A 136,905-nucleotide genomic window follows, 5' to 3' on the forward strand; every position below is an offset into this window, starting at 1 on the left:
GCATTCTTTGGCATTGCCTTTCTTTGGGATTGGAATGAAAACTGACCTTTTCCAGTCCTGTGGCCACTGCTGAGTTTTCCAAATTTGCTGGCATATTGAGTGCAGCACTTTCACAGCATCATCTTTCAGGGTTTGGAATAGCTCAACTGGAATTCCATCACCTCCACTAGCTTTGTTCGTAGTGATGCTTTCTAAGGCCCACTTGACTTCACATTCTAGGATGTCTGGCTCTAGGTAAGTGATCACACCATCGTGATTATCTTGGTCGTGAAGATCTTTTTTTGTACAGTTCTTCTGTGTATTCTTGCCATCTCTTCTTAATATCTTCTGCTTCTGTTAGGTCCATACCATTTCTGTCCTTTATTGAGCCCATCTTTGCATGAACTGTTCCCTTGGTATCTCTAATTTTCTTGAAGAGATCTTTAGTCTTTCCCATTCTGTTGTTTTTCTCTATTTCTTTGCATTGATCGCTGAGGAAGGCTTACTTATCTCTCCTTGCTATTATTTGGAACTCTGCATTCAGATGCTTATATCTTTCCTTTCCCCTTTGCTTTCTGCTTCTCTCCTTTTCACAGCTATTTGTAAGGCCTCCCCAGCCAGCCATTTTGCTTTTTTTGCATTTCTTTTCCATGGGGATGGTCTTGATCCCTGTCTCCTGTACAATGTCATGAACCTCCATCCATAGCTCATCAGGTACTCTATCTATCAGATCTAGTCCCTTAAATCTATTTCTCACTTCCACTGTATAATCATAAGGGATTTGACTTAGGTCATATCTGAATGCTCTAGTGGTTTCCTCTGCTTTCTTCAATTTAAGTCTGAATTTGGCAATAAGGTGTTTGTGATATGAGCCACAGTCAGCTCCTGGTCTTGTTTTTGCTGACTGTATAGAGCTTCTCCATCTTTGGCTGCAAAGAATATAATCAATCTGATTTCAGTGTTGACCATCTGGTGATGTCCATGTGTAGAGTCTTCTCTTGTGTTGTTGGAAGAGGGTGTTTGCTATGACCAGTGCGTTATCTTGGCAAAACTCTATTAGCCTTTGCCCTGGTTCATTCCATATTCCAAGGCCAAATTTGCCTGTTACCCCAGGTGATTCTTGACTTCCTACTTTTGCATTCCAGTCCCCTATAATGAAAAGGACATCTTTTTTGGGTGTTAGTTCTATAAGGTGTTGTAGGTCTTCTTAGAACCATTCAACTTCAGCTTCTTCAGCATTACTGGTTGGGGCATAGGCTTGGATTACCATGATACTGAATGGTTTGCCTTGGAAACGAACAGAGATCATTCTGTTGTTTTTGAGATTGCATCCAAGTACTGCATTTCGGACTCTTTTGTTGACCATGATGGCTACTCCATTTCTTCTGAGGGATTCCTGCCTGCAGTAGTAGATATAATGGTCATCTGAGTTAAATTCACCCATTCCAGTCCATTTTAATTTGCTGATTCCTAGAATGTCAACGTTCACTCTTGCCATCTCCGTGTTTGACCACTTCCAATTTGCCGATTCATGGACTTAACATTCCAGGTTCCTATGCAATATTGCTCTTTACAGCATCGGACCTTGCTTCTATCACCAGTCACGTCCACAACTGGGTATTAATTTTGCTTTGGCTCCATCCCTTCATTCTTTCTGGAGTTATTTCTCTACTGATCTCCAGTAGCATATTGGGCACCTACTGACCTGGGGAGTTCCCCTTTCAGTATCCTATCATTTTGCCTTTTCAGAATGCTGACATTGATCGCTGAGGAAGGCTTTCTTATCTCTCCTTGCTATTCTTTGGAACTCTGCATTCAGATGCTTATATCTTTCCTCTTCTCCTTTGCTTTTTGCTTGTCTTCTTTTCACAGCTATTTGTAAGGCCTCCCCAGCCAGCCATTTTGCTTTTTTGCATTTCTTTTCCATGGGGATGGTCTTGATCCCTGTGTCCTGTACACAATGTCACGAATCTCCGTCCATAGTTCATCAGGCACTCTATCAGATCTAGTCCCTTATATCTATTTCTCACTTCCACTGTATAATCATAAGGGATTTAATTTAGGTCATACCTGAATGGTCTAGTGGTTTTCCCTACTTTCTTCAACTTAAGTCTGAATTTGGCAATAAGGTGCTCTTGATCTGAGCCACAGTCAGCTCCCGGTCTTGTTTTTGCTCACTGTATAGAGCTTCTCCATCTTTTTCTGCAAAGAATTTAATCAATCTGATTCGGTGTTGACCATCTGGTGATGTCCATGTGTAGAGTCTTCTCTTGTGTTGTTGAGAAACGCTGGGCTGGAAGAAGCAGAAGCTGGAATCAAAATTGCCGGGAGAAATATCAATAACCTCAGATATGCATATGACACCACCCTTATGGCAGAAAGTGAAGAGGAACTAAAAAGCCTCTTGATAAGAGTGAAAGAGAATGAAAAAGTTGGCTTAAAGCTCAACATTCAGAAAATGAAGATCATGGCGTCTGGTCCCATCACTTCATGGGAAATAGATGGGGAAACAGTGGAAACAGTGTCAGACTTTATTTTTGGGGGCTCCCAAATCACTTCAGATGGTGACTGCAGCCATGAAATTAAAAGATGCTTACTCCTTGGAAGGAAAGTTATGACCAACCTAGATAGCATATTGAAAAGCAGAGACATTACTTTGCCAACAAAGGTCCATCTAGTCAAGGCTATGGTTTTTCCAGTGGTCATGTATGGATGTGAGAGTTGGACTGTGAAGAAAGCTGAGCACGGAAGAACTGATGCTTTTGAACTGTGGTGTTGGAGAAGACTCTTGAGAGTCCCTTGGACTGCAAGGAGATCCAACCAGTCCATTCTAAAGATCAGTCCTCGGTGTTCATTGGAAGGACTGATGCTAAAGCTGAAACTCCAGTACTTTGGCTACATCATGCGAAGAGTTGACTCACTGGAAAAGACTCTGATGCTGGGAGGGATTGGGGGCAGGAGGAGAAGGGGACGACAGAGGATGAAATGTTTGGATGGCATCACCAACTCGATGGACATGAGTTTGAGTGAACTCCGGAGTTGGTGATGGACAGGGAGGCGTGGTGTGCTGTGATTCATGGGGTCGCAGAGTCGGACACGACTGAGTGACTGAACTGAATGCCGACATTATCAAAGATTAAATAAGTTCTCCCCAAGAGATGCTGCAGTTTCCACATGGATCTAAGTTCACATAGAGCTCAGTCTGTTACAAATGAAAAGGAACATTCAGCCTTTCCCCAGATATTAAATTTGGAGCTGATTTATTAAGACTCCACCTACAGACTGAGATTTGGCAGATATTGGTACAGAAGTCAAAGCAGTGATAAATATGTAACTTGAGTGCAGCAGCTGTTCACTAGCCCTCTTTCCTCCCAAAACATGCTCAGACAACAATATTTTCACTTCATTTATTTCTTCAAAATAAGTCATTTCACACAGCATTTAGGTATTTAAAATCATACACCTCACAAATAAAATTAATGCATCTTAATGACAATGGTAAAATCACATAAGTTATATAAAACAAAATTAGGCATCTTTCAGGTAGTAGCAGTAGTGCATTAACTTTAAAAAATGCTGGCAAATCAACAAAATGTTTTTAAACCAAGGAAGCACTGTCCATCTTTATTAGCAAAAAATATTTTGTGTCAAGAGAAACAGAACTTTGTTCTATTTGTCCTTCTCTATTACTTTTCAAGTCACATTTTAAAGCTCTAAATTTGAGTTTTGTAGGTTTCTCATTGCTTCAGGAATTTCAACCTCTATTGCATTAATACAGGAAATACAGGACTACTGCCATTCTCTATTCCTTTTGACAAATTATATTTATTCTTTAAACTTAATACTTTTAAAGGAAAAATGTTACTTTTTGCTAAGGAAATTCTATTTCCTGTAAACAGTTTATGTGATAAATGGCACCAAGGTGAACTGGAAAACAAACAAGAATCAGGTGCCCTGGTCCTTTAAGTAACTTATGGGAGACAACTAACTACATATCCTATACCAGTCAGGCTCATGTAATCTGAGAGGAAATTGTAAACCTTTCCTAGGTTAACCTGTTTGCCTACAGTGTAACTAAATCATATTTTCACTATCCCCAAACTCTTTAGATGTAGGTATGCATTTTAAAAAACAAGTATAAAAAGGCATCATAGCAAAATGTTTATAGTCATGTTTTAATACTTTACTGACAAGCCTTTCTGTTATGGCCTTGCTATAGTCAATGCCAAGAAATGTGAACGGGTTAAGATGACACAAAGGCATTGCCTGAAACATTTTCTGAAAAGCATAATTCAAGAATAGGAATGCATTCATTTGAGAAGCTGTTGTGTTTATGTGGCACTTTATCTTCCTGCCCCTTTCTTCCTTTATTCTAAAGCAGCATGGGAGGGTTATTAATCTCCTCTAAATTCTACCAACCAAGACTTAAATCATCATTCCACAATCCAGTATCAATGTGATTTTTTCAAAGTCAAATATTTAAAGCACTGTAAACAAAATGCAAGCTAAGTTTTGGAGATGGAAAATTAAAGAAACTTTTTTCCCCAATCAGCGAAGTTTTATAATCTTTTTAAGTTGGATGAAATGTGCTAAATGTTAAGTATCGTAACTCCTAGTAAGAAAACATCCTTAGTTAATAAACTAGCTTATTCAAATCAAGTGTTTCACTTTAGACTTAGTGATGTTGCTTATGTATGACTTTTAAGGCCTCTGACTCAAAAATCAGCTCAAAATCATAAGCCTGCTTAGAAACAAATGAAGGGTTTTAAGAATCTAACATTTTCAAAGTTGCAGTAGTCATCTTTGAGCTACAAGGACAAATTTGAATACTGCATTGTACAATGAATAAAGAACAATCACATTATAGAAATAAGTAACATTTTGAATGCTAGGGCACAGAGCATGCTCCTAATAGTTACTGAAACGGAGTTTTACTGTTAGAGAATTACCAGAAATGTTGTACCATTGGATACACTATTCACTGATGGTAACTTTTAATTAAGAAGAGCTGATTGTTGGCAGCTCAAGAACTATATTTTAATGTCTGACAAGATCGTCAGAGAGGGCTAACCTGTAAACTTTTACTTCATATTTTTAAAGTGCTGCAAATAATAGATTTGTGTTCTCAATACATGAAAAAACATGAAAATCCTAATATTTGAAAGTTTAGGAAGGCCGCCTGACACATAAAGAGGAAAAAAAAAAAATCACTCTGCTGCTAATCTTATATATTCCCCATTCAATTTTTTTCACAAAAGACATAGAAAACTATGTTCAGCTAGAGGGGAACTTACAACATTCCTGTTTTAATGCCTATACAAGATAGAGTAAGCTGAACATGCAAATTAGGCATGGGCATTTACGGGAATGTATAAATATGTTCATTCATTCCTGATAAAGATTTCACTGGGACTTGAACTTCATGGAATAATCAAGTAGTATGTCAATATTAGTTTTTGCCAACAGGGTCAAGATGACCAGCCCCCAAACTTGCAAGGGTCTCACTTGACTGTGCCCATGATCCATTCATGAGAAACAAGAAATCAACCACGAACTACTAACAGTAGTTGTACCACACTGATATCTTCATATGGCTACCACATCACAAAATTCCCGAGACATTAATTTTAATTTCTGAAATCAATCTATCCAGAAGTGCATTCATAGCCCTACATCTAATCTTTAAATCCAAAGAAGAGTAAGGGAAAGAAGAGTTAAGGAAAGGAGGAGTAGGGGATAGGAAAGCACAATCTTGATTCATTTGCTACTAATATAAATTAACCTCATTTTAACAACAAAAAAAAATTCTTGCAAGGCAGTCAAAACCTGAATGAATAGGAAGAAAGGTTTCGCTCTGCTCAAGTGCAAATGTAAGAAAAAGTTTCTTTTTATCTTGGTGCAATGTTTTAAATTTCTGCGTAACATAAGAATTTACTTATGTTAACTAACTTCAAGTATATAGTGTTAGGCGCTCAGTTGTGTCTGACTGTGACCCCATGGGAGCCTGCCAGGTTCCTCTGTCCATGGGATTCTTCAGGCAAGAATACTGAAATGGGTTGCCATTCCCTTCTCCATTCAAGAGTATAAGTGCAATTAAAAAAAATCTTTTAACTTCTGTGAGGCTTACAAGCTTGAGTTCTGAGTAAGCACAAGTTTTGGTTTTTAATCCTCCACAATTAAAATGGTCTGCAAACAGTGCTTCATCTTGAATATCCCATGATCAGAACATTACTTTAAAAAGTCCTATTGCTGAATTTCAGCAGCTGATTAATTTTAAAAAGTCGTTACTGAGAGTGACCTATCAGTGTCCAACTGAGGAATGCACAACCTAGTTAACAGGTATAACAGAATAAGATCCCCTAAATAAATAGTTGACACTTGTTATAAAAGCTTAAATATGCAAACAAAAACACTTAAAATAAGCTTAATTTTATAAAATATCCAGTTCTATATCCCTCCACTTGTTAAAACTAAAATCAAATGTAGATAAAGTATACTTAATTTTAAAACAACAAAATTTATGTTCAGAAACATCAATATATGCCTGGTATATAATAAATTACTCAATAAATATTTGTTGGATGAATAAACTTCTCTAAAATTCCAGTAAGCAAGTATCAAGTTTGGCCCTTGAAATACTTAGGAAAGGAAGACATGGTTTATGAATAATAATGCATAAAGCTCAACTGGATTGGTGTTACCCAGTGGTATACTCTTAACTTACAGCTTTAAATTTTTCTGGGGGAATGAAGAGATACAAAATCCTTTTAGACCAGATGACATACAGGTACAAAGAGATTTTCAGTCATATTCATTTGCACACATGACTGCCAAACATCGAATTTCACAAGCTCCAAGTGCTATTTTAAGGCTCAGTAAAATAGAAAATGAAACACTTTTCAGTTAAACTGACGATAATAACTTATAATGCCTAAAAGTCCTATTCACACAAAAGGTATTCAAGAAAGGTCATCTAACGATTTAAAGCATATTTTTTGAATTGCTCCTTAAAGATACTTTTCTCCTAAATTGTTTACATACTCCTTAATTTTATACGATCACTTCTACCAAGTAAAAGTGCTGAGTAAATCTCAATTCTGAAACATTTGCCAAGAAGACATGCTAAAAGAAATATAAGTGCTTTAAGGTATACCATTGGTTTTTTTTTTTTTTTTTTGGTCACTCCATGAAGCTTGTGGGACTTCGTTCCCCAACAAGGGATTGAACCTGCACCCTTGGCAATGAAAGGGTAGAGTTCTAACCACTGGACTGCCAGGGAATTCCCATACCATTGGTTTTCTAAGTAAGATAATAGAAAACAAGACCAAGATAACAAAACTTCACAACATTAAGCCTCTTTACATTATGTAAGATAATGCATAACAGATTAAAATTTAGCATCCCTGATCTTCAGAAGAATTAAGAGGTAGAACACTTTTAACTGGAAGATCTCATAGTGAAGCTAAGTTTTAGAGGGTATGCCTCGTGGATTAGCCCACCAAGCAAATGGCTACACATCTAATACTAGTAAGAAGCAGAATTCTGAGAAGGTTGAATAAGGCAAAGATTTAAAAACTATCATATTTTGTAAGTCAAATTCATTCAATGTTATTATCCCAATTAGTTTAAAACTCTTCAAAAGTCAAGGTAATAGATGGTAGATAAACAAAGTATTAATTTTCAGAAACATGAAATCATTTAAGAGTGGCTTGACAAGGCTAGCATGAAAACAAATACTGTTTAGGTAAGCAAAAGATCTCTCAAAACCAAATGAAAGCATGGTGTTATAATTTTAGACGAAAAGTTATTTTAGGAGTTGGAGGAAGTGCTCTTAACAAAAAGCTGAGGAAATCAAATCCCTCCAAATCTTTAGTTAAAAAGGCAAAAACTGATCACTCAAGTTTCAAGGAACTTCAATTAAAAAAAAAAAAATCCTGCTTAATTTTAACGTTTTATCCAACGCGACAGATGAGTAAATGAGTTGCATTAAAACATGAGGCCCACGGTCTTTTAAAGCTTCAGTAAGCTGCTCAGGCACCTCTTCCCTCGTACATTCTCTTTTATAGACTAGAAATTCTTCACTGGGCACTATAAGTTCTTGTTTTTAGGTAATATTCTCAAGGAGTAGACTCATCTCTGTAAAAATTTCATGTTATCTACTTGTAACAACTGGTGAAGTACACATTTATAAAGTCTACCAAATTGCAATATGAAATCAGTTTCGACAATTCTGAGTATCTTCATTTGAGGAATCAATTCATAACATAGAAACTATTAACCCACTCAGAGTTTTTAAAAAGACCCAATTACTGTGGATTATGTCCAGTGGCCTCACCTGAAGCCTTTCGCATTACCCCAAATAGGAAGTTGTTTTCTTCTACAAGTTAATGCTGCTGGGTGCTAGTTTATAATACTAATACTCAATCTTCAGGTCAGTGTCAGTAGGTGGCAAGGACCACCTATTCTGTCACCCAAGCAGAAAGAGGGCTGTATCACTGCTGTAGACACACATCTGTAAACTTGCACACTAATTTTAATCTTAACAAGGAATTCAGTGTCTTAGTGGTTTAAGGTTAAAAGGATGGTTCAAGCATTGTGTTCTTTTGTTCTTAAGGGTAACAAATAGCTTATTGGAAAACCCAGAGCCTTCTGGATCTGTGAGGTAGTAGGCTTCAATCCTCATCATGCATGGATCACACTTCTCCAAAGTTGGTATGGCCTGTCTCCTTGGCATGGTCCCTTGCTTCTGCTTGTCCAGTTAATCCCTTCTGACATACCATGCATCTCAGGGTGAAGCGGTTTACATCTGTAAACTGTCTCTTCTTTCTAGCTTCATCTGCTAATTCCAGTGCTTGCACAAGAACAATATCATCATAAGAGGAGAAAATAGTCAGAGGAGGGGTGTCTGGGTCAGGGAAGACAAGATGAAGTGGATCATAGTGGATGCCATCATAAATGAGAAGGACTCTTTTGGTATATCCTGCATCTTCCCCAAAACGATCAATTCGTACGGTCTGTGTATCCACTACACATATTTCACATTGGTAAAATTTAGACAAAATGGATATCTCAATAGCTCCGCCCCAAGTATCGTCCCTTTTGATCCAGTCACAGTACTCTTCATTTGTTTTTCCCAGTATTGCCTCACTATAGAAGTCTGGATCACTTGCTACAATTTGTGCTATGAAGCGTCTCATCTCAGGGGCGCAAGCTGGATTCAAGACTCCTCCTTCAACAACATAGTACACACTGGTAAAGAGACAGGAGTTGTCTGCTGGGACTGCCATCCTGGCAAGCACAGGCAAAGTTTCCCTGACGTAACTAGGAGCACCATATTTTGTAAATGCAGGTGACGTTTTGGGCCTATTTTGGTCTTCTTCAACGATCAGCATGTCACCTGTCAAAAACAAAACAAATTCAGAACTTCAGAGAAAGTATAGATGAAATTGGGTGTTCACTAAGCAAGTCTGTAAATTACAAACAGGAGGAGTTAAAGTATAAACTGGGGTTACTAGGGAGAATACAGCTTTGCAAACATGTGACTAGTAATAATTCTTGTTCCCTGAATCTTCATAGAGATGAAAACGGAACAAAGAGAAAGACATTGTATTTCATTTAGTAAAGGGACCCGAGTTACACACTTTTATACCTACCTAAAAAGATACATTTCAAGAACAAAATTTTCTTATCCTTGCTCTCTGCAGTTTAAAAGCACTTCCAAAAGGTGTTTACGAAAGACTCGGCCACTAGGGGGTGCTCTCGATCTGAAATATCATATCTACCCTGTTCAAGTGTTTACAGGATCCTTGAGACTACAGAGAAAAGCTTTTAAATACCAATATTGCTGTTCAAGTTTTAATACTGGACAGAAATAACTGCTTTTGTCTAGAACTTGAAAGCGCCTTCAGTGGATGTGTCAAAGCAAACTCTAAAATGAATACAATTGTCAGAGAAAGTATAAATGAAGGCGATTGTAAAAATTAACCAGAACAGCAAAAAAAAGTATCCTACATCCTTCAGACATACTGTCTTCTTTCAGTGATACAGGGAAAAAGAGCAATCAGGACAGAGAAAACATCACATTTTAAAAATACTTCTGTGGACACAGAGGGAAACAAAATGAATGAGATGTTTTCAAGACAGACCAGAAAGCAGCCAGGAAAGAGGACGCCACGGCTTTTGAGCTTCTCACAGAGATCAGGCCCTCCCTGTCTCTTTCAAACTATATGTGAAGTCAAGGAGTTGCTGGACACTCGCCCTGGCCTCCGTCAGAATTCTCTGTTCTTTAATTTCTCCTATTCTCGTCCTCCAAACTGACACATAGACCTGGCCCTGACACCGTCTGTTCTCTTTTCTGCCCCTCTACGTCCTCCCAGGACCTCGCCTGGCCCAGCCTCGATTCCCGTACCTGACTGGATGGGCAAATCCTCCAGAATGGTATCCCCGTTGCTGAGATCCAGGCACTCGGGCGGGTATCCGACGAGGATTCGCTGACAGCCAGGGGAGATCCCAGTGATGGCGGCAATCTGGCCCTGGAGTTCCCGCACCCGGGTCCGGCTGGACAACCCCTGCAAAACATGGGTGCCCTCCTTGGCCTTGCAGCGGAGCCGCCACATAGCGTTGGTGCGGCCGCCCACAGGGCAGACACCGGCGGGGCCAGCTTTGGTCCCGGCAGCAGGCTGGCTAACGCCGCCGGGGCAACCAGCCGCCGGGTGGACTCCAAAATGGCCACCCTTTGCCGGTCCAAACATCGCGAGAAGTCGCTGGTTTTACGGTTCTCGCGATACTCTTCGGCTTCTGTTCTAGTACGCTCTTAAAGAGACAACTAACTCCTGCCACTTCCGCGTCAGGAGGCAAAGGATGAGGGTTTATCCGTATTCCGAAAGTACGACTGGTCTTGCTACCTGTAGAGCTAGTGAGGTACCCTCCGCGTCGGAAGCATATATGCTCAAGGGAAGAGGGTGGGGGAAGGAGTTCCTGAATCAAAGCCGTTGGAATGTAGCCTTGCACTTAGTTAGGAAATTATTAAATTGGGGCTTTCAAACTACGCCGGGAGAAACAAGAATCATAGTTCGGAATGCAGACGAATGCCAAGAATGGTCTGTGAGTCAAATAACCAGTTAAAGACAAATAAGTACTCGTGACTATAGACTCGGCTGCTGCAAACATTGACTCATTGAGGTTAAGGGGCCGAACGACTGGCCTTTCCATCTCCAAGAGACTGTAACTTGAAAAGTCCATTGGCCACATCAGAAAGCGCAGTATGAGGTCAGCATCTGGGCACAGGGCAATTGCTACCCGCAGGAGGTGGTGGCGGTATAAGGAGGAGGAATGAAGACCAACGTGTGTCATTCAGATTCCAGTTCAGGCCCTAGACATACACATACCAAAAGGACTCCATTCCTGCCTTCAAAATAGCAAAGTACTCACGTAATCAGGAGAGAGGGTGGGGTGTAAAGGACACATAACCACGGAATTTCATAGCAACGTGATAATGCTAGATTATGTGGCTTTTTCCAAACCTATATCCCGAGAACAAAGCACGGTGCCTCGCAAATAAGTGCTCAGTAAATACTTGCTGAATGTATAAAACGGAGCTGTATAGGCACAGAGAGGGCAGCTGGGAGCTGTAAAAAGTTTCAAAGAGGAGATACTATTTGAGTTGTTTTGAAGGATGAATTTAATCCCCAAGGTGAAAGAGGAATAAAAACATCTCTGAATTTACCTCTCTTCTAAGAAATACGTACGCATTGTTCTTTGTCCATCCTGGACGCAGAGCAGCAAAGCCTACACTGCGTAGAGGGGATTTATTACCACAGTCAAGCATCGAATGCCCCCGGGGGCAACTGTGCACTTGAAATGTGCAAACTCACTAACACTGTGAAAGTTTCTGCCTCTGATTAAGTTATATGGAAACAACACATCTTTTCAAACCTTTCAGGACCCAATTTTCTCCTGGAACAGTTTTCCTCTTTGGTTCTTCAAGATGGTCAAAACAACTGGTACAGCGTGGGTGGTAAACGAGAGAATAAATAAGGTGGGTAAGTCCGCTGGAGTACGAGCACGGGTTCCGGGAAGTCCCTGGTTCGGCGAGGAGAGTAGTTGATTTTCTTAGTTTACAGTGTTTGACCGAAGGGACTATGCCAACATCCTAAGATGGGATCCTCTTAAGTCCTTTGGTGTTTTACTGTTAGCACGTGTTAGTCGCTCAGTTGTGTCCGACTCTCTGTGACCTGAAGCAAAGTACCTTCTAAGGTGTGTGCTCCAGTGCTTGGATTTAACGAGATCCCGCCGGGATTCAGGGAGGAGAGCGTTAATCTTCACAACATTTTTTTTTCCAGTCACCAAAAAGCCACAGCCCCTCAAGACTCTCGCGATACTAAGGAAAAAAAGGTCCGGCTTTTTATTAACCCCGCCCCCAGCCGTGCTAGTTGCCAAGCAACGGTGTAGCCAACCGCCAAGACGCCGGGAGACTCGCGAGCTCGCGCTAGTTCACCTTCACAGGTCCCTCCTCCTGCCCGAGCGAGCGTCCGCGAGCCCCGCCCCCCGGAGCCCGCGGGCGCTCGATTGGCCGAGGAACCTCTCCAGGTGAGGGCTGAGGCCGGGGTGGGCGGGGCCTTGCGGGGCACGTGACCCGCCGGGAGCTGGTGCTCCAGACCCCGGCCCCAGAGTCAGCTCCCGCCTGTTAGCCTCAACCGGTAAGTACCGGGGCCGCAGGCGGGAGGGGTCTTAGGGTGGACGGCGGCTGTGCGGCACTTTGAAGGGGTTTGACAGGCGACAGGAGGGGGGCTGCCGGGACCTTGATGAGGTGCGGGAAGATGAAGCCTCGCTGTTCGGGGCAAGTCCGGGTTCCCCCCGCCCCCACCCCAGGCATTACCTGGAGTGCGTAAGTTTAGGGACCCAGAGCCGCAGCTGATGGGTGAGTTCAGAGGATGTGCGTGGTCAGTGGAAGAACTGCAGGGTCCCTGAAGCGCTGGAGGTCTTTCTCACGAGTCCCTTGTCTGGGGTTGCGGAGTGAACTCGGGGCTCTCCCACTCCAGTTAAGACTCAGGACTTACCCCTTATGCTGCAAGTGACCTTGGGAAAGTTATTTACCGCATCTAGTTGCAGGGTGATAACACCATCGACTGCTTCCCAGGAGATGTATGGGGAGGAAGTGCGGACCAGGGGTTGAGAGTAACACCACAAGGGAAAGTGGTGACGTCCGGGGGCTGTACCCGGGTCCAGCTGCGGTTTTTCTTTTAGGGGACATGTTTATGATGTTCCCGCTTCTCATTTTTTAATTTTTTTAATTTTTTTTTTACCCCCCAGAACTGAATCCTACCATTGGACTGCAGTTGCTTTATGATAATAAACTTGATCTAGGCACAACCCACCCCATCCCCACCTGATGCCACTACTCTCCTCAGATTCTTAACCTGGAATCTGAGGTTAGGAAGGAACTTGGATAAAGCATTTAATTTATTAACCTCAGTTTTGCGATCTAAAATGGGGAGAAGCAGCAATGGTAGCAAAATCTGTTTTATTACAGGATTATTGGAAGGATTGAAGGAGATAATTTATGTGAATGTAAACTGCTAAGTCAGCATTATAAATGCAACTGTTCATAGATAAGGAAACAGAGGGCTGGAGATATTCATGACTTGTCCTAGGGCATGCAACTATTAACTGGGAGAAGGAGGGCTGGATTTGACACTTGGCCCAGGGTTCTTTCACTTGTACCTCAGTGGTCCTCTTTTGGGTGTTCTAAGGGTTCTTTCCTTCCTTCCCTTCTTTACATTCCTTTTGTCCCTTCCAGACATCTCCTGAAGAGTTGCCATGTCCGGGAATCCTGCCTCTTCCTCAGAACAGAACAACAATAGCTATGAAACCAAAGCAAGTCTCCGAATGTCAGAGAAGAAATGTTGTGAGTGTTGGGAAAGAGGAGGGGCTGCTCTGTTTCCAGGATTTTATTTTGGGAATATTGTTGTAATTCTAGACTTTGCTGCTGAGTGGGAGTGAGAAATAATTCTTTGACACGGGAATTTAAAACAAAGTCTACCAGGGGAATTTCCTTTCTGAAACAAGTAGACTCTGAAATGTCTGTCCTTGGGGCTAGACTCCTGGTGTAGCCCAGCATTTCCTTCCTGCTTTCTTTAACTGAATCTTTATCTTCTCCATCCTGGGAGTATTTGCCTAGTCAATTGATGAAGAAAGTTAGAGTAAGTATTATACTTGCAATAAGTAAGGCAGAGTGGCAGGGTGCAGGAATTCCTTGGGGCTGATACTGTTAAGAGTTTCTCTTAATCTCTTGGGCTAAGTTTTGTGAGAGTGCTGCTCGCAACAGAAATTGCAGGTAGGAACCAGTTGCTCATTTCTACAGGCCTAAGGGAAATTGACCATGACATTTCACTTCTTGCCATGTCTGGGGCACTTTACTGTCTTACAAGTTTAGTCTTTATAGTTTGCAAACTATTTTCCTCTGGGGATGGATTTCACAGGAGCATTTCCATGCCCATCTTTTAGACAGAGACAACAGATGGGTTTGCAGAGAGATGAAGTGGTATTTCTTGTCCCCATGATGTGCGTGCCTAAGCACCCTTAAGACTGCAAGACTGTATTGCCCAGGTCAAAAGGTCCTGGGCATTTGGTCCCTAGATGTTTTGGGGAAACTCAAGGAAAGCTCACTCTGTCCCTGCTTCCAAGTTCCCTTGGAAACCTACCAGGCAGTCCTTCTCATTTCAGTGGTTATATTTATCAGCAGGTGGAAATAGTCGACCAGCATGAGACTTGGGATCATCTCATGTTCCAAACTTTCCCCAGAGTCTCAACCTTGATGTCACGCCCTTGTCAGTCTCATGATTAATGATGATCATCTTTTTTCACCTATCACTGATGAAGCTTGTTGGGGTTTGGCTGCAGCAGAGGCGGCTTGTTTGGGTGTGATCCTGGGGTTGGTGCACCTGTGTGATCAATGTCTTCTTTCTCTGCCAGGGCAGGAAGCCAGGTACCAAGGGCGAGCACCCTGTGGAAGATAGCTACTATAGCATGATATTTGGGTGTAGCCTCTGGAGTCAGCCTGCTTGGGTCCAAATCTTCTTGTTACTACTTCCTAGCTAGGTGCTTGGTTAAAAACCAAGTTGCTTGTCTGCCCCATGCCTCAGTTTACTTTTTGATATAATGGGGATACTAATAGTATCTCTCTGAGTGATATGAGAATTGAATGTGTATATATAGGAGAGCTCTTAGAAGAATGTTGGGCCTGTGACTAAACTGTGTTATTTTTCACTGGTGACAATTTGCATGTTGTGTGTGTTCCTGAAGCATTATATATAGAGTTATGTGGTAAATGCTGTGCTGGAATCTTAGTATTTAAAAGAGCCCTGTAAAGAATCATATTTTCAGTAAAAAGTGTTTTCTCCTCTTGTTTGACAATATGGTAGCCCAGATTTGGGGGTATGGAATGCATATCTTAAAGAGAGGTGCCCTCATGTTACTAGGACACTTGAGTCCAATAAGAGCAGAGAACAGGTGGTGGTAGTTGGGGGTGGGGAATTGATAACTGTGGAAGTCATGGACCCTGCCCAGTGCCCAGCATCAGCCCTTCTGGCTCTGCTTTTTTTCTCCAAAGGACTCTCCTACATGCCTTTCTAACTTTTTTGCAGCCTTTTTGTCTTGAGGTCTTTTGATTAGTCAAGGAAGCAATAATCCCAGGTCTCTTTCCATCCTCTAGACTCTAATTCTCGGTCTCCCCTTTCCAAATTCTACCCTTGTCTTCCCCATTGGAGGCATCTGGGTTCTCCTGAACCTCTGTCATTCATTTACCCCACTTTGTTCTCCTTTCACGTTTGGACTGTGAGATTTTGAAAGCCACAGTCCAAGGAGAAATACAGTTATGAGAGTATGTGTTTATTTCCCTTTTCTCTGTTACTTGCCTGTTTCTTGCAACAGGTTTCCCAGTCTGCTTAGTGTTCATACCCAGCAGCTGCTTTATTAATAGCTCGCCCATTATCCCATTACTGCTAATTACACCTGTTTGTTGGCTGACTTTGCCTCTGGGAAGTACCTGAACTGCAGGACTGTAGAATGTCTTTAGAGAGCCAAAGCCTCCAAAAGAGCATTACTGAAATTTCAGCTGCTCCCGGGATGGGGGAGAATGGGGGTGGTGCTGGCTGAGGTGCCCTTAAGGTGCTGAGACAGCTGGTTTCAGGGCTCAGTGAAAGCAGGAATTAGGGGTAGCCGGGGAGATCCACTTGGTTCTTTCTTTGTTGCTTTTATTCTTTGATATTTTGAATAGGTCTGGAGCAGACAGGTTCTCATGAATCTTCATGAGACAGATTCATATGAATCTTCCCCTAATTACAACACAGAAAGAAAGTGAAAAGCAAGAAATTTCTCATGATTTTGCCTGTGCCTATTAAGTTTGATCCTTTCTAAAATCTTATTCTGGTGTATCCTGTTACTGAAAATGGATTCACACCATACATTTTTTGTTCTGCCGCCATCTCTCCCCTGCTCCTTTTTAAAACTATATTCTGGACATTTTTTGTGGGTTGATAAGTTCAAATTTACTTCATTCTTCAATCAGCCTTGTATGGACATTGCCTCTCCCTGATGGACATTTACATTGTTTCCAGTTTTTCACCGTCACCAACAACAATGTAATAAGTATCCTTGCATACATACCTTTCCATGTTTGTGCCGGCAGCTTTCCTGTAGAAATACTTGGAGGGAAGATAGACACTTTGAAACACTCACAGCATTCCTCAAAAGGTCTGTATTGTTAGCAGTTTTTAATATTCCAAGGTACTTGATAGAAATTGGGCATTAAACTATAGCTACACTGGTTAACTAAAACATTAACTTTCTTAGTGTTTGGCTGCAGAACTTGGATATATTAGGCTTATATCAGTAAAACGGCAGGACATAATTGGCAGTTTATGACTTCTGATGAATACGGAGAAGGTATTACTAATGAATCACATAGGGCAGTATATTTCAAAATATTGGGGCTGTTGAGAACAAAAAGTGGAAGATGACCTTGGTCATGAGAAAGCCGGGAACTGTGGGCCTTCTAGACTACCCTTCAGGTTTAGGTTAGAGATCAGAGTTGTGCTGGCCACTTGGTTCCCTTTGTCAGGTGCTGACAAGAGCTAGTGACTGGGACTAATTGGACAGTCATGAAACTGGGAGTCTGGTCAGGGCCCTGACCTTGACTTTCTATTGCAGGACTGTGGGCCAGGCTCTTCCCTTTTCTGGGCCTCAGGTTTTCTGTCTACAGGAGGCAAGCTTTCACATGCTCATTTCCTCTAAGTGGGTTTGTGAAGGAAAGTAAGTCTAAGATTGAGAAAGTGAGTTCAACCTTGCATAAAGAAGGCAGAAGAGAATTTCAGCTTTGAAACAGCTTTCCAAACTTTGTCAACGGATATGTTATAATATGGGCTTCCCTGGTAGCTCAGCTGGTAAAGAATCTACCTGTAATGCAGGCGACCCCAGTTTGATTCCTGGGTCGGAAGTTCCCCTGGAGAAGGGATAGGCTACCCACTCCAGTATTTGTGGGCTTCCCTGGTGGCTCAGTTGGTAAAGAATCCGCCTGCAATGCAGGAGACCTGGGTTTGATCCCTGGGTTGGGAAGATCCCCTAGGGGAGGGTATGGCAACCGACTGCAGTATTCTTGCCTGGAGAGTCCCCATGGACAGAGGGGCCTGGTGAGCTACAGTCCCTGGGGTCGAAAAGAGTCGGACATGACTCAGTGACTAAGTACAGCACAGCACATGTTATAATTATATTGTGTCTGAAATTAATCAGCGTGAAGTGTCTACTATTCAGATTAAGGTGGTGATAGTTTTGTGTTTTAACAGGCAAGACTGAGTGTCCTAGTATTGCTGATGCGGTACTTTGAGATAGAAAGTATGGTTTTGTTTTGTCCTCCGGTAAATGAGCAGCCCTGTCGCAGCAGGTATGTGTGGGTGTGTCGTCGGCAGAGGGGGAGCTGCGCTGGGGGACTGCCAAGCGGAGTCCTTAATGCCCTATGCTTCCTTTTGTTCTTAGCACTCTGTGTCCTGTTTGGTAAACATGGAGCAGCTGGTTCCCTGGCTGGCTTCAGAGCATCTCCCAGGGATCATCAGTTCATTTTCAGCTTCAGGGAGGGTAAGAGGACGTTTAGGGGAAGTGCGTAATGGGCTGGAAGGTGTGGGCCGAGCAGCACTGGAGGTGCAGGTAATGAGCCAAGCCACGGGGATTGGAAAGGGAGCGGCGCCGAGCTGGAGAAAGTGAAGACTCGGGAGGATTTCACTCCTGAAACCTGAGGCAGCCATCTGCCTGTTGGGGGTCAAGAGGTCAGGGATAAACATCAATGAGGCTGCAGCAGGGCATTTGCTTGCCTTTGTGCTGCCTGTTGGGACAAGAGACGAAAATCACTTCTGTTGCTCATCCCCTACCTTGGAGGGGCTCCTGCTCAGGCCCAGGAGTTTTTCATGTCCCCAGTGGGTGAAGGGCTAAAAGCCAACCCCTCTGACCCCAAGTCTGGGCACCCACCCCTCGCTTACTGCCAGGGCCCTGTTTGGGTACTGGGTACTTCTTGCCAAACACTCCTAGGAAACTCTCTTCCTTCCAAGGTCTGCTCTCTACCCACGCCCCTCTGCCCACTTCTCCACTGAGACCTTTTTACCTTCCCTTCTCTAAAAATGAAAGATGACATTCCCATCCAGGTACCACCAGTTTGCTGAATTGTTTCTTAGCCTTCCAGGGTCGCCTTGTCCCAGGGAAGAGAAGCAGCAGCTACCTGCTGGACGCCTTCTGGAAGATGAAGGTGCACGTGACTCTATCCTATGCGGTCTGTGCACAGGGCCTCACCTGTGGGAGACGCAGAGCCCGAGTCCCTCCCAATAACCTGCGTTTGGGTCTTGGCCCCGGGGCTGTGACTGGCAGCGTGCAGGGCCCTCTTCCACACTCCTTCCTGGCAGGGTGGGTAGGGAGGAGCTGTGAGTAAGTCGATCCTCATCAGAGGCTCTTTTTATGGAGAAAAGCGGATCCCAGTGACTCAGTGTATGTTCTCAGGTGTGTCACCTGGCCTCTGAGCATCTGGTTTGCCCCTGCTTGCCCAGGGAGAGCTGTCTGTGTAAGTGAGCATTCTTGAAATCCGTTTTCTAAGGAAGGGCAGACCAGTGGCTGTTCTGCTTCTAAACTGTCTTGCTTCTGTCTGGGCCTTTGAGGCAGGCTGGCCATAATGCCCTTGTGTGCCAGCTTTACCACGATATTCCTGAGGTCTAGTCAGATCCCATGTCATGTAGGCTGTGTGCTGTGCATGCTGAGTTGCTACAGTCGTGTCTCCTTGTGACCCTGTGGACCATAGCCTGCCAGGATCCTCTGTCCATGGGATTCTCCAGGCAGGAATACTGGAGTGGGTTGCCACTGCCTTCTCCAAAGGATCTTCCTGACCCAGGGGTCGAATCTGGGTCTCCTGTGTCTACAGGCAGGTCTTTACCATCTGAGCCACCCAGGTAGGCTTTGACACCATCTAAATCATTTAGAAGTTCTGGCTTAAACTCGTGTGGCCTGAGCACAAAGGCCCAAACAGGTTGAGGGCAGGATTTTTTTTTTTTTTGATCCTCAAGATAACTCTTGCCTGTGGCTCTGAAGGGGTGGATGGGATCCTTAGGAGAGACAGTTTGTTGGATGTGTTACTGGAACCAGCTCAGTGCTGCACTGGTAGAGTCTCCAGGCCCAAGGCCTTCCTTCATGGTGCCGTCACTGCGTGTTACTAAATATTCTCAATGCTGAGGAAGATGGTGTGGCTACTGTCTTTCTGTTCCTGGCCACTTTTTTTTTTTTTTTTTATCTCTTTCACCTTTTGTACCTCTGTGAAGACCTTGGGCAAGTGGGAAAGACACCTCTTAGTCTGGGTACTTTGTCTCTTAGGAGGTTTACCTCAGTTTGCCTTTCCAGTCCTCTTGGACCCTGGCCTCACTGAGGTGTATGAGAATCAAACCAGGTTCTGATCATGAAGGCTTAGGCGCCTGCACACTCTTTACTTGGTCTCTCATTATTTATTTCTGTTCCATTCCATTTCCCTTTAGCATGGGCATCTTACATGACAAACTCTCCAACCCTCATCGTTATGATTGGCTTGCCAGCCCGTGGCAAAACCTACGTGTCCAAGAAACTTACACGCTACCTCAACTGGATTGGGGTGCCCACCAAAGGTAGGTGCAGCTGTACATTCTTTGGAAGAGGAAATGATCAGTTCTGGGCCTCCCAGGCCTCTGGGAGACTTTCTGTCCCTGGCATCAAGGTTACAGGGTGCTCCTGGCAGCAGTTGTAGTTTTTCCTGGTTTACCGGCTTTATTCTCTGGCTATCCATTTGTTCCTCCTGTCCTTGGCTGGATTGGCTTAATTTTGGGGAAATGCCTTTGATAGGAGTATTAAGAATTAAATGAGTATAGGGCTTTACATTTCCAGAGCCCTTACATCTGCATTATTTAGCAGTATCCCTGTGGAATACCCAAAGTGGCTGAGAAAATTGAAAGTCAGATAACTTAAGACTTGTCCAGAGTCTGTTAAGTCAGAGCTTGAACTTAACCTGATTCTTAATCTTGTATTGTTGCCAGCATACCATGGTGCTTTTTTCAATCCCCTTGGCCACTCTGACATTAGACCGAGAAGGCCGCTTTGGGACATTGTATTGTTTCGCTGCTAAAGGGTGTGGGTGTCTTCTGCAGTGTTTAATCTTGGGGTGTATCGGCGGCAAGCAGTCAAGTCCTATAAGTCCTATGACTTCTTCCGGCATGACAACGAGGAGGCCATGAAGATTCGCAAGTGAGTCTTCTAGGCCTGACCGCCAGGCCAGCCCTTCCTTGGCCATCGTGAGACTGGATGTCACGGGGCTTGGTTTCCTTTTTAGTAAACACTTGGTGGGAATTTTAAGTGTAAGTTACCCACTGGGCGGATCACTGTGGACTTGGGTGGGTAGAAGAACAGGACTCAGAAAGTTGTGAGTGTTGCTGTAGGCTAAGTCTCCAGAGGGGGAGATATGTACTTGGGGTAGGGGAACATGAAAGATCCAGGAAGGTAGAAGAATAACGGGGAAGTTGAAAGGTCCAGTTGGGGAAAATTTTTGATCCGTGGGGAAGCTGAACAGAAGGGACTCGACCCCTGCGGCACCCCAGCGGTTCACGTCTCTGACTGTGCCTGAACTTGGCCTTGGCTCAGTCCCCTGGCTGATTTCCTCTGCTGTCTTGGCAGACAGTGTGCCCTGGTGGCACTGAAAGACGTGAAGGCGTATCTCACGGAGGAGAGCGGGCAGATTGCGGTAAGCCTTACTGCCTCTTCCCTGTCTCCACCCCTGCAGCAGCCTAGCTGCACCGCTCCGCTGGGGTCCACCTCGGTGGGATTGTGTTTCTTGGTCCCCATTCCTCTGCCTCGTGGGCTCTCTTCCCAGGTGTTTGATGCTACCAATACCACTCGAGAGAGGAGGGACTTGATTTTGAACTTTGCCGAGGAGAATTCTTTCAAGGTAGACTTCATTTCCACTTTTTGCTTTCATGCGTTGGAGAAGGAAATGGTAACCCAGTCCAGTGTTCTTGTCTGGAGAATCCCAGGGGAGAGGGAGCCTGGTGGGTTGCCGTCTGTGGGGTCGCACAGAGTCGGACACGACTGAAGCAACTTAGCAGCATCAGCAGGGTCTGCCTCCAAGCTGGAGGAAGAGGAGGGTCGGTGGAGGTGGGGAGTTAGGAGGCATGTGTGGACCTGCTTGACTCTGGTGGGTAAGGACAGGACCGGACACCCGATTCTCTTGTCTTGGTGTCTTACCCCCAAAACTTGAGTGTTTTCTTTCAGGTCCTTTCTCAGATCCTTAGCATGTATGTATGAGGCCCTGGGGATATGGTAAGAGCTATTTTTAAATGAAGAGCCCTCGAAGGCCACTTTCATGAAAGAAAATCTCTGGGGGATGTGGTGGCTGGGGTGGGGCAAGTGTGAACGTGTGCTCTTAATTGGCAGCCTGGCCATTTTTGACTCACCGATCGCTGCCTTCTCCCCCTGGGCAGGTGTTCTTTGTGGAGTCCGTGTGCGATGATCCTGATGTCATTGCTGCCAACATCCTGGTAGGTGAGCCCCCTGCACACACGTCTCTATGCCTTGCGTGTGTGTGTGTTGGTGGGGGTGGGTGGAGAGTCAGCTTGGTAATGAAAGCGAGAGGTAGATGTGTTTAGCAGCGCAGGGTGAGCTCTTAGATCTGCCACAACCCCATTTTATACTTCTCGACACTTTCCTTGGGAGAAGAAGCAGGCTTTGAGGAATAAAGTAAGAATTAGCTGTTGAATATAGAGGCTCAGCTTAAACTGTAGGAGTCCTGGCTCTGTATTCTGGGTATTAGCTAAGTGCTGAAACCTAGGTATGTTCTTAGAATGGATCAGACTCTTCATTATCTGTCTGGGCCACCTTTCAGGAAGGCCGTCTGCTCACCAGTGGTCTAACGTTCGGGTCAGCATTCTGGGCACCTTGCTGTGTGTGGTCACAGCTCATACCTGTGCCCATCTGATGGCTGTACCGTGCTGTGCTAATGGACATCCATGCATTGTGTCACAGTGGTATTCTCCCAGCAGTGTGGGGCCTCGCCGTGGAGGTGTCTGGTCCGAGTCAGCCAGTTGTCAGATAGTGCACTTTATTCTAAGTGTCCCTGGGGAGAAATTGAATCCCATTCTGTTTTCCCAGGAAGGTCCATGAAGGATTGGGGCCTGCGAGCTGCTTCAGCTGTGTGACTGCCTCTGTCCTGCAGCCAAGGGCAGGCGCGTGACTCCCCAGTTGTCTTTCCCTTCTTGGTTGCCAGGGTCACAGGACGGGGGGCGGGCGCTGCTCAGTGAATGGGGTCGCCAGCACTCCCATGAAAGGCCTCTTCTCTGGCCTTGCTGTGCTTTATTCAGCAGTGGCTGTTTGCGGGAGTGCTGTTGAGAGCAGACCTGTGACCGGGCCCTGCTCTCCCTGTGATTCCAGGAGGTAAAGGTGTCGAGCCCCGACTACCCTGAAAGGAACAGGGAGAATGTGATGGATGACTTCCTAAAGAGGATTGAGTGCTACAAAGTCACCTATCAACCCCTTGACCCAGACAGCCATGACAAGTAAGGTTTGAGGCCGAGGTCTCAGGGCCGAGGCAGGGGTTGCATGTGAGAAAGGAGCCTTTCTCACCCCGTCTGTAGTCTTCCTCTGACCATGCAGACCTGTGTTTACATCATTCCAGGGAGAAAAGATACGGCTCTGTGGCCTCTGAATGGATTGAATCTTACCCTTGAACGACGGAATGTTTTTTTTATCATAAGTTCTTCAGTCATGTGCTCTAGACTATGATTTCTCAACCTCAGCGTGATGGACATTTTGAACTGGATAATCTGTACCATGGGGAGCTGTTTTGGGCACTGTAGGAGCTTTCGCAGCACCCCTGCCCTCTGCCACTAGATACCCATAGCTGTCCCAAGCTGTGGCAATCAAAAAGGTTTCCAGACTTAACCAAATGTCCCCTGGGGAGCTAACTCACCCCTGGTTGAGAGCCACTGCTCTAGATCAGTAGTTTTGAGTTGGGGTGTTGTAGGGCACCCCTTTAATGTGTGTAATCAGTTTTTGATCAGTTTTTAACGTTTATTGTGTATGTGTGTGTGTGTGTATATATATATATGTATATGTGCACATGTATTACATATGTAAATAACATAATATGTCAATTTATTTTGCATAAAACATAATGTATTATACATGTGTAGGAGGCTTCCCTGGTGTCTCAGTGGTAAAGAATCCTCCAGCCAATGCAGGAGACCTGGGTTCGTTCCCTGGGTTTGGAAGATCCCCTGGAGGAGGGCATGGCAACCCACTTCAATTTTCTTGCCTGGAGAATCCCACGGACAGAGGAGCCTGGCAGGCTACAATCCATGGGGTCACAAAGAGTCGGACACGGCTGAGCGACTAAGCACCAACCTCCCCCGCCACACACACACACATGCATGTTGCTGTTGTTTAGCTGCTCAGTTGTTTCCGACCCTTTGTGACCCCATGGACTGTAACCCATCAGGCTCCTCTGTCCATGGGGATTCTCCAGGCGAGAATACTGAAGTGGGTTTCCATACCCTCCTCCAGGGGATCGTCCCAACCCAGGGATGGAACACAGGTCTCCTGCATTGCAGGCAGATACTTTACCATCTGAGCCACCAGGGAAATCCAAGAATACTGGAGTGGGTAGCCTATCCCTTCTCCAGGGGATCTTCCCAACCCAGAAATCAAACCGGGGTCGCCTGCATCATAGGTGGATTCTTTACCAGCTGAGCCACCGGGGAAGGCCATACATATATATACATATACATACACACAGACACACATATATATATACACACACACACACACACACACACACACGTATATACACATATATATGTATATGGCTTTTATATATTACTTAGTATGGCAGTACCTATTGGCAATGTGGCCTGGAATGCAGGTTAAGTTGATGTGTGAGAGCAATAAGAGTTGTAGCAAAATGCCAAGTCCATGTTGAATGATATGTGCACAGGGAGACCCATGAAAAGGTGGTCTTCATAAAAGCATGTAGTCAGAGCAGCTCTATTGAGATAAGAATACAGCTCTGCAGCCAAGCAAATGGTAAGAGTGCATAGCCCATTGTTAAATTGCTTCAGCGGTCTGCTTCATGCTTTTAGTCTTTCAGTTCCTTCGAGTGTGTTGCCCACAATGTCAGTGTTTGGAGATGTTACTTAATACAGAAATTGAAAACTGCTGCTCTAGATATGGGGTAATAGTATATTCTTTAGTTAGCCCAAAGTCCTACATTGAAAAATATTCAAGAAGAATATGTGTGTGTGTGGGTGTGTGTGTTTATAGATGTTACCTCTGGTGGTAGGGTTATGGGTGATTTTTATTTGCATCTTTCTTTAAAAAAATTTCTTTTGGAATAAGCAGTTACTATTTCTTAAGTAGTTTTACTTATTTTCGGCTGTGCTGGGTCTTCGTTGCTGTGCAGGCTCTTTTCTGGTTGTGGCAAGTGGGGGCTACTCTCTAGTTTAGGTGTGTGGGCTTCTCACTGTGGTGGCTTCTCTCATTGCTGAGCATGGGCTCTGGGGTACGCAGGCTTCAGTGGTTGTGGTGTGAGGGCTCAGTGGTTGTGGCACACGGGTTTCATTGCTCTGTAGCTTGTGAGATCTTCCCAGACCAGGGATCAAACCCATGTCTCCTGTACTGGCAGGTGAGTTCTTTACCACTGAGCCCAACACTTGTTATTTTTATAGTGAGAAGAATTCCATGATGGCCCCAGAGCAGGCTTTGTGAGTGCCTTTGAGAAAAGCCTGACTGATACATAGACAGGGAATGCGCAGAGACGTCTGTCTGTGGTTCTGCTCCCTCCTCCCTGCCCCTCCCCTCAGGGGGTGCCGTACTCTGACTCGACCACCTGAGTTGGACGCTGTGCTTCTCAGCAAACTTCAGGGTTACCAAAATCACCGGGTCATCTAGTCTAGCCCCTGAGGGGAAGCCTGATTTCTGCTCACCACACTTAGCCACAGTGCCTGGCACAGGGCGGGCACTGAGGATGTGGTGCTGCCCGACGAGACGTTCAGGGCATTTTGCTGCACCTTGGTTCTGAGGAGTGAGTGACCCATCTCTTTCCACTTGGCTCCTTCCACGTGGGTGGGGGTATCACGGGAGAGACGGAAGAGCCTCTAGGAGCCTCAAGTCACTCTGCAGATCCTTTCCCCTCCTGTTATGCTCAGATTTTCATACCCAAGGGATTTTTTTTTCCCTGCTTTGTCCCAGGGATCTTTCTTTCATCAAGGTGATAAACGTGGGCCAGAGATTTCTCGTGAACAAAGTCCAGGACTACATCCAGAGCAAGATCGTCTACTACCTCATGAATATCCACGTCCACCCTCGCACCATCTACCTTTGCCGGCATGGAGAGAGCGAGTTCAACCTCTTGGGGAAGATTGGGGGTGACTCAGGCCTCTCAGTGCGAGGAAAACAGGTGAGTAGTTAGCCAAGCAGGCTGGATTTCCCTGGCTTAGGGTGAGAAGGACGTGGTGGAGAAGGTCATCTCTTCGATCCCCTTAACTTCTTACTGAATCCTATTAGGCTTAAGTTGCGATTTCAGTGAAGAGGCATTTTCTTGTTCATGGATTCTAGCTCTGCACTGGAGGGTGCATAACTTGGAACCATTTCTACTGTGATCATTCGGCTATCAGACATTTATTGGGCTCAACTTGTGTGCCCAGCACAGTACAGGCTGCTCTGGTTGAAGTTCATTTCCTCCTGGGTTTATTATAACTATGTAGCACCTTTCAGAGTTTGATTGGGGTCACGCACATTGTCCCTTTTAGGCTGAATTGGCAGTCTTGTATGTGTGTGTGTGTGTGTGTGTGTGTGTGTGTGTGTGCTTTTCGACTTCACCATGCCTGGCGTGCAGGATCTTAGTTCCTCAGCCAGGGATCAAACCGGTGCCCCCTGCAGTGGAAGCATGCAGTCCTTACCACTGACCACCAGGGAAGTCTGCTTCTGTGTTTTCTTTTACATGTTTTGTTTCATGGACCAGTTTGCCCAGGCTCTAAGGAAGTTTCTGGAGGAACAGGAGATAGCAGACCTCAAAGTGTGGACGAGCCAGTTGAAAAGGACTATCCAGACCGCAGAATCTCTGGGGGTGACCTACGAGCAGTGGAAGATTCTGAACGAGATTGATGCTGTGAGTAGGAAGGATCTGATGGCTAAAGTGCCAGTTAAGGTCTCCTGTTCAGGCTGGAATGCTCAGAAGTCACCACGTGGGCTGTGCTATCTAGAAAACTAGGATTGCCAAGTAGAGACGTTGAGGAAGCTGAATCTGTGGCCGGTCCGAGGAGGAAGTGAGAACAGCTGTGTCCCCAGTCAGGGCTTCCTGCCTGCCTGATGTGCCTGTGCCAACACCCGAACCAGGTTTTGACATGGCCCCTGGCACCTGGGGAGAGTGAAGCTCCAGTTGGTTCCTTCATATATTTTCCGCCGAGGAAAAGGAAATACCTGACAACTCACGTCTTGTCTAATTTCTGCTTAGGTCACTTGGTCAGCTCTTCTAGGAACGTCCTTTCTAAATTTGTTTTTGTGTTTCTCTGTCCTTGAGGTCAGAAGTAGATACTTCCTTTTCTTTCCTTCCTCTGTATACTTTTATGCCTCCTATAAGAATTCCCCAGGGCCTTCTTCCCTGTTTCCCCTCCTTTTTCCTGCTGACTTTTCTTGACCTCTTAGCTCCCTAGCCACAGGAGATAGTGGCAGTTTGAGCTTGAGCCCTCGTTCTGAATCGGTCAGTTACAGTGTGCGAAGGGAGCCAGCCCAGTGCCTGGCACTGATATTCCTCAGGGTCACCTCTTCATGTGGGGGGCTGTGTGTGTCCGTTCGCCTCCCCGAGTTTTGTGGTTCCTGCAGGGCGTGTGCGAGGAGATGACTTACGCGGAGATTCAGGAGCAGTATCCGGATGAGTTTGCGCTTCGAGATGAAGAGAAATATCTGTACCGATATCCTGGAGGGGAGGTGAGATTCCCTTCCTGTGGGGTGACTGTCCCATCCTTTGCTTGGGGTTTAGCTTTAATTTGGGGGAAGGACGGAATGTGAGTTTGGGGACCTTCCAGGGGTACTTCAGGTATCTCTTGGTTTTTCTTCCTATCTTTGGGTTCTGCTGTGTTTAATTCAGCTCGGGCAGTCAATTTGTTAAGATCCCCACGTAAGGGATGACAAGATAGCCTCTGTTGTTTAGTATATTTTAGAATCAGCAGAGTCTTTTTTGACTTTTTTTTTTAATACTTCTTTATTATTTATTTGACTGCGTTTGGTCTCAGTTGCTGCACGTGGGATCTCACATTGCGGCAAGCGTTGGGTGCACAGGCTTCTCTCTAGTTGTGGCCATGAGCTTAAGCTTCCCGTGGCATGTGTGATCTTATTTCACTTCAATGACCACCGATCAAACCTGCATCCCCTACATTGGAAGGCTAATTCTTAACCACTGAACCACCAGTGAAATCCCCATAACTTGTTCTTTTTTTAATTCCATCCCTACCCAAGCAGGTATAGGCACCAAATAAATATATGGGATATGAGGATTTTCCTGTCATCTGCAGTGTTTACGATGGCTTGCTGGTCTAAGTGGCTTTATAGTCTAGGGATTTGTGAGGCAAAGGGAAACAAAATAAACCTACAGGGTCTAGGAGATCCCTAGGAGCCTCTGTTGCCTTACACTCTGCCTACTCTGTAGGGAGAAAAAAAATACAAAACACAGGTTGCGTTCAGATTTTCTTTTCTTGACGTGAAGTTTTCTTGGTCTGCATATAGCTCTTGAAGGGTCTGAAGATTCTCAGGAGATACCAGGGATGGGGGTGGTTAGCAGGCGACACGAAGCTGCTGAACCTCCAGGAGGAAAGCCATCTGGGGAGAAAGAAGCGGCCTCTGAACTCTGGACACGGCCACTGACTTGGCTGCCAGCTCTCGCCTGGCCTCTGACCAGCCCGCCCCATTTTCCCCACAGTCATACCAGGACCTCGTGCAGCGGTTGGAGCCAGTCATCATGGAGCTGGAGCGCCAGGGCAATGTCCTCGTTATCTCCCACCAGGCTGTCATGCGCTGCCTCCTGGCCTACTTCTTGGACAAGGGTGCAGGTGCCATGGGGTGGGGGGAGGGGGCCGGACTTGGGGTGGTACCGAGTTGCCTGGCAACCAGACCTCCCCTTCTTCCACTCAGACTGGAGTACATTCTTCAGTCAGCAGTGCGGGGCTCCCAGCAGCCTCGGGGCCAACTCCTCCGCTGGTGCAAAAGCCCCCAGTGGAGAGCGGCTGCTGCTGGGGCTCTTGGTCCTGCTTAGCTGGAGGGGCAGCGTTGAGCTCACATGCCTGGCAGCAGTAGAAAAGTGGTTGAACGTTCCTGGCGTGTTACTTGAGCTCCAGGGAGGGTGGTGTCTTGGAAGCATCTTCATCCTTGGGATTCAGGGTAGACAGGTTTCTGGGGCAGCAGTAAGGAAGTGCTCCTGTATCTTTGATATGTCCCTTCCTTCCCTTCCTGATCTTCCTGTACTGCTGAGAAGCCTGCACACTGACCTCTGGTGTCCCCACCTGAAGCCCAGTCTTCCCTTCGTGGGTCCCCTGGCCACAGCACTTAACTCCTGTTTTGCCTGCAAAGGAAGGATCTGAAGTGGGCTTATTTCCTTTCTGAGCCACTCAGTAGTCTGGGTGGCTTTCTTGGAGGCCGTGTTGATAATTGTCTGGGGTTTAGAGGAGGAGTTGTCCAACTCCAGATCAGGATAAAGAAAACTCATGAGCCCCTTGGGTTCTCTCTTCCACTAACTTGAGCTTGTTTCATAATACTGAGATTTCCTCCACCTGGACTTTCTGCTTTCAGATGAGCTACCATACCTGAGGTGCCCTCTCCATACCATCTTCAAACTTACTCCTGTGGCCTACGGTAACGATGAGCCTGGGAACTGGGCAGGAAGTGGGGATTGGGGAAGGTCAGGATTTTTAAATTTTCTCTGAAGTTTGCCTAGCAGTTCAATGTTATCACTCCTGTATGCCAGAGGTTCCCTCAGTGCCTCCCATGTTTGAAAGGATGTCTGTATGTATTTGGGAATATCTATGTTCTTTTATTACCAAACTGAAATTAAGGGCTTTTTCTTGAAGCTTTTTTTTTCCCTGAAGTCCTCTCTGTTTTCTCAGGGTGCAAAGTGGAAACAATTAAACTCAATGTGGAGGCTGTGAACACGCACCGTGACAAGCCAACTGTAAGTATTTTTCCATGGATGACACGCAGGTTCCCCGCCACCTTGAGTCTTGAACCTTTGACATCGAGAGACTGGGGTTTCTTTTATGTCCAGAAGGAAAAACAGATCCAGAACTCATGTCCTACATAGTCTGCTTACTTCCAAGAGGAAGAGATGTTGGAATTACTATTTTTGAAAATTAGTATCTCTTTCATGAGTCTTAACCTTGACAATTGGCTCTTGGAAATCCAATGAAAAACGGAAAGTGTTTAGCAGAAGTGGAATGCAAATCCGCCCCCACCTCCCCGCACACACACCACTCCCCCAAAAGCGCTTCTTTTGGAAAGTAGGTTCCTGGAAGGTGGGGTCAGGAAGTATACATTAGTTCCTAGGTCTGCCCTGGTAATCTGAGTGACCTTAAATAAGCCCCTTCCTTTCTTTGAGCCTCTCTCTAGCTTCGAAGTGTGATGCTCAAGGAACTTCTCTCCCCTACAACCCTTTAGCTGGGGTTTACAACCTGGGGCTGGGGGACTAGGCCATGGCCCAGGTCTTACGAGAGAGCCTGTCTGCAGAGGAGCAGGAGAGGAGGAGTCTGTTGTGGTTACAAGCGTTGTTTAACCTTGATGAGTGAGCTTTTGGCTTGGCTTTCATTTGTGTGGTGTCCCTCGTTTCCAATCAGAACAACTTTCCCAAGAGCCAAACCCCTGTAAGGATGAGAAGGAACAGCTTTACGCCTCTGTCCAGTTCGAATACAATCAGGCGTCCAAGAAATTACAGTGTTGGGAGCCGGCCCCTCCAGCCCCTCAGCCCGCTCCGTGCCCTGGACACGCAAGAAGGGGCCGACCAGCCGAAGACCCAAGTCAGCATTCCGGTGGTGTAACCGTGTGTCTCCCTCCCATCCTGGCCCCCTGCCCTTGTCACTAATCACCGAGGAGTTGTGTCACCTCCAGCCCCCACACCCCCTCCCGGCCCCACACCGTGAATCTCAGCAAAGAATGTGAGGTCACGTGTTTCCAGACCAACCTTAGCTAGTCTGCGGTGTGAGCCGTCTCCCTGCCCGGGGGCAAGCTGGCGAGCTGGGTGTTTCTGGACAGGTTGGGGCAGTTTGGAGGAGGAGGAGAAGGGCTCCCCTCTCCTGGGGTGACTGGCGCAGCTGGGGCTGAGGCTGAGTGTGCCATGTTCCTGTCCATCCACGGTGTCTATAAACTCAGTCTCGTCCTTGTGTTGGTAAAGTGGGGGCAGGGTGGAGGGGGCCCCGGAAGCCCCTTTCCCCTCCACCTTCGTCTCCCCGAGGTGTGCTCCCCTCACCGTCAATGCCTGCCTGCCCTCTTCCCTCCTCTCACGTCCCCTTTGGGTTGTCCGGTGTGACGCGTGGCCTCGTTGTGTGTCTGTTGAGGACGGGAGGGGCGGTGGGTGGGAGGGGAGTATGGCCTCTGTTGCTTTTCTCTGCAGTGGGCCTTGGTGGATCTGGCCTGGGGGAGCCTTTCTTTTCCTTCTGCCTTCCTTTGAAGTCAGGTCCTGCAGGGGTCAGCCCAGGCTACAGAACATCCACAGATGCTCTGAAGCCTGAAGGGAGTCATAGGATGAGAATTCTTGTCCCCTTTCATGAGAAACAATCCCGAAGACTCCAGTGCCCTGAGGGAAGCTGGCTCTCGGTCTGTGGGAAATACCTTGGTTTGTCCTTTTCAGACGTAGGTCTCTAGGCTGCAGCGGGGTGAGGTTTAGGAGAGTAGACTGGTCTCTAGCTCTTGTACGGCCCTTGGACTGCAGGTATTCCTTTTCTCCAGTGGCTCCCAGCTTCTTTGCCAACCACAGGAACTTACCTGCCAAAGCCAGTGACCTCTGAATGGGACTGTTCAGAAGGACAGAGTTAGATTCAGGAGTCGTTGCTGAGGTTTGAATTGCTCAAGGGAAAGGCAGAGAAGGATTCACTAGAGCTGCTTGCTGTTTTTTAGTAATATTCAACACTATTCCTTTATTTAACTTAAAAAGGAATATTCAATATTGAATATCGGTTTTTAAGTTAAAAAAATTTTTTATATGAACAAAATTTCCCCTAAATGTTGGGAAAACCTAGTGTTAAATTTAATCTCCTTCACTAAAGGTACTGTTTTATTTCATCTTGATGTCCAGAGGAGTCTTGGAATCCAGTGGGATCTAGTTCTTACTATTGACCTGTATCATTTTATTTTCTCTGCAGAGTTAAACTGGAAATGCTTAGACTAGTGATTCTGAGCTCCTTGGTGGCCTGCAATGGCATACCCCCCACCAATTTTGAATATAACATATGTGAATACATGTATGTGTATTTATCTGAAAGGCAAGTCTAGGTTTCTCATGAGATTTTTAAAAGAGAGAGAGGACTCCCCACCTCAAAGTTATCAATCTGTCTCTTACAGGTGACCAGTGACAGATAGTTAGCTATTTGCCAGGGATGTTCTTATTTGGTAATAGGAGACCTTTGATAGCATCACCGACTCAATGGACGTGAATTTGAGCAAACTCCAGGACACGGGAGGACAGGGAAGCCTGGTGTGCTGCAGTCCCTGGGGTTGTAGTCGGACATGACTAAGCGTCTGACCAGCAGGAAACCTTTTGTCGTGCTTCTTATCTAGGAGTATTCATGAGAACCCCCTATAGAACCTGTGAAACATACTCATGCCTGGATCCACTCTAGGCTTAATTCTGACTCTGTCTCAAGGACTAGGGTCTTTAAATAGCTTCTCTGATGATTCTGAATCACACTCCATTTTATGATGTCGGTTGGAGAAACACTGGGGCAATAGTTCCTTGGACAAAGTGTCAACCGAGGAATTCTGAATTTCTCATAGTTCTGAAAGAACAGTTCCCTGGAGTTAGCTGTGTGAGCTGACCACAGTATTAAATGAAGTCATCCCTTTGCTGTTACTTCAGGCAGTAGCCTGTTCAGCTTTTACCCTTTACATCGCAGGGCAATGTGGAACAGATCCCTACATCATATAGATGACCTGTGATAGCAGCTGAGAGTTTTAAGCACACTAGAGAGAAGTACTGAGGTGAAACTTGTGGGATGATAAGGGTTATCACAGGCAGCTGGCTTGTGACCTCGAGTCCTTTATTCCTACATCCTAAGTTGGTCGGACATCACAGCCAGTTTTCAAAGGCCACTTGCCTAGATTCTGCTTGAAATTGCCTTCCGGACATAAGGTAACCTGCTCTTCCTGTTGAGGCATTATATAATGTGTACTTGGTGTCCATGTTTGTGGAGTTTGGGGGCTGGGTGGCTGGTGGTAGAGGAAGGAGACACAGAAACAGGAGAAAAAGTCCTTGCCCTGAAGGTTATTTTAGAGAACGGGCATGTAACTTATAATAAATGAACAGTTGTGGAAGAGCAACACACTGAGTCTATGAATGTGGGTGTCGCAGTGGAGTAGAGAGTTCCTTCTGCCTTTTCTCTTGTCCTCTGCTTATGAGACAAAGGGTCGGGAGGTGGGACTGTCCCCCAGGATGATGTGGTCTGGGAGATGCGTGTGGCACTTTTGCAAGGCTGCCTTGTCTAGCTTTGCTTGGCTGGTGGCATCTTTAGCCCAAATGGGCATTCGGTCTTTTCTGATGCTGTGAGGTGAGAGTGATTCAGAGCTACAGCATGAGAAAGAGCATTTTGATCCCAAGCTGGCTTTGGACTGTGTACTCTTAGTGAGAAGAGAATTCTCTAACAAACCACATCATTATTTCCCTGTTATAAACCCCTGCGTTAGACGCAGGGCACTGGGGCGTTCACTGGGGCCCTCGGCCTGCTGATATTTCGCCACTCCCCACCATGTGCCAGTTTGCTTTCCCAAGAAGAGAAGCCAGAGGTGGGCTCAATCTCATAATGGACACCAGAAATTAGAACTTGACAATGGCAAGGATGTCAGCATCCTTTGGTTTTTAGAGCAAGATCCCTCCAGAGAAGCTTCAGCAGGAAGAAGTCAGGAGAGCGTAGAATGGAATAGAGCTTTTACTCCACATATTAAGGGAAATTCTGTTCCCTATCTTTTCTTTCCTGTCCTTCCCTCTCCTTCTTACCTGAGTGTGTGCTGTGCTCTGCTGTGCTTACTCGCTCAGTCATGTCCAACTCTTTGCGACCCCGTGGACTGTAGCTCGCCAGGCTCCTCTGTCCATGGGGATTCTCCAGGCAAGAACACTGGAGTGGGTTGCCATGCCTTCCTCCAGGGGATCGTTCCATCCCAGGGATCGAACCCAGATCGCCCACATTGCCGGTGGATTCTTTACCGCCTGAGCCACCAGGGAAGCCCACGTGCCCATGTATTGGTAATATATACACTTTACTATGATTATGTCTCTATCACAAATCCTAATAAGAAAGGACAAACTCCAGAGCACCTTTTGTTGAGGCTTTCAGTTAGGCTGGGCTTCCCTGGTGGCTCAGATGATAAAGAATCTGCCTGCAGTGTGGGAGACCTGGGTTCAGTCCCTGGGTTGGGAAGATCCCCTGGAGAAGGGAAAGGCTCCCCATTCCAGTATTCTGGCCTGGAGAATTCCGTGGACCGTGTAGTCAGTCCATGGGGTCGCAAAGAGTCGGACACGACTGAGTGACTTTCACTTCAGTTTTGTTATGGGAGAAATAGGTGAAGTCTTTAACATTCAATCTATTGTTAGAAAATGGAGAAAGGAAAAATCACTGTCTATTCAATTATCTTTTTTCTGCTTTAAAACTGAATGAGGAGTTCTGTGACAGATTTGAAGAAGAATCTAAAGCAGATTAGAGAGCTAGCTTTTTTTCCCCTGTATCTTAATCCTTAAATGGAATTTAGCTCTTATTTATTATTTGTATTGTCTTTGCTTTAGTAAGGAGGTTGTTTCGCATTCAGTCACAAAGTACAATAAGAAGACCCTTTAAAAGATGCACTGTGCTAGGTGTCTGCTCTGTGTCTCTGGTGTTTGGTATTGTGTGTTTTTTTGTCTTCCCTCCCTGGTTGGGAAGAGTCCCCCCCCGCCCCCCCCCCCGGAGAAGGCAATGGCAACCCACTCTGGCACTCTTGCCTGGGAAATCCCAGAAACGGAGGAGCCTGGTGGGCTGTAGTCCATGGGGTTGCAAAGAGTCGGACACGAGTGAGTGACTTCACTTTCCGCCAACCCTCAAGAAGTTAGGGTTAGGAGAACAAGATATTTGTATCCTATCTAAACGGTTGAGTGTTTCCTGTGAGGTTCTGGGTGTTCCTCTTTACAACCCGCATTTGCTCTTCAAAGGCACTGGCAGTTTGAAGAAACAGGATATAGCTGTTTGGAAATAAATCCACCTTACGGTGTCTCTCTGAGTAGGAGTTCTGCATAGCAGAGAAACTCACTGATGCTTGGTATAGCCCAGGGACAGGGGAACACGTGTCTAATAACTGAGGGAACTCTGTCTGGGTTGTGTAGTCTTGTGCACATTCGTTCCATTGTCTTTGCTAAGCCCAGAGGCCATGTCGTGTTCCTTTTCCAGTAATTTCATAACTTTACACAGGTTTTCAGTATACATTTTAAAATATTTTAATTTGAATTAGATATTTTAATTTTCTTGGAATTATTTTAATTTTAATTTGGTTTACAATTGAATCAGATTACAGCATTGGCAGGGTTGAGCTCTGACTTGCGATCGAGGTGACACAAATATCAGAAGTATGTCCAGGGGTTTAATTTAGACTCATGTTCAGAACACTGTATCTAGAAGTATTTATATGCTGACTGCCTGATAGACTGTGGTAGGGTCCCTATGCTGACTAACCGACAGGCTCTGCTAAGATCTGTAAACTGAGTCTGACTGTTTTCTAATTGTACAGGTTCACACTGTATGCATGTTACTGTAATTCTCTGTCTATTGCACATGTCCTACAAAGAAAGGAAGTTTCTTCAGGGGGAAGTTCTGTACACTATGATTTTCAGTAGGTGTTTTCTTTTAGAGTAGCAGCCAAACTCTAGTCATTTTGTAGAAAGTGAATGTTGAACATCACTTGTAAGGTATTTTGTAAACTCAGCTAAGGAGATGCAAGCCCAGAGCCTGATATCACTGCCTTTGCTTGAAGTCATCCTATCCATTCCCCCATTTCTAAGCAGGATCTCACTTTCTGAACTTTCTGTGTCCTCAGCCTCCTTGCCATGGGCTGTAGCATTCCATTGGATAATGCTTCTGTTTTTAGTCTGCTATCTGCTTGGCTCTAAATCATAGTCTAATTAATAACAATTTAAAGGAAATTTTGGCAAAAGTATTTTTTTTCAGTAAGCCTTTCACTGGGGATCCATGACTCATTGATCTTTGTACCTGAATTGTTTGTGTATATATATTTTTTTCTTGTGTAACAAGAAGTAACAAGATCAATTCATTCTGATATGGTGGTAGTTTTCCTGTGGCAAAATCAAAGGATAGGTCACCAGCTGCGCCCTCGGAGGGGCTGGGAACGGGCTGAGCACCCCCGGGTTACGATGCTCCCTGGGTTATGGGCCGGGAATGGACTGAATTGGGAACCGCACCCAGTAGAGCTGCCCTCCAGGTTTCCCAGGCACAGCTCTGTTGAAAGAAGGAATGTAAATCCTTAGCAGCATTCTAATTTAATCTGGTGACATTGATGTCAAAATATGGCACTCAGATCCTTATAAGGTGTATAAATGTATTTGAAATGTGTTTTTTTTTGTGTGTGTGTGTGTGTAGAATGGGTTAATAAAATTGTTGAGTAACTTGAATATCTCAGAAGCCTTCTGGGTTTTTTGTTTTGTAGTTTGGGTTGTGTTCTCCACCCACTCCCCCACCCCCAAAACTGCCTCAAACTGCTTGATGATTGAGCCTCAGCCAAGCAAAAGCCAGTCCACAGAGTGACTGGAGTGGTGGACTGGAGTGGTGGAGGCATAGCTCTCTTGCACCACCTTCTGGGGAATATAAGAAGGATGTTATAGAAGGCACCAGAACTTTGTGTTTTGGCACCTCTACAAGAATTAAGGGAAAATTACCTTTGATTGTTTTCAAATCATAAAAGGACTCTGTGCTGTGAGTCACACTAGCAACATGGAACTCATTGTTGGGGAAAAAACAAACAAACTTTGGAGATCACTTAGAATTTAGTGGACTGTTCCTTCTAAAATATGAGCTCCCTGTTTAAAAGAGATTAAAAGTTCTTTAAAACAGATTACAGCCAGCGGAATAAAATGACATTTAACCGCTTCTGGGATAGGAAAAACAGATGGGAGTGTGCCACTGTTCTCATGCTTTATCCCTTGTTATGTTAACAAGGAAAGAGCTCGTTAGACATGTAGGCTCTTGGATCCCACCCCAGGCCTGTTGAATCAGAATCTTCCTGGATGGCCAGGCAATTCAGATGCACATGTAACACTTGGGAAACACTGTTCTAGGAGGAGGAATTTCTCACAAGGTCGAATATTGGATCTCAGTTTATGGGAGAAACTTGGTTTCTGCTCTGCTGACCGATTTCAGGATGGACTGGGAGACCTACAGCAGTAGGGACCCTCAGAAGCCAAGCTGCCGCTTCCTGTCGCAGAATCGCTTCTTAGGCCTGGGCTTTTCGCAGATGTAGCTCTGTGTACTTTAACCACGGGGCCCTGACCGCCTTCACCTCCTGCCCTGGGTCTGGAAGGAGTGCTGGTCTGATGTGGTCCCAAGGGTCAGCTTCCTCAGGGAAAGCAGCCCTGGACGAGTCCGTTGCGAGTCTGATTCCCAAGAGGAGAGAGATGTGTGCAGGCGCGTCAGCGTGTCCAGCGTGTGTGTGGGTGTGGGGGTGTGTGTGAGTGCTGGGAGGCACTGGCAGGGCAAGGGAGGGGTTCTGCTCGACTTCCTACGTTAGTGCCTGGGCGGTGGTGTAACAGCGGTGTCTCTCTTCCTCTCCGGCTCCTAGGCAGAGACCTCGCGGGCTGCACACAGGCTCCCGTCTCCGGCGCCCCCCACGTCGCCCTCCTGATGGCGTGGAGGCTGAGGCCAGAACGCTCCCCCGGAGACTGGGGTCTGCTGAAGACCTGGGCGTGTCAGCTCCACTGGGGCTGGAGCAGGAAGTCCCGTGGGGCTCGGACATTCGGGGCCACCCGAGTGAGCCTGGAAAAGCTGCCCTCCATTTCTTCCCCTCATGCCTAATGAAAACCGTGAAAAGCTCGGCTTCCCTGTGCCTGCAAACGTTTCACAGCCTGAGCTGATACGTTTTGATCACCTCTCTGCTGGGTTTGGCCCACAATGGCCAATCCTGTTCTGTTTCAGCAGTTTAACATCTGACCAGTGACTGTCCTCAGGGCTGGATATTCTTTGCCTAATGTAGAGATGCAGCGCTTCAGATTAAGTTGTTGCCGCGTGAGAGGGCAGAACTGTCCCGCAAACCTTTTCTGTGCTATAAGAGCTGGGCTCTGCATCCACTCCAGGTGCACAGGCTAGAGTGTAATAGGTCGCTTATTCCGTCACATCAGAAGCAAGAGGCAAATTCACCAGGTGGATGGAGGGTGTCTGAGAAATTTAGTCCCCGGAATGTCTCTTTTGCTGCGATGGAAGAGCAGCATCAGTAGCCACCTTTTCATTTAGAGAAGTTGTTCCAGGCCCCTTGAGGGCAGGATCTGACTGCAAGACTCCCCGAAATGGGTGCCCTTCTTCTGAGTTCTGTTCCGAGCAGCTGTGCTCTCTGCTGAGAGATATCTCACATAGATACTGACTCTGTGTGCCTCTCAGAGTGTAAGAGGGCTGAAGTCATCTCTGGTGGTTGGGAATGAGGGACGGAGAGAAAAGTAGGGTGCCATTTGGATCACCTGAAGAAGTAAATGAAGTTTCTTGGCAATCAGCTCTCCCAGGGAGTTCTTTTGGTGTCAAGACAGGGGCTGGGAGACCTGCCCTTTTGTGAGGTCTGCTGCCGTGATACTGTATCTAAGAAAGCTGTGGCTGTGACTTGAAGAGCATCTGGTCTTCTAATCCCTTCCTCCTGGCTAGTTGTCACCACTGTAGTCTACTGGTCTCTCATGTAGAACCTTGGTTGCCCGCTCCCCCATCTCAGTGCATTAATCATGTGGTTTCCCTTGAAGATAAACCAAGTAATTATTGCCTAGATCAGTGATTGTCAGATGTACAAATATGTCTCTGTAGATGAGATTTTAATATGCCACTGCTCCTGAAAGAGGATATGAAAGCTCCCAAGGATACTATATCATACAAACAAACAAAAAAAATTTTTTTTTGGTAAGAATAGTAGGTTTCTAGCTTTTAAAACTTTTCCCCCCTTTTCATTCAGATGGCCCACTTGCTGGGCAAGAGGGTGAGTAGCAAAAAAAGTAATGCAATGCAGCTTTTCCCAAATGGTTCTTTAATATTGTGGATGATACAGGGCTCTGTTATCTAAGGTGTGATGCGCTGGGCTGCTGGCAGTTCAGCAACCAGCAACTAGGACCTTATTTTAATGCACAAGGCTGCCTTCAGAAAGGTCTCCTGACTGCTCTGTAGCAGGTAATTTTTATCTGTCTGCTCATAGCATGTTGTACTGTAATGATTTTGTTCTGTGATGCAGGTTTCTTTCTGCATCTAAATATATTGTCTTTTGATGATCTGATAATGTTGTTTAGTTATTTATTCATCCACATAAGCTATTTTAAATCCCTATATTAATGTCTGCTTGTATGTACAGTTATTTGTGGGGTTTTTTTTGGTAGAAATTTAGGTAGTTTGAGTATTTAAGTTTAATGTCCATAGTATTACCTTTAATTAAAATTTCAGAATGTAGTGTCTGTCTTCTGGAAAAGGATAATAAATATGTTAAGGCACAGTGGGTTTCTTTTGAATACTTTTTTTTCATTGATTTTTATTATAAGTATAAACCAAGAGATGCATTTCTCTGGAGAAAAGTTTATCTCCTGGATAAATAAAATCATGCTAAAATTTTTGAGTAATATGTATTGCTTTTATAATAAATACAATAAAAGTTATTTTTTATTAAAAAATACAGCTAAGTTTTAAAATCACACACAAAGCAGGATAGTATATGGCACATAATACATACTCAAAATAGTAACATCATGCAAAATGTATTCGAAGCTAGCTTCTTTAAAACTATTCTCAAATTGTTAGACTGTGTATATATTTCCAATTGGTTTTAACTGGCAACTCATTTTATCAAGTTCAATTAGCATTTCAAAATGATAGATCATTACTACCATGCATTATCAACATTCTAGAGCTTTATTTATTAACTTTATTTAATGACCACCTTTGAATTGCCATGCTGTCTAAAAGAAAGTCTCTGTCCTCTTTCTAGAGTTTATTATTGGAAAGGAAACAGTTAACAGCAGGTCTGTAACCCATACCTTCTTGCTGGGAATGCCTTCCCGCTTGTGAATGACCTTGACCAAGGCCACTTTTACATAATAGTTGTGTTTATAATAGCAAATATTAATGATAAAGGAACTTGGAACACTCTCTAGGGCCGTTAGCAATGATATAAATGGAAACGTTCATAATAACAGTAAAGCAATTATAAACTCTATAAACCCAAGAGCTCCGATAGCATTAAAATTACTTACGAATTCTCCTAGTTTGATATTGAGGGGAGGGGCTAACTATATAGAGTTTAGCAGTGTATCTGGAGGAGAAACAGTGACAACAGCGTCAAGGGTATAATTTCCTTGGAAAACTCTCCAAGCCCTTCTGTGCTAGTGTTAGTCGCTCAGTCGTGTCCAACTCTGTGCGACCCCGTGGACTGTAGCCCGCCAGGCTCCTCTGTCCATGGGATTGCCCAAGCAAGGATACTGGAGTGGATTGCCATTTCCTCCTCCAGTGGATCTTCCAGACCCAGGGGTCGAACCCACATCTCCTGCGTTGCAGGTGGATTTTTTTGTCTGAGCCAGGGAAGCTCTGTTGTAAGTGTCTCTTACTCAGCAGTCAAGCCATTGTAGAGGGCTGGCAGTGTCCGTGATCCTTCTTGTTTTACAAACAGGTGAATGAACACCCTTACTGAGTGGCTCACCTCAATACTGGTGGAGTTTTTGTCAAATTACAAGATTTGCGATGGTGAGGGCCCAATAAACACAGACATACTACTTTTAAAAATAGGTAGAAACTTCAAAGATTATCAGGATGAGAAAATGACTGATTGTAGAGTACTCCAAGTGTTGGGTAATGGTCATCGTTCGCTTTATTTCTGTAGCTGTAACTACTACATGTTTTGAATCTCTCCAAGTCTTCCCTGGGGACTTGCCGTGAGGAGGGGCAGCGTTTGGTTCACTAGCTTGTCCTTCTGGTGACCACCCTACTGGCACTTCTGGCAGTCTGGCAATAGACTGTTACCATGCCATATGATCTCAAAGTATTCTGCACCAACAACCTACAGTCATTGTCTAGATCATTTGACAACTTGATATAAGCTAAGGAGTCTCTCCACAGAAAAATGTTCACACACATAAGTTGTGCATACAGTTTAGGGGTGGTCGTGACCTCCCGAAACCTATTCTTGGACCTCAGAGTAGGAAACTAGGAGGTAGGTGATAATCTCCACACTTACTCATAACCCCATTTTCCTTTCTTTGACATAAAAAAAGAGACATCTACTTGGTATTATGCTTGCTTTTATTTTCTTTAACTGGCCTTTGTGGAATTTGAGTAGACTGTATTAAGATAACCGGAGAAGGCAATGGCAACCCACTCCAGTACTCTTGCCTGGAAAATCCCATGAACCGAGGAGCCTGGTGGGCTGCAGTCCATGGGGTCGCTAGGAGTCGGACACGACTGATCGACTCCACTTTCACTTTTCACTTTGATGCATTGGAGAAGGAAATGGCAACCCACTCCAGTGTTCTTGCCTGGAGAACCCCAGGGACGGGGGAGCCTGGTGGGCTGCCGTCTCTGGGGTCACACAGAGTCGGACACGACTGAAGTGACTTAGCAGTAGCAGTAATAATATAACATTGCTCTTCATGGAAAGTAATATTTTCTTTTTCCTAAAAACTTCAAGAAACAAAGTCTTCTTTTATTTTCATCAAGCCAATTGCATTATGGGCAGAATAACTCCCTTCAGAATTCCCTTCTGAATTACTAAAGACACTTAAGTACCATTTTTGGTTATATATGTGATACCTCACATTTGAAAACTAGGTTATATTCTATAGGTGAGTTTCTTCTTGCAATTAAGTGAAATAATTTCAGAGGCATAGGTACTCTTGGGAAGAGCATTCCAGATCTAATGGGGCCTTGCCTCAAAAAGTGTAATGCCCTTCACCAAGTACCTAACCCACTTTCAGGGAATAGCTTGTTTATCCATTTGGGTTTTCTTCATTAGTAATCCACTTACCTTATTGTTTTTCTTTTCTTTTTCCTTAATATATATATATTTATTGAAGTATAGTTGATTTACAATTTTCAGGTGCACAGCAAGGTTATTTAGTTGTACATGTATGTACAAATATATTATTTTTCAGATTATTTTTTATGATAGGTTATTACAAAATATTGACTGTAGTTCCCTGTGCTATATATACAGTAAATCTTTGTTGCTTGTTGTGTATCTATTTTTTTAAAATTAGAAATTTGGCATTCTATTCATCCTAAATGAAACAAGTAGAATCAAAATGTTATAAATTTTTTAGCTAGGCAACAATTTAAAAGTTTTCTAAAGTATATATATATATATATATATATATATATATATATATATATAATAAATACTATTTATATATCAGTTCAGTTCAGTTCAGTTGCTCAGTCGTGTCCAACTCTTTGTGACCCCATGAATTGCAGCACACCAGGCCTCTCTGTCCATCACCAACTCCTAGGGTTCACTCAAACTCACGTCCATCGAGTTGGTGATGCCATCCAGCCATCTCATCCTCTGTTGTCCCCTTTTTCTCCTGCCCCCAATCCCTCCCAGCATCAGTCTTTTCCAATGAGTCAACTCTTCGCATGAGGTGGCCAAAGTACTGGAGTTTCAGCTTTAGCATTATTCCTTCCAAAGAACACCCAGGTCTGATCTCCTTCAGAATGGACTGGTTGAATCTCCTTGCAGTCCAAGGGGTTCTCAGGAGTTTTCTCCAACACCACAGTTCAGAAGCATCAATTCTTCGGCACTCAGTTTTCTTCACAGTCCAACTCTCACATCCATATGTGACCACTGGAAAAACCATAGCCTTGACTAGACAGACCTTTGTTGGCAAAGTAATGTCTCTGCTTTTGAATATGCCATTTAGGTTGGTCATAACTTTCCTTCCAAGGAGTAAGCGTCTTTTAATTTCATGGCTGCTGTCACCATCTGCAGTGATTTTGGAGCCCAGAAAAATAAAGTCTGACACTGTTTCCACAGTTTCCCCATCTATTTCCCATGAAGTGATGGGACCAGATGCCATGATCTTTGTTTTCTGAATGTTGAGCTTTAAGCCAACTTTTTAACTCTCCACTTTCACTTTCATTAAGAGGCTTTTGAGTTCCTCTTCACTTTCTGCCATAAGGGTGGTGTCATCTGCATATCTGAGGTTATTGATATTTCTCCCGGCAATCTTGATTCCAGCTTGTGCTTCTTCCAGCCCAGCATTTCTCATGATGTACTCTGCATATAAGTTAAATAAGCAGGGTACCGATATACAGCTTGATGTACTCCTTTTTCTATTTGGAACCAGTCTGTTGTTCCATGTCCAGTTCTAACTGTTGCTTCCTGACCTGCATGTAGGTTTCTCAAGAGGCAGGTCAGGTAGTCTGGTATTCCCATCTCTTTCAGAATTTTCCACAGTTTATTGTGATCCACACAGTCAAAGGCTTTGGCATAGTCAATAAAGCAGAAATCGATGCTTTTCTGGAACTCTCTTGCTTTTTCCATGATCCAGCAGATGTTGGCAATTTGATCTCTGGTTCCTCTGCCTTTTCTAAATCCAGCATGAACATTTAGAAGTTCACAGTTCACATATTACTGAAGCCTGGCTTGGACAATTTTGAGCATTACTTTACTAGCATGTGAGATGAGTGCAATTGTGTGGTAGTTTGAGCATTCTTTGGCATTGCCTTTCTTTGGGATTGGAATGAAAACTGACCTTTTCTAGTCCTGTGGCCACTGCTGAGTTTTCCAAATTTGCTGGCATATTGAGTGCAGCACTTTCACAGCATCATCTTTCAGGATTTGAAATAGCTCCACTGGAATTCCAACACCTCCACTAGCTTTGTTTGCAGTGGTGCTTTCTAAAGCCCACTTGACTTCACATTCCAGGATATCTGGCTCTAGGTGAGTGATCATACCATCATGATTATCTTGGTCATGAGGATCTTTTTTGTACAGTTCTTCTGTGTATTCTTGCCACCTCTTCTTAATATTTTCTGCTTCTGTTAGGTCCATATCATTTCTGTCCTTAATCGAGCCCATCTTTGCATGAAATGTTCCCTTGGTATCTCTAATTTTCTTGAGATGTCTAGTCTTTCCCATTCTGTTGTTTTCCTCTATTTCTTTGCATTGATCGCTGAAGAAGGCTTTCTTATCTCTCCTTGCTATTCTTTGGAACTCTGCATTCAGATGCTTATATCTTTCCTTTCCCCTTTGCTTTTCACTTCTCTTCTTTTCACAGCTATTTGTAAGGCCTCCCTAGACAGCCATTTTGCTTTTTTGCATTTCTTTTCCATGGGGATGGTCATGATCTCTGTCTCCTGTACAATGTCATGAACCTCATTCCATAGTTCATCAGGCACTCTATCTATCAGATCTAGTCCCTTAAATCTATTTCTCACTTCCACTGTGTAATCATAAGGGATTTGATTTAGGTCATACCTGAATGGTCTAGTGGTTTTCTGTACTTTCTTCAATTTAAGTCTGAATTTGGCAATAAGGAGTTCATGATCTGAGCCACAGTCAGCTCCCGGTCTTGTTTTTGCTGACTTTATAGAGCTTCTCCATCTTTGGCTGCAAAGAGTATAATCAGTCTGATTTCGGTGTTGACCATCTGGTGATGTCCGTGTGCAGAGTCTTCTCTTGTGTTGTTGGAAGTGGGTGTTTGCTATGACCAGTGCGTTCTCTTGCCCTTTGCCCTGCTTCATTCCGTATTCCAAGGCCAAATTTGCCTGTTACTCCAGGTGTTTCTTGACTTCCTACTTTTGCATTCCAGTCCCCTATAATGAAAAGGACATCTTTTTTGGGTATTAGTCCTGAAAGGTCTTGTAGGTCTTCATAGAACCGTTCAACTTCAGCTTCTTCGGCGTTACTGCTTGGGGCATAGACTTGGATTACTGTGATATTGAATGGTTTGCCTTGGAAACGAACAGAGATCATTCTGTCGTTTTTGAGATTGCACCCAAGTACTGCATTTCGGATGCTTTTGTTGACCATGATGGCCACTCCATTTCTTCTGAGGGATTCCTGCCCGCAGTAGTAGATATAATGGTCATCTGAGTTAAATTCTCCCATTCCAGTCCATTTCAGTTCGCTGATTCCTAGAATGTCGACATTCACTCTTGCCGTCTCTTGTTTGACCACTTCCAATTTGCCTTGATTCATGGACCTGACATTCCAGGTTCCTATGCAATATTGCTCTTTACAGCATCGGACTTTGCTTCTATCACCAGTCACACCCACAACTGGGTATTGTTTTTGCTTTGGCTCCATCCCTTCATTCTTTCTGGAGTTATTTCTCCACTGATCTCCAGTAGCATATTGGGCACCTACTGACCTGGGGAGTTCCTCTTTCAGTATCCTATCATTTTGCCTTTTCATACTGTTCATGGGGTTCTCAAGGCAAGAATACTGAAGTGGTTTGCCATTCCCTTCTCCAGTGGACCACATTCTGTCAGACTTCTCCACCATGACCTGCCCATCTTTCACTTCCTAGGTTTTTTCTTTCACACATTGCCTTTTTAGAATTTAGGCATGGGATGGAAAACAGTCTCTGGGCACAATTTGGTGGTATTGACTTAGTCACTAAGTTGTGTCCAACTCTGGCAAACCCTTGGAGCCTGCCAGGCTTCTCTGTCCATGAGGTTTCCCAGGTAAGGATACTAGGGTGGGTTGCCATTCCCTTCTGCAGAGGATCTTCCCAACCCAGTGATAGAACCCACATCTCCTGCATTGCAGGCAGATTATTTACCAACTCAGCTACCAGGGAAGCCCTGGGCACAATTTGGTAAAGTTTATTATAATGATCCCCACCCCCCCAATTTAAATTCTAGGTCATTTCATTCAAACACCAGTTGATCCTTATTTTCTTGTATTCATCAGTATTTCATATTAGAGTTGGTTTTAACTGAAGGTGTCACCAAATCCAAAATAATAGCACCTTACATATGTAGAAGGTTACTCTCACCTCCAGTGTCCTGAATTCTATCTCATAGTACAGTATAGCTACTCAAACTGCCAGAATCATGTCTACATTCAGATCAGCAAAAAGGGAGCATAACTCCCTCTCATAGCTCATGGCTATATGTGATTGCAAGTAGAGTGAACTGTATTTTTTTTTTTTAATTTCATGTGACCTTATGCCAGCTATAACTGGGGTCTAATTACTAAAGAAGAAAGATGGAATAGATTTTAGGAATGAATAACAATCTGCTTTGGGCTTCCCTGGTGGCCCAGTCAGTAAAGAATCTGCCTGCAATGAGGGAGACCTGGGTTCGATCTCTGGGTTGTGAAGATCCCCTGGAGGAGGGCATGACAACACACTCCAGTATTCTTGCCTGGAGAATCCCCAAGGACAGAGGAGCCTGTGGTCCATGGGGGTGCAAAGAGTTGGACACAACTGAGCGACTAAGCACAGCAATCTGCTTGAGTAGGTAACAGGGACTTTGTGGCACGTCTGAAGGGACAAAACAAGGTGAACAGTAGTCTTTGAAGAGTTATACTGCCATCACTAAAGACACATTATTTGTCATTCATGAAGTTTGATCTTGCCGTAGTGCATATTTATCATGACTCACAAGCAAAGCTTATTCAACAGTGTTTCATGAACTGTTTGACTTTTTAAAATTTATGTATTTTATTCTCATGTGCATAAAGGATGCTTTACTGACCCAGGTTTTTCTTGGAGAGGCATTCAAGAAGTATCAGCTCAATAAACAAAAAATAATTTGAAGCAATTCAGATATTTTCTGAATTGTCTCGACAAAGACCAAAGGGAATCCATTCATAACATAGTGTAGAAAAAAATCTTTTCCCAGTTCTCTTAAAATCTGTTTCTCACTCACACACACCCATAGGGTGTGTTCCTCTTGTTTAGCTTCCCATAACTCTTCCCACAGCCTAGGCATTGAGGACTTTTGTTTTTCTACACCTCGACCCATATCTCCTAATCTCTTCCATTAATTATTGGCCACCATCCCTTTGTAAATTAATCAAACCAGTAGGAGTACAACTTCTGCACCTGGTTTATTACTCCAGTTTCCAGAAAACAATCTGGATTAAATCAAATTGTTCAACAGTCTAGAAGAGTCTGTTAATGCTCATTTATTAGTTTATTCAAACTTGGACTCTCATCATAAAACATGTAATCCTTTATATGGAATTACAATATTTAATATGCTTTGATGACTTTTTTTTTTTTTTTAACTTATTGACCATAAAACCTGACCTGAACTTTGTGAGGATATTTATAGTCTCTACATATCCTACTCAATGTAAATATTTTTACATTTCATGGGGAAATATTAGGAAGACAATATTATAAGCAATATAGTACCTTTCTGAAGTCTTAATCATTCTGAATCTGAAATAAGCCATTGAGATGAAGATTTATTTGCAATTATTTCCTTAATAATACTCTATTTTATACCCATGCTTTTGTAGCAAAACTTCTATACTTCTAAAACTCTTTCAAAAAATTGCAGAGGAAAGAACACTTCCAAATTCATTCTACAAGGCCATCATCATCCTGATACCAAAACCAGACAAAGACAACACATGAAAAGAAAACTACAGGTCAATATCACTAATGAACATAGATGCAAAAATCCTCAACGAAATTTTAGCAAATGGAATTCAGCAACACATCAAAAAGCTCATACACCATGATCAAGTTGGGTTTATTCCAGGGATGCAAGGATTCTTCAATATATGAAAATCAATCAATGTGATACACCATATTTACAAATTGAAAGATAAAAACCATACGATCATCTCAATAGATGCAGAAAAAGCTTTTGACAAAATTCAGCACCCATTTATGATGAAAACTCCTCAAAAAATGGGCATGGAAGGAATCTACCTCAACATAGTAAAGGCAATATATGGTAAGCCTACAGCAAACATTATTCTCAATGGTGAAAAACTGAAAGCATTCCCACTAAGATCAGGAACAAGACAAGGGTGTCCACTTTCACCACTATTATTCAAAATAATTCTGGAAGTCCTAGCTGCAGCAATCAGAGAAGAAAAAGAAATAAAAGGAATCCAGATCAAAAAATAAGTAAAGCTCTCACTGTTTGCAGATGACATGATACTGTACACAGAAAAACCCTAAAGATAGTATCAGAAAATTACTAGAGATAATCAGTGAATTTAGCAAAGTTACAGGATACAAAATCAATGCACAGAAATCACTTACATTTCTATATACTAACAATGAAAAATCAGAAAGAGCAATTAAGGAATCAATCCTATTCACCATTGCAACAAAAATAATTAAATATCTAGGAATAAACTTACCTAAGGAGATGAGAGAACTGTACACAGAAAATTATAAGACACTATTAAAGGAAATCAAATATGACATAAACAGATGGAGGGATAATCCATGTTCTTGGGTAGGAAGAATCAATATGGTGAAAACGACTATACTACCAAATGCAATTTAGAGATTCAATGTAATCCCTATCAAATTACCAATGGCATTTTTCACAGAACTAGAACAAAAAATTTCACAATTCATATGGAAACACAAAAGACCCCGAATAGCTAAAGTGGTTTTGAGAAAGAAGAATGGAGCTGGAGGAATCAAGCGTCCTGACTTCAGGTTATACTACAAAGCTACAGTCATCAAGACAGTATGGTACTGGCACAAAAACAGAAGCAAAGACCAATGGAACAAGACAGAAAGCCCAGAAATAAACCCAGGCACCTATGGGTACCTTATTTTTGACAAAGGAGGCAAGAATATACAATGGGGCCAAGAAAGCCTCTTCAATAAATGGTGCTGGGAAAACTGGGCAGCTACATGTGAAAGAATGAAATTAGAACACTTCCTAACACCATACAAAAGATAAACTCAAAATGAATTAAAGACCTAAATGTAAGATCAGAAACCATAAAACTCTTAGAGGAAAACATAGGCAGAACACTTGATGACATAAATCAAAGCAAGATCCTCTATGACGCACCTCCTAGAGTAATGGAAGTAAAAACAAAAATAAACAAGTGGGACCTGATTAAACTTAAAAGCTTTTGCACAACAAAGAAAACTATAAGCAAGGTGAAATGCTTATGAATATCAGAATGGGAGAAAATAATAGCAAATGAAGCAACTGACAAAGGATTAATTTTCAAAATATACAAGCAACTCATACAACTCAATACCAGAAAAACAAACAACCCAATCAAAAAGTGGGAAAAAGATCTAAACAGACGTTTCTCCAAAGAAGACATACAGATGGCTAACAAACACATGAAAAGATGCTCAACATTGCTCATTATTAGAGAAATGCAAATCAAAACTACAATGAGATATCACCTCACACAGGTCAGAATGGCTGTTATCAAAAAGTCTACAAACCATAAATGCTGGAGAGGGTGTGGAGAAAAGGGAACACTCTTGCACTGTTGGTGGGAATGTAAATTGATACAGTCACTATGGAAGATGGTATGGAGATTCCTTCAGATCAGATCAGTCGCTCAGTCGTGTCCGACTCTTTTCAACCCCATGAACTGCAGCATGCCAGGCCTCCCCGTCCATCATCAACTCCCGGAGTTCGCTCAAACTCATGTCCATCGAGTCAGTGATGCCATCCAGCCATCTCATCCTCTGTCATCCCCTTCTTCTCTTGCCTCCAATCCCTCCCAGCATCAGAGTCTTTTCCAATGAGTCAACTCTTCGCATGAGGTGGAGATTCCTTAAGAAACTAGAAACAAAAGCACAATATGACCCAGCAATCCTACTCCTAGGCATATACCCTGAGGAAACCAAAATTGAAAGAGACACATGCATCCCATTGTTCATTTCAACACTATTTACAATATCTAGAACATGGAAGCAACCTAGATGAATCGACAGATGCATGTATAAAGAAGCTATAGTACATATACACAATGGAATATTACTCAGCCATAAAAAGAAACACATTTGAGTCAGTTCTAATGAGGTGGATGAACCTAGAACCTATTATACAGAGTGAAGTTTATAAGAAAGAGAAAGATAAATTCCATATTCTAACATATACATACAGAATCTAGAAAAATGGCACTGAAGAATTTATTTACAGGGTAAAAATGGAGAAACAGACATAGAAAGTAGACTTATGGACATGGGGAGAGGGGAGGAGAGGGTGAGATTTATGGAAAGAGTAACATGGAAACTTACACTACCATATGTAAATAGATAGCCGATGGGAATTTTCTGTATGGCTCAGGAAACACAAACAGGGGCTCTGTATCAATCTAGAGGGGTGGGATGGGGAGGGAGATGGGAGGGAGTTTCAAAAAGGAGGAGATGTATGTGTATCTATGGGTGATTCATGTTGAGGCTTGACAGAAAACAACAAAATTCTATAAAGCAATTATCCTTCAATAAAAAATAAATTAATTTTAAAAATTACTGAAAACTTGGAACTAGGGAAAAAGAAATCAATGGAGACATTTTCTGATGGCTTACTGAGTATTCTGTAGCAGACACTCTCTAGGAATTATTGATTCCATAGAGTGTGTAATTTTGATTGTCTTTTTTTTTTTTTTTTTTTAGATTAGGCTTTTTTACAACTGTATAAGAGTAGAGTTAATTTGTAGAAAATGGATGGGAGTGAAAATGATTCCTTTCAGAGAACTATACAAGTGATTCCTGATCACAGAAAGCAAATGAATTTTGTCCAGTAGAGATTCAGCTAATTTCCATCAGTTAGAAAAGCTGATTTCAAATATTACAAGTTGCTGCTCAGCATATTAACCAGTTTTGCCTCTAGTAGAAAAGTCATTTTGGAATGCCTTTGACTGACTGACTATATATTTCGTATCTCTGTTCCTCAAATTCTTTAAATTAGTTGTAGCATCTTAATAATGCCCTCATTAAATAATGAATAAAGTAAAATCTTTGACACATGTTCATTTTTATAATTACATGCTGCTGCTGCTGCTGCTAAGTCGCTTCAGTCGTGTCCGACTCTGTGCGACCCCATAGACAGCAGCCCACCAGGCTTCCCCGTCCCTGGGACTGTCCAGGCAAGAACACTGGAGTGGGTTGCCATTCCCTTCTCCAATGCATGAAAGTGAACAGTGAAAGTGAAATTGCTCAGTCGTGCCTGACTCTTAGCGACCCCATGGACTGCAGCCTACCAGGCTCCTCCGCCCATGGGATTTTCCAGGCAAAAGTGCTGGAGCGGGGTGCCATTGCCTTCTCCAATAATTACATGAATGACATGTATTAATTTTTTGAAAATTATACTTTAAAAGATGCTTGCACTATAAGATCTTACATATTAGTTGACCAAAGATATGGAAACACTACAAAAGCAACATATAATCAATGATGAGCTATCAGTATGGATTTGAGGAGCTGTGGTAGAGTTTCTGGGTGACTGTTCTTTTTATTTACCCTGCGTTGCTTTTACTTCATTTAGCAGCTGATTCTACTTTGTATTAAGCAATGCAGAGGAAGGGATTGCAAACACAGATGAGGCCACACTCCTGTTCTAGAGTTGTTGACGGTTGTTAAAGAGAGAAACACAGGTCCCAAATGGCGTCATCTCTGTTAATGTCCTGATGCCAAACCTAGATTTAATACTTGACCTAATTGCAATTTTGACCTTCCCCAGGAATATAATTGTAATCGGACCACTTTGGAATTTTCTGGTCAGCCCAACTGAAATAAACTGCATGATTAGATTCTCATCATTTCCCCCAAAGAAGGTGACCAACCCTGAAACAATTATTCCTTTTCTTTTGTTAATAACTTCCTTGCCCCACTCTTCTTTAATAAAACTCTGCATTTTGTACAACTCCTCAGAGGGCCCTTCTGTTTACTAGATGGTGTGTTGCCTGATTCATGAATTGCTGGATAAAACCAACTAGGTTTTGAAATTTACTCAGGTGAATTTTGTTTTTTAACAGTCTAGTGTGGGAGAAAAACATTAATAAATCATTAACAGAATATGATAAAGGGTGGGGATGAGAATCACATTTGAGACTTTACTGTATCTTTATGCTTTATATTTGTTATGATGTTTTATATTATTTAAACCTAAAATTTTGAGTAAATTTATCCCAGTTTTATAATTGGTGCACAGACAACGAGTTAATGGCTGTAATCATCATGAACAAGAAACTATGGGAAACCAAAAGCAAATTTACATGCTTTCATTCCTAAGACCAAGCGTTCCCCTCCTTTCTCATTTCATTTGGTTGACTCTGGACTCAGGTCAAATCCTGCTCTAAAGAGCATGGAATGGAAATCTGGTGCGGAGCTGGCCAACAAGGACTGTGTTGTCGCTGCAGGACTCTGGAGTCCTCCTCAAGTTTGGAATCCACCAGGACCCGCTCCTTTCTGGGAGGCAACACGGTCTGGAGGCTGTCAGAGACGGGCAAGGTTAGTTGACTTCCTTGAGCTTTGGGGCTTCAGTGTTGCTTGCAGCCTTTGGATACCTGGTATTTGAAGCGGGAGGGTGGGCGGTAGCACCCAGAGTCAGGTTGTGCTCTGGAGATCGCCAGGAATGCACTTCTCCCCTCACTTCCCACCTCCACCCACGGTGCTGGAGAGAGCGGCACAAGGTGGACTCAAACACTGGCAAATATTGACAGAAGTGAAGGTCACAGTAGGACCATTTAGCTTGAATCTGTTGAGGAATGATTGGCTTGCAGTTCAAAGGGATGGTCAACTGGATTTGCATAAACAACACAGGCCATTTCTGAAACTGAGTTTTAGAACTAGCAATTCTTTTTATCACCCCCTTGTGTCTTTGCAAAGTCTCTCCTTGTACGAACTTCCTTACAGCTATTCTTATTTCCTATCATAGAATTTTTTTCTTTTCCCTTTCAGGGAAGAAAAAAATCAATACAACCCCATCTCTAGAAAGGAGTGATTGGTCTGATCTTAAGTGGTGTGAGAAGACCTATTTTGATCCAAACCAGGGTCTTAGGCTGGGTTATTTCTAACCCGGTTCGAACAATTGATTGTAAGATGTTTTTTTGGCTTATGTGCTATCTTGTGGATGTGTGGCTGATTTCTACCTCAGATGGTATGTATGCTTTTCTTAAGTTCAGACTGTAAGGCATTTTATATCAGCATGTGGATTATGAGGCATTCTGTCTAAGATTTTAATGAAATTGAAATTTATAAATTTCCTTTATTGAATAATCTCAGGTTACTTGGTGTTATGCTCTGTACTCAACAGTAAATATTTAATGACCTGGCTCTAAGAAGTGAGTCATTTTTTGCTACTTTCCTTTTTTGTTCTGGAAACAAAAAATGTATCAATTTCAAAATCTTGAGAGGTCTTATTTATGATAAACTCTGGTACCACTATTTGGAAAGGGGATTGTAATTTTAGGAGTGGAAAACTAATGGCTGAATTTGAGTCAAACTCTTGTTTTTCTTTTGAAAACAAAACTTTGGGAATCCTTGGGGAGGAAAGGATGTGGATGTCCATGGACATGGGAGAATACCAGGAGTCAGAATACAAGGAGTCAAGCAAAAAGACACTATGATGGGGACTCCAGTAAGTGCTTCCTCAAGGCGTGTGACATGTCAAGAGAATCTGTTTTTTTTTTTCCTTCCAACAAAGAGCTATCCAAAACTTCCCCCAGTGAATGATAGCATATTCATTGCAAATGAGGGAAAAGGACAAATTCTGGGGACTTAACTTATGTAACGATTTTTCGATGCCTCTAAGGGATGGAATGCCCTCACTCCTGAGTGCTGCTGTAAGTTTGATCTTTCTGCTTCTTTGTTCATCTTGTCATCCCACTGTATACTTTCACATCATACCTCCAGTAGGCCATGGTAAGACTTTATAAGAAAAAAATTCTCAACTTTTAGGAATCCATTTTTAAAGTACTCTAGTGGCAGTCTTTCCTTTGAAGGTATGTAGTCAGCTCTTGCGGAGAAGGCAATGGCACTCCACTCCAGTACTCTTGTCTGGAAAATCCCATGGACGGAGGAGCCTGGTAGGCTGCAGTCCATGGGATCTCGAAGAGTTGGACACGACTGAGCAACTTCACTTTCACTTCTCACTTTCATGCATTGGAGAAGGAAATGGCAGCCCACTCCAGTGTTCTTGCCTGGAGAATCCCAGGGACGGGGGAGCCTGGTGGGCTGCTGTCTAGGGAGTTGCAGAGAGTTGGACACGACTGAAGCAACTTAGCAGCAGCAGCAGCAGCAGCAGTCAGCTCTTGTGTGTGTGTGTGCTCAGTCATGTCCAACTCTTTGCAACCCCATGGACTGTACCCTGCCAGACTCCTCTGTTCATGGGATTTCCGAGGCAAGAATACTGGAGTGGGTTGCCATTTCCTTCTACAGGAGACCTTCCAGAACCAGGGATCGAACCCAAGTTTCCCTCATTGGCAGATGGATTCTTTAATACTGTGACACTTGGAAGCCCATTCAGCTCTTGAAAGTAAAGTAAGAGTGTTAGTCGCTCAGTCTTGCCCTACTCTTTGTGATCTCATGGACTGTAGCCTGCCAGACTCCTTTGTCCATGGAATTCCCCAGGCAAGGATACTGGAGTGCGTTGCCATTTCCTTCTCCAGAGGATCTTCCTGACCCAGGGATCAAACCTGGGTCTCCTGCATTGCAGGCAGATTCTTTACTGTATGAACCATCAGCTTGTAGTCAGAATTAACTTAGCTGAATTAGTAGACCCAGTCACCCCTACAAGAAGGAAAGGATTTCTATGTATTAAAACTACTTTTTTTTTGTGGGGGAATTTTAGTTTATTTAATATCACAGTGCTTTAAAACTTTTATGTTATGAAAAAATTTAAACATATACAAAAGACAGAAGTATAAAATGAACTCATTTGTGGGACTTTTGAGGTCATCCAGTATCTAAGACTGTATGCTGCCAATGCAAGTGAGGTAGCTAAACCCCCCAGGCTCCAACTAAGACCCAGTGCAGCCAAATAAATAAATAAATTAAATATTAGAAAAGGGAACTCATTTGTATTATCAATACATGACTTTTTTCATCTACAAGTCTGCTTTGCATTATTATTTTGTAGTAAATATATCATACAATTTTATCCATCATTTACTGTTTGAATTGGAAAATTTTATGTTCTCAATTTATAAATGTGATACCTGAAATCTGAGTGATTTGCTTAGGTTCACAAAACTCATTTGTGATGTCTATAAAGATGGAGAATAACTAGTCCACATGCTCTTTATTAATACTGTTTTTAGGAATGGCTAGATTAGTTTTGCTTCTTACCTAGAGTGAAAATTTCTCCTTTATACATAGAGTAAAGCAAACCTGTATATTTGTCCTTTATTCATATTACCAAATTCACATCCCTCTGTATTCTTTTGTTTTTCCACCTGAGGAGAACAACAACAACAACAACAAAAAGTAGAAAAAAAATGATGACTAATGTGTGTATCTGACAGGATGAAAGGGAAGGAGACACTTGCCTTAAACGTGGGCCCAAGAATTTTGAGCAATGCTTAACAGAAGAGAATGATGAACGTGCTATTGGTAATTTCCAGTTACATGCTTAATTTCAGTAAGTTCTAATGTCAGTTGTCACTCTTAGATGTTTTCCTACTTAGGGCAACCCAGTCTTTTCTTATCCTGCACTGATATGGTTTGGCTCCTGGTACCAGTCCGTAATGGGCTCCCCCGGTGGAACTAGTGATAAAGTGCCAATGCAGGAGAAGTAAGAGATGTGGCATTGATACTTGGGTAGGGAAGATCCTTTGGAGAAGGAAATGGCAACAACTCCAGTATTCTTGCCTGGAGAATCCCATGGACAGAGGAGCCTGGTGGGCTACAGTCCATGGGGTTGCAAAGAGTCAGATATGACTGAAGCGATTTAGCAGCAGCAGTAGCAGCAACCAGTCCATAATAAAAGGTGAAGTTTTGGGAATTCCCTGGTGGTCCAGTGGTTAGGACTCTGCACTCTCACTGCTGAGGGCCCAGGTTCAATCCCTGGCTGGGGAACTAAGATCCCACAAGCTGTGTGGTGTAGCAAATAAATAAATAAACAAAAGATGCAGTTTTACTTCTTGTTTTCACTCTTCTTGATGAAGCCTGAGGAAGTCTACCCTTTGCTGTGGTGGGTTTCAACTTCGCCCTTTCATCTCTCTGACTGTTTTCTTGTTCAGTGGGCCACTGTCCTGACCCCTTGCTGGTGACTGATGAGTTCAGTTCCTTGGAGCCTGTGAATGTGAATGACACTTTCATGTTTAAATGCAATGAGCATTGCATCTTTAAGGGCAGCAATTGGAGCCAGTGTCGAGAAAACCACACCCGGGTGACTCACTCTCCTGTGAGCAAAAGCAGTAAGTATAAGAGAAAAGAGTGAAAATCCCAAAGACACTGATCAGGAGTGAAAATCTAGACATTTGCCACAAATCCAAAACACTGTCCTCTTTCTTGTATCTGGGGGGAGGGTTTTAGGATCTAGCAGGCAGTCAAGAAAGAGTCAAGCCTCAACTCAAGCAATGGATTCTAATGAAATGATTGGTACTTAACAATAATCCTCCTGAAGTAGGATTCCTAGTAGGTCTAAAACAGGGTAGTTTGGGACATCTGACTATGTTTTATTAAAATTTCAAGATTAAGCAGTAACTTTTCTTGAAAGATACACAAAACAGGGGAAAAAACCATAATTCATTGCAAAATTACATAAAATAAAAATTGAGCATATTTTCGTTGTCAGTACAAATTATAGCTCTTAGAGGTAATTGGTTGGATGTGTTTAATGACTTTTATTCTGTTCACACAGATATTTAAATAAATGCACACACACATGAACAGACATTTGTTGCTGTTCAGTCGCTCATTTGTGTCCAACTCTTTGCGACACCATGGACTGCAGCACACCAGCCTTCCCTGTCCTTCACCATCTCCTGGAGCTTGCTCAAACTCATGTCCATTGAGTCAGTGATTTCATCCAACCATCTGTCCTCTGTCATTCCTTTCTTCTCCCACCTTCAATCTTTCCCAGCATCAGGGTCTTTTCCAATGAGTCAATTCTTCTCATCAGGTGGCCAAAGTACTGGAGTTTCAACTTCAGCATCAGTCCTTCCAATGAATATTCAGGACCAATTTCTTTTAGGGTGGACTGGTTTGATCTCCTTGCAGTCCAAGGGACTCTCAAGAGTCTTCTCCAACACCAAAGTTCAAAAGCATCAGTTCTTTGGTGCTCAGCCTTCTTTGTGGTCCAACTCTCACAACTATACACGTCGACTGGAAAAACCATAGCTTTGACTAGATGGACCTTTGTTGGCAAAGTAATGTCTCTGCTTTTTAATATGCTGTCTAGGTTGGTCATATCTTTTCTTCCAAGGAACAAGTGTCTTTTAATTTCATGGCTGCATTAAATGATTTTGGAGTGATTTTGGAGCCTAAGAAAATGAAGTCTGTCACTGTTTCCATTGTTTCCCCATCTATTTGCCATGAAGTGATGGGACTGGATGCCATGATCTTTGTTTCTTGAATGTTGAGTTTTAAGCCAGCTTTTTTACTCTCCTCTTTCACTTTCATCAAGAGGCTCTTCAGTTCTTCTTTGCTTTCTGCCATAAGGGTGGTGTCATCTGCATATCTGAGGTTAACTGATATTTCTCACGGCAATCTTGTTTCCAGCTTATGCTTCATCCAGCCCGGCATTTCTCATGATGTACTCTGCATATAAGTTAAATAAACAGGGTGACAATATATAGCCTTGATGTACTCCTATCCCAATTTGGAACCTGTCAGTTGTTCCATGTCTTGTTCTAACTGTTGCTTCTTGACCTATGTCATATGGGTTTCTCAGGAGGTTGGTAAGGTGGCTTGGTATTCCCATCTCTTTAAGAATTTTCTGCAGTTTGTTGTGATACACATAGTCAAAGGCTTTAGCATAGTCAATGAAGAAGAAGTAGACGTTTTTCTGGAACTCTCCTGCTTTTTCTATGATTTCATGGATGTTGGCAATTTGATTTCTGGTTTCTCTGCCGGTTCTAAATCCAGCTTGAACATCCGGAAGTTCTCTATTCATGTATTGTTGAAGCCTAGCTTGGTTAATTTTGAGCATTGCTTTGCTAGCATCTGAAATGAGTGCAATTGTGTGGTAGTTTGAACATTTTTTGGCATTGCCCTTCTTTGGGCTTGAAATGAAAACTGACCTTTGCTAGTTCTGTAGCCAGTGCTGAGTTTTCCAAATTTGCTGGCATATTGAGTGCAGCACTTTCACAGCATCATCTTTTAGGGTTTGAAACAGCTCAACTGGAATTCCTTCAGCTCCACTAGCTTTGTTTGCAGTGATGCTTTCTAAGGCCCACTTGACTTCACATTCCAGGATGTCTGGCTCTAGGTGAGTGATCATACCATTGTGGTTATCTGAGTCATGAAGATCTGTTTTGTATAGTTCTTCTTTGTTTTCTGGCCACCTTTTCTTAATATCTTTTGTGTCTGTTAGGTCCATACCATTTCTGTCCTTTATTTTGCCCATCTTTGAATGAAGTGAGCCCTTGGTATCTCTAAAGTTCTTGAAGAGATCTGTAGTCTTTTCCATTCTATTGTTTTCCTCTATTTGTTTGCATTGATCTCTGAGGAAGGCTTTCTTATTTCTCCTTGCTGTTCTTTGGAACTCTGAATTCAGATGGGTGTGTCTTTCCTTTTTTCCTTTGCTTTTCACTTCTCTTCTTTTTAGCTGTTTGTAAGGCCTCCTCAGACAACCATTTTGCTTTCTTGAATTTCTTTTTCTTGGGGATGGTTTTTTATCACTGCCTCTTGTACAGTGTTATGAACCACATATTTACCTACAAAGATGGGATTTTACTATCTGTATTTTTGAATTAGCTTTATTTTTTCATGTAACAATATACATGAGAGCTTTTTCAGATCAGTATGTAAAGCTCTGTCTCCTACTTTTTAAGTATATGTGGCTATGCCATCTCTCATATTGATGAACATTTATTTCTATATCTTATTTCTATTTCCATAGTTTTGCTTTACAGTGATGAAATGAATGTGTGTGTGTGTGTATATATATATATATATATATACATGTGTATACACATACAACTTTATGCTATTATTTTTACAGGATAGATTCCTAGAGTGAGTCACATGATATCATCATTTGAAAAATATACATAAAAAATCCAAGTAATTCTATTAATTACTCATTCTTGGATACAAAATAAATATTGAAAAATCAACAGTTTCACTTCCTGGTAATAGTTATTAGACGAATATTGAAATGTAAAAATAATTCCATTCATGAGACCTTTATCAAAATTCATCAAAGAGTGGAAAAGAAGGTATGAATGAAAGAAAAGATCCAAGACACACAGACTCAGTATTACAATGTAATCCTAACCAGAGTTTTCAATTTAAAAATAAAAAAAAGTAATTAAAAAAATCTCATTTGGAATGGTACATATCTGACACTGCAAAATTTTAATTCTTTATTTCAACACTTCATGTTTTAGAGCAGTATTAGGTTTCTAATAAAATTGAGAGGAAGATACAGAGATTCCCCCTGCTGCCCCCACACCCACACATGCACAGCCTCCCTCCCATTATCAACATCACTCACAGAGTGGTACATTTGTTATAACTGACACATCATTATCATTCAAAATCCAGAGTTTACCTGAGTTCACTGTTGGTGTTGTACATTCTATGGATTTGGACCAATGTTTAATGACATATGTACATCGTTATAACCTCATGTGGAGTAGTCTCACCACCCTAAAAATCCTCTGTGCTCTGCTTATTTATAACTTCCCCCACCCTTCTCAGCCACTGATCTTTTTGTTGTTTCTCTATTTTTGCCTATTTCAGAATGTCATATAGTTAGAATCATACATTTGTAGCCTTTTCAGATAGGCTTCTTTCACTTAGTAACATCCATATAAGTTTCCTCCATGTCTTGTCATGGCTGATAGCTCATTTCTTTTTAGTGCTGAATAATATTTCTGGATGTACCACCATTAACTTGTCCATTCACTTTCTGAAGGACGTCTTGGTTTCTTCCAAGTTTGGGCAATTAGAAATAAAGCTGCTAAAAATATCCATGTGAAAGTTTTTGTATGGATGTAAGTTTTCACCTCCTTTGGGAGTTGGATTGTATGATCAGCATATATTTAGTATTTTTAGAAACCACCAAAATATCTTCCAAAGTGACCCCAAAGTGCAAAATACCATTTTGCATTCCCATCAGCAGTGTATGAAAGATAATGTTGCTCCAAATCTTTCCTAGCATTTGATGTTGTCAATGCTCCAGAATTTGACCATTCTAATAGATGTGCAATGGTGTCTTGTTGTTTTAATTTATATTTCCCTGACATATAATGCAAAGCATCTTTTCATATGCCATCTGTCCATCTTTGGTGAGGTGTCCATTCAGAACACTCTAGTTCCTCAGTCAATTCATTGCAGTTCTTCTTCCTTTCTTCCACATAACTTTGAACTCAGGTTTTGATCTTTTGAAAATTTATTTGCTAATTGCTCAAGCAATACACCTCTGTTGTAGAAAAATATAGAAGATAAAAGAAGAAAATATTTAATTACCTACAGACCTATCACTCTAGAATAACAGAGTACTTCGTATATAATTTTCAGACTTTTTTTTTCTATTCATAAATGTTGGTATATGACTGTTTTACAAAAATAGTATTATATTACACATGCTTTTTTATGCCTTGGTGTTTTAGTTATCTTTATGTTTTGAAGACCTTTATTTTTCAATAAACATACCTACATAATTACTATGAATTTAGCCACTAATCTTGATCAACATGTTTAGACTCATGTAACCTCAGAGCTGAAAGTGACCTTAGGGATAATATTATTTAGCCTGCTCATCTTATAGATTAAGGAGGAAGCCCAGAAAGGTGAAAAGGCTTGTTTCATGCCATATGGTTAGTGGAAGGGCCAAAAACAAAACACATAACATCTAGTACCTTGCCTGATTCTCTCTCCACAATTTTACAGACTCACTTTCTTTCCTCCCAGTTCTGTTCTCTTTTTCCCTGAAGCTCTCATATAGTACAACTATCCCACAGGGGCAGTCAATCTCCATCAGAGCTCACTCTATTTATCTACTGTTTCAAGAGTTCTTCCATCTCTACCTAAAATCTAATTTTTCTCTTCTTGTACACTGACAGCTAGCATCTCTACAACTTAACCTTCCTTTCCTCACACTCCTGTCAATCAGAAAGTACTTTCAGATCTCTAATGACCCAGACAATGAGCCAGGGTGGGGAGTCTTTCCCATGGGCAAATATGATTTTGACCAGAAAGAAATAAATGGAGAACATGTCCGAGATCCCACGTGGGCTGCTCTGAAGATGGCGGGTGCTGGCCTAGACCATTGCACTGTGGTGGCTGATGTTGTGCTCTGAGCATTATTCCAGGAGTGCTTCACAACTGTCACTCTTATAATCCTGTCTACTAGGAGACTGTGGCCCTCCTGAGACTCCAACTCATGGCTATTTTGAAGGAAGAGATTTCAAGTCAGGATCTACCATCACTTATTACTGTGAAGCAAGGTAAGTGTACTGCAGACTTTTGAACATAAGACTTTGCCCATTGACTGGTAATCTTGTTTTAGAAATGCCCCAGTCTGTCTCAGCCTTGTCTGCTGGTTATCAGGCACATTCTGATTTTGAGAGCTGCTTTACCCACTGCCAGGTCTCCCCAAGTTCTAGAAGACAGGCTAACTCTCCTATTTATCCTAACTTATGTATCACTTTCTTTTCTTTTAGCTAAGACAAAATGGAATGTTTAAAGTTTTTCTAAAAAATAGCAGAACAAAAAACTAAACCAACCCCCGCCCCCCGCCCAGAATATATGAAAGTATAGGAATAGAATTATTTAGATCCTTGCTGTTAGTGTTTAGTCTCTAAGTCATGTCCAACACTTCATGACCCCATGGTCTGTAGACTGCCAGTCTCCTTTCTCCATGGGACTTCCCAGGCAGGAATATTGGAGTAGGTTGCCATTTCCTTCTCAGGGGATCTTCCTAGACCAAGGATTGAACTCGTGTCTCCTGCATTGGCAGGCAGATTCTTTACCGCTGAACCACCAGGGAAGCCCATAGATCCTTAGGACATCATAATTAAAGCCTAACCTTAACTTAGACTGCCTGGTCGCCCATCCTAGCCTTTTCTTTTTCTGGCCTCAATCTTATTAACCCATAGTCATGAGGCCTCACAGGCATTTCTATCTCCAGTGGATTTTTCCATCAACTCTCCTGTTTTTCTAGTTGATTTATTTGAAAGCTGTCTCTAGGTTTCTACTGCTTTTTGGAACATAGATGACAGTTGATTTTAAAAATTACTGAATGATGAAGAGTTTCCTCCCTTACCTTCCCCAGCCCAAACTCTGTGTTTAAAAACACATATTTAGAATTTTTCATTCCTCCATATCTTACATGCTGATATATTTCTTGGGTCCTCTCCATCCCCAGGACAGTGGTTTTACTTTATGATTGTTGTGTGATACTGAGATAACTTAAGAATGCATTAGAGCTCTGGGGCAAGAAAGTAGATTCTAGTATTTCTATTTCACAGTGTGAAATACTATTAACCAACTTTAGTTGCCCAGTTCAAGAAATGGAAGGGTAAAAGTTGTTTCCATTTTACCTTGTGCCCAGGTACCGCCTGGTGGGCACACAGCACCAACAGTGCATTGATGGGGAGTGGACCAGTGCCCCTCCCATCTGTGAGTTGATCCAAGAAGCTCCCAAACCAGCCGAATTAGAGTTGGAGAAGGCATTTGTAAGTAGTGGGCTCTTTTCTGTCTTATTCACAGTGGTGACCCCAGGGCCTGATTTCGGTGCTGGCACATGCTCAGGAAATAGCTGTTCATTTGCAATGCCTTTGAATGGGCTCATCTTGGCCTGTTTGTAGAGTGGGACTCATAAACTACTAACTCATGTTTTTGTATATGAGTTCCCATTCTCCACCATCACCATTAATGTCTCATGAAGCTCTGTTGGTAAGAACTGTTGTCTCATGTGCTTTAAAGAGCAAGATACATGATTTCATGTCTTAGACTTGGAAGTATTGCTATGAAAAGTCTCTAAAATTTTTCCAGACTTTAATAAAAATCACAAAAACACGGAAAGATCTGTTTTCATTGAGACTCCTCTCTTTTTGTTGTTGTTTAGTTGCCAAGTCATATCCAACTCTTTGAGACCCCACAGACTATGTAGCCCACTAAGGTCCTCTGTCCATGGGATTTCCCAGACAGTAATACTGGAGTTGGTTGCCATTTCCTTCTCCAGGGGATCTTCTCAATCCAGGGATCAAACCCACACCTCTTCCCACATCTCCTATGGGCAGGTGGATTCTTTACTACTGAGACACCAGGGAAGCCTGTCTCCTCTCTTAGTCTATATTAATTACTAGGATGATGAGTAAACTTAAATCTCTAGATTTTATTTTTTGCAAATAAAAAATGACCCTAATGGCAGACAGTGATGCCTTCCCCCAAGACACACCTAATTGCAAGGTTTTATATATATCTCTGTGCCCCTGTGGGAGGAGAGTGACACTTGGCAGCATCCTGGAAGGGGCTCAGGCAGTCCACAGCCATCCTGCAAATTTAGATGATTCATCATATTGAAGACCCAGATTCCCACTGAAGCCTTCATTTGGGGACCTAAACACCACTCATTAGCTTCTGAGGGGTAGCCCTGGGTCTCAGTTCTTAAACTGTAATTTAAAAAGGTGTTTTTCTTCAGCTTGCCTTTCAGGAGAGTAAGGAACTTTGCAAAGCTATAAAGAAATTTACACAAAGGTTAAAGAAAAGTGACTTAACAATGGAGAAAGTAAAATATTCTCTGGAAAGAAAGAAGGCTAAATTGAAGGCAAAAATGTTGCTCTGACCTTGTAGCTGAGCAGACTGGGTAATAGAAATACTCCCATGAATAAAATTTTCTCTTGGTTCTGAAATTGGTTTCAGATTTTTCTCTTTTTGGACTGAAATGCATTTTCATAGTAACCAGCTGCTGTTGTATAATACACTGTGTGTGTGTGTTTGTGTGTGTGTGTGTGTGTTGAAAGTAGAATGACCAAGTGTGGTGATTGTTTAAGACCAGAATTAACTGGACATGGAACAACAGACTGGTTCCAAATAGGAAAAGGAGTACTTCAAGGCTGTATATTGTCACCCTGCTTATTTAACTTCTATGCAGAGTACATCACGAGAAATGCTGGACTGGAAGAAAGACAAGCTGGAATCAAGATTGCCGGGAGAAATATCAATCACCTCAGATATGCAGATGACACCACCCTTATGGCAGAAAGTGACGAGGAACTCAAAAGCCTCTTGATGAAAGTGAAAGTGGACAGTGAAAAAGTTGGCTTAAAGCTCAACATACAGAAAATGAAGATCATGGCATCTGGTCCCATCACTTCATGGGAAATAGATGGGGAAACAGTGGAGACAGTGTCAGAATTTATTTTTTGGGCTCCAAAAGCACTGCAGATGGTGACTGCAGCCATGAAATTAAAAGACACTTACTCCTTGGAAGAAAAGTTATGACCAACCTAGATAGCATATTCAAAAGCAGAGACATTACTTTGGCAACAAAGGTCTGTCTAGTCAAGGCTATGGTTTTTCCAGTGGTCATGTATGGATGTGAGAGTTGGACTGTGAAGAAGGCTGAGAGCCGAAGAATTGATGCTTTTGAACTGTGGTGTTGGAAAAGACTCTTGAGAGTCCCCTGGAGTGCAAGGAGATCCAACCAGTCCATTCTGAAGGAGATCAGCCCTGGGATTTCTTTGGAAGGAATGATGCTAAAGCTGAAACTCCAGTACTTTGGCCACTTCATGCGAAGAGCTGACTCATTGGAAAAGACTCTGATGCTGGGAGGGATTGGGGGCAGGAGGAGAAGGGGACGACAGAGGATGAGACGGCTGGATGGCATCACTGACTTGATGGACGTGAGTCTGGGTGAACTCCGGGAGTTGGTGATGGACAGGGAGGCCTGGTGTGCTGTGATTCATGGGGTTGCAAAGAGTCGGACATGACTGAGCGACTGAACTGAACTGAACTGAACTGAATGGGGTGTGAAACCACAAGGCTTCCCTTGTGGCTCATATGGTAAAGAATCTGCCTGCAATGCAGGAGACCTGGGTGTGATCCCTGGGTCAGGAATATCCCTTGGAGAAGGGAATGGCTACCCACTCCAGTATTCTTGCCTGGAGATTTCCATGGACAGAGAATTCCATGGGCAGAGGAGCCTGGTAAGGTGCAGTTCTTGGGATTGCAGAGTTGGACACGACTGAGTGACTGACACTTTCACTTCAATGAAGAGGGAAGGGTTTAATTTTCTGTCTAAAAGAGGATGGGAAACTTAGATCACAGCTAAGGTATAAGGTATTTATTTTTTTTTGGCTGCACTGCATGGCTTGTGGGATCTTAGTTCCTTGAATAAGGGTTGAACCCCAGCTCTCCACAATGAAAGCGTGGAGTCCTAATTGCTGGACTACTAGGGAATTCCCACCTCATTTTTCAATATGAAATGCAAATGATGAGGCAAAAATTAACCTCAAATTAACCAAAACTTATGAGGCAAATATTAATGTCTTATTTTAGGAAAATAGGTCAGCACATTTGTATCTTATCAAAACAAAAGTAGAATTAGAACACAAACTCTCACTTGGGTCTCCCCAACATCCTGTTTATAAAACAAGGCTTCCAAATCTTCTTCAGTAACATTGCTTACTGCCTTTTGGATGAAACTTAGATCTATATGGTCAATTTGAGATGCTGCAACACCTATGAATATGTTATCCTTTTTTCAGAGGGCGGAAGAAATAGGAATCCTAAGGTTTTCTTGCCAAGGTTTTATATTATCTGATATGACCAGCTTTTTCCATCTCTCACTCTGATCTCTGTAGGAAACATGTAGGAACTCTGGGTAGGATACAAAAAAAATACAGAAGAGAGCTGGAAACCACTAGCTTGTTGTCTATAACTGTGAATTTATTTCCTCTTTATTGTACTCATTCATTTGTTTTAGTTTTTAGATTCCATATACAATTGATGACATAGAAGATTTGTCTTTCTCTGCCTGACTTCTTTCACTAAAGCATAATACCCTGTAGGTCCATCCACACTGTTGCGAATGAAAGTCATAAGCTTTTTAACCAAGTAAATCCACTCCTAGGATTAATCTAACTTGACCAAAATGATTTTAAATTTAAAGTTGTTCATTATATTATTGCCTATATTGTCTATATAGCAACTAGCAAGATCTTGTGAGCTTTAGAAATGTCCAATCTAAGGAAAATTTTTAATAAATTATGATATATCAAATGTAATGCAGTCTTTCACAGTGATAATTATGGACAGAAAATTTAAAAAATATAATCTTATAATCTTAAGTAAAAATAAAGTACAGAAGAGCAAGTACTTATAATAGCATTTATATAAAACCTTTATTCTTATAGAAAAGGACCAGGCAATAATAGGTGCAGATGAAAACAGTTGTCTTAGAATGGTGAAATTCTCTTCAAGTTCTTTAATGTTTTATATTGTATTTTTAATATTAATTTTAAAAAAATGTTGTGCAAAGAGGCAAGAGAAGGGTGGAACATGTTTAGGGTAACCCGCATAGCTTGGATAAAGCATGAGAGGTGATGAGAGAGAAGGAAAGATATATTAAAGTCAGTTTATGGAGGATTTTAAATGTCAAGTTAGAAAATTTGAACTTTATTTTGTAGACAGTGAGTAGAGATGGAAAACTTTCAAGCAAGGAAGTGATAAGGACAGAACATAGATTTCTCTCACAACAGTATGTTGTAGAGGTATAGGAGGAAAAGGACTGGGACAGAGAAACCAAGGAAAAAGCCATAGCAACAGTCCACCTAAGAGACAATGAAAACCCGAACCAGTTTGATGGCATGAGAAATAGAAAAGAAACAGCAGACTTGAGAGACATTGTGAAATCAAAACAACTTGTCAACTTATGAAAACATTGGAAGATGAGGGGAGGAAAGGTTTAAAGGTGAGTCTGAAATTCCATTCCAGGAAGCCTGAATTAATCTTGTGGTCAGAAGGTGAAGTTTCTGGGCAGGAAATGAGAAGTTCTTCCTTATTGTGTATAAAGGTGCTTATAAGATTTCTAATGGGCAATAAAAAAAAATCAGTTTGAGTTTTAAAGAGAAATGAAAGATAAAGGTGTATTACGGGGTAGTCCCTACAGGGAACAGTTAAAGCCATGAGAACAGGTGAGATAAAAAGATGTAAAGAGAAACAGTTTTAAAAAGAAGAACTTGGGATGTATCTGCATTTGGAGTTGAAAAGTAGGAAGAGAAGGTAATAACAAACAAGGAAGGACAGGGAAGTTTAGGGTAATGGCAGTCGAAGGAGAAGCTTCAGAAAGGAGGTGAGCCACAATTGCTAGAGGCTGCTGAGAAGCCAAAATTGATGAGTTAAAGAAATTTTGGATTTGGAGACAAGGGCACATGTCACAGAGGTGTGTCAGTAGAGTGGGAGGAAGCCAGACTGAAGACCACAATGGGAGGGATGAAGAGTGACTGTAGAGAAAAAGTGGGCTTGAAACATAGGAGATTCTTTTGAGAAGTTCAACATCTCACAACAGAAGAAAACTTGAATTTGAGGTTTGGTAAGACTGAGGGAACATTTCAGGATGACACACATTGAAAATAAGTAAGGAAAGAAAACAAATCTCTTCTGACACAAGAGTAAATAGGGAAGACAATTTGAGGAAGAGAGAAGCTAATGTGGAATGATTTCTTAGTAAAGTAGGAGGCAAGATTATCTGCTGAGAGTAAGACAGTTTGGTAAACTGGAGAGAAAAATTTGGAACAGTCACTATGGAAAGTAAAGAAAAGAACTCAGACTGAGAAATGGAATTTGATGACCCAGCTTTAAAGGTTATATTTCCGCTAACTTCATTGTCAAGACTGCATAATTTTGGATCCTCTTTTATTCTCAGTTCAGATCAGTCACTCAGTCATGGCTGACTGTTTGCGATCCCACGGACTACAGTATGCCAGGCTTATTTTTGTTAAATCCCCAAATCAGCTTCACTTTTGTGACTTGGCCCATGTTCTCTCTCTCTCTTTCTTTTTTTGGCCCCACAACATGGCTTGCAGGATCTTAGTTCTCTGACTAAAGATTGAACCTGGGCCCTGGCAGTGAAAGTGCTGAGTCCTAACCTCTGGTTGTTGTTATTCAGTCACCCAGTTGTGTCTGACTCTTTACAACCTCATGGACTTCAACCTCCCTATCCCTCAGGCCTCCCTGCCTTCTCTGGGAGTTTGCCCAAGTTCATGTTCATTGCATCGGTGATGCCGCCCAGCCATCTCATCCTTTGATGCCCTCTTCTCCTTCTGCCCTCAATCTTTCCCAGCATCAGGGACTTTTCCAATGAATCATCTATTCACATCCAATGACCTAAATAGTGGAGCTTCAGCTTCAGCATTAGTCTTTCCAGTGAATATTCACGGTTGATCTTCTGTCAGATTGACTGTTTCGATCTCCTTGCTGTCCAGGAGACTTTAGAAATCTTCTCCAGCACCATAGTTCAAAGACATCAATTCTTTGGTGCTCTGTCTTCTTTATGGTCCAACTCTCACAACTATACATGACCACTGGAAAGACCATAGCCTTGACTATATGGACCTTTGTCAGCAATGTTTCTGCTTTTCAACACACTGTCTAGGTTTATCATCATTTTCCGGCCAAGAAGTAATTGTCTTCTGATTTCATGGCTGGAGTCACCATCCACAGTGATTTTGGAGACCAGGAAGAGGAAATCTGTCACTACTTCCAACTTTCCCCTTCTATTTGCCATGCAGTAATGGGGCTGGATCATGGAAAAAGCAAGAGAGTTCCAGAAAAGCATCTATTTCTGCTTTATTGACTATGACAAAGCCTTTGACTGTGTGGATCACAATAAACTGTGGACAATTATGAAAGAGATGGGAATACCAGACCACCTGATCTGCCTCTTGAGAAATCTGTATGCAGGTCAGGAAGCAACAGTTAGAACTGGACATGGAACAACAGACTGGTTCCAAATAGGAAAAGAAGTTCATCAAGGCTGTATATTGTCACCCTGCTTATTTAACTTATATGCAGAGTACATCATGAGGAACGCTGGACTGGAGGAAGCACAAGCTGGAGTCAGGATTTCCGGGAGAAATATCAATCACCTCAGATATGCAGATGACACCACCCTTATGGCAGAAAGTGAAGAGGAACTCAAAAGCCTCTTGATGAAAGTGAAAGAGGGTAGTGAAAAAGTTGGCTTAAACTCAATATTCAGAAAACGAAGATCATGGCATCCGGTCCCACCACTTCATGGGAAATAGATGGGGAAACAGGGGAAACAGTGTCAGACTTTATTTTTCTGGGCTCCAAAATCACTGCAGATGGTGACTGCAGCCATGAAATTAAAAGACGCTTACTCCTTGGAAGGAAATTATGACCAAGCTAGATAGCATATTCAAAAGCAGAGACATTACTTTGCCAACAAAGGTTTGTCTAGTCAAGGTTATGGTTTTTCCTGTGGTCATGTATGGATGTGAGAGTTGGACTGTGAAGAAGACTGAGAGCCGAAGAATTGATGCTTTTGAACTGTGGTGTTGGAAAAGACTCTTGAGAGTCCCTTGGACTGCAAGGAGATCCAACCAGTCCATTCTGAAGGAGATCAGCCCTGGGATTTCTTTGGAAGGAATGATGCTAAAGCTGAAACTCCAATACTTTGGTCACCTCATGCGAAGAGTTAACTCATTGGAAAAGACTGTGATGCTGGGAGGGATTGGGGGCAGGAGGAGAAGGGGACAACAGAGGATGAGATGGCTGGATGGCATCACTGACTCGATGGACGTGAGTCTCAGTGAACTCCTGGAGTTGGTGATGGACAGAGAGGCCTGGCATGCTGTGATTCATGGGGTTGCAAAGAGTCGGACATGACTGAGCGACTGATCTGATCTGATCTGATCTAATGGGGCTGGATGCTATGATCTTAGTTTTTTTTTTAAATATTTAGTCTTAAGTCAGCTCTTTCACTCTCCTTTACCCTCATCAGGAGGTTCTTTAGTTCCTCTTTGCTTTCTGCCATTACAGTGATAACATCTGCATATCTCAGGTTGTTTATGATTCTCCCACCTATCTTAATTCTGGCTTGTAACAGCCAGTGCGCATTTCTCCTGATGTGCTCAGTGTATAGATTAAACAAACAGGGTGATAGCAGACAGCCCTGTCCTACTCCTTTCTTGATCTTAAACTAATCAGTTGTTCCATACAGGGTTCTAACTGTTGCTTCTTGACCCACAAATAGGTTTCTCAGAGACAGGTAAGATGATCTGGTATTCCCACCTCTCTAAGAGCTTTCTGCAGTTTGTCATGATCCACAGAGTTAAAGGAGTTGGCATAGTCGATGAAACAGAGATAGATGTTCTTCTGAAATTCCCTTGCTTTCTCTGCTGCTGCGTCACTTTAGTCATGTCTGACTCTGTGCAACCCCATAGATGGTAGCCTACCAGGCTTCTTGTCCCTGGGATTCTCCAGGCAAGAACACTGGAGTGGGTTGCCATTTCCTTCTCCATTGCATGAAAGCGAAAAGTGAAAGTGAAGTCGCTTAGTCGTGTCCGACTCTATTGACCCCATGGACTGCAGCCTACCAGGCTCCTCCGTCCATGGGATTTTCTAGGCAAAAGTACTGGAGTGGGGTGCCATTGCCTTCTCCATAATCCATCAAATGTTGGCAATTTGGTCTCTGGTTCCTCTTCCTTTTCTAAACCCAGCTTGGATATCTGGAAGTTCTTGATTCACATAATGCTGAAGCCTAGCATGCAAGATTTTAAGCATGACCTTACTAGCATGGGAGATGAGAGCAACTGTCCAAGGGCTAGCATATTCTTTAGTACTTCCCTTCTTGGGAATTGGGATGAGGATTGACCTTTTCTAGCCCTGCTGCCACTGCTGCTAAGCTCTGGACCACTGGGGAATTCCACATTTATGCTCTCTTTACTTCTAGTATCTAATAATTTCCACTTTTCATTCAATGCCCTGCTCAGATTTCCTATATTTTGTCAAAACCTCTTCCATGGTTCAACTCCTTTTCTGAAAATTTTATGAGATTTTGGGCACTAGTGGTAAAGAACCTGCCTGCCAATGCAGGAGGCCTAAGAGACCCAGGTTCAGATCCCTGTGTCAGGAAGCTCCCCTGAAGGAGAAAATGGCAACTTACTCCAGTATTGTTGCCTGGTGAATCCCACAGACAGAAAAGCATGGGGGCTATAGTCCATACGGTTGCAAAGAGTCAGACATGACTGAAGTGACTTAGCATGCACGCATGCAGAGAAAAAGCGAAATGGTCATGAGAAATTTCTCTTAATAGCAGTCCCCTGAGCACAAAACCTTAATCCTGAGGATTAAGAGCTTAAATGGATAAGGTTGGAGTGCGTTCTTAGGACCGCATTTGATAACAAACATGGCTGACCCTTCACTGCATCCTTCTGAGCAGTGCTCAATGGTAGACCAACTTCTGGAGGTCATGCAATTTTGAAGTACTAATTATGTTCCAAGCAACTCTGCACATTGCCGGGAACTCAGTAAGTGTGTTAAGCTCCTCACCTTCTGTACTTCCTTGGAGTGGGTTGGAGACTAGTACAGGGGAAGGCCAGCCATCCCATGAGCCCCAGGAAAGCCTGTTGGGCCTAGAATCTTGGAAAGTGTATCACTTTTGTGGACCTAGTTTGAACCCTGCACTATCCAAAGTTTCCAGGATAGCTGATTTGCATGTTGTATAACCCTCTTTTGTTTACGGGAAAAAAAAAAAAAAAAAAAGAATTCTGGCATCAAATTTATATTACCCGTCTACTTAGGGGAAATGGTTGGCAGAGAAGAAAATAAACAATTGCAACATATTATCAAGAAAGGGCTAGTGAAGAAGAAGGAGATTAGATAAACACTACTGCTTTATTTATGCTGTTAATCATTCACTGGGTCACTAGAGAGTGTCTGCCCATCCATTTCTACCTGGCCGTCCCTGGACAGCCAACCACATGGCTGGAAGTGAGGGAATTTTTGGTGAGGCCAACTTCAGGGTGTTCTTGTAAACTCTTATCTGAGGAGGAACTAATGCTATTTCAGATCAAAGCAGTCTTCCTCCCTAAGAAACTACCCAAGGAACAATGATAGAGTCTTCTTCCTCGGCTGTCTGCAGGTCAGTGGATTATTTGGGGTATTTTGGGGGAAAGGCTGGTGGTTTGGCCCTTTAAAGAGAACATGATTATATGGATAATATAGAGACAAAACTTGGAGTGTTTTCAACAGAAATCTTTTTAGGGATACTGCATTAGGAGACAGTGTGACTTGAAAAGTACTTGTAATCCCTACTGAGCCTTGATTTTCTATTATAAGTGGGGGAATAATAATGCATACTAATAGACTGAAGAGAGAAAGAAGTAAGAAGTTATTCTTATTATTGCTCCTAAAAGTTGAGAGTGTTGGTTTATAAAGCCTTTACCATCACTCCGCATGGGGGAGTTGAGACAGGAGGTAAGCCAGATGTCCCAAAGAGAGACATGGGAGACCGGTTTCCAAAGTCTACATTCTGAAAATTGGTGCAATTTCCTTTAAAGATTTTATGATCCCCTTATCTCCTCCACCAGTGACAGCAAAGACCTTTAGATTTACTCAGAAGGAGGATATTGGTCAGCGTCCAGTTAGTATCTGAAGCTAGAGGTCTGAATTGTCCCGATTTCTTTTCTCTCCCTCAGTTTTTGAATCTGGTTGTTGATTAGCTTTCCTTCTTGAAATTCCCTTCTCTTTTCATTGGGCAAGACATAGTACTCCTCTGGTTTGAGTTTTAATTCTTCAACCACCCTTCTGTTTGCTGACTCTTGTTCTGTCCCTAAATGTAGTAGTAGACGAGAATACAAAGTAGAGTGCCCAAAAGGGGAAGAAAAATCAAAGAGGATTTACATTAAGTTTAGAGATACATTATAATATGGCTCAGAAAGAAGGAGCTGATGAGAGTTAAAGAAATTCTAGGAAAGAGAAAATTGTGGAAGCAAGTTCTTTCTGGAGTCTGCAAGGAATGTAGGAGACACTCACTTAGACTGGAGAAAAAAAGTTATTTTTTCCAGAGGTATCTGAATTTTTAAAAAGGGAATTTTAAAGAAATAAAATTTAATATTTAATACTTAAATACATTAATAATAAAAAAATTAGTTAACTTAAAAAAGTAATCTCTAATGAGAGGGGAAATTTGGAGGCTGAGGATTTTCCCAGAGCCTCTCAAACTGTACTGCCTTGCAAATGCCAATGGTATTTTTCACGAGACCCTCCATGGTGACCATAGTGCTTGAGTTGGTTTCATTTCTATAGGAATTTAAAAGGTGATAGTGAAATATCAGGGCATTTGCTAAGGAAGTCTTAGCTTTTCAGTGGGTAATTCATAATTCTAGGCTTTGTAGGGAATATAAGGAAAATCTAAGTTTAATGTCATCATTTTAAGGATGAGAAACTGAGACTGGGCAGCTGATATAGCTTCTTCAAGATCACAGAAATTGACTGGCACTGCTGGGACTCAAATCAGGTCTCCTCAGCTCGTAAGTCCGAGCCTCCATTTCCATACTCTGTGGTTTGCTGAGTCCTGTGCAGGCTCTGCTGAGGGACCACAGTGAGTCATGGTGATGAACTGGAAGTGCTCCGCCGGGCCCAGTGAGCCACCACACACCCTGGGAACCGGCAAGGGGAGAAGAATCACTGAATCATCTCTTTAAAATTTACAAAGCACTTCCGCACAGATTATTTCATTTGGTCCTCAGTAGGTGTTTAGTCATTCTCACTCTAAGGACAAAACTAATTCGCATTTCATTTGTTTCACATTTATCGGATAACTATTATTATGCCAGTTAATATTAGGTTAGAAACTGGAAGATTGGGCAACCGGCAACTGGGTAAACACCTTTGCTTTCAAGGGTCCTACAGTCAAGGGGCAAACGCGAATAGATAGTTACAGTACAATATAGTGTTACAATTAACATATCAGCAAGGTAATTAGGGAAGCATAGCAAAGATTGATATTTCTTGGGTGTAGGGGTTGGGCAATTCTTCACCAATGAGGTGACATTTGATCTGGATAAGCCACAGTTATCAAGACAGTGTGGTACTGGCACAAAGACAGAAATATTGATCAATGGAACAAAATAGAAAGCCCAGAGATAAATCCACGCACATATGGACACCTTATCTTTGACAAAGGAGGCAAGAATATACAATGGATTAAAGACAATCTCTTTAACAAGTGGTGCTGGGAAAACTGGTCAACCACTTGTAAAAGAATGAAACTAGAACACTTTCTAACACCATACACAAAAATTAACTCAAAATGGATTAAAGATCTCAACATAAGACCAGAAACTATAAAACTCCTAGAGGAGAACATAGGCAAAACACTCTCCGACATACATCACAGCAGGATCCTCTATGACCCACCTCCCAGAATATTGGAAATAAAAGCAAAAATAAACAAATGGGACCTAATTAAGGAACGCGGGTATACCTGTGGCGGATTCATTTCGATATTTGTCAAAACTAATACAATATTGTAAAGTTTAAAAATAAAATAAAATTAAAAAAAATTAAAAAAAAAAAGCTTCTGCACAACAAAGGAAACTATTAGCAAGGTGAAAAGGCAGCCTTCAGAATGGGAGAAAATAATAGCAAATGAAGCAACTGACAAACAACTAATCTCAAAAATATACAAGCAACTCCTACAGCTCAACTCCAGAAAAATAAATGACCCAATCAAAAAATGGGCCAAAGAACTAAATAGACATTTCTCCAAAGAAGACATACAGATGGCTAACAAACACATGAAAAGATGCTCAACATCACTCATGATCAGAGAAATGCAAATCAAAACCACTATGAGGTACCATTTCACACCAGTCAGAATGGCTGCCATCCAAAAGTCTACAAGCAATAAATGCTGGAGAGGGTGTGGAGAAAAGGGAACCCTCTTACACTGCTGGTGGGAATGCAAACTAATACAGCCACTATGGAGAACAGTGTGGAGAGTCCTTAAAAAACTGGAAATAGAATTGCCTTATGATCCAGCAATCCCACTGCTGGGCATACACACTGAGGAAACCAGAAGGGAAAGAGACACATGTACCCCAATGTTCATCGCAGCACTGTTTATAATAGCCAGGACATGGAAGCAACCTAGATGCCCATCAGCAGATGAATGGATAAGAAAGCAGTGGTACATATACACAATGGAGTATTACTCAGCCATTAAAAAGAATACATTTGAATCAGCTCTAATGAGATGGATGAAACTGGAGCCTATTATACAGAGTGAAGTAAGCCAGAAAGAAAAACACCAATACAGTATACTAACACATATATATGGAATTTAGAAAGATGGTAACAATAACCCTGTGTATGAGACAGCAAAAGAGATCAGTCTTATGGACTCTGTGGGAGAGGGAGAGGGTGGGGAGATTTGGGAGAATGGCATTGAAACATGTATAATATCATGTATGAAATGAGTCGCCAGTCCAGGTTCGATGCATGATACTGGATGCTTGGGGCTGGTGCACTGGGACGACCCAGAGGGAGGGTATGGGGAGGGAGGAGGGAGGAGGGTTCAGGATGGGGGACGCAGGTATACCTGTGGCGGATTCATTTCAATATTTGGCAAAACTAATACAATATTGTAAAGTTTAAAAATAAAATAAAATTAAAAAAAAAACAAAACAGGAAGTTCAAAAAAACAAAAAACAAAAAACAAAAAAAAACAATGACACAGGGTGGGGTGAAGGAAACTCTGAGAACATAAACCCTGACCATGGAAGTAGGTAGAAGAGAGAATGACAGATTCTTAGTGTTTCTGCAGCCAATGTGACAAGACTTGGTGACTTTGCATATGGAAAGGTGACAAGAGAGAGGAAGCTGGGTTTCCCAGGTTTCTAGTTTGGAACACTGAGTGGTGATTATTATCTTAGTTGAGACAGAAAGCAAAGATCAAGCAGTGTTGGAAGGAAGATGGTATGTTTAGTTTTGGATATGTTAGATTCAAGATATCTGGGAGATACAAATAAATCAGTTGGAAATACTGAGCTGAACCTTGAGATTTATTAGAACAAATTTTAAAAACATTTTTTTTCTTAAGAAGTCTAAGAAGTGGTTGCCAGGGGCTCGGGGATGGGAAAAACAAGGAGAGTTTGGTAAAAGGGTATAAATTTTCAGCTATAAGATGAAGGTTTAAGGATTTAATGTAAAACATGGTGGTAATACTGTAACATACAATTGAAATTTGCCAAGACAATAGAACTTAAATGTCATTCCTAGAAAGAAAAGGTAGACTTCTTTGTGGAATCTAAAACAAAACAAAAAACCAAAACCGTCCAAAACAAATTTATAGAAAAAGAGATTAGATTTGTGGTTACCAGAGGTGGAGGGCATGAGTTGGGTTGGGGGGAGGAGTTGGAAGAATGTGATTAAAAGGTGTGAACTTCTATTTATGAGATAAATAAGTGCTAGGCATGTAATGTACAGCACGATGACCATGACTAACTGCTTCATGATGTACTGGAAAGTTGTTGAAGATTCATCATGAGTTCTCACCATTAGGAAAAATTTTGTCTTTTTTTCTTTGTTTTCTATTTATTGTATCTATATGAGAAGATGAATGTTACCTGGACGTAGTATGGTAATTATTTCACAATTTGTGTGAATCAAATCGTCATGCTGTATATCTTAAACTTATGCAACGATGTATGTCAATTATTTTTTAATTACACTGTGGGGAAAAGTCAAATATGTGATATAATGGATGTGTTAATTAATTAGAAGGGGAGCAGGGAGAAATACTTTCATAATGTATACCTTTGTCAAATATCACGATGTACACTTTAAGTATCTTACAATTTAGTCACCTATGCCTCAATAAAGCTGAAATTTAAAGAAAAGAAATCCAACAGTCAAAAGTGTTAATTTATGTTCAGGATTGCAAGTGAAGAAAGTGTAACAGTTTATTTTTGGACTTGCTAAGAAGTTCACAAGTATTTATAACTTTCAAAACCAGAATAATTAATTTAAATATTATCTAAGACAAAAAATAATTTTCTAAGATAACCAGTTACAATTTTAGACTTTAAAAGGTTAAAAGTTATGTTCAAGTGTTGGAAACCATCCCTTTGTTAGATATAACATTTGCAGCTCAATTTATGATGTAGATATCTGCTATTCTGTAATTTCAAGGGAAGAGAAAAATAATTCCTCCTTATTTTGCAGAGATTTTTTTCACAGCCTTTTGTAAAACTCCAGTCATAAGGCTCAGCACAGGAATTTTATAGTTAGCAACAAGAATAAAGGAGGCACGCCTGAAAGGCTCAAAATTGACGTGACATGTGGTAAGTAACAGTGCAGAGTTAGATTTTTTTTAAATTAATAATTGAGTTTATGGTACATATAAGTTTTTGTACCCATAGGAGACAGTTGGGCCCAGAGGTCTGTGAGTGATTCATAGGTGATGGTCATAGAGTGAATGAGTTCCTTCCAAGAAGAGAGTTAAGATGAGGGAAGCAGAAGTCTAGGAGGGACCCCTGGGGATGCCATTGTTATTGCTTTGGGTGTGGTCCTGGGTCTCACTTCCCGGGTGGCTCTAGTGGTAAAGAATCCGACAGCCAATGCAGGAAATAGACAAAAGTTCGATCCCTGGGTGGGGAAGATCCCCTGGAGAAGGAAATAACAACCCACTCCAGTATTCTTCCCTGGAGAGTCCCATGGACAGAGAAGCCTAGTGGGGTATGGTCCACAGCGTTGCAGAGTTGGGCAGGACTGAAGCGACCTAGCATGTAGCACACACTGGGCCTTACTATTACCATGGGCCACAGTGGAAACCTGACCAAGACTTCTGACCCAAGTCCAGAGTGTTTTCCTCATTATCAGGGCTTAGCTAAAGTCTCCTGGAATTGTAGCCATTATGATTTTATGTCATTTTTGTGATGATGTTTTGACTCTAGGAGTTCTGGTTCCGTTAGAATCACATTCCAACACCAACGCTGTTATCCTCTTCCTTAACATTTCTCATGGATATTTACTATGTGCTGTCCATGCACCAAACCAAACCCTCCCAGCAATTTTGGGAGATATGTATAGTTATTTTCCATTTATAAATATGGAAATCGAGAGCATAGGGGGAACCAGGACTGAATCCACATGGCCTAGGTCTGACTTCAGTGTTCATACCCCAGGGTCTGGCCACATGCTGTCTTGCTGTGTCACAGCTGTGACTGTGTCACAGTCCCCAGCCCTGTGTCTGTGGCCATGCCATTAATCTCACCACAGTATGGGGTCTGTACGTGTATGTGGCTGCCTTTTAGCTCCTGTCATAAACTGTGGAGTTTGTTTATTCTTTCCTTCACTACTAACCTATGTTTTATAGTTGACGATATGGTAACTTTGGGTTAAGGATGGGGAACAGCCTAGAGTAAAATCACTAGGATCTGCTGTCATTAAGATAGCAGATGTGCCTTGTTTTAAAATCAGCTAAAGTCTGACCTTGACAAAGCAAGCACTGTAAGAGTAGACATGGAATGGTATTATTTTTCTTGAAAACATACTTTTAGAGTTTTAGCACTAGGTACTTTTGAAAGTAAATGCAACAAACATTTTTTGAGCACTTTGAGTGAGGCACAGGGCTAGGTATCTTGGAGGGCCAAGACGACTAACAGCCCACCTTCTGACTTCAAGGAACTTGTGGTCCAGTGGGGAAGACAAACCTCAGCTGTCAGTTAAGCTGAGTCAGAATCAGAATTATAAACACTCAGTTGTAACTGGAAGCTGGAGACTGGTCTGGAGGACAGGAGGGGACCCTAGAGAAGGGACGGCTAGAATGAGTAGGAACTAAAGAGGAAATGGCGAGAGGGAAGATGATATGGGCAGGCGTAGAAGGTAAGAACATGTTTAGAAATGTCAGGGATCTGGGTTGTCCAGATCAGCTGGTTTATGACTAAAAAGTTAGTCATCAGAAACCAGTTTGATGAATGCCCATTCCTGAAGGATCAGTTCACTGAAATCAATTTGCTGAACTTACCACATTATCAGTTTAGTTAATATCATTCTAAGAAGTATTCATTTTGAATGTATTCAATGGTTATAAATATATAGTTTGAACATAACTAATGAATATTATCTTTGAAATAACATTTTAAGTATTGTTCAATTTCCTGAAACTAAGGATTCAATCTATGGCTATATCTTTATAAATATACTCACAAATATTTTTCTGATTATGTTCTATGTGTACATTTTTCTTGTGAATATTGTAACAACTACAGCAATTCATGTGGGAAAAATTTTACTCTATACTGTTATCCTCTTGATTACAGTCAAATTCTATTTTGCCAACACATTGATATTTTTAAATCTCTTTAATTTCACCGAAATTCAATAAACATGACACATTTACTGACATCAAAAATGAAAGAAACTGATTCTTATGGTTTTTGGGTGGGAGAAATTTGTGATATTTTGTAAATTTTGCAGATGATTTAGCAGACTGGTTTTCATCATTTGGACCCTGCTGTACCCGCAATTGTCTCCAGTCTCATCAGCTTGCTAGGAGTAGAGACTAGAGATCAGGAGGGAGGTATTAAGAAAACAGAGAAGGGAAAACAGGAAAAACAGGGGCTCAGAACTCTGGTCCTGACTCTTTTCAATTTTTCCAGTACAAATTCTGCAAGCACATTTTAAATAACTGAAGATATTTGATAAATTCTTCAACAGGTATTTTTTTTGCAGAATTTTCCTAGTGGCCAAGCCCAGAGCTCATGGGGTAGGGGTGGAGTTACCTGCAGCTGATAGCAGGTGGAGGCCTGAGTGTCAGAACTGAGTTTGCCAAGGTAAGATTAGACGAGTCTTTGCTCAGTGAAGAAACTGGAGCCCTCCATGTCATGTGAAGGGCCACTATGAACTTTTTTCCCCTAAATGTGGGACAGAAACATCTTTGAGGCAAATATTGAGGGGACCCCTTTTATCTAAATGGATATGCAATTAATATGAATTATGGACACATGGAGAGAGTAGAATCATATGGATCAAACAGAAGAATCAGAATAAAAGATGAAATTCAGTATTTCATTGGGGCTTAACTTCGTGTGTTCCTTTGAAGACAAAGACTAATTCTAATGTAAATTTAAGATACACTTTTTTTTTTTTTGCCAATGGGAACAGGAGTGTGGTGAAGAGAAAATGTTCTTCATGATTTAGCTTTAAATAAGTCTTTAAATAGTCTAATTAAATAATGAAAGTACATTTGTCACATATATTTTTATTTATATACCTATATATATATATCTACATATATCTATGTTGTTATTGTTTAGTTGCTAAGTCATGACCATCTCTTTGCGACGCCATGGACTGTAGCCTGCCAGGCTTCTTTACCCATGGGATTTTCCAGGCAAGAATACTGGAATGGGTTACCATTTCCTTCTCCAGGGGATCTTCCCGACCCAGAGATGGAACCTGTGTCTCCTGTTTGGCATGTGGATTCTTTACCGCTGATCCACCTGGAAAGCCCCTACATATATCTATAAATAAAACCATCTTTTCCCCCCAAAACTGCAAATTGCTTGGTTTATTGTTTCAGTTGATAGTTGTCATGAGGAACTGCCAATGTTATACATGATGATCCAACTCTTTTTTCTCTATCTTATAATCTTCCTGCTTTTTGTTTTGTTTTAAATTTATTTCATTTTCTCTAACTCCTTTGCCATTTCCTTGGTCTGATCATCTCTGTGGCTCACCTGGCCAACTACAATAGTCTTCTTAATCAATCTCCCTGTTTCTCCTCTGTTCATTTCAATCTATCATGTATATTTAATACATCCACTCTAGTGATATTAAGATACAATGATGTATCACTCTAAGGACATATTAAAAACAAACACACCAAAAACAAAACCAAATCAAAACAAAACCGAGAAACACTGGCTCTTTACTCTCTAAAGAGTAGCGTCCATAAATTCCTAACCTTGGCTCTTATGTCCCATTCAGACACACCTGTGAGCTGCCTCCTGCTTAACAACCATCTGTAACACCTTACTTTCCAGCCAAACTGTAGCGCTATGTACTGTTCCCCAATATGCCCTGCCTACATTTTCTAACTTTTGCAGAATACCTAACTCAGATTAAGCTACCTCCCATCTCTCCACTTGGAATGAATCTCTCTCATGAGCAGAGTGCTTCTTCAGAGGCTAACACCTGCTGTTTCGTGTCTTTTCTTCCAATTCTAGGCTGTAATTTCTTCAAGACATGGATCCCATAGCATGATCCTAGTGCTTTATGACAAGTAGGAATTCAATGATTGTTTTTCAAATTGAGTTCTTTCAGCAGAAAAGTGTCAATGAAGCATCAGCGAGTTCCAGTTATGATCCTTCATAGCAAGGGGACAATGGCATCCTGGCCCTTCTCTAGGCTGTGGAGTATCTCTGATCCAATTCTGTTCCAAGTGACCTTGGTTGCTACTCTGTTGGCCACTGTTCTTGGTGAGTAATAGGGAGAGAAGTTCAAATTGTCAGCAAAGTTTCAAGATCATTTGCTCCTTCACTTTCAAGACTAACAAAGAGCTGATTAAGCTTTTAGCAGAAATTCAGCTTTAGCAACAAAGGGTTTATTTGATGAGGAATTTGGAACTTAAGGGGATTTGGAATAATTTGAAATGTAGGGGTCATTTGCTTTACACATAGTCAGTTTTGTAGACATTTCCTCCTAGAATTTCTTCTTCAGGGATTTCCAAAACAATCTGTCCCCAACCATGACTTGAAACAAATCTGTATTATCTATTAGCCTGACTAAACAATCTTCACTGCCTGTGGGTTTATCCAGAATGGACAGGAAAAGTATAAACTTCTAAAGTGGCTCCTAAAGGGTAAATCAGCCCTATATTTTGGTCTTGCAAGTAAAGCAGGATTAAGATTGTTATGCTTCAAGGGCTCCATGTTTCTTCCTTCAGACAACACAAAATCCAAAGGATGCAAAAAGGACAAATTAGGAATGTTATAGTCATCCTTCTCCTAGCCACCAAGTTTCTGTTCTCTGAAACAATCAATGTTATGTAATGTTCAGTTCTGTTCAGTTCAGTTGATTAGTTGTGTCTGACTCTTTGCGACCCCATGAATTGTGGCATGCCAGGCCTCCCTGTCCATCACCAACTCCCCGGAGTTCACCCAAACTCATGTAATGTTACTATTAATTAAATGGTAAGTTTCTGTTATTATTAATGAGGTCATATACTTCTGTTGAAGAAAACTGTTGGACTTCGGGATTTGCATGGATGCATATGAGTCAGCAGATATGGGCAATCTGCTAGGCTGATGAAATCCTGTCTGCCATCCTTTTAAGATAAATCATTTATAGGAGAAAAGAAATGAAAAATTTATGCCTTTTATCTTTATCATTGTCGTTAATCAACAAACATGTATTATGAATTACTCTTTGGATTCATTGAACAGTGGGGATAATAGGAGTTATTACTTTTCTTGATTAGAGGAGAAAAGAATGGTTCCTGCCCTAAAGTAATGCTACTGAAACTTTAGGATGCTGTGTCTCAAGCTCTAACTTGAGTGTTTTGTCATTTTGTTATTCAGGCAGTTGTGGTATTCCACCCTATTTAGACTTTGCTTTTCCAATAAATGAGTTGAATGAGACAAGGTTTGAAACTGGAACTACTCTGAGATACACCTGTCGTCCTGGCTACAGGATAAGTTCAAGAAAGAACTTTCTTATCTGTGATGGAACAGACAATTGGAAATACAAAGAGTTTTGTGTCAGTAAGTATGAACATTCATTTCTCTTATTTGTGCTTTGTCCTTCTTTGCAAAGTTGCCTCAGGAACTAAGCTTTATAAATGCAAATGAGTATCTCTGATCACTGAGGAACAATCCAGTTGGTCAGTTACTGATTTCAATGTACACGTGTGCCACTTTTTGAAAAAACAAACAAATGAATAAAACAAACAAATTAGGAGCCACCTAGTTGCACTGAAAAATAAATCTATCATTTACAATCTATTCACTAAGTACTTTTTTTCAGAAGTGAACTGCAAATTCATTTTAATACACTGAAAACTAGATTCACTGTATAAAATTATCAAAATTATGTGTCTAGAAAATGATGATACAGTTTTCTTTGAAACCTCATCCCAAATACTGTGTTTGGAAGAAGATGCTGTTATTCACTCTTAATTGAGAATAAATTCTGTGATGTTTTTCTAGTAGTATGGGTATACACAAGCAATCTATACTTTTTTTGTACCTTTTGTGACCAAGGACATGTATTTTGAGTGGCTTAAGTTCCAAGTACACACTGGACATGTAGAATGGAGCTGAGTTCCCTGGTCAGTATGTTAAATTCTGGACCATAGACTTCATTACCACAATGATCCATCAGCTCTCTTTTCTAATGCCATATCCTTGAGTGCATGGAATCGCTAATCATCATTTTAACTTTTCTCGCAGAAAAACGATGTGAAAACCCAGGAGAATTACTTAATGGGCAAGTGATAGTTAAGACAGATTACTCTTTTGGATCAGAAATAGAATTCAGCTGTTCAGAAGGGTGAGTGTGAGGCAATCTAGAGATACTTTTCTTTTAAATTAAAATTTTAAAATAGCTAATGTATAATATAATCTTTATTTCAAAACCAAACATGATATAAAAGGTATCTACTGAGAATTCTCACTTTCATTCTATTTCCATCACCACATTCCTTTCCATCTTTAAACAGGGATACACTTATATTGGCTTCTCATGTATTTTTCTAGTGTTTACTTTTATAAATACAAGTTAAGAAATTATTATGTATTCCTATTTGACAACTTTCCGATAGGAAAATTAGTCTTAAATCTCGCTTTATATTTTATTTATCAATATAAACAGAAGGTGTCTCTATGTTTGTGCATAGAGAGGTTTCTCATTAATTCCCTTTTACGCCTGCACAGGATTTTATTGTGTGATGTATTGTGGGCTGATAATCTCTTTGATAGATCCATGAATTTTCCAATCTTTTTCTGTTCTGAACTATGCTCTAATGCATTACCTTGTATATATAAATTATATCTGTAGGGTAAATTTCCATGGTAGGAATCCTGGGTCAAAGAGTACATATATTTGAAAATTTGAAAACTATTTCCAAATTGCTCTCTGTAGGAGTTACATGGTTTTGCAGAATATACAAATGTTTATTTCACCATAAACTTTCCAACTAAGTTTGCTGTCAAACCTTCAATGCTTGTAAAAATGTTGAAAATTTCCCAATTTAAGAGGTAAAAATGAAATCTTACTATAGTTTAAATGTATATTTCTCTTATTATGAGTAAAATTCAGCATGTTTTAATAAGAGATGTTTGTATTTATTCAATATTTGTGAATTATTTGGCATATCCTTTGCCTATTTTTACTATTAACTAGTTGGGCATTTTATTCTTAATTTTTACGGTATATGGATATATATATTCACATGGATTTGTGTCTGTTAGGGTTCACACCTTGCTTCTGATGTGAGCTGCAACTTTGCGTTCAAAGTTTTTCTTTTGACTTGGCTTTGGTGCATGCATGCACGTGTGCTAAGTTGCTTCAGTCATGTCTGACTCTTTTTGATGCTATGGACTGTAGCCCGCCAGGTTCTTCTGTCCATGGGATTCTCCAGGCAAGAATACTGACTGGATCTCCTCTTCCAGGGGATCTTCCCCACCCAGGGATTGAACCCGCGTCTCTTGTGTCTTGTGTGTTGCAGGCAAATTCTTTACCCACTGAGCTACCTGGGAAGCCCTTGGCTTTGGTATATGTTGTCAAATTTATCAGTCTTCCTTTTAAAATGGCTTCTGAATTTTAAGTCTTAATTTAAAAGGCCTTCTCAAATACAAGGTTTTGAACTATTTGCCTAGCTTTCTTCTATACTTTTATGTTTTCATATTTTTTAATGTTAAAAGCTTTGATCCATTTGTAGTAAATATATAGTATACAACAGAATGGGAAAGACTAGAGATCTCTTCAAGAATTTTAGAGATACCAAGGGAACATTTCATGCAAAGATGGGCTTGATAAAGAACAGAAATGGTATGGACCTAACAGAAGCAGAAGATATTAAGAAGAGGTGGCAAGAATACACAGAAGAACTGTACAAAAAAGCTGTTCATGACCCAGATAATCACGATGGTGTGATCACTGACCTAGAGCCAGACATCCTGGAATGTGAAGTCAAGTGGGCCTTAGAAAGCATCACTATGAACAAAGCTAGTGGAGGTGATGGAATTCCAGTTGAGCTATTTCAAATCCTGAAAGATGATGCTGTGAAAGTGCTGCACTCAATATGCCAGCAAATGTGGAAAACTCAGCAGTGGCCACAGGACTGGAAAAGGTCAGTTTTCATTCCAATCCCAAAGAAAGGCAATGCCAAAGAATGCTCAAACTACCACACAATTGTACTCATCTCACATGCTAGTAAAGTAATGCTCAAAATTCTCCAAGCCAGGCTTCAGTAATATGTGAACCGTGAACTTCCTGATGTTCAAGCTGGCTTTAGAAAAGGCAGAGGAACCAGAGATCAAATTGCCAAACATCTGCTGGATGATGGAAAAAAGCAAGAGAGTTCCAGAAACACATCTATTTCTGCTTTATTGACTATGCCAAAGCCTTTGACTGTGTGGATCACAATAAACTGTGGAAAATTCTGAAAGAGATGGGAATACCAGACCACCTGACCAGCCTCTTGAGAAATCTGTATGCAGGTCAGGAAGCAACAGTTAGAACTGGACATGGAACAACAGACTGGTTCCAAATAGGAAAAGGAGTACATCAAGGCTGTATATTGTCACCCTGTTTATTTAACTTCTATGCAGAGTACATCATGAGAAACGCTGGGCTGGAAGAAGCACAAGCTGGAATCAAGATTGCCAGGAGAAATATCAATCACCTCAGATATGCAGATGACACCACCCTTATGGCAGAAAGTGACGAGGAACTAAAAAGCCTCTTGATGAAAGTGAAAGTGGAGGGTGAAAAAGTTGGCTTGAAGCTCAACATTCAGAAAACGAAGATCATGGCGTCTGGTCCCATCACTTCATGGGAAATAGATGGGGAAACAGTGGAAACAGTGTCAGACTTTATTTTTCTGGGCTCCAAAATCACTGCAGATGGTGACTGCAGCCATGAAATTAAAAGACGCTTACTCCTTGGAAGGAAAGTTATGACCAACCTAGATAGCATATTCAAAAGCAGAGACATTACTTTGCCAACAAAGGTCCGTCTAGTCAAGGCTATGTTTTTTCCTGTGGTCATGTATGGATGTGAGAGTTGGACTGTGAAGAAGGCTGAGTGCCGAAGAATTGATGCTTTTGAACTGTGGTGTTGAAAAGACTCTTGAGAGTCCCTTGGACTGCAAGGAGATCCAACCAGTCCATTCTGAAGGAGATCAGCCCTGGGATTTCTTTGGAAGGAATGATGCTAAAGCTGAAACTCCAGTACTTTGGCCACCTCATGCGAAGAGTTGACTCATTGGAAAAGACTGTGATGCTGGGAGGGATTGGGGGCAGGAAGAGAAGGGGACGACAGAGGATGAGATGGCTGGATGGCATCACTGACTCGATGGACGTGAGTCTCAGTGAACTCCGGGAGTTGGTGATGGACAGGGAGACCTGGCGTGCTGTGATTCATGGGGTCGCAAAGAGTGGACATGACTGAGCGACTGAACTGAATTGAACTGAACTGATACAGTATAAGGTACATATCCAAGTCCTTATTTTTCCATATGACTTTCCTGTTATCTCAACACCGTTTATTAAAAAGTCCATACTCAACTTACTGATTTGAGATTGTTTTTGGCTACTATATGGAATTCTCATATATATCTGGGTCTATTTCTAGACTTTCTATTCAATCATTGTTTTGTCTGTATGTTTATATACACATTGCACAGTCTTCTACTTATTGATGTTTTATAGTATGTTTTAATAGTAATATGGGTAGCGCTATCTAATTACTTTTCTTTTCTAGGATTTTCCTAACAATACTTGTTTATCTTTCTACATGAACTTTAAAGTTAGGCATATTTTAAAATCATGTTGGATTAGCTTTTAACTTTATTTTAGGAGAATAGATTTTTTTTTTTAAATGCTGAGTCTCTCTAGACACGAATATGTTATTGTAGGGAAGACAAAACTTTACCTTTACCCTCTTAGGGTCTCTGACTGGGCCTGAGAATTAAGTTGACATAACACATATTAATAGGAGAAATGTATACCAATCTTATTTTTGCATGTACATGGGAGCCTTCACAGGAAAGTGAAGGGAGCCTTCACAGGAAAATGATTAGGCCTATGTGCTTATATGTTAAATTTTTTTTTTTTTTTACTGGAATATAATTGCTTTCCTATGGCTTCCCTGGCAGCTTAGATGGTAAAGAATCTACTTGCAATGCAATGTGGGAGACCCAGGTTTGATCCCTGGGTCGGGAAGATCCCCTAGAGAAGGAAATGGCAACCCACTCCAGTATTCTTGCCTGGAGAATTCCATGGACAAAGGAGCCTAGTAGGCTAATGTCCATGGGGTTGCAAAGAGTTGGACATGACTGAGCAACTAATGCATGTGCTAGTTTCTGCTGTACAAAAAGTGAATCAGTTATATGTATACATCTATCGCCTCCTTTTGAGATCTCTCCCTACCATCCCACCCATCTAGGTTATCCCAGAGCACTGAGCTGAGTCCCCTGTGCTTTACTATAGGTTCCCACTAGCTAGCTATTTTACACATGGTAGTGTATATATGTCAAACCTAATCTCCTAATCATGCCACTCTCCTTTTCCTGCTGTGTTATATGCCAATTCTCTATGTCTGTGCCTCTGTTCCTGCCCTGAAACTAGGTCCATCTGTACCATTTTTCTAGATGCCACATACATGCATTAATATACCATATTTGTTTTTTTCTTTCTGACTTCCTTCACTCTGTATGACAGATTATAGGTCCATCCACATGGGCCAATTTTGTTCCCTTTTATGGTGAATAATATTCCATTGTATGTATGTACCACATTTTCTTTATCTATTCATCTGTTGATGGACACTTAGGTTGTTTCCATATCCTGGCTACTGTAAACAGTGCTACAATGAACACTGGGGTACCTGTGTCTTTTTGAATTATGGTTTTCTCAGGACATATGCCCAGCAGTGGGATTGCTAGGTCATAAGGTAGTTCTATGTTTACTTTTTCAAGGAACCTCCACACAGTTCGCTATAGTGGCTGTATCAATTTACATTCCCAGCAACAGTGCAAGAGGGTTCCCATTTCCCCACACCCTCTCCAGCATTTATTGCTTGTAGATTTTTGATGATGGCCACTATCATCAGAGTGAGGTGATACCTCATTGTAATTTTGATTAACATTTCTCTAATAATTAGTGATGTTAAGTATATTTTCATGTGCCTTTTGGCCCTCTGTGTCTTCCTTGAAGAAATGTTTATTTAGGTCTTCTGCCCATTTTCTTTTGGGTTTTTTTTCTTTGATATTGAGCTCTGTGGGCTGTTTATATAATTTGGAGATTAATCTTTTGTCTGTTGCTTTGTTTGCAAATATTTTTTCTCATTCTGAGGGTTGTCTTTTTGTCTTGTTTATGGTTTCCTTTGCTATGAAAAAGTTTTCTAAGTTTAATTAAATTCCATTTGTTTATTTTTGTTTTTATTTTCATTACTTTAAGAGGTGTGTCCAAAAAGATCTTGCTTTGATTTCTGTCGGAAAAAAGTGTTTTTCCTGTGTTTTCCTCTAAGAATAACTGTACAGTCTTGCAGTAGGTCTTTAATCCATTTTGAGTTTATTTTTGTGTATGGAGTTAGGTAGTGTTCTAATTTCATTCTTTAGCACATATCAATAGCTGTCCAGTTCTCCCAGCACCAGTTATTGAAGTGACTGTCTTTTCTCCTATGTATGTTCTTGCCTCCTTTACCATAGATTTGGTGACTATATGGGTTTATCTCTGGGCTTTCTATCCTGTTCTATTGATCTGTATTTCTGTTTTTGTGCCAATACTATACTATCTTGATTACTGTAGCTTTGTAATATAGTCAGGGAGCCTGAATCTCCAGCTCTCTTTCTTTTTCAAGATTGCTTTGACTATTCAGGATATTTTGTATTTCCTTACAAATCATAATTTTTTTTTGTTCTAGTTATGTGATAAATGCCATTGTTAATTTGATAGGGATTGCATTGAATCTGCAGATTGCTTTGGGTAGCATACTCATTTTCATGATATTGATTCTTCTCATCCAAGAACATGGTCTGTCTCTCCAACTGTTTGTGTCATCTTTGACTTCTTTCATCAGTGTTTTATAGTTTTCTTTTTCTCCTTAGGTAGATTTATTCCTAGGTATTTTATTCTTTTTGTTCTAAATGGGATTGTTTACTTAATTTCTCTTTCTAATCTTTTGCTGTTAGTGTATAGGAATGCAAGAGAGTTCTTTGCATTAATATTGTATCCTGAAACCGTATCAAGTTCATTGATTAACTCTAGTATTTTTCTGGTGACATCTTTAGGATTTTCTATGTATAGTATCATGTCATCTGCAAACAATGATAACCTGGATTCCTTTTTTTTTTTTTTCATTTTTCTTCTCTGGGTTCTTTTTCCAAACTGGACTCCACTTTTTTTTTTTTTTTTTTTTCTTTTTCTTCTCTGATTGCCATGACTAGGACTTCCAAACTATGTTGAACAATAGTGGTGAGAGTAGACTTCTTAGTCTTGGTCCTGATTAGAGGAAGTGTTTCCAGTTTTTTTGTCACTGAGAATGATGTTTGCCATGAGTTTGTCATATATGGCCTTTATTATGTTGTGGTAGATTCCCTCTATGTCCACTTTCCAGAGAGTATTTTTTTTTTTTTTCCCACAAATGGGTGTTGAATTTTGTCAAAAACTTTTTCTGCATCTACTGAGATGATCATACTGTTTACATTCTTCATTTTGTTAATGTAGTGTATCACATAAGTTGATTTGCATGTATAGAAGAATCTTTGTATCCTTGGGATAAATCTCACTTGATCATGGTTTATGAGCTTTTTGCATATTATTGGATTCTATTTGCTAATATTTTGTTGAGGATTTTTGAGTCTATTTGTATCAGTGATATTGGTGCACAATCTTTTTTGTGATCTTTGCCTGGTTTTGATATCAGGGTGATGGTAGCCTCATAAAACAAGTTTGGGAGTGTTCCTCCTTCTGCATTTTTTTTGGGGAGGTTTGAGGATAGGCATTAGATGCTTTCTAAATATTTGATAAAATTTGCCTGTGAAGCCATCTGGTCTTGGAAGATTTTTAATTACAGTTTCCATTTGGTTACTTGTGATTGGTCTGTTTATATTTTCTAATTCCTCCTGATTCAGTCTTGGAAAATTGTCCTTTTCTTCCAGGTTGTCTATTTTGTTGGCATATAGTTGCTTCTAGCAGTCTCTTATGGTCCCTTGTATTTCTATGGCATCAATTATAATTTCTCCTTTTTCATTTCTAATTTTATTGATTTGAGTCTTCTCCCTTTTTTTCTTAATGATTCTGGATAAGGGTTTATATATTTTATTTATCTTCTCTATGAACCAACTTTTAGTTATATTGATTTTTGTTACTGTTTTATTCATTTCTATTTCATTTATTTCTGCTCTGACCTCTTCTTTCCTCTTACCAACTTTGTTTTTTTTTTTTTTTTTTTCTGTTGTTGTTCTTTCTTTAGTTTCTTTGGATGTAAGGTTAGATTGCTTGTTTGAGACTATTCTTGTTTCTTGAGTTGAGGTTGAATTGCTATAACTTCCCTTTTAGAATTACTTTTGCTGTACTCCGTAGGTTTTGAATTGTCCTGTTTTTGTTGTCATTTGTTTCTGCGTATAAATTTTTTCTCCCTTTGATTTCTTCAATGATCTCTTGTTATTAAGTAGGGCACTGTTTAGCCTCCATGTGTTTATGTTTTAGTTTTTTTCCTTGTAATTAATTTCTAATCTTGTACTGTTGTGGTCAGAAAAGATGCTTGATACAATTTCGATTTTCCTAAATGTTCCAAGGCTTGGTTTGTGACCAAAGATGTGATCTATCCTGGAGAATGTTCCATGTGTACATAAGAAAAAATTGTATTTTGCAACTTTCAAGTGAATGTCCTATCAATATCCATCAAACCTATCTAGTCTATCATGTCATTTAAAGCTGTATTTCTTTATTTACTTTGTGTCTGGATGATCTGCCTGTTGGTGTAAGTGGGGTGTCAATGTACCCACTATTATTGTGCTACTATCAATTTGCCCTTTTATGGCAGTTAGCATTTGCCTTATATATTGAGGTGTTCCTATGCTGGGTGCATAAATACTTATAATTGTTACATTTTCTTCTCTGATTGATCCCATGATCAATATGTAGTGTCCTCCCTTATCTCTTGTAACTCTATTTATTTATATGAGAATTGCCACTCCCACTTTCTTTTTATTTCCATTTGCATGGAATATCTTTTTCCACCCCCTCACTTTATGTCTGTATATGTCCCTAAGTTTGAAGTGGGTTTCTTGTGAGTGAAGAAGTGAAGTGAAGTCGCTCAGTCGTGTCCTACTTTTTGCGACCCTGTGGACTGTAGCCTACCAGGCTCCCCCGTCTATGGAATTCTCCAGGGAAGAACACTGGAGTGGGTTGCCATTTCCTTCTCCAGGGGATCTTCCCGACCCAGGGATCGAACCCAGGTCTCCCACATTGCAGGCAGACGCTTTAATCTCTGAGCCACCAGGGAAGCCCTTGGGTTTCATGTAGACAGCATATATATGGGTCTTGTTTTTGTATTCATTCAGCCAGTCTGTGCCTTTTGATTGGAGCACTTAATCCATTTACTTTCAAGGTAATTATTGACATGTATGTTCCTATTAATGTTCCTATTACCATTTTCTTAATTGTTTTTGCTTGTTTTTGTTCTTTCTTTTCTCTTGTATTTCATACCTAGAGAATTTGTTGTAAAGCTAGTTTGGTGATGCTGAATTCTTTTAGTTTTGCTTTTCTCCACCAAATCTGAATGAGATCTGTGCTGTGTAATCTTGGTTGTAGGTTTTTCCCTTTCATCACTTTATATCCTGCCATTCCCTTCTCGCTTGAAGAGTTTCTGCTAAAAAATCAGCTGACAACTTTATGGGAATTCCCTTGTATGTTATTTCTTACTTTTCCCTTTCTGCTTTTAACATTTTTTCTTTGAATTTACTTTTTGTTCACTTGATTGATACGTGTTTTTTCTTGGGTTTATCTTATATGAGACTCTCTGTGCTTCATGGACATCAGTGGATATTTACTTTTCCATGTTAGGGAAGTTTTCAACTATAATGTCTTCAAATATTTTCTCAAACCCTTTGTCTTTCTCTTCTGGGACTCCTACAATTTGAATTGTTGGTGCATTTAATGTTGTCCCAGAGGTCTCTGAGACTGACCTCAATTCCTTTCATTCTTTTTTCTTTATTCTGTTCCTTGGCAGTTATTTTCACTCTTCTATTTTCCAGCTCACAAATTGATTCTTCTGGTTCTGTTATTGTTATTAATTCCTTCTAATGTATTTTTCATTTCATTTATTGTATTGTTCACCACTGTTTGTTCAGTCCTTTAGTTCTTCTAGGTCCTTGTTAAATATTTGTTGTATTTTCTGGATCTATGCCTCCATTCTTTTTCCAAGATTTTGGATCATTTCTACTGTCATTATTCTGAACTCGTTTTCAGGTAGGTTGCCTATTTCCTCTTCATTTATTTGGTCTTGTAGGTTTTTAACCTTGTAATATATGTTTTTGTGGTCTTATTTTTTTTTTTTTTTTGGTAGGTGAGGCTGTGTCCCTGTCTTACTTGTTTAGCCTGAGGTTTCCAGCACTGGAGTTGCTGGCAGTTGGGCAGAGCCAGGTTTTGGTGCTGAGATGAGGCCCTCCAGGATAACTCACTCTGATTAATATTCCCTTTGGTCTGAGGTTCTGTGTTAGTCCAATGGTTTGGATGCAACTCTGTCACTACAGGAGCTCACTCCTGACCCTCAGAGCAAAAAAAAAAAAAAAAAAAAAAAGGTAAAAGAAAAAAAATATAACAATAACAAAGAACAAAAGGTTAAATTAGAAAATTAAAAATATATTAGAAAAAATAAAAACATAAATGAAACAAAAATACAGCAAAACAGAAGCACAACAGCAAAAAAGAAAAGAGAAGGAAAAAGATGCTGGAAAAGGCTTTGGCTGTAGGGGGGCAGGTCTTAGGAGAGAATGGGGCTTAGGCAGGTGTGGGGAGGGGGCTCAGTACCAGTCCTGAGGGGTGATGGAGGCAGGACTTAGGGCTCAGCAGAGCTAGAGGGTACCTCAATGCTCCAAGGTTCAGGCAACAGGACCCCAACAGGCATTCCAGGGTCGAAACTGGAGGGGGGAAACAATGGTTCCATTCCCTTCCAATCCAATCCCTGGAATGTTTCTCCTTATCTCTTCTGGGCCCCTCACTGGATGGTCCTCACTTGAGTGTGGAAACCCTTCCCCTCCCCCACATGCATCTCAGGAGCACTGGGTCTACTGGCGTCTACTTTTCCTTCCTCCTTCCCTCTCTTCCCCCCAGGAACCCTGCAGCTAGAGGGGGCCTCAGAGGGTGAAAGTTCAGGTCTGAGATCCCAGTAGGCTTCCTAGGGTTTGAGTGGGCAGGGGAAATACTGGCTGTGTTGACTTTTGATCCTATGATTCCCCAAGGTCTCTCCACATCCCCACTGTGGGTGGCCCTCTCCCAGCTTGGGAATCCCTTTTCTCCCCCAAGCTGAGCCGCAGGGGTGCCAATTCCTCCCGCTTCCACTTCTCCTCCCCCTTCCCTTCCCCCCATGTCCTACCTGGTAACACAGGAGTTCCTCCCATCCTTAGGTGTCTGAGGTCCACCGCCAGTGCCTGGTAGATGCCCTAGCCGTGAGGAGATGTGAGCTCCATGTCCTCCTACTCTGCCACATCTACCCCACGCTTTATATATTAGATTGCGCAAAGAATAGTATTTGTGGATCACCTGGAGAAGGAAATGGTAACCCACTCCAGTATTCCTTCCTGGAAAATCCCATGGACAGAGGATCCTGGTGGGCTACAGTCCATGGGGTCACAAAGAGTTGGACACAACTTAGTGACTAAACAGCAATGACAGCAATGAAAATATATATGGTGGCTAAAGAGAGATAAGCATTATTTTTAACATGATCTTTTAGTACACACTTCTCTTGGCCTCAGTACTCTTATTTTAGGTGATAAAAATGTTCTTTCCTCCTGGTATAGAAAAGTCATCTTTCACATGGGAATTTGGTCTGCTTTCTTGAAGAAAAGGGGAGGTCAGAAGTTTCTTGCATCTGCTAATTTTCGGGTACCTTTAGCTAAAAATAATACTGATGCCAAAGTGGCCTGTTTTGGGGTGCTATACCCTATTTATTTTAGTGTTTTTCTCGTTTCTTTAGAAGTGTTTCAATATTTTCTTTCTGCACTTCTTGAAGTGATTAAACCTAGGTATTTTAGTTTTTCTATTTTATTTATTTATTTTTAATTTTTTACTTATTTTATTTAATTTTTGGCTGTGGTGGATCTTTGTTACTGCAAGAGCTTTAGTCGAGTTGTGGCAAGTGGAGCTACTCTCTAATTGTGGTGCACTGGCCTCTCACTGTGGTGGCTTCTCTTGTTGCAGAGCACAGGGTGTGTGGGCTTCGGTAGTTTGATGCATGGGCTCAGTAGTTGTGGCCCCTGGGCTTTAGAGTACAGGCTCAATTGTTGTGGCGTACAGGCTTAGTTGCTCAGAAGTATGTGGAATCTTCCTGGATCAGGGATGAAACTCATATCTCCTGCATTAGCAGGTGGATTCTTTACCACTGAGCCACCAAGGAAGCCCCTAGTTTTGCTACTTTAAATGGATCATTTCTTCCATTAAATACTGTAATATTATATGTGTATTTATACACAAATATGCTTGATTTCTGCATGTAAACTTAATGTCTAAGCTAATTTTCTAAATTATTTTATTATTTATATTAGTTTTTCAGTTTAATTCTCTAGGGATTACCCAGTTTGCAATCATATCCTCTGCAAAGAGTGATTATTTTACTTCTTAATTTCCATTTTCATACTTTTTTTAATTGTAGCTTTTTTTTTTTCTATATCAGTTATATTAGTTAGGACTAACTCAGGTGTATATATATGGATTTGCTATAGGAATCTGACTTGATAACAGTCTGGCAGCTGGCGAAAGTGTACAGGAGGCTGTTTCTTTTATGTTTGCTACCGTGACCTGAGGTCAGCAGGGCAGGCAGTCAAAAAGGGAAGGTGGATTTGAAGTGGGAGATGTAAAACCAAAAGAAGAATCACGTGGCTGAGTGGAATATAGACTGGAAGTCATAGTATGCACTAGAGTATACCCATGAGTATAGACTGGGGTTCATATTGTTCTTTCATTACCTCTTAGCCTTCGACTTCAAAGATGAGAATGTCTTGTAGAAGTTGTTGCCCTTCTCTGCAGTGCTAATGTACTTGGATCAGAAGTTGGACTATATGAAGGAGGACATCCTTCAGGAGCTGGGTTTGCTGTAATTCTGGCTGTGTGTTATGGCACCAAGGTGATGGAGCAGAGAAGTAATAATATGTGTTAACTGTAGGCACATCTTATGCTGTGATCTGATCTTTTAAGCATATACAGAACTTGGCTATTAATTCACTTACAGACCACAATAACTTGGCATTATGCATGAAAGAAAATTCTGGAGTGTTTCTCCTTAGGTTCAGTTCAGTTCAGTTCAGTTCAGTTGCTCAGTTGTGTCCGACTCTTTGCGATCCCATGAATCGCAGCACGCCAGGCCTCCATGTCCATCACCAACTCCCAGAGTTCACTCAGACTCATGTCCATCGAGTCAGTGATGCCATCCAGCCATCTCATCCTCTGTCGTCCCCTTCTCCTCCTGCCCCCAATCCCTTCCAGCATCAGAGTCTTTTCCAATGAGTCAACTCTTCACATGAGGTGGCCAAAGTACTGGAGTTTCAGCTTCAGCATCATTCCTTCCAAAGAAATCCCAGGGCTGATCTCCTTCAGAATGGACTGGTTGGATCTCCTTGCAGTCCAAGGGACTCTCAAGAGTCTTCTCCAACACCACAGTTCAAAAGCATCAATTCTTCGGCGCTCAGCCTTCTTCACAGTCCAACTCTCACATCCATACATGACCACAGGAAAAACCATAGCCTTGACTAGACGGGCCTTTGTTGGCAAAGTAATGTCTCTGCTTTTGAATATGCTATCTAGGTTGGTCATAACTTTCCTTCCAAGGAGTAAGCGTCTTTTAATTTCATGGCTGCAGTCACCATCTGCAGTGATTTTGGAGCCCAGAAAAATAAAGTCTGACACTGTTTCCACTGTTTCCCCATCTATTTCCCATGAGTGATGGGACCAGATGCCATGATCTTCATTTTCTGAATGTTGAGCTTTAAGACAACTTTTTCACTCTGCACTTTCACTTTCATCAAGCGGCTTTTGAGTTCCTCTTCACTTTCTGCCATAAGGGTGGTGTCATCTGCATATCTGAGGTGATTGATATTTCTCCCGGCAATCTTGATTCCAGCTTGTGCTTCTTCCAGTCCAGGGTTCTTATGATGTACTCTGCATATAAGTTAAATAAGCAGGGTGACAACATACAGCCTCGAGGTACTCCTTTTCCTATTTGGAACCGGTCTGTTGTTCCATGTGCAGTTCTAACTGTTGCTTCCTGACCTGCATACAAATTTCTCAAGAGGCAGATCGGGTGGTCTGGTATTCCCATCTCTTTCAGAATTTTCCACAGTTTATTGTGATCCACACAGTCAAAGGCTTTGGCATAGTCAATAAAGCAGAAATAGATGTTTCTTTGGAATTCTCTTGCTTTTTCCATGATCCAGTGGATGTTGGCAATTTGACCTCTGCTTCCTCTGCCTTTTCTAAAACCAGCTTGAACATCATGAAGTTCACGGTTCACATATTGCTGAGGCCTGGCTTGAAGAATTTTGAGCATTACTTCACTAGCATGTGAGATGAGTGCAATTGTGCGGTATTTTAAGCATTCTTTGGCATTGCCTTTCTTTGGGATTGGAATGAAAACTGACCTTTTCCAGTCCTGTGGCCACTGCTGAGTTTTCCACATTTGCTGGCATATTGAGTGCAGCACTTTCACAGCATCATCTTTCAGGATTTGAAATAGCTCAAGTGAAATTCCATCACCTCCACTAGCTTTGTTTGTAGTGATGCTTTCTAAGGCCCACTTGACTTCACATTCTAGGATGTCTGGCTCTAGGTGAGTGATCACACCATCATGATTATCTGGGTCGTGAAGATCTTTTTTGTACAGGTCTTCTGTGTATCCTTGCCATCTCTTCTTAATATCTTCTGCTTCTGTTAGGTCCATATCTTTTCTGTCCTTTATTGAGCCCGTCTTTGCATGAAATGTTCCCTTAGTATCTCTAAAATTCTTGAAGAGATCTCTAGTCTTTCCCATTCTGTTGTTTTCCTCTATTTCTTTGCATTGATCACTCAGGAAGGCTTTCTTATCTCTTCTTGCTATTCTTTGGAACTCTGCATTCAGATGCTTATGTCTTTCCTTTTCTCATTTGCTTTTAGCTTCTCTTCTTTTCACAGCTATTTGTAAGGCCTCCCCAGACAGCCATTTTACTTTTTTGCATTTCTTTTCCATGGGGATGGTCTTGATCCCTGTCTCCTGTACAATGTCATGAACCTCAGGCCATAGTTCATCAGACACTCTATCTATCAGATCTAGGCCCTTAAGTCTATTTCTCACTTCCACTGTATAATCATAAGGGATTTGATTTAGGTCATACCTGAATGCGCTAGTGGTTTTCCCTACTTTCTTCAATTTCAGTCTGAATTTGGCAATAAGGAGTTCATGATCTGAGCCACAGTCAGCTCCTGGTCTTGTTTTTGCTGACTGTATAGAGCTTCTCCATCTTTGGCTGCAAAGAATATAATCAGTCTGATTTCAGTGTTGACCATCTGGTGATGTCCATGTATAGAGTCTTCTCTTGTGTTGTTGGAAGAGGGTGTTTGTTATGACCAGTGCATTTTCTTGGCAAAACTCTATTAGTCTTTGCCCTGCTTCATTCCGTATTCCAAGGCCAAATTTTCCTGTTACTCCAGGTGTTTCTTGACTTCCTACTTTTGCATTCCAGTCCCCTGTGATGAAAAGGACATCTTTTTTGGGTGTTAGTCCTAAAAGGTTTTTTAGGTCTTCATAGAACCGTTCAACTTCAGCTTCTTCAGCGTTACTGGTTGGGGCATAGACTTGGATTACTGTGATATTGAATGGTTTGCCTTGGAAACAAACAGAGATCATTCTGTCGTTTTTGAGATTGCATCCAGGTACTGCATTTTGGACTCTTTTGTTGACCATTATGGCTACTCCATTTCTTGTAAGGGATTCCTGCCCACAGTAGTAGATATAATGGTCATCTGAGTTAAATTCTCCCATTCGAGTCCATTTCAGTTCGCTGATTCCTAGAATGTCGACATTCACTCTTGCCACCTCTTGTTTGACCACTTTCAATTTGCCTTGATTCATGGACCTGACATTCCAGGTTCCTATGCAATATTGCTCTTTACAGCAACAGACCTTGCCTCTATCACCAGTCACATCCACATCTGGGTGTTGTTTTTGCTTTGGCTCCATCCCTTCATTCTTTCTGGAGTTATTTTTCCACTGATCTCCAGTAGCATATTGGGCACCTACTGACCTGGGGAGTTCCTCTTTCAGTATGCTATCATTTTGCCTTTTCATATTGTTCATACTCTGATGCTGGGAGGGATTGGGGGCAGGAGGAGAGAAGGGGATGACAGAGGATGAGATGGCTGGATGGCATCACTGACTCGATGCACTTGAGTCTGAGTGAACTCCGGAAGTTGGTGATGGACAGGGAGGCCTGGCGTGCTGTGGTTCATGGGGTTGCGAAGAGTCGGACACGACTGAGGGACTGAACTGAACTGAACTGAACTGTTCATGGGGTTCTCAAGGTAAGAATACTGAAGTGGTTTGCCATTCTCTTCTCCAGTGGACCACATTCTGTCAGATCTCTCCACCACGACCTGCCCATCTTGGGTTGCCCCATGGGCATGGCTTAGTTTCATTGAGTTAGACAAGGCTGTGGTCCTAGAGTGATTAGATTGACTAGTTTTCTGTGAGTATGGTTTCAGTGTGTCTGCCCTCTGATGCCCTCTTGCAATACCTACTGTCTTACTTGGGTTTCTCTTACCTTGGGCGTGGGTTATCTCTTCACGGCTGCTCCGGCAAAGCGCAGCCGCTGCTCCTTACCTTGGATGAGGGGTATCTGTTCACCGCCGCCGTTCCTGACCTTCAACATGGGATAGCTCCTCTAGGCCCTCCTTCACCTGCGCAGCCACGGCTCCTTGAACATGGGGTTGGTCCTCCCGGCTGCCACCCCGGGCCTCGGGTGTGGGGTTGCTCCTCCTGGTCGCCGCCCCTGGCTTCGGGCGTGGGGCCATAGGGTAGCTCCTCCTGGCCACTGCCCCTGACCTCGGACGTGGGGTAACTGCTCTCGTTGCCGCCCCTGACCTCGGATGCGGGGTGGCTCCTCTTGGCCGCCCCCCGACCTCGGACGCGGGGTGGCTCCTCTTGGCCGCCCCCCCGACCTCGGACACGGGATAGCTCCTCTCGGCTGTTCCTGCACCGTTGCAGCCTGGCACTCTCGGCCACTGCCCCGACCTCGGCTGTGGGTAGCTCCTCACAGCCGCGCTTAGTGTGCTGGTCGCAGCTGCCTGCCTCCTTGTCTTTTAGCCACCGCCATTTTGGACTCTGCTGCACTCAATATGCCAGCAAATTTGGAAAACTCAGCAGTTGCCACAGGACTGGAAAAGGTCAGTTTTCATTCCAATCCCAAAGAAAGGCAATGCCAAAGAATGCTCAAACTACCGCACAATTGCACTCATCTCACATGCTAGTGAAGTAATGCTCAAAATTCTCCAAGCCAGGCCTCAGCAATATGTGAACCGTGAACTTCATGATGTTCAAGCTGGTTTTAGAAAAGGCAGAGGAACCAGAGATCAAATTGCCAACATCCGCTGGATCATGGAAAAAGCAAGAGAGTTCCAGAAACACATCTCTTTCTGCTTTATTGACTATGCCAAAGCCTTTGACTGTGTGGATCACAATAAACTGTGGAAAATTCTGAAAGAGATGGGAATACCAGACCATCCGATCTGCCTCTTGAGAAATTTGTATGCAGGTCAGGAAGCAACAGTTAGAACTGGACATGGAAAAACAGACTGGTTCCAAATAGGAAAAGGAGTACCTTGAGGCTGTATGTTGTCACCCTGCTTATTTAACTTATATGCAGAGTACATCATGAGAAACGCTGGACTGGAAGAAGCACAAGCTGGAATCAAGATTGCCGGGAGAAATATCAATCACCTCAGATATGCAGATGACACCACCCTTATGGCAGAAAGTGAAGAGGAACTCAAAAGCTGCTTGATGAAAGTGAAAGTGCAGAGTGAAAAAGTTGTCTTAAAGCTCAACATTCAGAAAATGAAGATCATGGCATCTGGTCCCATCACTTCATGGGAAATAGATGGGGAAACTGTGGAAACAGTGTCAGACTTTATTTTTCTGGGCTCCAAAATCACTGCAGATGGTGACTGCAGCCATGAAATTAAAAGACGTTTACTCCTTGGAAGGAAAGTTATGACCAACCTAGATAGCATATTCAAAAGCAGAGACATTACTTTGCCAACAAAGGCCCGTCTAGTCAAGGCTATGGTTTTTCCTGTGGTCATGTATGGATGTGAGAGTTGGACTGTGAAGAAGGCTGAGCGCCGAAGAATTGATGCTTTTGAACTGTGGTGTTGGAGAAGACTCTTGAGAGTCCCTTGGACTGCAAGGAGATCCAACCAGTCCATTCTGAATGAGATCAGCCCTGGGATTTCTTTGGAAGGAATGATGCTGAAGCTGAAACTCCAGTACTTTGGCCACCTCATGTGAAGAGTTGACTCATTGGAAAAGACTGTGATGCTGGGAGGGATTGGGGGCAGGAGGAGAAGGGGACGGCAGAGGATGACATGGCTGGATGGCATCACTGACTCGATGGACATGAGTCTGAGTGAACTCTGGGAGTTGGTGATGGACAGGGAGGCCTGGCGTGCTGTGATTCATGGGATCGCAAAGAGCCGGACACGACTGAGTGACTGATCTTATCTGATCTGATTTTGGACTCCTGTTTTCTATTCTAACTACCTAACATAGGTTTTTTATTTGATTTTTTCTTGTTTCTTGTGGTAAGGTTGTCTTGCTATAAACTTCCCTTTAGTACTGCTTTTGATGCATCTCATTGGTTTTGGGTTGTGTTTTCATTGCCATTTGTTTCTAAAGATTTTTTTCATTTCCCTTTTTATTTCTTCAGTAACTTGTTCATTACTTAGAATGTATTATTTAATCTCCATGTGTTTATTTATTTTACAGTTTTTCCCCCCATAATCGACATCTAGTCTCATAGTATTATGGCTGGAAAAGATACTTGATATGATTTCAATTTTCTTAAATTTACTGAGACTTGATTTCTGACCCAAGATGTGTGAACCTTTATTCTTTAAGGACAATTTGCAGTCCTGCATGTATTGGGTTGTTATAGTTTTCACTGGCTTTAATTAGAGGGCATGGAAATAGTACAAGGTGGTGCCCAGGAAATCTCCCTACTTTTCAGATATAAACACCATCACCACTCTTGCTTTAAGCAAGCCAATGTCCCATGGCTAATCAGGATTAATCATTTCACTTAGGAAAGTAACATGCTTCTTTGTCTGTTTATTCATTTACTTGAGTACCCAGATTTGATGAGATCAAGTTTAAAGTTTAATTTGCCAGGATAGTATTAAATTATAGAATAAAAGAACAAATGAACAGATACACATCTCATTGCAGTGATAAAATTTTACAGAATGGCATTCTTAATGGAAAGTATTATGTGATAAAATATTATTTCTTCATTTTTAATATAGAATAGTAAGTCTATTTGTTCAGACTTCTTTATTCAACTTAATTTATACTAGGAATAATTTCATTAAAATCTTCAATCCTGTCTTATTCAGGTATGTCTTAATTGGCTCAGCCAACAGTTATTGTCAGCTACAAGATAAAGGAGTTGTCTGGAGTGATCCTCTCCCACAATGTATAAGTAAGCAAAGACTCTTTTTGACTTGACTATGAACTTAAACTTTATTACATGTTAGGTAATAATAAAACTCATGTCCCTCATTGTTGCTTCTTATACACTTCATTAGAATTTGCATCATGAATATTAGATTTTAAGGATGACTTCCCTCATTTTTTCTTCCTCTTCACTCATCTCAGTTGCCAAGTGTGAACCTCCTCCAACCATTAGTAATGGGAGACACAATGGTGGCGATGAAGACTTCTACACATATGGCTCTTCTGTCACCTACAGCTGTGACCGTGACTTCTCAATGTTAGGCAAAGCCTCCATTTCTTGCAGAGTGGAAAATAAGACAATAGGTGTTTGGAGTCCAAGCCCTCCTTCTTGTAAAAGTAAGTCATAATGATGAATTTTGGTTTGAATTCTTAGTTTAAAAGAAAAAGGAAGGGAAAGGTATTGGGGGAGGTGAAATTATTCAAAGAAAAACTAATTATTTTAATGACGCAGTGGTTAATTTGGTAAACTGATATTTATGCTGTACCAGTTTGTGGTAACAAATAGCACTGATATGATGGAATCTCATTTTACTGAAGCTTTTAAAAGTTGAAATTTGTCTTTTCTTGTGGATTTTTAGAAGTCATTTGTGTTCAACCAGTGGTTAAAGATGGAAAAATAACCTCTGGGTTTGGACCCATCTATACTTATCAACAGTCTATTGTATATGCCTGTAATAAAGGTTTTCGGCTTGAAGGCGATAGTTTAATCCATTGTGAAGCTGATAATAGCTGGAATCCTCCTCCTCCCACTTGTGAACTCAGTAAGTATGGACCATGAAAGAGTTTCAATGTTTGGCATATAAAGATATCCAGAAATATTATTGGGAGCATACTTACATGCCTAAGCACATCTGAATCACACTAGAAGTTTAAATTTAGATCAATCCCTCTTTTTTTTCTTGTTGAAAAAAAGGATTACAGTATACTGTGCAAGACCATATAACATCACAAAAAGCTGTCACACACAGTTGTAAAGGTTGTGCATACTCCACCCCTAAAGATAGAGTTTAGCATTGTAGAGGTTGCTCTACAATAAACTGTTTATTGTATGTTTATTTCAAAATATAGTATGTTTATTTCAACAATTTTCTTGAACTTGATAGAAAATTGCTTTGTTCTAACAAAGATCATATGATAATTGTTTTAAAGATAAACAGTAAAGAGCCCTGAGGGAAAAAGGTCTTTTTCTAACTTACACAAAATTTTGTATGGATTAACTATCAATGTAATTCTCATACTCTGAAATTATAAACTCATGTGGATCCCTGAAAATTATCTTAATAGTAATAATAATGACTTGATGCTAGTATAGGTTTATAGCAAGAATTAATTCAATGGATTCTGTCCAGAATTGTGGGCACTAGTATTATCCTCATTTTAAGAACCAGACATCCATTATTTGAAATGTCCAGGTTAGGAAAATCCATAGAGAGAGAAAGTCTTTTAGTGGTCTCTAGGACCTGGGAGAAGACAAGACTAGGGGGTAACTGCTAACAAGTACTGAATTTATTTTTGGGTTGGTAAAAATATCCAAAAATTGGATAGTGGTGATGGTTGGAAAACTCTGTAAATATACTGAAAACCACTGGATTGCATACTTTAAATGGATGAATTTTATGTTATGTGACTTGTCTCTCAATAAAACTGTTTAAAAAGACCTTTACCCTTGAAGATGAAAATATAATAAATGTCCAAATTGACGTGTTTGTATTATATTTCCATATTGTGAACCTGTATTATCAGGAAAGAGTGAAGATGACAAGACACAGATTTAGGCTCAAAAGTCACTTGGTATTTTATTTGTTCTTGACAAACCCTTCAATGATAAAGCTCCTGATGTCATCTGAATAAGAGGAATGGCTCTTGTTTATTTTCTTCTATTAGTCAGGAAACAAGAAAGTTTGATGTGTTTGCCTGAAACATTTCTCCAGCCATACCTACCTAGCAAGCCCAATGTTTCAATTCAGAGACTAAAGTTTGTGATATAAAATGAAGATGAAAAAGAATTCACATTTTAAAAAGTTGGCACAACACACAGAAATCACTTGTCAGTGCCCCTAGTAAGAACTTCTCTGATGCCTTCCACATTTGGATGCCTGTCCTGTGTGTTTTCTGGTATGGCTGATTCATCAGCCATGGTAGGCTGGCTCCTGGCTGAACGAGGACTTGCCACCCTTTTATATGACAGGCTCATTGATCATTGTTGCATCCCTATTGAGAGTGTACTTTTCCCTTTTTGTTTCTTTATGAGCAGATGGTTGTCTTGGCTTACCACACATCCCTCATGCCTTGTGGGAAAGATATGACCACCAGACACAAACAGAACAGCAAGTGTATGATATTGGGTTTGTATTGAGCTACAAGTGCCATTTTGGCTATAAGCCAGAGACAGATGGACCTACAACTGTGACTTGTCAGAGCAATTTGGAGTGGAGCCCATACATAGAATGTAAGGGTGAGTTTCTTTTTTTGTAAATCTTTTTGTATATTAAATATTCAGTATGAGCTTGATTTTTCATCTTAAATGGATGTAATTTTTCCCTCAAAATAAATTTGACATTATATTAATTGAACTGTATATGAACTATTATCACCAGAAGGGACCATAAATTTCTTGGAGTTTGAGCTGAGAAATTATAATCTTATCCTGATTCAGAATCAAATGAGATACAAGCACAGAAGTCAAATATTACACAGATTAAGTATTAGCTCCAATATTGGTAAAGGTAGAATGTAGAATACAACTCAACCATTGCTTGAGTCAGACCTCCATAACAGCCCTTTCCTCCCCAGTATAGGCTCTGGGGTGCTTTGCAGAGGAAAGTCTGTGAAGTAGTCATGAACTCAACCAACTTCAGCGTGACTTGTGTCTCATGTCTCTTGAGTGATGGGACTGTGGGCTGAATGACCTGCCTCTAAAAGACAGACTCTGATCCCTGACTCAGTGTTTTTGCCTCAATAGGACAGGAAGGAGACTGTCTCTAGTCTCACTTGAGAGTAAGTGAGGGACTGAGAGACATATGGATGCAATTTTATGGGACTCTGCAATTGACAACATGCATTTTTATACCTATCTATGGGAGTCTTGCCATTTTAGAGGTGAAGACACTGAGGCACAGAATACAGGGAACTTTATTCTGTAGATTGGAATTGAAAAAATATGTGAAATGCACAAATAATGATAGCTCAGTTAGTAAAGAATTCACCTGCAATTCAGGAGACCCCCAGTTCAATTCCTGGGCTGGGAAGATCTGCTGGAGAAGGGATGGACTACCCACTCCAATATTCTTGGGCTTCCCTTGTGGCTCAGCTGGTAAAGAATCCGCCTGCAATGCAGGAGACCCGGGTTTGATCCCTGGGTTGGGAGTGATTACCTGGAGAAAGAAAAGGCTACTCACTCCAGTATTCTGGCTTAGAGAATTCCATGGACTATATAGTCCATGGGATCGCAAAGAGTTGGACATGACTAAGTGCCTTTCACTTTCATAAATAATGAAAAATGGTAGTTCACATATTGAAAGATTATTTGTTTCACATTAGGAGTTAAAGTTTAATTGCAGTCATTCAAACTCATTTTGTGGAAATAAAAAGAAAGACCTTAATATCATGGAATTAAAATATCATTAATAAAATCTTTTACCACCACTTAAATAAGGTATTGGAAACAAATGAGCTGGAGTGCTTTAGCAAATCAGGGACTGGGAGAACAGACTTGGTGTCCCTGTTATCCCAATCTCTCTTCAGTGATGAGATCTTCTAAAGGTAGAAATGGGATTTAGCCATAGGAGCCTCCTCATAGTGATTTTACTATTAGTCTTCTTTTATTTTTTTTTAGAGGTATGTTGCCCAGAACCAAACCTGAATAATTATGGAAGCATCACTCTACACAGAAGACCTAGCACTAGTACTCACTGTACCTATATCAGTGGAGATAAGATTTCATATGAATGTCATAGTAAATATATGTTTGATGCTTTATGTACAAAACATGGCACTTGGAGTCCTAGAACACCAGAATGCAGACCAGGTAAGACCTTATGGAAACACATTTTTTAAAAGAAGTTTTTCATGTCAAATTGATGGAGATTATAATTCTTTGCATTTTATTTACCAAGTTTTTAGTGAATATATTTGTTTTTCTATCTATATTAAAAATCTTTTTTTTTGTTTTTTGTTTTTTTTTGAAACTTTTATTTTGTTAACTGTGTAACCAATTAACAATGCAGTGATAGTTTCAGGTGAACAGCAAAGGGACTCATGTCTGTATATCCATTCTCCCCAAACACAATTCCCATCCAGGCTGCCACGTAACATTAAGCAGAATTCCATGTGCTATGCAGTAGGTCCTTGTTGGTTATCCATTATGAATATAGTAGTGTGTATGTGTCCATCCCAAACTACTTAACTATCTCTTCCCCCATGATTCCCCCTGGCAACCGCAAGATCATTCTCTAAGTCTGTTGGTCTGTTTCTGTTTTGTAAGTTCATTTGTATCATTTCCTTTTAGGTTTCACATGTAGGTGATATTATGTGATATTTCTCTTTCTCTGTGTGACTTACTTCACTCAGCACGACAATCTCTAGGTCCACCCATGTTGCTGCAAAGGACATTATTTCATTCTTTGTAATGGCTGAGTATTATTTCATTGTATTTATGTACCACATCTTCTTTATCCATTCATAGACATTTAGGTTGCTTCCATTTCTTGGCCATTGTAAACAGTGCTGCAATGAACATTGAGGTGCATGCATCCTTTCAGTCCATGTTTTTCTCCAGATATATGCCCAGGAATGGGATAGCAGGGTCATATTGTAGTTCTATTCTTAGATTTTAAGGAACCTCCATACTGTTCTTCATAGTGGCTGTACTAATTTACATTCCCACAACAGTGTGGGAAGGTTCCCTTCTCTCCACATCCTCCACAGCATTCACTGTTTGTGGAGTTTTTGATAATGGCCATTGTGATTGCTGTAAGGTGATATCTTATTGTAGTTTTGATGTGCATTTCTTTAATAATTGGTGATACTGAGCATCTTTCCATGTGCCTCTTGTCCATCTGTATGTCTTCTTTGGAGAAACGTCAATATTTAGGACTTCTGCCCATTTTTGGTTAGGCTGTTTGTTTTGATAGTGCTAAGCATCATGGCAGCAGCAGCAGCAGTGACTGTTCTTGCTTGGAGAATCCCAGGCACGGTGGAGCCTGGTGGGCTGCCATCTATGGGGTCGCACAGAGTCGGACACGACTGAAGCGACTTAGCAGCAGCAGCAGTAGCATCAGCAAACATCATGGGCTTTTCATAAATTTTGGAGACTAATCCCTTTTCAGTTACATCATTAACAAATATTCCAAGCTGTGGGTTGTCTTTTGTTGTTGTTGTCTTTTCATTTGTTTATTGTTTCTTTTGCTGTGCAAAAGCTTTTGAGTTTAAGTAGTTTAGTAGTTTAAGTAGTTTTAACTTAAGTAAACTTAAGTTTTAAGTTTAATCATTTGTTTATTTTTGTTTTTATTTCCATTATTCTGGGAGATGAATTGAAAAAGATGCTGGTGGAATTTATGTCAGAGAGTGTTCTGCCTATGTTTTCCTCTAGGAGCTTTATAGAGTCTGGTCTCGCATTTAGGTTTTTAATCCATTTCGAGCTTATTTTTTGTCTATGGTGTTAAAGAATGGTCTAATTTTATTTTTTTAAATTTGTAGCTGTATATGATTTTCCCAGCATCATTTGAAGAGACTGCCTTTCCAACATTGTGTAGTCTTGCCCCCTTTGTGTATGTGTTTTATCTGGGTTTTTTTATCCGGTTCCATTGATCTATATTTCTACTTTTGTATGAATATCATACTTTCTTGATGACTGTAGCTTTGCAGTATAGTCTGAGGTCAGGGAGGCTAATTCCTCCAGCTTTGTTTTTTTCTTAAGATTGCTTTGGCTAATCAGGATCTTTGTGTCTCCATTACAAATTTTAAGACTTTTTGCTCAAGTTCTGTGAAAAATTCCATTGGTAGTTTGATAGGGATTGCATTGACTCTGCTTTGTGTAGTATAGTCGTTTTAGCCATATTGATTCTTTTCATCTACAAACATGGTATTTTTTCATCTGGTTGTGTCTTCTTTGATTTCTGTCATCAGAATCGCATGGTTTTGGGGGTGGAGGTCTTTTGTCTCATTGTTGTTTAGTTGCTCAGTCATGTCTGGCTCTTTGCGACCCCAGGGACTGCAGCATGCAAGACTTCCCCGTCCTTCACTATCTCTCAGAGTTTGATCAAACTCATGTCAGTGATGCCATCCAACCATCTCATCTTCTGTTTCCCCCTTCTCTCCCTGACCTCAATCTTTCCCAGCATCAGGGTCTTTTCCAATGAGTGAGCTCTTTGAATCAGGTGTCCAGAGTACTGGAGTTTTACCTTCAGCATCAGTCCTTCCAATGAATATTCAGGATTGATTTTCTTTAGGAATGACTGGTTTGATCTCCTTGGTGTCCAAAGGGCTCTCAAAAGTCTTCTCTAGCACCACAGTTCGAAAGCACCAGTTCTTCAGAACTCAGCCTTCTTCATGGTGCAAATTTCATATCTGTACATGACTACTGGAAAAACAATAGCTTTGACTAGACAGATCTTTGTCGGCAAAGTAATGTCTCTGCTTTTTATTTTTTTCCTATTCTGAATTATTATTTATTTTAAAATATGTATTTATTTATTTTAGTTGGGGGCTAATTACTTTACAATATTGTATTGGTTTTGCCATACATCAACATGAATCCACCACGAGTGTACACGTGTTCCCCATCCTGAACCCCTCCCACCTCCTTCCCCGTACCATCACTCTGGGTCATCCCAATGCACCAGCCCCAAGGACCCCGCATCCTGCATCAAACCTGGACTGGCGATTCATTTCTTATATGATATTATACATGTTTCAATGCTATTCTCCCAAATCATCCCACCCTCTCCCTTTCCCACAGAGTCCAAAATACTGTTGTATACATCTGTGTCTCTTTTGCTGTCTCACATACAGGGTTATCGTTACCATCTTTCTAAATTCCATATATATGTTTTAGTATACTGTATTGGTATTTTTCTTTCTGGCTTACTTCACTCTGTATAATAGACTCCAGTTTCATCCACCTCATTAGAACTGATTCAAATGTATTCTTTTTAATGGCTGAGTAATACTCCATTGTGTATATGTACCACAGCTTTCTTATCCATTCATCTGCTGATGGACATCTAGGTTGCTTCCATGTCCTGGCTATTATAAACAGTGCTGCAATGAACATTGGGTACATGTGTCTCTTTCAATTCTGGTTTCCTCAGTGTGTATGCCCAGTAGTGGGATTGCTGGGTCATATGGCAGTTCTATTTCCAGTTTTTTAAGGAATCTCCACACTGTTCTCCATAGTGGCTGTACTAGTTTGCATTCCCACCAACAGTGTAAGAGGGTTCCCTTTTCTCCACACCCTCTCCAGCATTTATTGCTTGTAGACTTTTGGATCGCAGCCATTCTGACTGGCGTGAAATGGTACCTCATAGTGGTTTTGATTTGCATTTCTCTGATCATGAGTGATGTTGAGCATCTTTTCATGTGTTTATTAGCCATCTGTATATCTTCTTTGGAGAAATGCCTATTTAGTTCTTTGGCCCATTTTTTGATTGGGTCATTTATTTTTCTGGAATTGAGCTGCAGGAGTTGCTTGTATATTTTTGAGATTATTTGTTTGTCAGTTTCTTCATTTGCTATTATTTTCTCCCATTCTGAAGGCTGCCTTTTCATCTTGTTTAGAGTTTCCTTTGTTGTGCAGAAGCTTTTAATTTTAATTAGGTCCCATTTGTTTATTTTTGCTTTTATTTCCAGTATTCTGGGAGGTGGGTCATAGAGGATCCTGCTGTGACGAATGACGGAGAGTGTTTTGCCTATGTTCTCCTCTAGGAGTTTTATAGTTTCTGGTCTTACGTTGAGATCTTTAATCCATTTTGAGTTAATTTTTGTGTATGGTGTTAGAAAGTGTTCTAGTTTCATTCTTTTACAAGTGGTTGACCAGTTTTCCCAGCACCACTTGTTAAAGATATTGTCTTTATTTTTTTTTAATTTTATTTTATTTTTAAACTTTACATAATTGTATTAGTTTTGCCTCCTTTGTCAAAGATAAGGTGTCCATAGGTGCATGGATTTATCTCTGGGCTTTCTATTTTGTTCCATTGATCTGTGTTTCTGTCTTTATGCCAGCACCATACTGTCTTGATGACTGTGGCTTTGTAGTAGAGCCTGAAGTCAGGCAGGTTGATTCCTCCAGTTCCATTCTTCTTTCTCAAGATTGCTTTGGCTATTCGAGGTTTTTTGTATTTCCATACAAATTGTGAAATTATTTGTTCTAGCTCTGTGAAGAATACCGTTGGTAGCTTGATAGGGATTGCATTGAATCTATAGATTGCTTTGGGTAGTATACTCATTTTCACTATATCGATTCTTTCGATCCATGAACATGGTATATTTCTCCATCTATTAGTACCCTCTTTGATTTCTTTCACCAGTGTTTTATAGTTTTCTATATATTTAGGTAGATATATGCCTAAGTATCTTATTCTTTTCGTTGCAATGGTGAATGGAATTGTTTCCTTAATTTTTCATTCTATTTTCTCATTATTAGTGTTTAGGAATGCAAGGGATTTCTGTGTGTTGATTTTATATCATGCAACTTTACTATATTCATTGATTAGCTCTAGTAATTTTCTGATGGAGTCTTTAGGGTTTTCTATGTAGAGGATCATGTCATCTGCAAATAGTGAGAGTTTTACTTCTCTTTTGCAATTTGGATTCCTTTTATTTCTTTTTCTGCTCTGATTGCTGTGGCCAAAACTTCCAAAACTATGTTGAATAGTAATGGTGAAAGTGGGCACCCTTGTCTTGTTCCTGAGTTTAGGGGAAATGCTTTCAACTTTTCAGCATTGAGGATAATGTTTGCTATGGGTTTGTCATATATAGCTTTTACTATGTTGAGGTATGTTCCTTCTATTTCTGCTTTCTGGAGAGTTTTTATCATAAATGGATGTTGAATTTTGTCAAAGGCTTTCTCTGCATCTGTTGAGATGATCATATGGCTTTTATTTTTCAATTTGTTAATGTGGTGTATTACATTGATTGATTTGTGGATATTGAAGAATCCTTGCATCCTTGGGCTAAAGCCCACTTGGTCATGGTGTATGATCTTTTTAACGTGTTGTTGGATTCTGATTGCTAGAATTTTGTTAAGAAGTTTGCATCTATATTCATCAGTGATATTGGCCTGTAGTTTTCTTTTTTGTGGCATCTTTGTCAGGTTTTGGTGTTAGGGTGATGGTGGCCGCATAGAATGAGTTTGGAAGTTTACCTTCCTCTGAAATTTTCTGGAAGAGTTTGAGTAGGATAGGTGTTAGCTCTTCTCTAAATTTTTGGTAGAATTCAGCTGTGAAGCCGTCTGGACCTGGGCTTTTGTTTGCCGGAAGATTTTTGATTACAGTTTCAATTTCCGTGCTTGTGATGGGTCTGTTAAGGTTTTCTATTTCTTCCTGGTTCAGTTTTGGAAAGTTGTACTTTTCTAAGAATTTGTCCATTTCTTCCACGTTGTCCATTTTATTGGCATATAATTGCTGATAATAATCTCTTATGATCCTTTGTATTTCTGTGTTGTCTGTTGTGATCTCTCCATTTTCATGTCTAATTTTATTGATTTGCTTTTTCTCCCTTTGTTTCTTGATGGGTCTGGATAATAGTTTGGCAATTTTATTTATCCTTTCAAAGAACCAGCTTTTGGCTTTGTTTCCTCTGCCTTTTCTAAACCCAACTTGCAATCTTGAAGTTCTCAGTTCACAAATGCTGAAGCCTAGCTTGGAGGATTTTGAGCAAAATCTTACTAGCATGGGAGATGAGTTCAATTGTCTGGTGGTTTGAACAGAAGATCCAGTACTGCCTTTCTTAGGAAGTCGGATGATATTGACCTTTTCTAGTCCTGCGGCCACTGCTAGGTTTTCCAATTTTGCTGACATATTGAGTACAGCACTTTAATAACATCTTCTTTAAGGATTTTAAATATCTGCTGGAATTCCATCACCTCTGCTAGCTTTATTGGCAGCAATGCTTCCTAAGACCCACTAGACTTCACATTCCAGGATATCTGGTTCTAGGTGAGTGATCACACTATTTTGGTTATCTGGGTCTTGAAGATCTTTTTGTATAGTTCTGTGTATTCTTGCCACCTCTTCTTAATATCTTCTGCTTCTATTAGATGTCAGTGGGAAGCTGACATCTTAAATAGTTTAAAGACATTGTTATGTATCCTTGAGGCAGACCAAGACTGCCTCAAGGCTCAATTGTTTCTTGGGTGCCCCTCCCTTGTCTTTTCATCCCTTCCTTTCCTAAATTAATATTTGTTAGAATCTGCCCTTTGGAATTCGGGGAATGTCATGGAGGTTGAAGGTGTGTTCCTTACAAGAAACCAGGGATAGAAGGGCTTCTGTGCCCAGGAGCCCCACAGGATCCTGATCAATTTCATGCAGAAGAAAAAAAATGCTTATAACTGTGCATTCATATGGTCAGATCCAAATCCACACTTTAAAAAAGAAAATGTTGAATAAAGCTGGCACAAATTCTATAGCTCCTGACTTATTCTCACTAAAGCCAACTGCTGACTTCTTAAAGATAGGGAGGGGTACAAAGCTCAGCACCCATCAGCTTTCAGTCTCTATCTGCTAAATGAATGAAAGGATAGAAAATCAGATCTTGAGATGAGTGTCATTTTTCCCCTCCTTACATTTTTGCAGTTTAAGTGTTGGAACATTACTAAAGAAGGACAATCTAGAGGCAGATGAAATTATTAAATTTAACTTTGATTTCTCCTCTTGGAAATCTACTTAGTTCTTCTGAAGTGTGTGTGAACTGAGAAAAGTTTCCAATACTAGAAATTTCTCTTATACTTTGGCACTTTTTAACCTAGAAGTTCCCATCCACTGCTCAGTTGTGAGTATGTTGATCTCAGGACCCCCTGGTTGAAACATTTGGGCACCCTCTCAGGACACCTGGTACTAGTGAAATGACCCTATTATTGTGCTGCTTATGGATCAATCACTTGGTCAGAGAACAAGCTTGTCTTTTGTCCCAATATCAAGGATGCTTCTAATATCATAGCATAATAGGGTTTTGGATATCCTCAAGGACAGATTTCCTCCTTGGATAATGGAAATTAGAACAATGAACTTCACAGGGGGATAAATATTAGTAACTGTTGTGACTTCCATCAAGAGAGAGGAACTATACCATTGTTCATTCCCTACCACGCACGCCTTTTTCATAATTTGCTTTTACAATGTAAGTTTAGAATTTAAGAAATGTGTAACGGTGGTGATTTGTCTGATCTGATGTTTTTATGTGTTGTATTTTTTTTTACCTAGCTTCGTTTGTACAATTTGAACAAAGGAAATGAACTTGCAGTGAAAATCCTTTCCTGAAGCATCATTCAGTTGGAAAAATGAAACAAAACACACACACACCAACAAAAAGCATATTAGGTTAAAAACGTGTATATACTGAATGTTTTTTAAGTGGATAAGTTTGTTAAAAAATACTGCTCATTAGTCCAACTTTCTTTTTATCCCCCATTATTTGTTCCCATTCTTTGACTTTGCTGGTTTCCCTCCATTTTCTGAATCAATGAAAATGGACCACATCTAATAGATAAGCTAGACATTTCAATTATTACCTTTTGTTTCTTGGTATTTATTCTTTTTTCTTCATTTCTTTCTGGTCCATGTGCCTTTACCTACTACATTATAAAACCTGCTCAAATCTATTTAAACCTGCCTTTCAGAGTTTACATCTTTTCTTCCTTCTCTACCTTCCTTACTCTGGAACATCATCATGCCACCTAGTCTTGCTTATTCAGTAAAGTTAACATGATGCCATTGATGTTCTGTATCAATGTGCTGTTCTATGGGTGCCTGCATGGCCATGATATTTTCAGACTCTCTTATGACAAGGACAGAAGTGTTATCACAGCCAAGGACTAAAAATGCAGATGGAGGATCTTGACCTTTCCATATGTATGCACACTTCTTGTGATGTTCTTTTCTGACAGGGATGGCAAAGAAGGCCTCTGCTGAATCAGTGGCCTCATCTACCAGAAGACATGTTAATCTGCTCTAGCAAAGATACCACATGTGGTACAGTGGCTGCAATGCTGTTGCGTTTTTAGTAGTCTACTGTAATTCTCCAGAATCCGAATTTTTTGTAGTAGACAGACTTATGAAATACATGGGGATACGATGACCACTCTTGCATCTTTAATTATTTAAGACTGGCACATATTTCTCCGTTTCCTCTACACATTGGTAAATGATATTTAAAAGAACTTATCTTCTTTGCCTCTAAGGGGAAGATATAGGTCATATCAATGACTTCTACTTGGTTTTCTTGGATAGGACAATCTTAACCCATAGGCCAAGGATGAATATGGGGATTATGCCAGTGACCAATTTTGTCTATCTGGCCCACACTTTCAAAGATAACGGAAATGCCCACCAAGTGGTTTAATAAGGGAGCCTTGATGGTTCCAGGTATCTATGTCAACTCAAACTCTATGTCCAATAATACTTGGATTATTATGCACTTCTCATCTGTGCATAATTGCTTATGTAAATGGACACAGGTCCTCTTGGAAGACTGGGGAACTCATTACTGTGCATATGTCTCAAGTTGTTGTAGTCTCCTTAGTCATGGAAACTTTTTTCTTCAGTTAGTGATCTCCAGACCTGAGATTATTAATAGTACAGGTCCAGAAACTAAGCAACAGATTGTAATTTTTAATGGACCAAAGGCCATCAGCCTCCTGATCATCCATCCTTTATTTCTTTCCATGGTACAGATTGAGTAGTATCTAGTTGGCTGCTCATCTGTTTTCACCCTAAGGAATGTCATGTTCTATTAACCATCTTCCTAATCTCAGTCTGGTTGTATCTCTAACTTGCCACTCCTTATGATGATTACATTTACTTAGCTTCTAAAGCCTATGAGCACCACTCAGATTGTGACTGCTAAGAGTGAACCTTGTTCTTTAACAGTCTTCCCATCATCAGCTCTGGTCTCTGATACAGTGCTCCTCTCATTATGATATTCCTTCTGTCCTTGGTAAATGTATCCTCCAGGTCTTCCCAGACAACATAGTCACTTGGTGGAGTTTCCTGCATGTGTGTGGCACATCTACTCCAGCATACTCACTCTTCTGAATCACTTAATCACTCTCTCTACCACTTGCCACAGCAACTCCAGCATTTGAACCTCATTGTTGGCATCACATTTTCCATGCCTCAAGGAGGCATCTTAGGATAGTACTGTAGATACTATTGTCCATCAGTTTAACATTTTACTGACATTTCCAAAAGTGTCAAGTGTTAGTTGCTCAGTCATGACTGACTCTCTGCAACCCCACCAGGCAGCCCACCAGGCTTCTCTATCCATGGATTCTCCAGGCAAGAATACTGGGGTGGGTTGCCATTCCCTTCCCCAGAGGATCTTCCTGATCCAGGGATCAAACCCAGGTCTCCCTCACTGCAGGCAGATTCTTTACCATCTGAACCACCAGGGAAGGCATTTCCAATGACCTGTTTTATTTAAACTCCTCATGCAGTGTGTGTGGGTCCTGACTGTTCTCTTTCACACAGGTGCTCAGCACTGTGTCGTGTCCATTGTTCCAACATGCAAGCCATCATTCTTATTCTTTCTATGAGCTCTTTCTGAACTATTTTAGAGGACAGTGAGTATATTCTTGGGAAGATAGATGGACTGGTCTTATTGGGAGAAATGAGTCAGAGATTGCAGATTTATTTTGCATCTTTAGTTTCTCCCAGACATACATCTCTGCATTTAGCACAAAAGCAGTGGAATGTGACACCAGCACAGTGTGACTTTGACTTAATTCCGTCTTCCTGTCAAAATGGCTCCTAAATAGTGTCAAGTTTAGTGAATTTTCAAAAAAATGAAGCCAATCCTAAGTGCTTGTCAGTCCATTGTAACCTTTCTGTGGTTCCCCAGCCTCAGGCCTTCATGAAGGCAGCTCGAGTCCTGCGTTTGGCTGAGTGAATGGATGGGTAGGGAAGACAGAAGGAGGAAGCCTCCTTTGAACCACACAGATACTAGGACGTGTTATATGCATTCTACATGCTGACCTTCTTTTACTTTTATGTCTCACCTCAAGATTGTAAATCCCCTCCTGTCATTGCCCATGGACAACATAAAGTAGTCTCTAAATTCTTTACATTTGATCACCAAGCTGTATATGAATGTGATAAAGGGTACATCCTGGTTGGCGCAAAAGAACTCTCCTGCACATCTTCAGGCTGGTCACCTGCGGTCCCTCAGTGTAAAGGTAACTCTGGCTCCCTCTTCATTTTAAGGGGGCGGGGGTGGGACTATCATCAAAGGATTGAGAGCACAGTTTCTTTCCTGTGAGAGGCAGCAAAAAAACCATTTGATTTGATTTATTGAAAATAATTACTATGGTCTGATGGTATCCAAAGCAAAAAGTACAGAGGGCACACAGAACATTAATTTCCCCTTCTTTTCCAGGTACAAAATTCGGCCTTTGTGAGGCATCTCCATTTGTCAGTTTCTTGTATAATTCCAGAAATAGTCTACAGATGGTACATTCTATCTGCATGTAGCTGTGGCTTGCAGGAAATTTTTCATGAAAAGTTGGTCTAGAATGTAAGCCCTAGTGGACTAATGCCAAGCATTGTGAAATCACAAGTATTTCTATCAGTGCCAGTGCAGGGCACTAGCTGCTCACAGTGTAGCTGTGTGGTGAGGGACTCCTAATTTTCCAGCTGTTATGGGGACATGAGGTCAAAATGAGGTCTGATTATTGCATGCACAGAGGTTTAATATCATTTCATCATCAACAACTTCGGGGATGATTTGCCACCATCGTCTCCTTTGCACACAGGAGAATAATAAGCAAGAGGGAAAAATTTTCCTCTATTGTCTTACAGGAATCAAGATACAAGAGACAGCTGATTTGATAGTTGAAGATTTGGGGTCACATGCCCTTTTTATTGGAGAAGGCAATGGCAACCCACTCCAGTACTCTTGCCTGGAAAATCCCATGGACGGAGGAGCCTGGTGGGCTGAAGTCCATGGGGTCGCTAAGAGTCGGGCACGACTGAGCGACTTCCCTTTCACTTTTCACTTTCATGCATTGGAGAAGGAAATGGCAACCCACTCCAGTGTTCTTGCCTGGAGAATCCCAGGGACGGGGGAGCCTGGTGGGCTGCTGTCTATGGGGTCGCACAGAGTCGGACATGACTGAAGCGACTTAGCAGCAGCAGCCCTTTTTATATTGTTAGGCTATTTAAAATAGTTATATGTCCTTCAGCAAGTCACTTAACCTCTCTGTATGTCACTTAACCTTAGATAAAATAGTGAGACTTAAATAAGACGATCACATAAAGATCTACCCCAAAGTCTGATAAAGTACTATCCCAATGCTCAATAAATATGCTAATGAATATTATTTTTCTTCTCAAGATTAAAAAAAAGGTAAAACAATTAGCAACACTTAAATACAGTTCATTCTTAATACCCTAGGCTTGCATGTTTTTTCTTAGATCTGTGTATTGCTTAAAGTTATGTTTCCATTGCAGCATTGTGTCTGAGGCCAGAGATAGAATATGGAAGGTTATCTGTGGAGAAGGTTAGATATGTTGAACCTGAAATAATTACTATCCAGTGTGAGTCTGGCTATAGTGTGGTTGGTTCTGAAAATATCACTTGCTCAGAGGACAGAACCTGGTACCCGGAGGTGCCCAAGTGTGAGTGGGTAAGTCACACAATTTGAGGTAATTTTTGTTTTATTAAACCCCAAAGCACTGTCCTGCCAGCAAAAGTGGTACCTGACTTGTCAAGATTCATTCATTCAAAGGAACTCTCATTTTCGCTTTGGAGCCTTCTGGTCCGATAGGAGATGCAAAGTTTTCCTGCTCTCACTTGTGATCAGAGAAAACTGAGCCCCTTTGGAGTGGAGGGTCTCAGAGCTGGTAGTAGTGACTCCCAACTTTTCTAGAGGATTTGATATACTCTTTTCCCATTTCTGGATGGTCAGAAGTAGTGTCTGTTCCCACAGAAGCTTTCTGGGAGGCTGTCTCAGAGCAGAGTTATATTCCTCTCAGGAAGATGATGGTGGGAAGCAAGGTGTTTCTGGTTTTCCTGCTCCCCCACCAGTCCTGGGGTGTGTCTTGGTCCTGAATCTGTAACCCTGCCTGTTTCTACATGAACTGTGCCCCCTAACAATCAGGAGAGAAGTCTTTCAAGCATACTCATCATGTGTTTCTCCTTTAGGAGTATCCTGAAGGCTGTGAACAAGTAGTCACAGGAAGGAAACTCTTGCAGTGCCTCTCAAGGCCAGAGGAGGTGAAATTGGCCCTGGAAGTGTACAAGCTGTCCCTGGAGATTGAAATCCTTCAGACAAATAAACTAAAGAAAGAAGCATTTCTCTTAAGAGAGAGGGAGAAAAATGTGACTTGTGACTTTAATCCAGAATAGATCACTTCAGTTAATCACCTTTACCATCTCTTTATGCCATCAATTGTGGTAATAGTTATCTAGAAAGAATAATTTGTTAACATTTAGTTATTTGAGATTGTAGAATTGTTGATCATTTTCTGACTCATTGTTTTTGCTTTTCTGTCTACATTGTACATATTTTTTTTCCACTAAAAATTAACATATCCAACAGTATTTTGTTTTCATGGTCATTAGGGCCTCTGTGAAATGAGGTCTGAGAATAAACCCATGCATAAAGTTTATACATTTATTTTACTGTAGAGACCCTGGACATAGGGACTTGGGTTTACACCAATACATTTTTCTGCATTGCCTTTACTCAACAGTTCTGCATATAGGTCACTTAGGCACTCAGTATTTAGATTAAACATCAACACACCCTGAACGCCTTGTTCACTGTTGCCCATTTGAAGCAGCCATGCCTTTTTCTAAGTGCCATGCACTTGGCCTCTGCCCCAGTAATGCACGGGGCATTGCCTTATGAGAAGGGGATTCTCGTCTGTGTCCATCTCCTGATTCCATCCTCAGCAACAAGCTCTGAAAGTTTGACGAGTGGAAGCCAACATTGCAGCCACCTTTATGCTCCTAAGTCCTTGATCTGGTTTAGTCCTTATTTTCCTTAATAGAAAGAAAAATAGCCTGAGCAATTGTTTCCCATCTGAGGAGAAACCTCATATCAATCACTTTTATGTCTCAGGGTGTTCGGAGACTTTTATCCTTTGCATTAACCACTTCCTCCAATTCTTGCATCCTCTGAAATCTCTCTGTTACTCATATCTTGGCTTTTTTGGCTATTCCATCTGTTTTATACACAGAACTCTATGTGGGAACAGGGGCTTCTTTAATTCCCCTCATCATACTCCAATGAGACAATGTTGTATAACAGACTTTCACTAAAGCTTCAATAAGTTTGAATTCGCTGTAGTTACCTACTTGACACAGAAGGTATCTATTCATGGTCTTAAAAGCCATTTGTCTGATCCTTTTACTCAGAATTTCTTTTGATTGGTATTTGTTTTGGTTTCTCCTGAGACAAGTGAGGAACTACTTTCCTTGGGAGGCACCCCAGAAAGTGCTGTGATTGAGTGGAAGAAGTGTGAAAGGGAGGATTGCCTCAAGAGGCCATTGCTGTGGCAAGCAGAAGCTCAGTCATGCTGATGGCTTTCTGGGAGCAATACTAAGTTGTCTTTCCAAGGAGGAGGATGCAGGGTATTTATTGCCAGTTCTCTCCTTTCATTGGTAAAGACTTGCTCTGGTAGGACTGACACTCAGTCACATCTGACCTGCACTGTGGGCCAGTGCGGGCAGAAATGAGACTTCAGGGCAGAGAGACACGCATAGCCGATGGTTCCATGGGGCTGCTCATGGTAACCTCCAGAGCAGGTATGTGAGCAAAACACAAGTCACGTCTTCTCTAGTTGCTTTTTCTCTGTTGAAGTGCTGTTCCAGTCTATCCATTTTTCTCCCTACTAAAATCTCTTGTGCTTATGCTCAGCCATTTCAGTTGTGTCCAATTCTATGATCCTATGGACTGTAGCCTGCTAGGCTCCTCTGTCCATGGGATTCCCCAGATAAGAGTACTGGAGTGGGTTGCCATTTCCTCCTCCAGGGGATCTTCCTGACTCAGGGATTCAACCTGTGTCTCTTGTGTCTCCTGCATTGGCAGGTGGATTCTTTTACCACTGGGCCACCTGGGGAGCCACTCACACACTGTATAAAACAGTACAATTCATACATTTACTGTAACAAATATTGATTCCTCCTCTTTTGGTTTGGGATATGAGGATGAAGCATGAGCCTCAGTGGTCCTTTAGATACTCTGTGAAGAGGATTTCACCATCATCTTCTATAATTGTCCAAATTTCTAGTGTATTATAACTATCTTCACATTCATCATCTAAAACACAATCTAAGAAAGTAGAATATCCTGTTAAGTATGCACATGAGCTGAGAAAGCTTTAGTTCAGTTCAGTTCAGTCACTCAGTCGTGTCCGACTCTGCGACGCCATGAATCGCAGCACGCCAGGCCTCCCTGTCCATCACCAACTCCCGGAATTCACTCAAACTCACGTCCATCGAGTCGGTGATGTCATCCAGGCATCTCATCCTCTGTCATCCCCTTCTCCTCCTGCCCCCAATCCCTCCCAGCATCAGAGTCTTTTCCAATGAGTCAACTCTTCGCATGAGGTGGCCAAAGTACTGGAGTTTCAGCTTTAGCATCATTCCTTCCAAAGAACACCCAGGGCTGATCTCCCTTAGAATGGACTGATTGAATCTCCTTTCAGTCCAAGGGACTCTCAAGAGTCTTCTCCAACATCACAGTTCAAAAGCATCAATTCTTCTGTGCTCAGCTTTCTTCACAGTCCAACTCTCACATCCATACATGACCACTGGAAAAACCATAGCCTTGACTAGACGGACTTTTGTTGGCAAAGTAATGTCTTTGCTTTTCAGTATGCTATCTAGGTTTGTCATAACTTTTCTTCCAAGGAGTAAGCATCTTTTAATTTCATGGCTGCAGTCACCATCTGCAGTGATTTTGGAGCCCAGAAAAATAAAGTCTGACACTGTTTCCACAGTTTCCCCATCTATTTCCCATGAAGTGATGGGACCAGATGCCATGCTCTTCGTTTTCTGAATGTTGAGCTTTAAGCCAACTTTTTCACTCTCCCCTTTTACTTTCATCAAGAGGCTTTTTAGTTCCTCTTCACTTTCTGCCATAAGGGTGGTGTCATCTGCATATCTGAGGTTACTGATATTTCTCCCAATAATCTTGATTCCAGCTTGTGCTTCTTAGGAAACTTTATTAGAAGAATTTGCAAGAGATTAATTTGTTCAATTTGGTGCTTCCTGAGGGTTTGAGTAAGAGGGAGAACAGGGACTTGGATATTTTATCTAAGAAATTTAAAGTTTAGAGCAGAAAAAGATAATGGAGGAGTAAGATGGGGAGATCACCTGCCTCCCCAGAAACATCAAAAACTCATCAAGATATGAAACAAGTACAAAGCAACCTCTAAATGACAGCTGAAGACCTGAGATCTCCAAAGGGGCAAGCTAAGCTCCCTGGAATGAGGTAGGACTAAAGATAAAGACATTAAAAGAGAGAGAAAGAGAACTTCAGGACAGGAGCCTGTGCCCCAAGGGAGGGAGGGAGTCATGAAGAAGGAAAAGTTTCCATGCACTGGGAAACTCCCTCACAGGTGGGACCAAGAGGGAGCTGCAGAACCTCAGAGAGCATGCAAAAGTGGGAGCCCAGAAGGCAAAATACAGAGAAAGCTGCACTTCTCGGCCCATAAGCAGATCACAAGTCTTAGCCCTGACCAGAGGGTGGAGGCGGGGAGCCAAGAGAAGTGGCTAACAAGCCCCAGCCCTGCCCAGAAGGAGGGGGCAAGAAGCTGAGAAAAGCACCACATGAGCCTCACCCTAGCAAGCTCCACCTGCAACAAAGAGTAGGATCAGGGTCAGAAGCTCTGGCAAAGATCCCAGGGAGAGGTAGTGGGCTGTTGGCAGTGAGAATGTGCTGAGATGCTTCAATGTGGTGCGGAAACAGACTTGTCTATTACTGCCAAAGCCAGGAGGGGTGCCAGAGACAGTGGACAAAACAGCACCGATCTGGTCCTAATCTCATAGGTTACAGCTACCACAAGGCAGTGAGCAGGCACAGGTTACTGCTCGCATCTTGCTGGGAGCTTAAACAGCTGAGCTCTTTCTAAGAATCCTTTTCCTCTGGGAGAACTCACGACCTACCTCAGATGGTATCAACTCCAATAGGTCACTACTGCCACAGGCACTCCCGGTACAACCCATAAGTGGTGGCCATATCCTCCCTTCTCCCCAGCCCAAGAGAGCAAGTGAACCCCAATGAGATTTGGCCTTTGCCCCCTCATGTCCAAGGCAGGAACAGTGGACCAAAGTGGCAACTCTAAACATTGGGAGCAACTACAACCTGGAATAAGGCCAGATCTGACACTGAAGTCACCCTACACGGCCCACAGCAGGTCCAGAGACCTTTCTAGAAACATTAGAGGCCTTTGGTGTAAGCCTCACTGGATGTTCTGGGCTGCTGAGTGTTGCCTTCACCAAGAATATTGGTAATTTGTCTTTTGCGCTGTGTGGCTTGTGAGGTCTTGGTACTTCAGTAGGCATCGAGCCTGAACCCCTGAGGTGAGAGACTCAAGCCCAGGACTTTGAACCACCGGAGAACTCCTGACCCCAGAGAACATTAATAGATGAGAGCCTTCCCAAAGGCCTCCATCTCAACACCAAAACCAAGCCCACCCAAAAGCCAGCAAGCACCAGTACCCAGATACTCCACACCAATTCTTCAATGAGACAGGAACACAATGCTGCACATTAGCAGACAGGCTGCCTAAAGCCATACTGAACCCATAGACACCTCAAAACCTACTACTGGACATGGTGCTGCCTTCAGAGAGATAAGATATAACTCCAGACCAGAACACAGGCACAAGTCCCCCCAACCAGGAAGCCATCACAGGGCACTCGTCCAACCACACCCACAGGGAGCAGAGTCCACAACTAGGAAGAACTGTGACCTTGAGAACTTTTTCATTTCCTTCTTTTAAATTACACTTTTTATTCTTCCTATACACTCTACTTCTACATCGGACTTTTGCAGTGCTGTGGACTTTTCCTTTTTAAAATCTTTTTAAAAAGATTGTTTCTTCCTCTTTTGGAATTTTTTGTTGTTGTTCTGTTTGACTGTTTTTCTTATTGTTTTTCCTGCTGTAGCTATTCCTTAATAAATACAAATCTTTTTCACATACATCTTTTTATCTTGGATTTTCTATTTTTCTTTTATCTTTTCTTCTGCCCCCACCTTTTCTCTTTTATTTCCCTTCTTCTCTTTTTTTTCCTTCACTCTTTCTTTTTTCACCAGGTATGTTAATTTATGTTTTCTTTGCTATATTCCCCAGTTGACACTCTACTCTGACTCAATTTTCCAGTCTGAGTTTTAGTTAACCCTGTTTTTAATTGGTCAATATCATTTTTGGTTTCCTTTGCTCACCAAGTCAATCTCTTGTACTTTCTTTTCTTTGGAATATTCTGGTTATATTTGTGTGTGTGTAAGAGTGTCTAGTACTTTGGCCACCTCATGCGAAGAGTTGACTCATTGGAAAAGACTCTGATGCTGGGAGGGATTGGGGGCAGGAGGAGAAGGGGATGACAGAGGATGAGATGCCTGGATGGCATCACCGACTTGATGGGCATGAGTTTGGATAAACTCCGGGAGTTGGTGATGGACAGGGAGGCCTGGCGTGCTGCAGTTCATGGGGTTGCAAAGAGTCGGACATGACTGAGCAACCAAACTGAACCGAACTGAAGGGTGTGTATATGTCCCATTGCTTTTGTAATTATCTACCTGACCTTGTATTTACCATTTATGTAGGTTCATCTTTTATCTCTTGTTATGTTTTGCTTTTTGTCTTGGTATGTTTGTTTTAATCCTCTTTAATCCCATAAAAAAATGACTTATGGAGTCTCCTATCCAGGGATTTGGCCTGAACCATTGAAGTGGGAGCCCTCAGCCCAGGAACCCAGACTGCCAGAGAACTCCTAAACCCAGGAGATATTAATAATTGAGAACTTCCATGAAGTCCTACACCTGTACACAAAGCCTGTATCACACCCAATTGCCAAGGCACCCAGTGCAGGACATCTCACCCAAACAACAAGCAAGACAAAAACACAAAAACAATCATCACTGACAAGATTCCCAAAGACACACCAAAATATACCTCCTCACACTGTCCTGCCTATCAGAAGGAAAAAAAAAAAAAATAAACAACAACAAAAAAACCCCAACTCACCTCCTCCCACTAGAATGCAGGCACAAGTCCCCCCTAACACGAAGTCAACACAGACAAATGAACCAACCTTAACCATTGAGGGCAAAAACCAAAAGGAAGAAGGAACATGACCCTAAAGCCTGGGAAAAGGAGATCTCAAATGGAGTCAGCTGGGGACAAAAAATGAAAAGACAGAAATATAGCACAAAGGAATAAACAAAGTAGAAACTCACAAGATCAAATAAACAAAGAGGAAATAGGAAAACTACCTGAAAAAGAATTCAGAATAATGATAGTGAAGATGTTCCAAAGCCTCTAAAATAGAATGGAGTAAATATAAGAAGCAATTAATACAATTACAATGACATAAGGGAAGTAAAGAATAAACAGAGATGAATAACACAATTACTGAAATTAAAAATACTTTAGAAGGAACCAAGAGTAGAATAACTGAGGCAGAAGAACAGATAGGTGAGCTGGAAGATAGAATGGTGAATTCTGCTGAAGAGCAGAGTAAAGGGAAAAGAATGAAAAGTATTGAGGATAGCTTCAGAGACTTTGGGGACAGTATTAAATGCACCAACATTAGAATTATAGGAGTCCTAGAGGGAAAAGAGAAGAAGAAAGGCACTGAGAAAAATTTTGAGGAGATTATAGCTGAAAACTTCCCCAACATGGGAAAGGAAATAGTCAATCAAGTCCAAGAAGTGCAGTCCCATACAGGATAAACCCAATGAGAAACTCGTCGAAACACATACTAATCAAGCTAACAGTGATTAAACACAAAGAAGAGGGCAGCAAGGGAAACAGCAATACAGTATATTGATGCATATATATGGGATTTAGAAAGATGGTAACGATGGTCCTATATGCAAGGCAGCAAAAGTAGTACAGATATAAAGAACAGACTTTTGAACTATGTGGCAGAAGATGAGGGTGGGATGATTTGAGAGAATAGCATTGCAACACATATGTTACCATATGTAAAATAGATGACCAGTGCAAATTCAGTGCATGAAGTAGGTCACTCAAAACCAGTGTTCTGGGATAACTCAGAGGGATGGGGTTGGGAGGAAGGTGGGAGTGGGGGTCAGGATGGGGAGAAACATGTGCACCCATGGCTGATTCATGTTGATGCATGGTGGAAACCACCACAATATTGTAAACTGATTATCTTCCAATTAAAAAAAAAAAAAAGAAAGCAGCAAAGGAAAAGCAACAAATAACATACGAGGAAAAACCCATATGATTAACAGCTAATCTTTTGGCAGAAACTCTGCAGGCCAAGAGGGACTGGCAGGATATATTTAAAGAACTGAAAGCAAAAATTCTACAACCATGGTTACTCTACCTAGCAAGGATCACATTCAAAATTGATGGAGAAATCAAAAGCTTTACAGACAAGCAAAAGTTAAGGGAATTTAGCAACACAAAACCAGCTTTACAACAAATATTAAAGGACTTATATAAGCAGTAAACACAAGAGAAAGGAAAGACCTACAAAAACGAACCCCAAACAATTAAGAAAATGCCAATAGAAACATATATATCAACAATTATTTTAAATGTAAGTGGATTAAATGCTCCAACCAAAAGACACAGACTGGCTGAATCAATACACACACAGACACACACAAGACCCATATATATGCTGTCTACAAAAGACCTACTTCAGATCTAGAGACATAAACAGAATGAAAGTAAAAGGATGGAAAATGATATTGTGTTCAAATGGAAATCAAAAGAAAGCTGGAGTGGCAACTCTCATTTCAGATAAAATACACTAAAAAGGGTTTCCACTCTTGCTTCTATTATTCAACAAAGTTTTAGAAATCCTAGCTATGACAATTAGAGAAGAAAAAGGAATAAAAGGAATCTAGATTTGAAAGGAAGAAGTAAAATTCTCACTATTTGCAGATGACATGATACTGTACGGGCTTCTCTGGTGGCTCAGAGGATAAAGCGTCTTCCTGCAATGCAGACCACTTGGGCTTGATCCTTGGGTCAGGAAGATCCCCTGGAGAAGGAGATGGCAACCCAATTTGGTACTCTAGCCTTAGGCTAGTATCATGTACTATCATGTACCTAAAGATACTATCAGAAAATCACTAGAGCTAATCAGTGAATTTAGTAAAGTCACAGGACACAAAATCAATATGTAGAAATCTCATGCATTCCTATATACTAACAAATAAATACCAGAAACAGAAATTAAGCAATCAATCTCATTAACCATTCCAACAAAAACACTAAATACCTAGGAATAAACCTAACTAGAATCTCAGGGATGGGAAGCCTGGTGGGCTGCTGTCTATGGGGTTGCACAGAGTCGGACACGACTGGTTTTGTGTTGCTAAATTCCCTGATGTAGCAGCAGCAGCAGGAAGACAAAAGAACTATATACAGAAAACTATAAGATACTGATGAAAGAAATCAAAGAGGACATAAACAGATGGAGGGATATTCCATGTTCCTGGGATGGGAGAATCAATATTGTAAAAATGACTATACTACCAAATGCAATCTACAGATTCAGTGCAATCCCTATAAAATTACCCATGACAGTTTTCACAGAATTAGAACAAAAATTTCACAATTCATATGGAAACATAAAGGACCCCAAATATTCAAAGCAATCTTGAGAAAGAAGAATGGAGCTAGAAGAATAAACTTACCTAATTTCAGACTATACTACAAAGCTACGGTCATCAAGACAGTATGGTACTGGCACATAAAGAGAAGTATAGACCAATGAAATAAAATAGAAAGCCCAGAGATAAACCCTGGGATTTATAAGCCCAGAGATAAACCCACACACCTATGGGCATCTTATCTTTGATGAAGGAGTCAAGAATATACAGTGGGATAAAGATAGTATTTTCAATAGGTGGTGCTAGGAGAACTGGACAACTCTGCGTAAAAGAATGAAATTAGAATACTTCCTAACACCATACTATGCTGTACTGTGCTGTGCTTAGTCACTCAGTCATGCCTGACTCTTTGTGACCCCATGGACTGTAGCCTGCCAGGCTCCTCTGTCCATGGGGATTCTCCAGGTAAGAATACTGGAGTGGGTTGTCAGGCCCTGAATCTTCCAAACTCAGGGATCAAACCCAGGTGTCCCACATTGCAGGTGGATTCTTTACTGTCTGAACCACCAGGGAAGCCCTTTTAACACCGTACATCAAGATAAACTTGAAATGGATTAAAGACCTAAATGTAAGACTAGAAACCATAAAACTCTTAGAAGAAAATGTAGACACAACACTGTATGACATAAATCATAGCAAGGTCCTCTATGACCCACCTCCTAGAATAATGGAAATAAAAACAAAAATAAACAAGTGGGATCTTAATTAAACTTAAGAGCGTTTGCACAGCAAATGAAACTATAAACAAGGTGAAAAGGCAACCCTCAGAATGGGACAAAATAGTAGTAAATGAAACAACTGACAAAGGATTGATCTCTAAAATATACAAGCAGCTCATACAACTTAATACCAGAAAAACAAACAATTCAATCAAACAGTGGGAAAAAGACCTAAACAGACCTTCTTCCAAAGAAGACATATGGATGGCTAATAATCACATGAAGAGAAGCTCAACAGTGCTCATTATTAGAGAAATGCAAATCAAAACTACAATGATATATCACCTCACAGTGATCAGAATGGCCATCATCAAAAAATCCACTAACAATAAGTGCTGGAAAGTTGTGGAGAAAAGGGAACAATCTTGCAAAGCTGGTGGGAATGTAAATTGATATAGCCATTATGGAAGACAGTGTGGAGATTCCTTTAAAAACTGGGAATAAAACCATCATACAATCTAGCAATACCACTTCTAGGCATATACCCTTGAGGAAACCAAAACTGAAAAAGACACATTTATCCCATTGTTCATTGCAGTACTATTTATGATGGCTGGGACATGAAGTAACCTAGATGCCCATCAACAAATGAATGGATAAAGAAACTGTGGTACATATATACAATGGAATACTACTCAGCCATAAAAGGAACACATTTGAGTCAGTTCTAATGAGGTGGATGAACCTAGACCCTATTACACAGAGTGGAGTAAGTCAGAAGTGAAAGTCACTCAGTCATGTCTGATTCTTTGTGACCCCATGGACTGTACAGGGGGTCTGTACAATTCTCCAGGCCAGAATACTGGAGTGAGTAGACTTTCCATTCTTCAGGGGATCTTCCCAACCCAGGGATCGAACCCAGGTCTCCCACACTGCAGTCAGTCTTCACCAGCTGAGCCACCAGGGAAGCTCCATATATATTAATGCATATATATGGAATCTAGAAAGGTGGTACTGATGAGCCTATTTTCAGGGCAGCAATGGAGGCACAGACATTAGAAAACAGACCTATGGACCAGGGTGGGGGAGAGGAAGGATAGAGGAAGGAGAGGATTAGATGTATGGAGGCAGTAGCATGGAAGTATATACACTAATATATGTAAACAGATAGCCAGTGGAAATTTGCTGTATGACTCAGGGAGCTCAAACTGGGGCTCTGTAATAACCTAGATGGGTAGGAAATGGTGGGAGGTGGAAGGGAGTTTCAAGAGGGAGGTGACATATGTATACTTATGGTTAATTCATGTTGATCTGTGACAGAAATCAGTCATCAATCAATTAAAAATAAACATAATTATGAAAATTTTAAAGTGTAGAAGATATGGAAAATAATTGCCTTTGCCTTATGAGGAGAGGGTAGGGCAGACATATCATTTTTATTTTATTTATTTTTTTAAAAATTTTATTTTATTTTTAAACTTTACAAAATTGTATTAGTTTTGCCAAATATCAAAATGAATCCGCCACAGGTATTCATATGTTCCCCATCCTGAAACCTCCTCCCTCCTCCCTCCCCATACCATCCCTCTGGGTCGTCCCAGTGCAAGGTAAAAAGGCAGCCTTCAGAATGGGAGAAAATAATAGCAAATGAAGCAACTGACAAACAACTAATCTCAAAAATATACAAGCAACTCCTACAGCTCAATTCCAGAAAAATAAATGACCCAATCAAAAAATGGGCCAAAGAACTAAATAGACATTTCTCCAAAGAAGACATACAGATGGCTAACAAACACATGAAAAGATGCTCAACATCACTCATGATCAGAGAAATGCAAATCAAAACCACTATGAGGTACCATTTCACACCAGTCAGAATGGCTGCGATCCAAAAGTGTACAAGCAATAAATGCTGGAGAGGGTGTGGAGAAAAGGGAACCCTCTTACACTGTTGGTGGGAATGCAAACTAGTACAGCCACTATGGAGAACAGTGTGGAGATTCCTTAAAAAACTGGAAATAGAACTGCCTTATGATCCAGCAATCCCACTGCTGGGCATACACACTGAGGAAACCAGAAGGGAAAGAGACACGTGTACCCCAATGTTCTTCACAGCACTGTTTATAATAGCCAGGACATGGAAGCAACCTAGATGTCCATCAGCAGATGAATGGACAAGAAGACATATCATTTTTAAAAATTGAACTCCAGTATAGTCTCATGTTAGAAGGAACTGTAAAGTTTGTAAGCAAAGGAAACCCAAACAGACGTTCATTCTGTTTGTGTCTGTGTCTTCCTGCGATGGTTCTCTCCGCTTCCTACATCAGTAAGCACCGGAGGAGAAGACGCTGACAATTCCTTGGGATTAGATGTGAATAAATAGCCAGCAATTGTTTCACTCACTGACTTTCACTGCTTCTCACTCATCTTTTCCCACAAGCAGGAGTGATTACATTCTCCTGTGTTTCTCCTTTGCCAACAAACCTCCCTCAGAAGAGTCTTCATTCATTAAGTACTGTAATAATTTGAAAACCAAGTCTTTATTTTATTTTGTTACATAATGGTGGAGTTAACTTTCTATTTCATTATAATTTATATCATTTATTATTTCTGTCACATTGTTTTTTTTTTTCTTCTTTCTTCTTTTTTTACTATGGCACATGTTTTCTCTACAACAGAATAAAAACATGGTTTCTATTTCATACTATATAGTTTCATTGAATATTGCTTGCAATTATACTCACTAATGAGTTCAGTGATTATTGGATAAATAGATAGTTGGTGTCTTTCTAAATGCATTCAGTTCAGTTCAGTCGCTCAGTCGTGTCCGACTCTTTGCGATCCCATGAATCGCAGCACGCCAGGCCTCCCTGAGGCCCAACTCCCGGAGGTCACTCAGACTCACGTCCATTGAGTCCATGATGCCATCCAGCTATCTCATCCTCTGTTGTCCCCTTCTCCTCCTGCCCCCAATCCCTCCCAGCATCAGAGTCTTTTCCAATGAGTCAACTCTTCGCATGAGGTGGCCAAAGTACTGGAGTTTCTATATACATAGAAATCCTTGGTAGATTTTTGTAGCTGTGTTTAAGAATGAATGCTTTGCTGATACAGAGAAATTAGGTGGGATCCAGGGATGGGTTAGGAAAGGATAATTTTTCTTATTTTCATCAATGAAATTAAGATTTCTACTACCTGGTTCCTACTTCCACATCATTTTATTAGTGGATTAGAACTGAATAGCTAAGTATGCTTATGGTTTTATTTACATGCTTAGATAAAGAATTATCTTACTCAAGCTTCATTCTTTAGCTGTACAGCAGAAATAGCTGAGGCTTTTAAATTCCAATACTTCATGTTACCTTCCATACGATTCTCTGTGAGTATGAAGGTGTAATGCAGAGACTATAATTCACACTGATATGAATTATTCCTCCATTCCTTTTTCTTTTATTTAATTGACTCTAAAATATCTAAAATAAATGCATGTGCAATTAAACAAACATTAAAATAATAAAGATGGCTGTAAGCCACTCAACTCTGTTAACATTTTTTGTTTCTCATTTCATTTTAAATTTAAATTTCACATTTAAGTTTTTAATTCTTATAAAATTATAATTACATATTTAAGTTATAAATTATATAAAGGTATACATTGAGTTTGAGTGAGTTCCAGGAGATAGTAAAGGACAAGAAGCCTGATGTGCTGCAGTTCATGGGGTGGCAAAGAGTTGGACATGACTTAGTGACTTAACAACAAATAAATTATATAACTTATAAAATTATAAATAGCAAACCACATTACAAGTGAAACTATTTCTTGGCTTATTATTTTGGGGGAAATATCAATAACCTCAGATATGCAGATGACACCACCCTTGTGGCAGAAAGTGAAGAGGAACTCAAAAGCCTCTTGATGAAAGTGAAAGAGGAGAGTGAAAAGTTGGCTTAAAGCTCAACATTCAGAAAACGAAGATCATGGCATCTGGCACCACCACTTCATGGGAAATAGATGGGGAAACAGTGGAGACAGTGTCAGACTTTATTTTTTTGGGCTCCAAAATCACTGCAGATGGTGACTGCAGCCATGAAATTAAAAGACACTTACTCCTTGGAAGGAAACTTATCACCAACCTAGATAGTATATTGAAAAGCGCAAATATTACTTTAACAACAAAGGTCCGGCTAGTCAAGGCTATGGTTTTTCCAGTGGTCATGTATGGATGTGAGAGTTGGACTGTGAAGAAGGCTGAATGCCAAAGAATTGATGTTTTTGAACTGTGGTGTTGGAGAAGACTCTTGAGAGTCCCTTGGACTTCAAGGAGATCCAACCAATCCATCCTAAAGGAGATCAGTCCTGGGGGTGTTCATTGGAAGGACTGATGCTGAGGCTGAAACTCTGGTACTTTGGCCACCTCATGAGAAGAGTTGACTCATTGGTAAAGACCCTGATGCTGGGAGGGATTGGGGGCAGGAGGAGAAGGGGTCGACAGAGGATGTGATGGCTGGATGGCATCACTGACTCGATGGACATGAGTTTGAGTGAACTCCGGGAGTTGGTCATGGACAGGGAGACCTGGCGTGCTGTGGTTCATGTGGTCACAAAGAGTTGGACATAACTGAGTGACTGAACTGAACTGAAAATTAATTTAAAATAGAAGAACATTTAACATATGATGCGCTAACTGAACCCACACAATTCCTTTTCCCTGGTCTCAGAGAAACATTGTCACCTCTTGCAGCATTTTTTTTTTCCTGGTACTTATCACCATATTTTTAAGTAACTTGTTTGTTTTTTCTTCTACTTTTTATTGAATTTTCCATTTGTCTGTTGAATACAGACAAAGCTTCAGTCATCTTCTAGCTTAATCATCTACATTTCCTCCTTTTTCCAGGGTAGTTATTGCACAATTTCAGTTAAATCAATAATAACTTCTAAATGTCATGACTGAAATAAATCAAGTAGTGTTCTGTAAGGATGTTCCTCTCTTTACAACTTTCTTTTGTTTTATTCTGGTGTTGTTAGTGCCCTCTCTAGTGATGTTGTTTGCTTGCTAGCTTAGTTTTTTATATATCTATTTTCAATTCTTCTCAAATACTTCAAGAGATTTTTCAGTCTACCAGCATTGTACCAATGTTCAGAGATATAAGATGCTTATCTACTCCCTTCTAGACCATACAGACCTTCGTCTCAGAGCCCTCCATCCTCCTACATATTCTTAATTTGGGTTCCACTAGAAGCAGACCCTGAGATAAGAATGAAAGGATAAGTAGTTTATTTGGAAGGTTCAGGCAACACCCTATTCAGGAGATGAGTAGGGCAGTGAAAGGAAAGACAGCCAATAAGGGATGTGTCAAGCCACTTAGGATGCCAGCAGCCTAATGCCAGGGGAAACTGGTAAATAAGTTGAACTCACACCTCAGGAGAATCACCCAAAGGAGAGGGAGCTGGGGTAGTGATACTAACTTCCATCAGTTGTTAACTGAGAGCTGCTTCTGGGAGGTGTTCAGTTCAGTTCAGTCGCTCAGTTGTGTCCAACTCTTTGTGACCCCATGAACCGCAGCACACCAGGCCTCCCTGTCCATTGCCAACTCCCGGAGTCCACCCAAACCCATGTCCATCGTGTCAGTGATGCCATCCAACCATCTCATCCTCTGTCATCCCCTTCTCCTCCTGCCCTCAATCTTTCCCAGCATCAGCGTCTTTTCAAATGAGTCAGCTCTCTGCATCAAGTGGCCAAAGTATTGGAGTTTCAGCTTCAACATCAGTCCGTCCAATGAACACCCCCAGGACTGATCTCCTTTAGGATGGATTGGTTGGATCTCCTTGCAGTCCAAGGGACTCTCAAGAGTCTTCTCCAACACCACAGTTCAAAAGCATCAATTCTTCGGTGCTCAGCTTTCTTCACAGTCCAACTCTCACATCCATACATGACTACTGGAAAAACCATAGCCTTGACTAGATGGACCTTTGTTAGCAAAATAATGTCTCTGCTTTTCAAAATGCTGTTTAGATAGGTCATAACTTTCCTTCCAAGGAGCAAGCGTCTTTTAATTTCATGGCTTCAATTACCATCTGCAGTGATTTTGGAGCCCCGCAAAATAAAGTCAGCCACTGTTTCCCCGTCTATTTCCCATGAAGTGATGGGACTGGATGCCATGATCTTAGTTTTCTGAATGTTGAGCTTTAAGCCAACTTTTTCACTCTCCTCTTTCACTTTCATTAGAGAAAAGGGAACCCTCTTACACTGTTGGTGGGAATGCAAACTAGTACAGCCACTATGGAGAATAGTGTGGAGATTCCTTAAAAAACTGGAAATAGAACTGCCTTATGATCCAGCAATCCCACTGCTGGGCATACACCCTGAGGAAACCAGAAGGGAAAGAGACACGTGTACCCCAATGTTCCTCGCAGCACTGTTTATAATAACCAGGACATGGAAGCAACCTAGATGTCCATCAGCAGATGAATGGATAAGAAAGCTGTGGTACATATACACAATGGAGTATTACTCAGCCATTAAAAAGAATACATTTGAATCAGTTCTAATGAGGTGGATGAAACTGGAGCCTATTATACAGAGTGAAGTAAGCCAGAAGAAAAAACACCAATACAGTATACTAACGCATATATATGGAATTTAGAAAGATGGTAACAATAACCCTGTGTACGAGACAGCAAAAGAGACACTAATGTATAGAACAGTCTTATGGACTCTGTGGGAGAGGGAGAGGGTGGGATGATTTGGGAGAATGGCATTGAAACATGTAAAATATCATGTATGAAACGAGATGCCAGTCCAGGTTCGATGCATGATACTGGATGCCTGGGGCTAGAGCACTGGGACGACCCAGAGGGATGGTATGGGGAGGGAGGAGGGAAGAGGGTTCAGGATGGGGAACACATGTATGCCGGTGGCGGATTCATTTTGATGTTTGGCAAAACTAATACAATAATGTAAAGTTTAAAAATAAAATAAAATTAAAAACAAAAAACAAAAAACACTTTTAGAAAAAAAAAAAAAAAGAAGCTCTTTAGTTCTTCTTCACTTTCTGCCATAAGGGTGGTGTCATGTGCATATCTGAGGTTATTGATATCTCTCCTGGCAGTCTTGATTCCAGGAGCTTTTGGGAGGTGTTACTTATCTCCATTTTTCCTGAAAATCAGAGTGTTTCCCCATCTATTTCCCATGAAGTGATGGGACCAGATGCCATGATCTTAGTTTTCTGAATGTTGAGCTTTAAGCCAACTTTTTCACTCTCCTCTTTCACTTTCATTAAGAAGCTCTTTAGTTCTTCACTTTCTGCCATAAGGGTGGTGTCATCTGCATATCTGAGGTTATTGATATCTCTCCCGGCAATCTTGATTCCAGGAGATTCTGGGAGGCGTTACTTACCTCCATTTTTCCTGAAAATCAGAGTGGCTTTAAACAGTTCTGGAAAAGCCTGGGCTTAAGGAAGCAGACTGACAGGTGGAAGTTGTCCAGGCTGAGCTGAAGTGGTAAGGCCTTAGTGATGGGACAGGATACTTAATGGTGTGCTACACACTTCAGCACATGGTGGATGCTCTCACACCTGCTTTTGTTACTTTCTCTGGTTCTTGGATCCCTATTTTCCTCTCTCTTGAATTTTCATTTTACAAAAGCCCATCCTTTTGGAACTGCCTGAGAAATGATGCATAGAAAGTAAAAATTTTGAACTTTGCATGTTTGAAACTGTCTTTACTGTCACATGTGATTTAGTTTGATTGTGTGTAGAAGGCTGGGCTAAAAATAATTTTTCCTCACATTTTAAAGGAATTTTTCTCTCATTGTAAATGAATTTCTCCTAATACTTGCAGTGTAGCTATTGAGAAGTCAGAGAACCTCCTGACTTCTGACCTGATTTTCTACACTCTCCTCTGGACTCTTTTAGGATACTCTCTAGTTGTCCGTGATGTTCTAAACTATCATGTTGCTGCAGTTTGCTGTATTTTGTCTATTTATTCATTTTCCCCATATTTGACTAATCTTTTCAGTCTATAAACTCATGTTCTTCTGGTCTGAGAAACTTTCTTATATGATTTCTTCTATAATAGTTCTTCACTCTTATCTCTGATTGAAGTCCAATTTGTCTGATAATTGGATTTCTTTGTTGATTGGTTGGTGATCTACCTTTGCTATATTTCTGCCTTCATTCTTACACACCCAACCCTTTACACACTTCTTAGGAGATTTGCTTGGCTTTATATTCCAAACCTTTTGTTGATTTTCAGTTTCTTTTAAGAACATATAATAACGTTTTTCAAAGGATTTCTGTTCTCTTTTAAAAAAAGTACTGCCTGTTTTTTCCTACCTAGATTCATTCTGTCTTCATGCAGCTATTTGTAATAGAGAAGTGTTATTTTTCTCCCTGAAAACTTTTATTAATGAACATGGTCTTTGAAGACTGACGCTTGAAGAATCTCATTTAAAGTTCTGTGTATATCAACAAATTTTGCTGACTGTAATCTTGCTTGCAGTCTGATGGTACAGGTGAGGTATTTACAATTCAATTGTTGTCATAACAGAGATTACTAAATGTTTTTCTATTTTAACCACCACCCCCCCCCCCCTTTGATTTTAAGAAACAGAACCACTTCTGGTTCATCATTTTAAATATCAGCTGGACACATCACTTTTCACTAGGGCCTACCTATCTTGGAGCAACTTTCTAATGAATGCAACTTCCTAATCAGTTACTTAGAAAAGAAACTGCTTGACAAAGTCATAGATACAGAGACTAAATAGGTGGTTACCAAAGGGGAGAGGGGTAGGGGAAGGAAATAAACAGATGAGGGGGATTAAAAGGTACAAGGGTTTCCCTGGTGGCTCAGTTGGTAAAGAATCCCACTGCAATGTGGGAGACCTGGGTCCGATTCCTGTGGTGGGATGATCCCCTGGAGATGGGAATGGCTACCAACTCCAGTTTTCTGGCCTGGAAAATTTCATGGACAGTATAGT

The 136,905-nt window shown here is 41.3% G+C and overlaps 4 protein-coding genes and 1 non-coding gene across 24 annotated transcripts; 4 read left to right on the top strand and 1 right to left on the bottom strand.

The window, feature by feature from the left end:
* Positions 1-7,124: 7,124 nt before the first annotated feature.
* YOD1 (YOD1 deubiquitinase) lies at positions 7,125-12,335 on the bottom strand. The gene is made up of 2 exons (XM_027564349.1): positions 10,388-12,335; positions 7,125-9,376 (listed from the first exon to the last, which is right to left on the bottom strand). Exons 1-2 carry the CDS (start codon positions 10,728-10,730, stop codon positions 8,673-8,675), a joined length of 1,047 nt encoding a protein of 348 aa, XP_027420150.1. The 5' UTR covers positions 10,731-12,335; the 3' UTR covers positions 7,125-8,672.
* PFKFB2 (6-phosphofructo-2-kinase/fructose-2,6-biphosphatase 2) lies at positions 11,924-39,595 on the top strand. Of its 6 annotated transcripts, XM_027564344.1 has the most exons (17): positions 11,924-12,016; positions 12,321-12,567; positions 13,778-13,885; positions 20,037-20,162; positions 20,679-20,775; positions 21,202-21,268; positions 21,398-21,472; positions 22,005-22,061; positions 22,951-23,075; positions 25,765-25,972; positions 26,537-26,683; positions 27,397-27,501; positions 28,490-28,619; positions 29,356-29,418; positions 29,670-29,734; positions 30,393-30,584; positions 37,579-39,595. In XM_027564344.1, exons 3-17 carry the CDS (start codon positions 13,798-13,800, stop codon positions 37,639-37,641), a joined length of 1,608 nt encoding a protein of 535 aa, XP_027420145.1. In that variant the 5' UTR covers positions 11,924-12,016; positions 12,321-12,567; positions 13,778-13,797; the 3' UTR covers positions 37,642-39,595. The 6 variants fall into 6 exon arrangements, with proteins under 6 accessions (XP_027420145.1, XP_027420144.1, XP_027420147.1 ...); XM_027564343.1 differs by lacking the exons at positions 11,924-12,016; positions 12,321-12,567 and adding an exon at positions 12,575-12,677; XM_027564346.1 differs by lacking the exons at positions 11,924-12,016; positions 12,321-12,567 and adding an exon at positions 12,575-12,677 and having other exon boundaries at positions 30,393-30,572; positions 37,579-39,258.
* Positions 39,596-52,699: 13,104 nt separating this feature from the next.
* C4BPB (complement component 4 binding protein beta) lies at positions 52,700-63,897 on the top strand. 5 transcript variants are annotated; one of them, XM_027564351.1, is made up of 7 exons: positions 52,701-53,027; positions 53,424-53,507; positions 55,393-55,480; positions 56,110-56,286; positions 61,395-61,488; positions 62,595-62,718; positions 63,687-63,897. In XM_027564351.1, the coding sequence occupies exons 1-7, from the start codon at positions 53,025-53,027 to the stop codon at positions 63,828-63,830; spliced, it is 714 nt and encodes a 237-aa protein (XP_027420152.1). In that variant the 5' UTR covers positions 52,701-53,024; the 3' UTR covers positions 63,831-63,897. The 5 variants fall into 5 exon arrangements, with proteins under 5 accessions (XP_027420153.1, XP_027420155.1, XP_027420152.1 ...); XM_027564352.1 differs by lacking the exon at positions 55,393-55,480 and having other exon boundaries at positions 52,700-53,027; XM_027564355.1 differs by lacking the exon at positions 53,424-53,507 and having other exon boundaries at positions 55,393-55,508.
* TRNAE-CUC lies at positions 55,873-55,945 on the top strand. The gene has a single exon. It is a non-coding gene; the product is annotated as a tRNA-Glu (tRNA).
* Positions 63,898-71,941: 8,044 nt separating the features above from the next.
* Positions 71,942-119,049, top strand: C4BPA (complement component 4 binding protein alpha). Of its 11 annotated transcripts, none has more exons than XM_027564371.1 (14): positions 71,942-72,155; positions 77,243-77,361; positions 79,739-79,854; positions 81,347-81,501; positions 82,603-82,785; positions 83,473-83,572; positions 102,109-102,194; positions 102,371-102,565; positions 102,808-102,990; positions 104,484-104,684; positions 106,065-106,256; positions 116,445-116,615; positions 117,889-118,064; positions 118,583-119,049. In XM_027564371.1, exons 4-14 carry the CDS (start codon positions 81,360-81,362, stop codon positions 118,784-118,786), a joined length of 1,833 nt encoding a protein of 610 aa, XP_027420172.1. In that variant the 5' UTR covers positions 71,942-72,155; positions 77,243-77,361; positions 79,739-79,854; positions 81,347-81,359; the 3' UTR covers positions 118,787-119,049. The 11 variants fall into 11 exon arrangements, with proteins under 11 accessions (XP_027420172.1, XP_027420168.1, XP_027420171.1 ...); XM_027564367.1 differs by having other exon boundaries at positions 79,754-79,854; positions 81,338-81,501; XM_027564370.1 differs by having other exon boundaries at positions 79,754-79,854.
* Positions 119,050-136,905: the final 17,856 nt, after the last annotated feature.

This window comes from Bos indicus x Bos taurus, chromosome 16 (assembly GCF_003369695.1).
Source record: "Bos indicus x Bos taurus breed Angus x Brahman F1 hybrid chromosome 16, Bos_hybrid_MaternalHap_v2.0, whole genome shotgun sequence".
Lineage (NCBI taxonomy): Eukaryota > Metazoa > Chordata > Mammalia > Artiodactyla > Bovidae > Bos > Bos indicus x Bos taurus.

Bases quoted from the DNA above. Each gene is read 5' to 3' on its own strand.
- C4BPA (XM_027564361.1), top strand. From the start codon at position 72,124: ATGATAGAGTCTTCTTCCTCGGCTGTCTGCAG. The intron at 72,156-81,337 runs GTCAGTGGATTA...TTTCAAATTGAG, and splicing joins TCTTCCTCGGCTGTCTGCAG to TTCTTTCAGCAGAAAAGTGT. The intron at 102,566-102,807 runs GTAAGTCATAAT...GTGGATTTTTAG, and splicing joins AAGCCCTCCTTCTTGTAAAA to AAGTCATTTGTGTTCAACCA.
- PFKFB2 (XM_027564344.1), top strand. From the start codon at position 13,798: ATGTCCGGGAATCCTGCCTCTTCCTCAGAACAGAACAACAATAGCTAT. The intron at 28,620-29,355 runs GTGCCATGGGGT...TTCTGCTTTCAG, and splicing joins CTTCTTGGACAAGGGTGCAG to ATGAGCTACCATACCTGAGG. The intron at 29,419-29,669 runs GTAACGATGAGC...CTGTTTTCTCAG, and splicing joins ACTTACTCCTGTGGCCTACG to GGTGCAAAGTGGAAACAATT.
- YOD1 (XM_027564349.1), bottom strand. From the start codon at position 10,730: ATGTTTGGACCGGCAAAGGGTGGCCATTTTGGAGTCCACCCGGCGGCT. The intron at 9,377-10,387 runs GTACGGGAATCG...TGTTTTTGACAG, and splicing joins GGATTTGCCCATCCAGTCAG to GTGACATGCTGATCGTTGAA.
- C4BPB (XM_027564351.1), top strand. The intron at 53,508-55,392 runs GTAAGTGCTTCC...TGTATCTGACAG, and splicing joins ACACTATGATGGGGACTCCA to GATGAAAGGGAAGGAGACAC. The intron at 61,489-62,594 runs GTAAGTGTACTG...CCTTGTGCCCAG, and splicing joins ACTTATTACTGTGAAGCAAG to GTACCGCCTGGTGGGCACAC.